At 40.2% G+C, this 144,179-nt stretch overlaps 3 protein-coding genes across 11 annotated transcripts in view; 1 reads left to right on the top strand and 2 right to left on the bottom strand.

Annotated features, from left to right (window-relative positions):
* LOC122555979 (chloride channel protein 2) overlaps positions 1 to 9,720 on the top strand; it is a 624,753-nt gene extending 615,033 nt beyond the window's left edge. For both annotated transcript variants that reach the window (XM_087993551.1, XM_043702310.2), the window contains 2 exons: positions 192 to 278; positions 2,826 to 9,720. In XM_087993551.1, coding sequence (XP_087849677.1) covers positions 192 to 278; positions 2,826 to 3,020 — 282 coding nt within the window. In that variant the 3' untranslated portion in view covers positions 3,021 to 9,720. The remainder of the gene's footprint in view (positions 1 to 191; positions 279 to 2,825) is intronic.
* A 12,567-nt stretch (positions 9,721 to 22,287) lies between these two features.
* Positions 22,288 to 55,309, bottom strand: LOC122556315 (heat shock protein beta-7-like). Of its 2 annotated transcripts, XM_043702943.2 has the most exons (3): positions 55,000 to 55,309; positions 29,579 to 29,724; positions 22,288 to 22,551 (listed from the first exon to the last, which is right to left on the bottom strand). In XM_043702943.2, the coding sequence occupies exons 1-3, from the start codon at positions 55,193 to 55,195 to the stop codon at positions 22,366 to 22,368; spliced, it is 528 nt and encodes a 175-aa protein (XP_043558878.1). In that variant the 5' UTR covers positions 55,196 to 55,309; the 3' UTR covers positions 22,288 to 22,365. The 2 variants fall into 2 exon arrangements, 1 of the variants encoding a protein (XP_043558878.1); XR_015759016.1 differs by lacking the exon at positions 29,579 to 29,724 and having other exon boundaries at positions 22,417 to 22,551; positions 55,000 to 55,135.
* An 18,081-nt stretch (positions 55,310 to 73,390) lies between these two features.
* fam131ab (family with sequence similarity 131 member Ab) lies at positions 73,391 to 123,491 on the bottom strand. Of its 7 annotated transcripts, none has more exons than XM_043702315.2 (6): positions 121,921 to 123,491; positions 117,174 to 117,313; positions 87,001 to 87,094; positions 81,868 to 82,050; positions 78,292 to 78,420; positions 73,392 to 76,406 (listed from the first exon to the last, which is right to left on the bottom strand). In XM_043702315.2, exons 3-6 carry the CDS (start codon positions 87,068 to 87,070, stop codon positions 75,907 to 75,909), a joined length of 882 nt encoding a protein of 293 aa, XP_043558250.2. In that variant the 5' UTR covers positions 87,071 to 87,094; positions 117,174 to 117,313; positions 121,921 to 123,491; the 3' UTR covers positions 73,392 to 75,906. The 7 variants fall into 7 exon arrangements, with proteins under 7 accessions (XP_043558256.2, XP_043558252.2, XP_043558250.2 ...); XM_043702312.2 differs by lacking the exon at positions 121,921 to 123,491 and adding an exon at positions 121,676 to 121,908; XM_043702314.2 differs by lacking the exon at positions 121,921 to 123,491 and adding an exon at positions 121,768 to 121,904.
* Between the last annotated feature and the right edge of the window lie 20,688 nt (positions 123,492 to 144,179).

The following is a 144,179-nucleotide window of genomic DNA, read 5'->3' as shown; positions in this document are numbered from 1 at the left end:
ATGTGAATAGGACATTGAATAATTAATACTGTACTGTAAAGAATATGTAACATTAATATTGTTTTAATATTGCAAAACTGAGAATGAAATTTATCAAAGAGTTTTAAAATACAGATAATTGAATCACTGTGTTTAAGTGCAATATTGAATTACAGTCAACTATCTGATCAAAGATGCTTGTTTCTTTTCAGACTCACACCATGTTCTCTCTCTTGGGACTTAACCATGCTTATGTAACCAGCATTGGAAAGCTAATAGGAGTGGTAGCTCTTAAAGAGGTAGGTTATTTTATAGGCAATATGAAGTTCAAGAATTGCAGTAAAAAGTGCAGAGAAGATTCCTGTTTAAACTTGATTCTCAGTCAGAAAATGTCAGGTACAGAATTACTGTCTTAACACCCAACATTTCCTGATCTCAGCTGTTTCATTATGAGCAGGTGTAGAATGGATAGCAGGAACAAAATACAGGAGGTAAAATCAAAAGGATAGCCTACCCAACAATCCTATCTTGTAGAACAGAGTGGAACAACCACACCCTTGTTTCCTCTGAGTGCTCCGGTTTCCTCCCACAGTCCAAAGATGTGCAGGTTAGCTGAATTGACCATGCTAAATTGCCAAGAGTCAAAAGTATGGTGCTGGAAAAGCACAGCAGGTCAGGCAGCATCCAAGGAGCAGGAGATTCGACATTTCAGGCAAAAGTCCTTCTTCAGGAATGAGGCTGCAAGCTTTTCCAGCACTACACTCTCAACTCTAGTCACTTTCTTCTATGTTGCCCATCGTGTTCAGGGATGTGTAAGTTAGGTGCATTCGTCAGGGGTAAAATGCAGTGTAAAAGGGTAGGGGATTGGTCTGGATGGGTTACTCTTTGGAGGGTTAGTATGGACTTGTTGGGCTAACTGGCCTGTTTCCACACTGTAGGGATACTATGATTCTTGTTGCTAAAGAACAGCACGTTTAAGTTGTTAAGTTAGATGCTTGGTGTGGACCTCTCCTTCCACTGGGTACATCCCAGTGGTGGTAAACACAGGCTATTAGTTGGGCACTTATGTGCCTTAATTAGTACACAGATATATGCCCCAACCACACTCTTCCCACTGCTTGATATTGTGGCAAGACAGGGCGCTAGGCTGCTGGCTTGATATATCGAGAAATTCATGGACCCTTCCTCTGCCTGCAAACTCACTGCCAGAAGGCTGTAAAGTGCAGTCTAATAGGTTCAATGTGCTCATAAATATTGAGCATACAGCATTAAGCACTTACTTAGTATCTTTAACAAAGCAACTTCAGAGTGGGGTAATAGGTCCTGCATGGTGCATTCGTTGTAGGACTAATAATCCAGGGATCTCAACTATTTATCCAGAGACATGAAACAGAGACTGATCTCCCAACATTGGCCTAAACAATGGAAATGACAAGGACATACCCAGATACTGTCCTAACTACCATCAGGGACTTGTACCAAAATTGGGAGAGCTGTCCCGGGACTAGCCAATTAACAAGTTGGGATAGCCATGGTCTCAGAATTATACTTTACATCAACATTCCAGTCTCCTGAGTTACCATCCCAAGGTTCACTCCTCTTCTCCTGATGTGTAAAACCTGATCCCTGAATGACAAAAAATGATTATGCAGCTCTTTTTGCATTCCTCCAACAGTAATTTTATCGGAATGTCCCCTTTTAAAAGGGATGGCACATGATTTCCTTCCAATGCTGCTTGGACTCCAGATATGGGCAGAGGATGTGTACACAAACATGACATCCTGGCTATGCAGGGGTCACTGTACAATCATGGGATTGAGGTGCATAGATTAATTTTGTGGGTTACCCACCTTGTTTCTAACTGGGTGTAGGCACACCCTGAATTGTAACCCCCATAACTAAAAATCAGGTGACATTTCTTGTCTTTACACTTCCCTGTGACTCCAATCCAGGATAATTGGGAAAGATTGATGCTTGGTGTTATTAGTTCACCATGAAGAGGTATGGGTGCTAAGCTGAATTTTTAATGTTCAGTGACCCAAGCTGAGCCACCTCAGATTTCTTTGCGAGTATTTCAATTAACAAAAATAGTTTTTTTATGGTGTTGACCTATTAGAAAAGAAAAATGTTCACGCTTCCATGCAAATGCCAAATTGACAATGAACTATCTATGGAAAAGAGTCAAATTTTATTACTGTTCATACATTTGAAGGGTGTGAAGGGAATCATAATATATGATACACGAGTTACTTTTTATGAAGTAAACTTAATTGTAGAATGTCCCTGAGGTATTAAGAATTATGATTTACAATGGCACCAAAACTTGTTTTTGCTATTTATTTTTGCATTTGTAGTCTAAAATACCTCCAAGTGGAGCACAGGTGTCACTAGTATCTCAGACATTGCATCACAAGGCAGTTATTAAGAGACTAATGAACTAAACACTGGAATATTTAATTCATGCAACAATGTTCAACATATTTCTTAAGCTAATAAAATGGGCGTAAGGTTTAATTTTCCAAATGCAGGCTTCTGGCATGCAGCCTGTATGTTTCATGACATGTATTAGCATACTGTGCACACTGAACTCAACCTTTCACTGCACAAAGGATGACATCAAAAGGTAACAATTAAAAATGTTACCCTGTATTAACAAGCAAGTGGTACTCAAATAGAAACAAATTCATAAGTCACAAATGGCTGCTACTCTTATTTTCATTTCTAATGTTCTTAATATTTAGTAAAAATGTGTCCATTTGCATTAACTCATCCTGCTTGTAGAGTAGGTGATTGTTTTTTTAAAAAAAAATCGCTTTCAATTCTCTCTTTGCTTCAATTTATTTCAGCTGAGAAAGGCCATCGAAGGATCAGTCACATCAAAAGGGGTGAAGATGCGTCCACCATTGGCTAGTTTCAGGGAAAGTGGCAATAGCAGCAGTGAGTCAGATACCACAGAGATTCACAAGCTGTGGGACAGAAGGGAGAGCCTTACACTTCCTCGTGAATCCAGTCCGTCAGACACAGATGACAAATCACACTGAACAAGCCTTGCAGGGAACAAATTGCCTCAAAATAACTGCACTATTCACATTTAATGCACTTGATTTTGGATGAGGAAATGAAATCTTTCTTTTAGCTGTTGTCAGAAGTGTTGGGAATTGTGATGCACTTCTAAACAATAGACTAATTTCAAGTTGATAGACCTTAAAAGCACTGATTGTACGTCTTGTTGGCAAGTTTCTGGAGTTTTCTTCCGGTCAGCATATGTTAATGAATATCTTTTATTCAAACTAGAATGAAACCTAATCTATTAATTGATAAGCTAAAGTCTGAAAGTAATTGTGTTGAGTCTTTGTGTTTGATAGTTAACAAAATGATTTCACGTCCAGTAGGAATTTATATGTGGACTTATTTCTCAGCAGTTTATGTCCTGAAAATATCAAAACATGGTTTGTCCAGTGTTTACGCAATAAGCTTGTATCGTCTGGGGTGATGCATTCAAATTTCTTTTGAAATGGATTTTCAGCATTTCAATTGGACATTTGAAGTGAACTGTGGGAATATGCTGTGTTGAAATGATGTATGGGGCCAATTCTTGTGTCTGACCCAAACATTCTAGTGTGCCAGTGAAATAAGTCCATAGGATGAGCTGTATTAATGTGCAATTTGTTTTGCATAGAAACTGTGCACCAGTCTGGTCCAGAATATTGTTTGACTGCACTCAGCTAATTTTCAAGAAATATTATTATTCTATTCATAGCTATGTAACATACAGAGCCCTCTGACTAATAATGTAAGGAAGTTTTTTTTTCGAAGGTTTTATACATATGGTCTTTTGTTGCCTACCAGTTGTAAATTCTACTAATGAAATTGAATCAGGTTGCTGTTTGAACAGCAGCTAGTAGTTTGGCAAAGCTGCTACCCATGCTAAAATATTCCCATTGTAACTTCTGCACTAGTTAGAATGCCTATTTCAATGAAAATTATTCCACTGCAGCAGGTATGTTTCAATGTTAATACCTCATAACTTGTGTATCCAGTGAAGGAGTTATAGGCTACTGTATCTTATTATAAGCAATACAGCTTCTGATCAAAAATTAACACAGGATAAATTACATATGAATTCCTACTGTAAATCAAAGCCTTTCAATTTGAATGTTAGTCCAATTTCATTTAAGTCTAAAGTGTTGGCTTTCTCCCACCACTTGAATTCTTGTCAGAGCAGGTGAGCTGTTATTTCCATAAGGGGACCAAGTCTTCAAGAAAAAGAAACCTATGTCCTTTATTATTTTTCCTCAAGTATGCACCACTGGTATATTCTGCATGATAAATGGATCCTGTACTGTCCTGGCTTGGGTTTTGCAGTCGTAATTAGGGAAACAGTCAGTTTTGCTGTCATTACTCACCTTAAATTGCAGCTTGGGAGCCTGCACGTGTGCAGTTAAATGTTGAGATCCAGAAGTTGCTGTTCATGATTCAAGGGTATGCTGTTGATGTCTCCACAGACTGTGAACCAATAGAAATCACTGAACTGATGAAAACCTCCTGTTTTAAGCTGTTAGTTGTGCTGTAGAAATCTCTAGAAAATTCACACCTTGTTGGATATAATGTAACTGGATCTTTAATAGTGTTTATAAATAGTGCTGAACAGCTACATTATCACTGAACAACTAATTTTATGTTAGTGTAACATCAAATGTCTCAATAATGATCAAGTGCAATTTTTAGCCTTTTTTAAAAAGAAATTTGTTAGTGATATTTCAGTTTTAACTTTAATTCTATTTGTTTGTCCCAGTCATCTAATTTGCCATTTTTAAATGTAAACATTGAAAATATAGTGCATTTTACTTCCTGCTTTCCACTGTTTGAATACTCCAATATGATTGACTGCTCAACTGTTGGATCACATCACTGCTGTTGGATGGCTGGAGAGCCCTTTACCTTGATTCCAGATTCAGAATGAGAAAATTCAAAGCACAAAGCTTGCTAGAATTTTGAGGGCAACTTTCTTCAAGTTAAACAGCAAGTGTTGTTACTTTATCTCTGACTGCAATATCTGGGCCATATTGTTGAAGGAAATTCTAAATGTTAAATATAGTTGCAAGTGAAATGATACAGAGAAAACAGTTGAATGTACAAACAAAAAAAATTAGTTCAATCTATGTACATTCAAGATAATTATAAAGCTAACAGCTGTTAGTTGACTGAAACAGGCCTTCGTAGACCATTGTATACATACAGTCATGGATGAGCCAGTACTTTGGTAAACATCAGAATTCAGATTCACAAATAAACTGAACTACAATTGACCAGCTAGTGTCTTCATTCCAAAACAAAATCCTTTCTTGTCACTGATATAAATGTTGAAGTCTGAGGATAAATTCAACAAGGCAAATCTCCCAGCAGAAAGATTCAAGAATAGGGAAGTATGAGTAACAATATTGTTAAATGACTTATCTCAGTCCACACATGATCTAATAATGATTTACACTGAAAGAGGAAACTTGCTGAACTTAACCTACTGCCTATTTCACTTCCAAGAGTTCTTCTCATGCTGATGGGGGTAATGAATTAACATGCCTCCCAAGCTTTGAGCATGTACACATATACATCTGTGAAAGACACACTGTCCAGTCACTCAAAATTTGATTTAAATAATTTTTTAATACAAAGCAAAACAATAGCAAAGTCCATAAGAAGATTTTGATGGAAGTAATGATGATTATTTTTGCCTAAAAGAAACCCTCTTGGGAACAGTCAAAGAGCTCTATACTATGCCAGAAGCCAACTTCCAATGTGCCTTTATCCTGTCTATACAGTAGAAAAAAATATAATGCAGAAATCCCACCATCCTAGATTAATGTCATAGATTAATGCCTGCCTTCTTTTCCAAATTACAAAAGTTAATGAACTCAAATGTTTGTTTGTTTAATAGGGATTTTAAGAGCAGAAAATTAACACTATAATTTTCAATTTAGAATTAGTATAATGTTACCTCTGTATTCTAATGATTAAGTGAGGATGTAAAAGGTGACTTCTTGCCATTGATGATTTTAACAAATTACTGTATGAGATGGGAGGGTAAGATAAATGTTCTCTGGGTGTCTTTAGCATGTGAACTAACAATCATAGGTGGCAACATCTAGGTTCTGCAAGAGCATTTCATTTATTGCAAGCATGATTTACCAGTGGAGACAAAGTGCTCCACTGCAATCTTTGAATAGTTGTGCAGTTTCTCAGACAATACTGCAAAAAAAATAAGATACAGCTTGAATAGCAATCTAACTGGATGGTACCTTTCAATAATAGACAACTACACTGTATTGCTGTTTCTCATATCCAAGCAATTTGTTAATTTTTTTGGAGGTTTTTTTCTCCAAATTTGTTTGAGGACATCCTCCCTTCTATGTTTCTAACTCGCGTTGCCCTTCTAATAATATGTTTACACGAATTATCATTTAGTCTGTACTTTCTTAGAAATGTACAATCTACAATTAAAACATAAAGCTTACAATTAATACATAAATTCACATTTTAATAAGAAAACCTATACACAATCCAGACATAAGAGGCATTTACTGCTCTTCATTGAAAAATGCACCTTTTTTTTACAGAATGTATAATGTAGATCAATATGATGGATCTTGTGCTATAATCCTTCATTTACCGATGTGTCCATTCGTCTGTATTTCTTTGAAATGGTCTTTACACCTTGTATTTCTTTCTACTCTTGGCTGACTACTGAGTATTCTCTATGCATTGAAAATCTTTTCATTCCATTTCTGTCCATTATAGCTGAAATACAGTTCTATCTAAAAACGATTTAACTATTTAGATTTGTATTCACTTTTTATTCCACAAAGAAGATCTTCTTTGCTTAAATGTCTACTATAGACTATTGTGACAAAAAATACATGTAATAGATAGTCTTGACATAATTTAGATTTGGAATGGTCATTTATAAAGTGATTAATGGAAATATTACTCACATAAAGTTACAGAAATAAATCTGATTTTAAAGACATTGAGAAAACCAAGGTACCTATTCAGGCCTTAATAATATATTTGTAATAAATTAGCATATTAAGTGAAACAAATACAAATTAGTTATCTAATTATCAAATGTATGGTGTGTTTTTTAATTATCTTACATACTGTGAAATGGTAATTTTACTTTAAATGTAAGAAAATAACTATATCATTCAAATCTATCCAATTAAGCACAGACACTAAGAATAGATGAAATACACACAGCTTGTGAATGAGGATGAAAATTTAATATATTGTGTGTTATTTACTGATCCAATTCTTCTTATTAGTTCACTTTCAGTAATTTGGTATTATGCTGTTTTTTTTCTTCTTCTTCTGTGTTCATTAAATAATATTTGTGCACACTGAATCAATTATGGACTACAGATTTTTGTATCTTTTGTTTCTTTCTCCCTATTATTAATTTTCTCTTTTTGCTACTCTTTGCCGATATACTTATCTTTTATATCAATGTCATTAGAAAGGCATTCCTAAGCAGAATCTTTATGTGCTTGGCTTATCCATGATACCTCGTGAATTATGAATCTTTCTTTGGCTATTTGCCCGATTCCTTTGACAACTGAATACATTTTGCATGATCACATTAAATTAGGAGGTAACTGTCATTCCATAGTAGAAACTGATCCAAACTTGAATGTGATTTGGTTTACTTTTTCTTCTTCGTATAAAAATTGCTAATATTACTGCTTTATTTTTGCATTTTTTCTCAGTTGTTACTTTCACTACATCTTTGTCAAACTGACAGCTAACTACTATACTTTGCTATTTCAACTTTTTAGCCAATAGGGGAAACAATTACTGTTGAATAATTAGGTAAGCTTAAAGTCACAAATAGATGTGCAAAGTAAGTTTCCAAACTGTTGCACTGCCACCATCTTATTAATTGCTAATTCCTGGGTACAAGTCAGCCCTTTTAATGCTTAGAGTTTGCACTTAGAAACACAACGTAAACTCAGTAGGCAGACTTTATTCCTGTGAATTTTGGCCTTGTTTCAGGTTTGGTTTTACTGATATTTGCACAGGTTCTTATTACATATTAAACTTTTTACTGCATGAGGTATTATTACCATACGTTTCAAAATCAAATTGCTTCAAACTAAGTTGTATGAACATGCATTCTGGAATTATATTGAATTGGTTTTACTACTGACCAGAGAGCCCATCTGTTAAGATATCTGCTGCTCCTATTGTTCACCTCAAATCATGTCGTCAACGAGAATTCATTTTTCAAGATTCAGTCTTTAGCTTTGAATTGCTTTGTGACAATACAGACAGTAGTGTAGCAATTATTTCATTTAAGTCTTTCTTAAAATTAATATTTATTTCAAAGGAAGCATTTGGTGAGTGGTGCTAAAAGTAAGGCTCAAATACAAAAGATTGCCTTGGATGACCTTACAGCCACCACGGAGTTTCAAATTATTCCATCTTAAATAGTGGTTACCTTATGGTTTTTAATGCTCTCACAATACAAATTTCTATTTCTGCAATGTCACTTATTTCTTACTGAGGTTAGTTTTTGAACTCTGTTGTTTATGATTACACAGGACCATCGCATACCTAATGTGAGTCAATGTAACATTATTACATAGTTGGATTTTCTGCAACTGTCCTTTAGAATTCCTCCGATAAATGACATTATATCTTCTAAGTATAATTTATATACAGGAGAGCTGAGTATTGTAATAAACCGAACAACTGATTTATGAAAGTGTGGCAATAATATTCTGAAAAATAAGATTATTGATAAGGAAGGTAAAAGATGCAAGTTATGTAAACTCTGCTAAGCTTGCTAAACATAAGTGAATAATGGGATATGAATCAAGTGTAGCAAATATTCTAGAGTCTTATGTAATTTCCCTTTGGACTGGTAGCTAAAATCAAAAAATCAACTGCAAGTCTGCAAATTGTAATAACCTTTATGAAACTTGTGATAAATACTGTGATGAGCTTTCCAGCTTGCAGGGTTCGTGCAAGGATTCTAAGTCAAGCATTATGAATTATTTGACCAGTTCCTCTTTGTGTGAAATACCTGTTGTACTAGCATGCCAAGAAAAAGTTCACGTCGTCCTTTGTAAGCATGAAACAAAAATGTGGTTCGAAAATGAAGGCAACTCTTTTTTTAAAAAAAGTTTAACTATATTTTTAACAATCTTCTAAATACCAAATAACAAATGACTTCAAAAATTGGAGTAATTTAGTTAAGATGTAATAATTGAATTGCATTTTAATATTACAGTAATTTAAATTGTGCATATCTTTTCTGTGTAATATGGATGAGTGCTCTAAAACAGAAGCCGTGTTTATTCAGGTCTTGTGCAGCTTTTCTTAATTATAAAGTTACATGGATACTCCATGTTGATAATATTAGCCTCAGAATCACCACTTGTGCAATAATTGTTTTGTACGGCAAATTTTGCCTAACAGTTCCATGTATGGAATTAATTCAATTAACTTTACTTTTGGTATCAAGGATAGTTGTGCATTTAAACTACAACTTGTAATTGATCAAAGTTTTGTCTTTAATTTTGTTTTGTGCTATGAATGTTCTGATTATATTTTCCGATCCAGAATTCAATAAAATAATATCTGTATATTAGAGTGAGTTCAGAGTTTAACAAAAATGTCAGTGTTTATTTAAAAATAATTTGTTTATCTTGAAACTATAAGAAATAATAAATTTTAACCAATATACATTGTTGTAGATTTTCTTGCTTGAAAAAACTGAATTTATTTGTTCATTGCCAATTAATTTTGTAATAACCCAATTTAAGATTGGTTATTATCACTGGTACAGTACTTAGTGCAATGCATCATTAGCTTTACATAAAAGCACTGTGGATTTTGAAGATTTGAAATAAAACTGAAAGTGCTGGAGAAATGCAACAGGTCTGAAAGGTCTCTGGGAGAGAGAAAAAGAGTCCATGTTTTGAGGCCAGTATGACTCATCTTCAGAGCTTTATTTAAGTTTTTAGTGATTCTTGCAGTCACTATTGAAAGCAAAGAAATATTACATAATACAGTGCATGAAAATATTTAGTACAAATCATGACAGTTTTTACTGCCATTGAAGTTCGAATGCTTATTGCTGTACTGTTATGGAAACTCAGACTATTAGATTAGATTCCCTACAGTGTAGAAACATGCCCTTCAGCCCAACCAGTCCACACCGACCCTCTGAAGAGTATTCCTGAAGAAGGGCTTATGCCCGAAACGTCGATTCTCCTGTTCCCTGGATGCTGCCTGACCTGCACTGTTCCAGCAACACATTTTCAGCTCTGAAGAGTAACCCACCCACCCATTTCCCTCTGACTAATGCACCTAACACTATGTACAATTTAGCATGGCCAATTCACCTGACCTGCACATCTTTGGACTGTGGGAGGAAACCAGAGCACCCCGAGGAAACCCACGCAGACACAGAGAGAACGTGTAAACTCCACACAGACAGTTGCCCAAGGCTGGAATTGAACCTGGGACTCTGATGCTGTGAGGCAACAGTGCTAACCACTGAGCCACTGTGCCGCCCACTATTGTTGCCTCCACTTTCAGACTGCTGTTGAAATGGGCTTCTGTTCATTCCTTAATTTCATTCTCCAAAGGGCTATTAAGGATGCTGATACTCTATATCAGCGTGCCTGTTCCATGCCAGTCAGTTCACCAGCACCAACGACGTTGCTTATAAGTGAGCCAGCCAGCATAGTCAGCTGCAGCTCAGACTGAAATGCTGCAGTTAGCAGCCAGACATCCAGTCTCAAAGCTGCTGAAGTGTCTCCTTTAAGAGCATATGAAGTCTCTTTGATAAAATTCCAACAGCTTTACAAACTGTAGCCATGAACCCTGTTGTAAAAGCCCCATTCAAGGCAGCAGGAAGATAAGCTTGCACGCATGATTAGTCGTTTTTGTTTCTGCTTGAGTCGTACCTCTCCTGTGAACTTTCAGAAGAAGAGAAAATCAAAGTATCACTTTAATGCTGGCACACTCTCACCTAACACCAAGTCAACAGAAAGCATACTCAATTTTGTTTGGCCCAATGTACTCGAAGCAGGATTATTCACCCAGGTTTTGGGGGCAGTGTATCAATCTAAGAGTCACACTGCTACAGTCCTTCAAATGTCTTGGCTGCTGTCCCTATAGAAAGATTTTCCACTTAATACTGTGCAAATTTTTCTGGATGAAATGCTCAGTAATTTTTTCTTGGCAAAACATGTGATGCATTAACACAATTTGAACATGATTTAGTCTGTTTTTTTTTTATTTGCATAGTTTATGCATTTCTGCTTTTAGTACTGCTTAATAACTGCCAAACCCACTCAAATCATTTGTAAAGGTTCATGCTTCTGATGCAGGACATTTGTACTTGATGCTGTGTAGATTATTTAATTCAATAGGACAAGATTAACTTTTCTGCAGGTTATATATTCCAAATGATAGTACAGGATAATATTTCAAATAGAGCTTTATTAATCAGATTTTTTAATGTAGGGTTTAGCCAACAGAATCAAAAATTCTGCTGATATTTTCACAATAGTTTGTAATGATTATGAAATAAATAATTCATTGTTATTCATCCATCAATTAGATCATTAAGGGATATAATGTTATGAATTTATACATTTTAAGATGATTCACAATTCAATCCATTTACAAATAAGTGCATGTATTTAGAAATATTTTTATTTTAAATTCAGACTAGGATTTTTAATGATCCATATTCTGTGGGACTGTGTTAAACTATCACATTATTCCTTGTTCATGTTTGATAATTACAACTGGAGCAATAATATGTGCATGTTTCATTGATAACAAAGAGAAACAATCACTGGTGGACATATTGTCTAAACGGTTAGCAACAAGAAAAGGGAGTGCGGAATTTTCTATAGAAGTTGGAACACACAACCAAGAACTCAAAGATTACCTGTGAAAGATTTATTTACTACTTGGATATTTCTGGTTTATTTTAAATACTTCTGCTGGTTATTATTGTACAAAGTGCTCAGACTTCTAAAGTTCTGTGAAATGTTTTTGCTCTATTTATAAAAACAAATCTCTTACTTTACCTCAAAATTCTTCACATATAAAGTGCTGATGGCATCATAGGACACCTCTCAAACTCACCATTGGTTTACTGGACAGGATCTCTGTATCAGTGACTGAAGAGGTGAGGCAGATTGAAGAAAGTACAGTTCAGCCAAGAGATATGAAGAAGTAAAAACCAAAGCAATTTGAAGTGTAATAAATCAATCTGAATAAATAATTTCTAGTTTTGACTTATTATAATAAAAGAAACCTAGTATTTGCATAATGAAAATCTCTGATGAAGGCAATGGCAGTATCACCACAAATTGTCTGCCTGTCCATCATACTGCAAATGTCAGTCAGATAAGGGAAGAAATACAGACTTGAATCAATACAACAGGATGGGTGGAAGTAATTGAGATGGTGTAAGGCAGTGACTGGCAGAAAGCCATGGTTATAATATGGGCTGAAGGGTGAGTGCATGTTCTCATGACTCCACATTCAAGAAAGTCATTTTAAAACCATTTCATTTTTGATGGCAGTCTGTAGCAGTCCTTTTAAGCACTGGTTCTGAACACAATAGGTTCAATAACTTTCTATGTTGCCCTGACCTGGACAGCAACAAATACAAGAGGCATGGAAGGCAACAGCAATGATCACCAAAGCAGTTTTCTGTGGAGCACCTGTACCCTGAGAATATCGATTGAGCATGTGTGAAAGGAACTGTGTCGTGGTGAACTCAGGTCACATGGAACTAGCACTTGGCTGTGTACGTTTTCTCTCCTACCATGCCTTGTAAATAGTTGTGGTTAATAGTGCTTGATAGTATTCACTCAGCTGAATGTAGACATCATCTCAATACATGCTAGCAGCAGTGACCGGATAAATGCAACCAGTGGCAAGGAATGTCTGAAGTGAAGACATTAAAGTGTTATGGGTGAAGGATGGAAACATAAAACAGGAGCAAGAGTAGGACATTTAGCCCTTTGAGCCTGCTCCACCATTCAATATGATCACAGAATTATTGCAGTGCAGAAGGAGGCTATTCTGTGTATTGTGCCTGCATAACCTCCTGCCTTTTCCCCATATCTCTGCAAACCATTGTTGTCCAAAAGAAAACCCAAGGCTTTCTTGAGAGCCTCAACTGAACCTGCCTCCACCACATTTCCAGGCAGTACAGTCAATATTGTAACAACTCACTGTGTGAAAAAGTTTCTTCTTATATTACCCTTTCTTTCTGTTGACATCACTTTAAATCTATGCCCTCTCATTCTTGTTTCTTTTACAAACCAAAACAGCTTCTCCCTGCCCAAGATTTTTAAAACCTCAATCTGATTTTGTCTTAGCATCCTCCTTTCCAGGGAGAACAGTCCCAACTTCTTCAATCTTTCCTGAGAGCTGAAGATTTTCATACCTGGAACCATTCTGGTAAACTGCCATTATATTGGCATCTTTCTTATAACGTGACACCCTCAACTGTGCACAATACTCCAGGTGAGGTTCAACAAGTGTACAAGTTCAACTTCAGCTCCTTGCTCTTCTAATTTACACCTATATAATATATTTACTGCTGTCTCCAGCTGTCCTGCCACTTTCAATGATCTGTGCTCATATGTATCCAAATCCCTCTGCTCCTGTACTGCTTTTAGAATTGAACTCCTTATTTTATATCTCATCCTCTAACTTAATGCCATTTTCCTATTTTCTCCCCATACCTCTTGATGCTTTAAGATCTAAACATTTGTCAATCTCTTTCTTGAATACATTCAGTAACTTGGGCTCCACGGCTTCTGGGGTGGAGAATTCGATAGATTCACTAATCTTTGGGTGAAGAAATGTTTCCTCATCACAGTCCTAAGTGACCTACCCCATATCCTGAGAATGTGACCTCAAGTTCTAGACTGCCCCAGCCAGCGAAAACATCCTCCCTATATATAGACAGACCAGCCCTGTTAGAATGTTATACATTTCAATCAGAACCCTTCCATCTTTCTAAAGGATACGGCTAGATCAGTAATTTGACTGCAGAGGTGAGAAAAATATCTGAGGAGAAGCTCAGAAGCAAAGGAAGCATCAAATAATGGACTTCAGAATTACCTAGGGATTACGGGCCGCACAGTGGTTAGCACTGCTGCCTCACAGCGCCAGAGACCTGGGTTCAATTCCCATCTCAGGCAACTGTCTGTGTGGAGTTTGCACATTATCCCTGTGTCTGCGTGGGTTTCTTCCGGGTGCTCCAGTTTCCTCCCTCAGTCCAAAAATGTGCAGGTTAGATGAATTGACCATGCTAAATGTGGGCGGCACGGTGGCACAGTGGTTAGCACTGCTGCCTCACAATGCTAGAGACCCGGGTTCAATTCCCGCCTCAGGCGACTGACTGTGTGGAGTTTGCACGTTCTCCCCGTGTCTGCGTGGGTTTCCTCCAGGTGCTCCGGTTTCCTCCCACAATCCAAAGATGTGCAGGTCAGGTGAATTGGCCATGCTAAATTGCCCGTAGTGTTAGGTTAGGGGTATGGGTGGGTTGCGTTTCGGTGGGGCAGTGTGGACTTGTTGGGCCGAAGGGCCTGTTTCCACACTGTAAGTAATCTAATCTAATCTAAATTGCCCGTAGTGTTAGGTGAAGGGGTAAATGTAGGGGAATGGATCTGGGTGGGTTGCTCTTCGGAGGGTCGGTGTGGACTTGTTGGGCCGAAAGGCCTGTTTCCACATTGTAAGTAATCTAATCTAATCAAACTGCAAAGTGAATTCCCACATAAAAGCTAAAAAGTTGGGAAGAAGGCCTCCAGTAGACAATGCTACAAGCAGCAATGGAAAATCAATTAGCCACAGTGAGGGAAACATCACGTAAATCACAGGTACATAGATGGATGGGGAGGAAGCAAACATTCAGAAAATTCACACATGGCAAGCTTGTAAACGAAACATTAAACGATCTCACCAGTAAGAATTAGCCCCAGAAACTAGAGACAAAAAAAGAAACTCAAAGATCTGACTGCCTACATATTGGGATTCTAAAAGAGATAGGGTTGGAGAGAGTGCACTGGTCATAATTTTCCAAAATTTCTAGATTCTAGAATGTTGCCAATGAATTGAATAATAGTAAATGTAGCAATTAATAGAAAGGAAGAAAAGAGAAAACAGAACTGCTGGTTCGTTAGCTTGATGTCTGTTGTCTGAAAAATCCATTAACAGTTTCGTTGCTATAAAATCCTAAAATCAAAGAGAATCAATAGTTTTTTTTAAAAAGGGAAATATGCTTAATAAATATATGTTTGAGTATGTAACTGCTCGAGCATCATTTGCTGTAGTATATGTGGATTTCCAAAAGAAATTTGAGAAGGTTTTGGGGTACTGTATTAATGTGGCTGGAAGGTTAGTTAATAGGGAAGAAGCAGAGTGCTGGGTAAATCAGACATTTTCAAGTTGATATTTACAATGTATATTAGTTACTTAGATGATGATAATGTATCCAAAGTTACTGATAATCCAAAGCTTATTGAGAGTGTAAGCTGTGATGAAGACGCTAAGAAGTATAGACATTATTCATGAGTTGATAACAAGATGCTAGATAGACTATGATGTAGGGAAATGAGAAATTATTTAATTTGATAATAAGCATAGAATTTTTTTTTTTAAAAAGCCATTAAAATTTTTGATGTTGATGTATAGAAAGACTTGGATAGACTAGTACAAAGGAATACAGAAATTAAGATTTAAGTACAGCAAGCTATTAGAAAGGCAAATACCATATGAACTTTTACTGCAAGGGACCTGACATACAAATGTAAACAAAGCCATGGTACAGTTATGTCGGGTTTTAGTAAGAAGACAACTGGAGAGGATGTGTGCTGTGTGGGCTCCATACCTAAAGGAAGCCACATTTATTATGGAGACAGTGAAGACTCTCAGTGTGAGCGAGTTGGCCTATGAGGAAGCATCAAATAAATCAGCCTGATACATGTCATAGTTTAGAAAAGTGGGAGGTGATCTGAAAAAGCATATAGGATTCTAAAGGCATTTGCCACTATGGGTATTGAAATGTTGTTGCCATGGTGGAAGAATCTAGAACGTGACCTCAGGATATGGGCTCAAACATTTGGGACTGAAATGCTGACAAATTTCTTCACTCTGAGGGTTGAGATTCTTTGGACTTCTCTACCCAGCAGGTTGTAGACTGTTGAGTATATTCACGGCTGAAATAGATAAATTTTGATCTTTCAAGGATATGGGGGCGGGGGAAAGTTGAGTTGAGGTGGGAGGTCAGTTGTGATAGTGTTAAATTCCAAAGGAGGTTCAGTGGTCCATTTGGCCAATTACTGTTGCTGTTTTCCATATTCTTAAACGGATAATTCCGTTCTGGCAGAGGATCAATGGACTCATGATGTTAACTCTGCTTTTTCCCCACAGATCCTACCAGACCTGCTGAATTTCTCCACAAATTTTTCTTCTTGGTTTAGATCTGCAGCATCCACACTTCTTTGTTTTATTTAATCAAGTTGTGTTCTCCACATAACCATCATTGCCTTTGTAACATCAACTGCAAATGTGTTCGAAGCAAATGTAAATATATTCAAAACTGAGGCTCTCTTATCTGCAGCTGTGAGATGTAATCAGTGCTAACTCTAATACACGCTGACAAAACAGTTTGGCAATATTGCTTAATGATACTTAAGTGAATTGGGAGGTTGCCTTAGGAGAGCTACCGGCATTATCTCCTAGTGCTTCAGCTTACAAGCTTACCGGGTTTACCTGTCAACTCGTTATTCCTTCCATTCAGTTTAAATTAGGTTGTTGGAGGAGAAAATGATCCCATCCAAGGTCTTCCAAACAATATTGTCAATTTTTTAATTACTACAGAAAACATTTCATGCATTCAAAACAAAACTCCAACTGGCTTTCATGAGAGAAAACATTAAATCATTTCTGGATGTGTTAAGTGCATTTTTGTGTGTAGACATTTCAGGCTGAATGAGCAATCAGTTTCTTTGACTCAAACCAGTGAAGAGTTATTGTGCTCATAATCCGACAGTGTATGTATGTCGCAGGGATCATTTCCTATCCTAGATGCTATTGTGATGTTATATAATAGGTTCTGGATTTTCCCACAGGGCAGCAGTGTCCTGGTGACCCCAGCATTTGGGTGCGGTGGCATTAGTGGCAGCAACAACATGTCTCCTTCCAGCGTTTGGAGATGATGGCAACAGCAAAATTCCTCCCAGTGATCAGAGGCAGCAGAGTCATCAACGGCATCAATGATTGATGTGAGATTCGCAGGCTGACCTAGACTCCAGGCTGGGGCTGAGCATTCCAAGCACTGTTATGGAGATAAGACCTCAGATTTTAATATGTGGGCATTTGGCTCTTCTTTAAAAAAAATTTCTGTATATTTTATTCTGGCAATCAACATGGCACCAGAGAATAGCAATTTTGTACACTTTTAACTGTAACTGTAGAATGGCAAAGAATTTGTTGGTGAAATTGAATTCTATACTCTGGTCACAGGCGACACTGGTCAGCAACTAAAATAAATTCAATCAAATACCGCAGGAACAAATGAAAGACAGAGAGAATGTGTCAAAGGTTGGCCAAACCAAAGGTCCAGCAGGTTCCCCATAAAGACCCATTTTGAGCATCAATAGCATTTCACAATTGTAGATGACTTGATAAAAGGCTCTCATGCACCTTCACTGCAACAAGATATTTAAGAATTCAGGAGATTACCAAGTGACTGAGCGAGGGCTGAGGCATCTGAGGAGTGGGCCCAGAGCTCAAAGGTGACTGAGAACATCAGTGCTGATTATGAAACTAGTACTGGCCAAGTAGTTAATGTCCCACTGGAACAAAAGGGAAAAAAATCAACTTATGTTTGGAAAATGGTTTATGTTATTGCTGTTGACTATTTTCTCCTCGGCTGATTGAGATGAAAAGGTTCCATATTATCACGTCTTTGGCAGTTATTAGGAAATGATCACTATACATGAAATCAGTAAGTGATTGTGTCAAGAAATGGACCACGGTTTGCATACAAACCTTTCAGCCAGTTTGCACTTAGTTCTGGATTTAAATATGAAACAATCTTGTTGAGATATCCGCAGTGGAATGATGAAATGGAGCATTAGATCCAGACAATCAGTCAACAGCATTTAAAGCAGAAGGCAAAAGGAGGACCAAAAGATAAACAGTCAGCAGCACTTAGTGGAATGGCTGAGTTAAGACAGAGAGACAGTCAGTCAGTCTTTTGTTAAATATTTTTCTACCCCATCCAAGAGTTTTGGTTCAAGACAAACTGGTTAAGGAGAACTGTCATAGGACTACAGCATCTTTATAACATTGTTTATTGAATGTTAAGATTAAGTGCTACAATTCATGATTATCAGAGATATGCCAGATATATATTATTGAAAGACTATTTGATAAACTCTATTGCCAAAGGCTAGTTGGTTTACTCTATATGCTTCTCTGCATGTATTTCTCTCTGCCAATCTAACTGACTCCACCCACACTGTGCTATTTATGCCTAGAGGAGCTGCTCCATGACATCATTGCAACGTTGCTTTAGTGTCCTAGAATCCTTATCCAGCACCACTTCCCAAGACTTTCTTCCTGTCATTAACATTTATGCTACATTATCAAATGAGTTACTTAGATTATTTTCTTCTATTACATTTACAGGATATTTTTTCCATATATCTCCAACCCCTCCCCAAGTCTTTGACTTGATTAATTTTAACTGTCAAGAAGGTATTTGGCAAAGTATAGAAACATTCAAGGTAAGGTTGGTGAGATTTCCTTTTCTCTGCTGGCTGCTAGATCAGAAATTTAATCAGCATAGTTGTCTTAACACAGACTCTGAACTATGGGATCAGGAGTAGATAGCAACACTTTATTGTACACCATGGTGATGCCTAATTTTGTTTCCATTCCGCAGCCAGTTCCTGCAGTAAGAATGATAGATGGATAGAATGAAGCAATAAAATGAGATGACAACAGTTGCAAGAGATTTGTCCCTTGCTGGATCTAAAAGGTACATTGGGGCTGTCCAGGCAGTTGCATTCTAACAGTATCCTTTCTATGAAAGGTCCTTTATCAAGACTGGTTGTTATGTTCCAATATAGGTGATGTTTTGTGTAGGAACATTTATTACACATCTTTGCCTGTCTATTCCAGAGTTGACATTCCTCTGGAAGTGATCTAGATTGCTCTATTATTGTCCCTTGGAACCCAAGTTTTCAGTAATACAGGAAGTTTCATCTGTGCTCCATCAGCAGTTCATATCATGTCATCTTGTTATCTGTGAATATAAAATTAACAATCTGAGGGAAAACATAAATTGTAAAACATATATTTCCTAAAGGTCTAAGAGCATCTGGCATTATACTAAACAAAAACCCATTTTCTTTGGAAGTCAGGTGGAAGAACATAGACAATTGTCAATGATCTTTCAGAGAATGCCATATCAAATCTTTTGTGTGTTTATTTCACAGCTGGCTGGGAACTGTGTAGTGTATTCAGTTTTATCAAGGCTATTGGATTGATCAGTTCTGCTGAATGAGACAAAAAATCTTGTTCTACTTCTTGGTATCAGTAAATGTTTTCCCAAGCATAATTGGAGTGATGTATTTGAATTCCCTGGTATTTTTAAAAAATATTAACACCACATAATCATTATTCACACCCACATCCTATCCACGAAAGCTGTTATGTTTATCAGGATTACACTTATTAAAAGTGGTAATTAACTCAGAAGCACTTTAACATGAGAGAATAGGAAAGGTGATATATGATATGAATGCAAGTTTCAGTGGTGACTTTACCCACTTGGCTATAATTTGACATCATTGTTGATGAGGGATTTCTTCTTCCCACTTTATAATTTATTCTACTTGTAATGTTAAATGATATGTGTTAATGCTCCAATGTGCTTAGCATTCTCAACTCTTACTATTTTGTTTAAAGGTGAAACACCTCCCAAATTAAATGGTGCAAATCCCAAGAATTCCTAAACAGAAGCTTATAAATAGGGTCAGAACCCCATGTGGGGTCACAAGCTAATATTCTGGAATTGTGAGCTCTGAAGCAGCAATGATCACCATGGAGACCTGACCAAATTATAACAACTATGCTGTTCTATAATGGAGCCCCATCTCACTGTGGATCATAACAACTTTTGAGCCTCAAAATGAGCCACAGTGGGAAAACCTTTGGAAGGCATGGTCACAAACTAACCTGAAAAGGTTTAATCACTATCAATTATATTCAACATACAACTTCTGTGATGAAAGGTTTGTGATTTTTAATACATTTAATAAATATATATATTTTCATAAATTGGATTTCAAACCATATGGTTGGTTATGTTTGTTAAGGGTCTTTAAAAAATTTAGAGAGTCCTTTCTTAAGCATCATGGATAATTCATTATGTGTCACAGAGCAGATAACTGCAAAACTCCTGGAGTGTTAATGGAAGATTGTTGATTTAGTGGTGTTAATGACAGGGGACAGTTTGGTGGGAGAGTGAACACTTAAAGGCAGTGCTTGGTTTTGGTTTAGAATAATCAATTATTGATTTTAACTTTGAAAAACCCAGAAGGCTTTTCAGGTAGATTTAAAGGGGATGTGACAATAGTTTCTCTCCTAAAAAGCAGTACAGGACAATTAAGAAGAAAGCACAGCTACTTTTAGGGAACCGTTTAGCTTATGACATACTTCCAGATCAGTATTTATTTGGAAATCTGCAGATCATTAAAAGATTGAGAAATTCCTTGTAAGAAAGCTGTCACAACTCACAGAAATGGAGAGAAGCAATTATATCAAATCTAAAGATTTCATACAAAAGTGTTATATCTGTGGCTCTGAATTACTGTAAAGTGGTGGAGTTGGAGAATAGCTAAGTTGGAAGTTTTGAGGAATAGCGAAAGGCTGGATAGGCAAGGGCTGTTTTCCCTGGAGTGTTGGAGGCTGAGGGGTGACCTTATTGAGGTTTATAAAATCATGAGGGCATGGATAGGATAAATAGACAAGGTCTTTTCATTAGGTTGGAGAGTCCAGAACTAGAGGGCAGAGGTTAAAGGTGAGAGGGGAAATATTTAAAAGGAACCTAAGGGGCAACTTTTTCACATAGAAGGTGGTTCATGCTTGGAATGAGTTGCTAGGGCAAGTACTGGAGGCTGGTACAATTACAACAGTCAAAAAGATATTTGGCTAAGTATATGAATAGGAAGCGTTCAGAGGGATATGGGTCAAGTGTGGCAAATGGGATTAGGTTAGTTCAGGATATCTGGTCGGCATGGATGAGTTGGACTGAAAGGTCTGTTTCTGTGCAGTACAACTCTGTGACTATGACTTTATGTCTGACATCCAGGGCTCCCTGATTGAACAAAATTAACAGCCTCAGTCAGAGAACTCATCTTCTATGCTGTCCATCTGGCTGACCTCATTACAGTCACACCCACTTTTCATCTTCACTTCATGCAAGATATAACACAGCCACCTTCAAAATGTGTCCTCATTTAGGAAATGGTGATTTCTTTCTATGCTGCATTGTGCTTTCTTTCATTGTTACTAAATTTCTAATGGCTGAATATATTGCCATCAATATATTTTTCCCTATTGAGTATGGCCAATGTTAATCTGTTCCTATAAAATTGGAAAAGTACATTTCTCCACATCTGCAATAAAATTAAACAGCCTGCGAACATGAAATTATCTGTTAGAGAAACAGAATCATAGCAGTTTCAGAAATCTACTTTCATTGCTGGGAAACTCCAGTATCCAATTACTGATGGATTGTGAACACATATCATAACTATAACTATTCTCTCCATGCTCCATAAATTCAAAATACAAGCAATACTGGTTCAAGGCAGGAACCTTATCCCATTACCATCAGGCTGCTGAATGATTTTCTGAGTATGGCTTTGATCATTTTTTGCCACATTGATTTTAGATATGTTTAAAATAAATCTACAGTAGAGAAGGGAATTGAAATGAAACTGTGGAGTTTAACTTATTTGATTGCAAATGTAATTATCAAAAGGCATAAATAGTACACAGCTCTCAGTGACAAAATAAATAACTTCCCAGCAACATTATCAAAATTACAACATTCAAAGTGCAATTAGCTTTTAGAATCCATTATTTTCTACCACAGAAAAAAAATATGCCTGTATCTGTTGAATTGAGTGCACATCCTCAGGAGCATTGTGAAATTTCTAAAATAAGATCTGTGCAAAGTTGTATATAAACATTCATCGTTGTTTTAATTAATGTTGATGAGGCAGCATGGGTAAATAGAGTGCTACAAAGCCAAGGCATCTACATCTACAGCTTAACTTCACTTCGATAAACTGGCTGAGGTGATTCTGCTTGATTTAGTTGATTGCTTCTAATATTGATGATCAGAATGCCAACATCAGTCAGTGAACAGCCGACAGACATTGGGTCCATATCTTCAGGGAGCTGACTCTTATGAGTGAAAGTGTTTAGAATTGTTCCATCTTCAGCCACCTGTAATCAAGAAAAACAAATGTAGTCAACTTGTGAGGTAACAAGCCACAAACATGTTTATTTTAACAAATGATAATTTTATGTAATAATCATTAACGTTCATTTCGATGTTTTAAGTTTGTTTAGGATAATGTTGTTTGTCTACATGAGAAGTAATGACACTTATTGGCTCAATAACAGTTTATCACTTTGTTAAAAATCACACAACACCAGGTTATAGTCCAAGAGGTGTATTTGGAAGCACTAGCTTTCAAGCGCTGCTCCTTCATCAGTGCTCTGAACGCTAGTGCTTCCAAATAAACCTGTTGGATTATAACCTGGTATTGTGTGATTTTTAACTTTGTACACCCCAGTCCATACTGGCGTCTCCAAATCAAGTTTATTATTTGGCTTAGTGTGAAATTAATGTTGAACTGAATTGATTTTGAACCATGGATCAATGAAAGTGTTGCCCCTCTAAGTTGTATCAAGCTTTGCTCTCAAGTCTAATTAAATGACATTTTTGTTGTCAAGGTTCATTTTACTTTGTACAGCTTTGTGATGCACAAATAATAATGTTTAGACTATCAAGTGCAATCAATGGCATATAGATAGATTAAGAGAGTGAGCTAAAATTTGACAGATGGATCAATATGGGAAAATATGAGGTCCATTTTGCTTTTATTTTAATCTTTCTTTTTTATGCCAAATGTGCTGGAGAAACTCAATAGTCTGGCAGCATTTGTGAAAGTAGAAATAAAATTAACATATTGAATCCAACACAAATGTTCTTTGAAACTGAAGGGACTGGAAAGGAATAGTTTTTAAGCCATTGAGAAATGGAGTGGGGCAGGCACAAGTGGAGCAATTTGAGAGGGTGCCAACAGAAAAAGGCAAATGAAGTCAGGAGGAGGAGGAGGGCAGCGCAGTGGCTCAGTGGTTAGCACTTCTGCCTCACAGTGCCAGGGATTCTGGTCCAATTCCAGCCTCAGGCAACTGTCTGTGTAGGAGTTTGCACGTTCTTCCCTTGTCTGCGTGGGTTTCTTCCGGGTGCTCCAGTTTCCTCCCACTGTCACAAGATGTGCAGGTTAAGTGAATTGGCCATGCTAAATTGCCCTCAGTATTATTGGATGTGTAGGTTAGGTACATTAGTCAGAGGACATGTAGAGTAATAGGGTAGGGGAATGGGTCGGGGTGGGATATCTTTGGAGGGTTAATGTGGACTTGTTGGGCCAAATGGCCTGTTTCCATACTGTAGGGATTCTATGATTCTACGAAGTCCTATTGGTAATAGCAACATGGATGAAGAGGAGGTGTTAATAGCAGCAAATAAGTGAGAGTAAAATCATGCAAACAAGACCTGGGAAAGATGTAATCAAAATGAAGAACAGAGAACTGAGTGGCACGGTGGCACAGTGGTTAGCACTGCTGCCTCACAGCGCCAGAGACCTGGGTTCATTTCCCGCCTCAGGCGACACTCTGTGTGGAGTTTGCACATTCTCTCCGTGTCTGCGTGGGTTTCCTTCGGGTGCTCCGGTTTCCTCCCACAGTCCAAAAATGTGCAAGTTAGGTGAATTGGCCATGCTAAATCGCCCGTAGTGTTAAGTGAAGGGGTAAATGTAGGGGAATGGGTCTGGGTGGGTTGCACTTCAGCGGGTCAGTGTGGACTTGTTGGGCCGAAGGGCCTGTTTGCACACTGTAAGTAATCTAATCTAACTTAGTATTGAGTCCTGAAGGCTGTAAAGTAGTTTCCATCTATATTCCCTCTATTTCCTTATAACAGATTAGCTGACTCTTCTGTCACTCCAAACAACTCTTCAGCCCCCATGGCACCTTCCTATGCAATGGGATAGATATAACATTTGCCCTATTATCAACGCAGGGTCTGAAGCCCCAAATACACCTTCCATGGACAGCAGCAATGTACTTGTATAACTTCCAATGTAGTCTGTTGTAGTTACTGATCACAATGCAATATCCTCTCCATTGGTGGGGCCAAAAGCAGACTGGCTGACTGCTTTGTGGAACATCTCACTCTGTCCATAAGAATGATTCTAACCTTCCAGTCACTTGCCATTTTAAGATACCAACTTGCATTCATGTTAACGTTTATGTTTTTACCTTACACTAAGCACCTTTCAGCTTTCAGAACTCCACTTAGATTTCAACAACTTCAATCCCTAACCTCTGTCCTCCATTTTGATTACACTTGCTTTTCCTGACCTAACATCAATCCTCATTAGATCCTTGCCACAATTGCCCCCAACCCCAGTGTTGTATTTGGATAGGTTTTCTTTCAGCAAAATTGACCTGTTTTCTGGTGTTGACAACCCCTGTTCATCTGTAGCCTTCCTATGCCACCAACAGCACAACAGGCGCACACAAGCTATTCCACTTGCTCATCCTTTGTGCCTCCCCACCTTTTGTAACAGCATAATAACTATCACTTTTCCAGCCTTCTTCAGTTCTTTAATCTCAATATATCTCCACGGGGAGATATATTGAGACTAAATTGGCCTTGAAACATTAATTTTGTTTTTCTCCTTATAGGTGATGCCAGAACTATTGAGTTTCTCCAGCACTTTGTTTTTACTTCATTTCTCCAGCATAAGTAGTACTTTGTTTTTGTAGGAAAAGAAAAGACTATTATTTAAATGAAGAGAGAGTGCAGAGAGATCCAGATATCCTTGTAGGTGAATTACAAAACTTAGCAGACAAATAGAATACTGATGTTTATTACAAAGGGAATGGAGTAGAAAAGTGTGGAAGCCCTGTCCAACAGCACAGGAAATTGATGAGACTGCATCCCAAGCACAGTGTACAGATCGGTTCTCCTTGACTGGATAGGGATCTAACCTGCATTGGAAGCTATTGAGGGAAGGTTCAATAGGCTGATTCCTGAGGTAAAGAGGTTGCCTTTTATGGAAAGCAGATTGGTCAATATTTATTGGAATTTAGAAAGACAAAAGATTCTGGAGAGACTCCATCTCACAAGGGAATTTAGAAATAGAAGGAATTCTTTTAAAATAAGGGCCTCCCATTTAAGGGAAAGATAAAGAGAATTTTTGTTTTATTTCAGAGGATCATTATTGCTTTATATTGTGCTTCAAACTAATGCTGCTACCTTAACCCTGAGATCCTGGCCTGGAGTATCTTGGTCTGTCCCGAAGATTGTTCGCCCTTTATCCCTAAAGTTCTTCAGCTTCTCATATGCTGTGACATTTTATTTACATCTGCACATAGTAGGGAATCATCAACTGCAGCTTTCGAGTCTAAGATCTCTCTAGATGTTCTTTCTAGACTGGTGTTTTCTCTCCATTGTGTCAGATGATCAGTATATCCTCATAGAGTCATAGAGATGTATAGCACAGAAATAGACCTTTTGGTCCAACTCGTCCATGCTGACCAGATATCCCAACCTATTCTAGTCCCATTTGCCAGCACTTGCCAGCACCTGGCCCATATCCCTCTAAATCCTTCATGTTCAAAGACCCATCCAGATTCTTTTAAACTTTGGAATTGTACCAGCCTCTACCACTTCTTCTGGCAACTCATTCCATACACATACCACCCTCTGCATGAAAAGGTTGCCCCTTGGGTCCCTTTTATATCTTTCCCCTCTCACCTTCAACCTATGCCCTCTAGTTCTGGACTCCTCCACCACAGGGAAGACACCTTGTCTATTTATCCTATCCATGCCCCTCATGATTTTATAAACCTCTATAAGGTCACCCCTCAGCCTCCGACGATCCAGGGAAAACAACTCCAGCCTATTCAGCCTCTCCCTATAGCTGACATCCTCCAACCCTGACAACATCCTTGTAAGTCTTTTCTGAACCCTTTCAAGTTTCACAACATCCTTCTGATAGGAAGGAGACCAGAATTGCACGCAATATTCCAAAAGTGGCCTAACCAATGTCCTGTACAGCTGCAACATGACCTCCCAACTCTTGTACTCAATACTCTGACCAATAAAAGAGCATACCAAATGCCTTCTTCACTATCCTATCTACCTGCGACTCTATTTTCAAGGAACTATGAACCTGCACTCCAAGGTCTCTTTGTTCAGTAACATTCCCTCGGACCTTACCATTAAGTGTATAAGTCCTACTAAGATTTGCTTTCCCAAAACGCAGCACCTTGCATTTATCTAAATTAAACTCCATCTGCCACTCCTCAGCCCATTGGCCCATCTGATCAAGATCCCATTTTAATCTGAGGTAACCTTCTTTGCTGTCCATTACACTTCCAATTTTGGTGTAATCTGCAAACTTACTAACAATACCTCCTATGTTACACCCAAATCATTTATATAAATGACAAAAAGTAGTGGACCCAGCACCAATCCTTGTGGCAATCCACTGGTCACAGACTTCCAGTCTGAAAAACAATCATCCACCACCACCCTCTGTCTTCTACCTTTGAGCCAGTTCTGTATTCGAATGGCTAGTTCTCCTTGTATTCCATGAGAACTAACCTTGCTAACCAGACTCCCATGGGGAACCTTGGCAAAAGCCTTACTGAAGTAAATATAGATCACGTCCACCACTTTACCCATCATCAATCTTCTTTGTTATTTCTTCAAAAAACTCAATCAAGTTTGTGAGACATGATTTCCCATGCACAAAACCATGTTGACTATCCCTAATTAGTCCTTGCCTTTCCAAATCCTGTCCCCCAGGATTCCCTCCAACAACTTGCCCACCACTGACATCAGGTTCACTGGTCTATAGTTCCCTAGCTTGTCTTTACCAGTATTTCTTAAATAATGGTACCATCGTTAGCCAACCTCCAGTCTTCTGGCACCTCACCTGTGACTATCATTGACATAAATATCCCAGCAATCACTTCCCTAGCTTCCCACGGAGTTCTAGGATACACCTGATCAGATCTTGGGGATTTATTCGCCTTTTATGCATTTCAAGACATCCAGCACTTTCTCCTCTGTAATACAGACATTTTTCAAGATGTCACCATCTATTTCCCCAGATTCGGTATCTTCCATGTACTTCTCTACAGTAAACATTGATGCAAAATACTCATTTAGTATCTCCCCCAGCTCCAAACAAAGGCTGCCTTGCTGATCTTTGAGGGGCTGTATTCGTTCCCTCATTACCCTTTTGTCCTTAAAATATTTGTAAAAACCCTTTGGATTCTCTTTAACCCTATTTGCCAAAGCTATCTCATGTCCCCTTTTTGCCTTCCTGATTATCCTCTGAAGTATACTCCTACGGCCTTTACACTCTTCTCAGGATTCATTCGATCTCTCCTGTTTATACCTGACATATGCTTCCTTCTTTTTCTTAACCAAGCCCTCAATTTCTCTAGTCATCCCACATTCCCTATACCTACCAGCCTTTCCTTTCAGTTTGACAAGAATATACTGTCTCTGGACTCTCGTTATTTCATTTCGGAAGGCTTCCCATTTTCCAGCCATCCCCTTACCTGCGAACATCTACCCCCAATCTGCTTTTGAAAGTTCTTGCCTAATACCATCAAAATTAGCCTTCCTCCACTTTAGAACTTCAACTTTAGATCTGTCTATCCTTTTCCATCACTATTTTAAAACGAATAGAATTATGGTCGCTGGCCCCAAAGTGCTCCCCCACTGACACCTCAGTCACCTGCCCTGCCTTATTCCCCAAGAGTAGGTCAAGTTTTGCATCTTCTCTAGTAGGTACATTCACATACTGACAGGAAATTTTCTTGTACACACTTAACAAATTCCTCTCCATCTCAACCCTTAACACTATGGCAGTCCCAGTCTATGTTTGGAAAGTTAAAATCCCCTACCATAACCACACTGATAGGTGAGATGTCCTTACAAATTTGTTTCTCAATTTCCCGTTGACTATTAGGGGGTCTGTAATACAATCCCAGTAAGGTGACCATCCCTTTCTTATTTCTCAGTTCCACCCAAATAACTTCCCTGGATGTATCTCCGGGAATATCCTCCCTTCAGTACAGTTGTAATGTTATCCCTTATCAAAAACAACACTCCCCTCCTCTCTTGCCTCCCTTTCTATACTTCCTATAACATTGGTATCCTTGAACATTAGGCTGCCAGTCCTTTCCATCCCTGAGCCATGTTTCTGTAATTGCTATGATATCCCAGTCTCATGCTCCTAACCATGCTCTGAGTTCATCTGCTTTCCCTGTTAGCCCTCCTGAGTTGAAATAAATGCAGTTTAATTTATCAGTCCTACCTTGTTCTCTACTTTGGTCCTGCCTGCCCTGACTGTTTGACTCACTTCTTTTCTCAACTGTACGAGTCTTAGATTGATCTCTTTCCTCAGTATCTCCCTGGGACGCTTTATATAAATCTCATTATGCTATCATTGGTCTTCGGAATTTCCTTCCACAGAGACCAATGGAAGCAGGTTATTAAATTATTTTGAAAGGCCAAGTTCGAGGTTGTAGTCACAAAGGAAATAGCGTTTTTTTTAGGGGGGAGGGGAGGGATGGATAGAAAGTGGAGGTGAGGTCTGAATAGCTTTGCAGTGCAAGTTTCAATGGACTGACTGGCTCACACGTGCTCCTACTGTGGTGAAGTTTCATCAGCTGTGAACATGAACTCATTACAAACACCAACTTCAGGACAGCAAAGTCCAAATCATAAGCAATGTACTTTTTACTGTTTCTATCTTTTTTTATGAAGTGTCCTTTGTTTCTTGCAATTTATAAGCCCTTCATTTCATGCTCCAGTCATAAATAGGCATCTCTCAATTCACCCATTCTAATCTGTAGCATTCAAAAAGTCTTTATGCTACAGATTGTATTGATGCTAATTTTGTTCTTTTATATACCATAACTACAATAAAGTTCTACATTTAGAAGGTATAATGTTTTCTCATATTATGTAAAATAGTCAGCTGATTGTGTATGTAAACAAAAAGGATTTTCATCCTTATGTAAGCTGCTATTTTTAAAAGTTTACTTGTAATTTATGCATATCCATATGTAACTACACAATCTATAAATACATATAAAAACATATGACTTGTACAAGTTTAATCAGCATAATATAAAAAAGTGTAATCATCTGGACCTTTTCTGCTTTGATGACAACATGGTAATTGTACATTGTAACAATAACTTCTTCTGGATCAAACTGACTGACATCAGCTGTAACTTGATAAATATCCCCAACAGTTCTGACATTGCCAAGACTTCCTGGACGACCAGATACTGGAGCTGTGGCATTTAAAAAAAGAAGTGAAATGCAAAGAGGGAAAGGAAAGGACGAAATACCAAAAATCCTAGAAATACTCAGCAGATCTGGCAGCATCTGTGGAGAGAGAAAGAACAGAGTTAACAGAGTGAATGTTCTTGACCTAGTTCACTAACAGATGGAACTTACGCCATTAATAATAATAAAAAGTTGCCTCACAGACCAGTCAAGCATCTGACATAGTCACAGTCATGGAATCATACATTTTATAGACAACGTTGCAACAACATCATCACTATCCCTGGTGTGTCCTGTCCCACCCAAAGACAGACTCACCAAAAAGGAATGGTGCTGTGGTATACAGTCATGCAGGAGATCTCAATGTCTCTCAGCATCAGGTCAATCACAAACAAGAAAACCTGCTGTTGTTTGCCACCAAGCATCCTCCCTCAGCAGCTGAATTGGTGCTCCATGTTGAAAACCAGTTAGACAAGGATAGCAAGGGCACAGAAACAGCTCTGGGCACAAGAATTCAATGTCAATCACCAAGAATGGCTCAGTAGCACTACTATGTTGGCCAATCCTACAGGACATGTATTCCCCACTGAGCCCATGACAAGTACTGCAGAAACCAATAAGAGGAAAGAACCTACTGAACCTTGCCTTCACCAATCTACCTGTTACTAAAAAAGATTTTGTAAGGTTGACAGGGCTGAGTGTGGCAGTTTAGATTAGATTCCCTACAGTGTGGAAACAGGCCCTTCGGCCCAACCAGTCCACGCCAACCCTCCGAAGAGAAACCCACCCAGACCCACTTCCCTCCAAATGATGCACCTAACACTATGGGACAATTTTCCCATGGCCAATTCACCCTAACCTGCACATCTTTGCACTGTGGGAGGAAACCAGAGCACCCGGAGGAAACCCACGCAGACACAGGGAGAATGTGCAAACTCCACACAGACAGTTGCCTGAATTTAATAACCCACTTCCATATTGGTGCCAGATGGTCTGTCCTTGTTACTCCTTTTTAACTTATCTGTTGTGGTTTTAACACAATGGATTAACTCACTAAGCCATTTTAGAAGACCAGCAAGAACCAACCATGTTGCAGTAGGTCTGGAATCACATGTAGGGCAAATTAGGGAAAGATGGTAGACTTCCCTTCTAAAGGGCATTCTAACAATCTATGATAGTTTTACGGCATTATTACAGAAGCTAGCTTTCAATGTCAGTTCCATGAGCCACAATGATGAGTTTGGTCAAGTGACCCCAGGAGATGTTCCCAGATCTCTGCATTTCTATTTCAGTGACAACACCACTAGATCACCATGCCCTGTTAGAAGAATGAAAATATCTTGGGAAGGCTGAACAACGGGAGGAGATTAGAGATTGATAAGGTAGGACCATGCAGGAATGTGAAAAGTCAACATGTTGCTTGACAGGGAGTCAATGCATGTGAGACAACATAGGAGTGCTGTGTGAAAAACTCTGGTGATCATATCTTATAGCATCCAGATGACTGAATGTACAGCAAAGGAAAGATGGCCCTGAGTTGTCAATGGAAAAATCAATCCTTCTGGTTACAAAGGCTACAATGAGAGACTTAACAGCTTACGTTATAATTAAGACTTGTTTTACATTCCTGGAAAATAATTTTGAGTAGTCACTGACATTTTTGGAATCTTATGTAGACTAAATAATTTTACGTACATAAAATCTTCCAACAAATCACAAATTTATACACTCAGAATAGAATTTTCCCCTCTGCTGAATAGTGTGAATGATAGTAAGAAAGGTGGGAAAATAATAAAAACAAAAAAAAAATTCATTTCTCGACATGGAGAAAAATTTTCCCCTCAATCTTAATAATGGCAATTTTAGAATCTTGCTACTGATCAATGATTATCATATTTCCAAGAATTCACATCTCATTAAAGTACAATTCACTTTATGTATACCCACTTCCAATTCTCATCTCCTTTACTGTAAGACTAGACAGCAGAAGTGCCGGAGACATGTAAAATCAGAGCTGGTAGCTGCAGCTCATTTGATATTTGGTGTCATCATTCTTCCCAACTAACTCCCTGCACGTTCCATTGTCACGATCCTCCTTAATCCTTTGTGAGTGTAAGTCAGCATTGGCAAAACACTGAACTCATCACCAAAGCTTGAAGCAGCTGCTACCAGTGGAGAAAGATTGCCATCTAAGGTCTTCCTGCTAAAGTATAATGAGGGTCCAGTCAGTTGTCAGTCTCTCTTGATGCCTCAGCAGGTCTAATTTCCTGCATAACAAGAAAATGCCTTTGTTTTTGCAACTGTAAAGAAACTCTGAAAATACCAAATTTCCAATGTTTTGTTTGTTTTTTTTTCTCTCTGCAAAGACTGATTTATAACTTTTGTTAAAAAAAAATCATCTATGGGCGTGGAGGGAAGGGGGGGGGGGTGGGGAATCCAAGAGGATCACGTTGCAGAGCTCCGCATCACAGCACAAGCAGGATGAAATTCTAACCTGCCAAACCCGGACCATTGAGATAGCCTGGGACTCTGGAAAGGTCGTGGAGTCCCAGGAAACTGTGAAAAATCAACTTACCTGAGCTTTCAACGTCCAGAGATACCGATGAAGGGAGGTGGAGCATCCAAGGCCGGGCCTGCAGCCCAGCCTGCAGGATCCTTGGATTCACTTACCTACCAGGCCCTGGTGAAGGAGCTCACAAAATCTCGCGAGATATTGGGTAAGCAGATAGAGAACATAGAACATTACAGCACAGTACAGGCCCTTCGGCCCTCGATGTTGCGCCAACCTGTCATACCAATCTGAAGCCCATCTAACCTACACTATTCCATGTACGTCCATATGCTTGTCCAATGACGACTTAAATGTACTTAAAGTTGGCGAATCTACTACCGTTGCAGGCAAAGCATTCCATACCCTTACTACTCTCTGAGTAAAGAGACTACCTCTGACATCTGTCCTATCTATCACCCCTCAATTTAAAGCTATGTCCCCTCATGCTCGCCATCACCATACTTGGAAAAAGGCTTTCCCTGTCCACCCTATCTAACCCTCTGATTATCTTATATGTCTCTATTAAGTCACCTCTCAACCTTCTTCTCTCTAACGAAAACAGTGTCAAGACCCTCAGCCTTTCCTCGTAAGATCTTCCCTCCATACCAGCCAACATCCTAGTAAGTCTCCTCTGCACCCTTTCCAAAGCTTCCACATCCTTCTTATAATGCGGTGACCAAAACTGTACACACTACCCCACATGCAGCCGCTCCAGAGTTTTGTACAGCTGTAGCATAATCTCATGGTTCCGGAACTCGATCCCTCTATTAATTAAAGCTAAAACACTGTCTGCCTTCTTAATAATCCTGTCAACCTGGGTGGCAACTTTCAAGGATCTGTGTACCTGGACACTGAGATCTCTCTGCTCATCTTCACTTCCAAAATTCTTACCATTAGCCCAGTACTTTGCATTCTGGTTACTCCAACCAAAGTGAATCACTTTACAATTATCCACATTAAACTCCATTTGCCATCTCTCGGCCTAGCTCTGCAGCTTATCTATGTCTCCTTGTAACCTACAACATCCTTCATCACTATCCACAACTCCACTGACCTTAGTGTCGTCTGCAAATTTACTAACCCACCCTTCTACGCCCTCATCCAGGTCGTTTATAAAAATGATGAACAGCAGTGGAGCCAACACCGACCCTTATGGTACACCACTGGTAACTGGACTCCAGGATGAACATTTCCCATCAATCACCACCTCTGTCTTCTTTCAGCAAGCCAATTACTGATCCAAATTGCTATATCTCCCACAATCCCATTCTTCCGCATTTTGTACAATAGCCTATTGTGGGGAACCTTATCGGACGCCTTGCTGAAATCCATATACATCACATCAACTGGTTTACTCTCATCTACCTGTTTGGTCACCTTCTCAAAGAACTCAATAAGGTTTGTAAGGCACAACCTACCCTTCACAAAACCGTGCTAACTATCCCTAATGAAATTATTCTTTTCTAGATTATTATAAATCCTATCTTTTATAACCTTTTCCAACACTTTATCAACAACTGAAGTAAGGCTCACTGGTCTATAATTACCTGGGGTGTCTCTATTCCCTTTCTTGAAAGGGGAACCACATTTGCTATCCTCCAGTCTTCTGTAGTCCTGTAGTCAATGACGATTTTAAGATCAATGCCAAAGGCTCGGCAATCTCCTCCCTGGCTTTCCACAGGATCCTAGGATAAATCCCATCTGGCCCAGGGGACTTACCTATTTTTACACACTGCAGGATTTCTAATACCTCTTCCTTGTGAACCTCAATCCCACCTAGTCTAGTAGCCTGTATCTCAGTATTCTCCTCGACAACATTGTTGTTTTCTAGAGTGAATACTGTCGAAAAATATTCATTAAGTGCTTCCCCTATCTCCTCTGACTCCACACACAACTTCCCACTACTATTCTTGATTGGCCCTCGTCTTACTCTCGACATTCTTTTTTTCCTTAAATACCTATAGAAAGCCTTAGGGTTTACCCTGATCCTATCTGCCAACAACTTCTCATGTCTCTTCCTGGCTCTTCTGAGCTCTATCTTTAGGTCTTTCCTGGCTACCTTGTATCCCTCAAGCACCCTAACTGAGCCTTCACATCTCATCCTAACATAAGCCTTCTTCTTCCTCTTGACCAGAGATTCCACTTCATTCGTAAACCACGCTCCCGCACTCTACAGCTTCCTCCCTGCCTGACAGGTACATACTTATCTAGGACACACAGGAGCTTTTCCTTGAATAAGTTCCACATTTCTAATGTGCCTATCCCATGCAGTTTCCTTCCCCATCCTATGCTTCCTAAATCTTGCCTAATCGCATCGTAATTGCCTTTCCCCCAGCTGTAACTCTTGCCCAGTGGTATACACCTATCCCTTTCTATCACTAAAGTAAACATAACAGAATTGTGATCGCTATCACCAAAGTGCACACCTACTTCCATGTCTAACACCTGGCCGGGCTCATTACTCAGTACCAAATCTAATGTGGCTTCGCCCCTTGTTGGCCTGTCTACATACTGTGTCAGGAAGCCATTCTGCACACACTGAACAAAAACTGGCCCATCTATAGTACTCGTACTATAGTGTTCCCAGTCAATATTTGGAAAGGTGAAGTCTCCCATGACAACTACCCTGTCTCTCTCACTCCTATTGAGAATCATCTTTGCTATCCTTTCCTCTAGATCTCTAGAACTATTCGGACGCCTATAGAAAATCCCCAATAGGGTGACCTCTCCTTTCCTGTTTCTAACCTCAGCCCATACTACCTCAGTTGACGAGTCCCCAAACATCCTTTCTGCAACTGTAATACTGTCCTTGACCAATAATGCCACACCACCACCTTCCCCCCCCCAACTTTTACCATCTTCTCTGTTCTTACTGAAACATCTAAATCCTGGAACCTGCAACAACCATTCCTGTCCCTGCTCTATCAAGGTCTCCAAAATGGCACAACATCGAAGTCCCAGGTACTAACCCATGCTGCAAGTTCACCCACCTTATTGGATGCTCCTGGCGTTGAAGTAGACACACTTCAAACCAACTTCTTGCTTGCCGGTGCCATCTTGCATCCCTGAAACTTGATTTTAGACCTCCCTACTCTCAACCTTTTCTCTACTCGAACTACAATTTTGGTTCTCATCCCTCTGCTAGATTCGTTCAAACCCACCCCAATAGCCTTAGCGAATTTCACCCCCAGGATACTGGTATCCCTCTGGCTCAGATGAGGACCATCCTGCTTGTAGAGGTCCCACCTACCCCAGAAAGAACGCCAATTATCCAAGAATCCAAACCCTCCCTCCTGCACCATCCCTGTAGCCATGTGTTCAACTCCTCTCTCTCCCTATTCCTTGCCTCACTAGCATGTGGCACGGGCAACAAACCAGAGACAACAACTCTGTTCGTCCTAGCTCCATGAATTTTGGCCTTAAATCCCCATCCCTCTTCCTACTTATGTCATTGGTGCCTATGTGGACCGTGACTTGGGGCTGCTTTCCCTCCCCCTTAAGGATCCCAAAAACACGATCAGAAATATCACGAACCCTGGCACCTGGGAGGCAACACACCAACCGTGAGTCTCCCTCGTCCCCACAGAACCTCCTATCTGTCCCCCTAACTGTGGAGTCCCCAATAACTACTGCTCTACTCCTCTTCCCCCTTCCCTTCTGAGCAGCAGGGACAGACTCTGTGCCAGACCCCTGTGCCCCACTGCTTTCCCCTGGTAAGTTCCCCCCCCCAACAGTATCCAAAATGGTATACTTATTGTTGAGGGGAATGGCCACAGGGGATCTCTGCACTGCCTGCCATTTCTCTTTCCGTCCCCTGACTGTAACCCATCTGCCCTTTTCTTGTACCTTAGGAGTGACTACCTCCCTGTAACTCCTCTTAATAACTCCCTCTGCCTCCCGAATGATCCAAAGTTCATCCAGCGGTTTCTGAGGAGCTGGAGTTGGGTGCACTTCCCGCAGATGTAGTCAGCAGGGACACTAGTGGTGACCCTTACCTCCCACATTCTGCAGGAGGAACATTCAACTGCCCTCACCTCCATTCCCACTATTCTGAATTCCCAAAGAGACTGTTGAAAAAATAATGAATAAAAAATAAACTCGTTACCTTACCAATCTGGCGCACAGAACCTTTTTTTTGGTTAGAGGAGGAGGAAGGGTGGGAGACACTACCCGAGTAGTGTTTCGGGTAACGCAACCACACAAATATATGACTTCTCAGAAGTCCTTCGCTCCTCCCTTGCACCTCTAAGCAAATGGAGGCCTTACTCCCGAAGTAAGTCCCTTTTAATGCGGGAAAACTCACCCTTCCTGGCAGCCCTCGCTTCACCACTCCTTATCTCCTCACTGCTTTGGTAAAATGGAGGCCTGACTCCCGAAGTAAGTTCCTTTTAATGCTGAAAAACTCACCCTTCCTGGTAGCCCTCGCTGCCCCAAGAAGCTGGCCCCAATCTCTATCATGCTGCAGAAGCATGAACAGTAGTTGGGAGACTTGGAAAAGAGGACGGATGAGGTAGAACACAGAGTCACAGTGGTGGAAGCTGATACTGGTTCCTCCAAGGATAGGATCTGAGCCCTGGTGATGCAGGTCCATAATTTGCATGACCAAGTGGATGATCTTGAGAACAGGGGCGAGAGAAAATCTATTCGGATCGTCGGTCTGCTGGAGGGTAAGGAAGGTGAGCGGCCGACGGAATTTATTGGGGACTGGTTGCAGAAATTCCTTAACTTGGAGGCTGGAGTGAGAGGCTTGAAGATCAAGAAGGCTCACTAGGTCGTGGTGCGGAGGTCAGTTCTGGGTCAATGTCCTCATCCTCTCCTGGTGCGGTTTCATCATTATAGAGACAAGGAGAGAACGTGGAAACTTCCAGAATCCAGGGAAGGATCCAAAGGCCCAAATTTACAAGGGCTCTAAGTTGCCCCCTTTGGGTAGGGGGTGAGTTCCCCCATTCAGTACTGTTGGTGCTTTATTTGTTGGATTATTTTTGGGTTTTGTTGTATATAATGGAGTTAAATGGAAAGATACGTGGCAGGACAACATATGTGCAGGCAGATTTAAACTTGAGACAGACTGGGAATGTAACAAAAAGGAAGGATAACTTAGGACATCTTATGACTTCCAATATCTCTAGATAAGAAAATTAGCATTAAGGCACTTTACCTGAATGCTCGTAGCATTCGGAACAAAGCAGATGAACTAATGGCACAGATCATCGTAAATGATTATGTTGTGGTAGGTATCACAGAGACGTGGTGACAGGGGGGGTCAGGACTGGCAGTTAAACATCCAAGGGTTTTCAACTTATCGAAAAGACAGGGAGGTGGGCAGAGGGGGAGGGGTTGCCTTGTTAGTTAAGAACAAAATTAAATCTATGGCACTGAATGACATAGTGTCAGATGATGTGGAGTCTGTGTGGGTGGAATTGAGGAACCACAAAGGCAAAAAAACCATAATGGGAGTTACGTACAGACCTCCTAACAGTGGTCAGGACCAGGGGCGCAACATGTACCGGGAAATAGAGAAGGCATGTCAGAAAGGCAAGGTCACGGTAATCATGGGAGACTTCAATATGCAGGTGGACTGGGTAAATAATGTTGCCAGTGGATCCAATGAAAGGGAATTCATGGAATGCTTACAGGATGGCTTTTTGGAACAGCTTGTCATGGAGTCCACAAGGGAGCAGGCTATTTTGGACCTAGTGCTATGTAATGAACCAGACTTTATTAAAAATCTTAAAGTAAGGGAACACTTAGGAAGCAGCGATCATAATATGGTCGAGATCAGTCTGCAGTTTGAAAGAGAGATGTAATGGTGTTACAGTTAAATAAAGGTAATTATGAGGGCATGAGAGAGGAACTGACGAAAATAGACTGGAAGCAGAGCCTAGCAGGGAAGACAGTAGAGCAAAAATGGCAGGAGTTTGTGGGTAAAATTGAGGACACTGTACAGAGGTTCATCCCCAAGAAGAGAAAAATTGTCCGGGGAGGGATTAGACAGCCATGGTTGACAAAGGAAGTCAGGAAATCTATGAAAGAAAAAGAGAGATCCTATAAAGTGGCAAGAGCACTGGGAAATCAGAAGATTGGGAAGGCTACAAAAAAAACAGAGGATAACAAAGAGAGAAATAAGGAAGGAGAGGATCAAATATGAAGGTAGGCTAGCCAGTAATATTAGAAATGATAGTAAAAGTTTCTTTCAATACATAAGAAACAAACGACAGGCAAAAGTAGACATTGGGCCACTTCAAACTGATGCTGGAAGGCTAGTGATGGGAGATAAGGAAATGGCTGGAGAACTTAATAAGTACTTTGCATCAGTCTTCACAGTGGAAGACATGAGTAATATTCCAACAATTAAACGGAGTCAGGGGGCTGAGTTGAGTATGGTTGCCATTACAAAAGAGAAAGTGCTAGAAAAGCTAAAAGGTCTTAAAATTGATAAATCTCCTGGCCTCGATGAGCTACATCCTAGAGTTCTGAGGGAGGTGGCTGAGGAAATAGCGGAGACGTTGGTTGAGATCTTTCAAAAGTCACTGGAGTCAGGGAAAGTTCCGAATGATTGGAAGATCGCTGTTCTAACCCCCTTGTTTAAGAAAGGATCAAGACAAAAGATGGAAAATTATAGGCCAATTAGCCTAACCTCGATTGTTGGTAAAATTCTAGAATCCATCATTAAGGATGAGGTTTCTAAATTCTTGGAAGAGCAGGGTCGGATTAGAACAAGTCAACATGGATTTAGTAAGGGGAGGTCGTGCCTGACAAAACTGTTGGAATTCTTTGAAGAGGTGACAAGTAAGTTAGACCAGGGAAACCCAGTGGATGTGGTCTACCTAGACTTCCAAAAGGCCTTTGATAAGGTGCCACACGGGAGGCTGCTGAGCAAGGTGAGGGCCCATGGTGTTCGAGGTGAGCTACTGGTATGGATTGAGGATTGGCTGTCTGACAGAAGGCAGAGAGTTGAGATAAAAGGTTCTTTTTCGGAATGGCAGCCTGTGACAAGCGGTGTCCCGCAGGGTTCAGTGTTGGGGCCACAGCTGTTCACATTATATATTAATGATCTGGATGAAGGGACTGGGGGCATTCTAGTGAGGTTTGCCGATCATACAAAGTTAGGTGGACAGGCAGGTAGCACTGAGGAAGTGGGGAGGCTGCAGAAGGATCTGGACAGTTTGGAAGAGTGGTCCAGGAAATGGCTGATGGAATTCAATGTGAGCAAATGTGCGGTCTTGCACTTTGGAAAAAAGAATACAAGCACGGACTACTTTCTAAACGGTGAGAAAATTCGTAAAGCCAAAGTACAGAGGGATCTGGGAGTGGTAGTTGAGGATTCTCTAAAGGTAAACATGCAGGTTGAGTCCGTGATTAAGAAAGCGAATGCAATGTTGTCAATTATCTCAAGAGGGTTGGAATATAAAAGCACCGTAGTGCTACTGAGACTTTATAAAGCTCTGGTTAGGCCCCATTTGGAGTACTGTGTCCAGTTTTGGTCCCCACACCTCAGGAAGGACATACTGGCACTGGAGCGTGTCCAGCGGAGATTCACACGGATGATCCCTGGAATGGTAGGTCTAACATATGAGGAACGGCTGAGGATCCTGGGATTGTATTCATTGGAGTTTAGAAGGTTAAGGGGAAATCTAATAGAAACTTACAAGATAATACATGGCTTGGAGAGGGTGGACGCTAGGAAATTGTTTCTGTTAGGCGAGGAGACCAGGACCCGTGGACACAGCCTTAGAATTAGAGGGGGTAAATTCAGAACAGAAATGCGGAGACATTTCTTCAGCCAGAGAGTGGTGGGCCTGTGGAATTCATTGCCGCAGAGTGCAGTGGAGGCTGGGACGCTAAATGTTTTCAAGGCAGAAATTGATAAATTCTTGATGTCACAAGGAATTAAGGCCTACAGGGAGAATGCGGGTAAGTGGAGTTGAAATGCCCATCAGCCATGATTGTACGGCGGAGTGGACTCGATGGGCCGAATGGCCTTAGTTCCACTCCTATGTCTTATGGTCTTATGGTCTTATAATCTTTGATAGCTTTGTAGGTTTGTTAAATATAATGGTTTCAGTTTGTTACAGGAGACACACTTGGATGATAGGGAGCATTTGAAACTACAGCAGAACGGCTTTGATTGGGTTTACTTTTCATCTTTGAATACCAGAAGTAGGGGAGTGACTTTATAGGTTAGGAGGAATCTCCCATTTAAGTTACTAGAGTGTGTTAAAGACACACACGGGAGGTTTGTAATTCTTAAAGCCCTGACAAACAGGGAAGAATATGGTGTTTTAAATGTTGATTGTCCTCCAGCCCATCCCTCAAATTTTTGGTAGATGTGCTCTCTAAGCTGATCAATCTCGAGTCCCTGCCTATTGTCATAGGGGGAATCTTTAACTCATGGATCCCACAGCAGACATGTTGCCCAAAGGCCCCCTAATACTCTCAGTACAAACTAAACAATTAATGGATCTGTGTGCGGACTTAGGGTTGGTGGACATCTGGAGGTGTCTCCACTCTACAGGCAGGGATTTTAAGTTTTTTTCCAATCCATACAGATGTCACACCAGGATTTATTTTTTTTCTGACTCCCGTGGCAACCCTGGACTTGGTAGCATCTTGTACGATTGGCAATATTACTATCTCCGATCATGCTCCAGTGTACCTGTTGGTTAAGATTAAGGATGTTACAGTGGGTTTGAGGTACAGGTAGAAGAGCCTTTATCCAAACATCCAAAAACCGAAAAGTTCTGAAATCCAAAGGTTGTTTTGTGAAGTTTTTTCTCATTAACAAGGTTGTTTGGTGTGCAAACAGTTAACCCAAGTTGACACCCACTCGATGCGTGTCATTCAGATGTGATGTGAGGGGGCGTGGCCAAGCACCAACTGTCCTGCTCTAACTTAGAAGTCTGCTCCTCCACAAAGATTTTTTAAAATTTCACCATTAAACTGTCACTTATTCTGAAAACCAAAAAATTACATATTCCAAAAATCAGCTGGTCCTGAGCATTTTGGATAAAGGATCATCTAACTGTACTGGCAAATGGATCCCTTTATCCTCAAGGTGAGTACATTTGTGGAGTACTTCTCTTGGGAATTTTGGGCGTTCCTAGACATTAACTCAGGCTCGGTTAGTAGCCCATCCATCCTCTGGGGAAACTGCCAAAGCCTATGCCAGGGAGTTAGTTATTTCCTACTCTGCCAGTAGGAAGCGACAGAAGGGTGAACAGCAACGTGTCCTCGAAGCACAATTGAAGGCTTACTTTGGCAGACCCTCCTTGGCCAAGCCACAGAGGATTATGGCGCTGTGGTCTGCACTGAATTCTGTGCTCACAGAAATAGCAAAAAAGGAGCTTACTTTTGCAAAGCAAATATTATTTGAGCATGGTGACAGGCAATGCATATCTCACCAGGTGATGCCCCTCAAGCCATTACGGCAAATAGGGAAAGGGCTGGGAACCTAACATGTGACTTCAAGAAGATTAATGTGGAATTCCAGAGATTTTACTCTAAGTTATACCAATCTGAGGGTTATGAGGAGGGGCGGGCCAAAATGGAGTTTTTATAAAGGATCTGGAGCTCCCTGGTGTGACCCCGGAACAAGAGTCTTTTCTCAATACCCTCTTATCAGAGCAAGAAGTGGAGGAGACTGTGCAGCAGCTTCAGAGTGGAAAGGCGCCCGGTCATAGAGTCACAGAGTCATAGAGATGTACAGCATGGAAACAGACCCTTTGGTCCAACCCATCCATGCCGACCAGATATCCCAACCCAATCTAGTCCCACCTGCCAGCACCCGGCCCATATCCCTCCAAACCCTTCCTATTCATATACCCATCCAAATGCCTTTTAAATATTGCAATTGTACCAGCCTCCACCACATCCTCTGGCAGTTCATTCCATACATGTACCACCCTCTGCGTGAAAAAGTTGCCCCTTAGGTTTCTTTTATATCTTTCCCCTCTCACCCTAAACCTGTGTCCTCTAGTTCTGGACTCCCCGATCCTGATGGACTTCCCAGCAAATTCTATACGGAATTTATAAACATATGATGCTTAACATGTTTAATGACTATACAGCCATGATTGTCTCCCAGTATCTCTGAGAGAGGCCAATATTTCACAGAGAAGGTCCTGGAGGATTGTGCTTTGTACAGTCCCATTTCACTCATAAATGTGGACTTTAAAATCCTCTTGAAGACTCTTGCATTAAGGCTGAAGGCTGTGTTACCTTCTATTGTTAAAGAGAACCAGAAAGGCTTCATAAAGGGCCGCAGATCCTCCAATAATATTAGAGGCTGCTTAATGTAATTCAAGCATTACAACAACAGTCAATACAGAGATTGGTGATTTCTCTAAATGCAGAGAAGGCATTTGACCAAGTTGAGTGGCCGTACCTTTTCTATACTCTGGAGCAGTTTGGCTTGGGTAAAGTCTTTATAAGACGGGTAAAGGTTCTCTACAGTGACCCTCTTGCTGCGGTCATCGCCAATGGAGTATGATCCAGCAATTTTAACAGTTTTAGGAGCAGTCGGCAGGGCTATCCCCTTTCACCATTGCATTTTACATTGGTGATTGAACCATTGGCAGAGGCCAATCGTAGGGATGCCAATATATCGGCTCCAGAAGTGGGGTCAAAATTATATAAGATTTCGTTGTACGTGGACGATGTCCTAATTTTTTTGTCAAATCCAGCAGTTTTGGTGCCTCGTCTGATACAATGCATCAGTGCAATTGGCGCCTTTTCAGGGTACAAGATTAATCCTGCAAAATCAGACGCTATGCCTGTGGGTGGTCTTACATCACCACAAGAAATGACATCACCAACCCAAAGAAACCCAAACATATAAATAGAAAGCAGGAATTATCAGCAGTGCTTTGCTCGGAGGCCCATTGAAGATGTTACCTTGTATGGTGAGGGCAAATCTCAATTCCCATTTAAGTGGTCACAGGTGAGTTTTGTGTATTTGGGCATACTCATTACTCCAGTCCCCAATCGGCTGTTCAAAGCTACTTTTGTTCAATTTTTTGACAAAAATCAAACAAGACCTTCAAAGATGGGAGGCACATCCAGTCTCATGGTTAGGTTGGGTAGCATTTATTCAGGAGAATATTCTCCCCCATATATGAATGCTTCCCCTGATTTTCGATAAGCAAACGTTCAGGAGACTGAACGGCTGGTTCAGCTCTTTTATTTGGCATCATAAGCAGCCCCTTATTAAATTTGCTGAACTGCAATTGCCTCACAGACTGTTGGGGTGGGGGGGGGAGTGGTTCTTCCGGATGTTAAAAGCAACAGAGTAAGCTTGCTTTTATCCTACGTGGGTGATTGGGCCTGTGGGGACCCTCTTTCAATATGGTCAGATATTGAAACCTCCCAGGCAAGGTGCCCCCTTACTAGCTTGCTGTTTTTGGACAATTTGGGAATATTGTCACAACCCAATGGTTATCAATACTGTTAAAGCATGGAGGTCAATTCAGCAGAGGGAAGGCAATATTGGCAAAACATCTTCTCTTACACCTACAGTGGGTATGCTGGGATTTCAACTATTGATGATACATTCAGGATTTAAACATTGAGCAGCAGGGGTGTGTCTTGCATGGGCAATTTATTTAAGGGAGACACATTGATGTTCTTTGGCCAGTTAGCATGGAAATACGAGCTATCTAATAGGGACCTCTTTTGTTTTTTTCAAGTTAAGGATTTTATTCAAAAAAAGATTACTCGTTGACTGATCCCTACAAATCCAACATAGAGAGGGAGGTGCTCAGTGCTAAGAGTACACTTTCTGGATGTAGGCTTGCTCGCTGAGCTGGAAGTTTCATTTCCAGACGTTTCATCGCCATACTAGGTAACATCTTCAATGGCCCTCCGAGCAAAGCACTGCTGATAATTCCTGCTTTCTATTTATATGTTTGGGTTTCTTTGGGTTGGTGATGTCATTTCCTGTTCTTTTTCTCAGGGGGGTGGTAGATGGGGTCTAACTCAATATGTGTGTTGATAGAGTTCCGGGTTGGAATGCCATGCTTCTAGGAATTCTCGTGCATGTCTCTGTTTGGCTTGTCCTAGGATGGATGTGTTGTCCCAGTTGAAATGATGTCCTTCCTTATCTGTATGTAAGGATACTAGTCAGAGAGAGTCATGTCATTTTGTGGCTATTTGATGTTCATGTATCCTGTGACTAGTTTTCTGCCTGTTTGTTCAATGTAGTATTTGATACAGTTCTTGCATGGTATTTTGTAAAAGATATTAGTTTTACTCATTGTCTGTATAGGGTCTTTCAAGTTCATTAGCTGCTGTTTTAGCGTGTTGGTGGGTTTGTGGGCTGCAATGATGCCAAGAGATATGAGTAGTTTAGCAGTCATTTCCGGGATGTTTTTGATGTAGGGGAGAGTGGCTAGGGTTTCTGGACGTGTTTTGTCTGCTTGTTTGGGTTTGTTGCTGAGAAATTTGCAGACTGTGTTCATTGGTATCCTTTCTTTTTGAATACACAGTATAAATGACTTTCCTCTGCTCTGCATAGTTCCTCTGTGCTGCAGTGTGTGTAGGTTCGTTGAAATAATGCTCTAATGCAGCTTCATTTGTGGGTGTTGGGATGATTGCTTCTGTAGTTCAATATTTGGTCTGTGTGTGTTGTTTTCCTTTAGATGCTGGTTTGAAGTTGGCTGTTCGCTCTACTGTGACATCTCTGAATGGCAGTTTGTTATTGTTTTCCTCCTCTTTAGTGAATTTTACGCCAGGAAGAGTATTATTGATGGTCTTGAAGGTTTCCTCTAATTTGTTTTGTTTAGTGATGACAAAGGTGTCATCCACGTAGCAGACCCAAAGTTTGAATGGTTGGCAGGGCTGTTTGTTTGAGTCTCTGCATTACTCCCTCTACTAAGAACCCTGATATCGGAGATCCCATGGGTGTTCCATTGGTTTGTTTGTAGGTTTTGTTATTGAAGGTGAAGTGTGAGGTAAGGCATAGGTCTACTGGCTTGACGATGCTGTCCTTGCTGATGAAGTTAGTAGTGTTTGCTGTATATGTCTTTGTAGTCTAATATTGTAGTCAGTGCTGCCTTGGCCAGGTTAATGTTGATTGATGTAAACAGGACTGTTACATCAAAGGAGACCATTATTTCATCCTCTTCTATCTTAGTGTCTTTGATGGTCTTCAGCAATTTTTGGGTGGAGTGGATGGAGTGGCGTGAGTCTTCTACTAAGTGTTTTAGTCTTTGGTGTAGCTCCTTGGTCAATTTGTAAGTTGGTGTTCCAAGTAGCGAGACTATAGGTCTGAGAGGGGCTCCTGGTTTGTGAATTTTGGGTAATCTGTGGAAGTGTGGTGTGTTGGATCCATTTGGTTTCATTTTTTGGAAGTCAACCTTATTTATTTCTCCAGATATCTGAAGTTTTTGAGTAGGGCTGTGATCCGGTTCTCTAGTTGTGGGGTCGGGTCTGTCGCCACTTGTTGGTAAGTGTTGGTATCTGTAATGGTGCGTTCACTTTTTCAACATATTCTCTTCGATTTAGAACGACTGTCAAACATCCTTTGTCTGCAGGTAGGATAACAATGTTTTTATCTTTTTTTAGTCTTTCCAGTGCTTTCCTTTCTTGTGTATTGAGTGTGTTTCCTTCCTTTTTTCTGTTTATTGTTGGTGCGACTACCTGTCTGATAGTTTGCTGGGTTTCTTCTGTGAGTTTGTTGTCTTTTAGTGTTGTTTGTAATGCTGCTAAGAAATCTTTCTTGTCCATATCCAGGCAATTGTAATTTAATCCTCTTACTAAGATGGCATTTTCAGTGTCTATTAAGGGTCAGTCAGATAAGATTTTTATCCATGCTTCTGTGTTGTCAGTGTTGTTACTTTGTTTAAATTTGTCTAGTTTTTTTTCTGTAGGTCTAGTTTTTTTCATTTTCTGTGTTTGTCACTGTCTAATATCTATGGCTTGTTATACTGTGTCTGACCATGCATGGTCTGTTGCATAGTGAGTAAAGATTTTTGGTGCAAACTTTTCCGGTTGTATTATTGTGAGCATCATCAATCATTTCTCTAAGCATTCTATGGCTGTTTTGCTCTGCTATTCTTTTGGCAGTGGGGTGTTAAGGGGAGGTTTGCATTTAAGACATTTAGGTTGTACCTGTTTTCTTCAGCGTTCATGCAGGAAGTACAGCTTTTCGCAAGTGGCACTCTGTCAGATGGCATTTGTTTCCCATTTTCAGCATATTGCGCCCATAGGTCTTAGCGGGTTTTGAGAAGATTTGTAGCTCAGGTTGAGGTTCTGGATGTAGGTTTGCTCGCTGAGCTGGAAGGTTCATTTCCAGACGTTTCCTCACCATACTAGGTAACTTCTTCAGTGGGCCTCCGGGTGAAGCACTGCTGATAATTCCTGCTTTCTATTTAGATGTTTTGGTCTTCTTTGGGTTGGTGATGTCATTTCTTGTGGTGATTTCATTTCCTGTGGTGATGTCATTTCCTGTTCTTTTTCTCAGAGGGTGGTAGATGGGGTCTAACTCGATGTGTTTGTTGATAGAGTTCCGGGTTGGAATGCCATGCTTCTAGGAATTCGCATGCATGTCCGTTTGACTTGTCCTGGGATGGATGTGTTGTCCTAGTCAAAGTGGTGGCCTTCCTTATCTGTATGTAAGGATACTAGTGAGAGAGGGTCATGTCATTTTGTGGTTAGTTGATGTTCATGTATCCTGATGGCTAGTTTTCTGCCTGTTTGTCCAGTGTAGTGTTTGTTACAGTTCTTGCATGGTATTTTGTAAATGACATTAGTTTTGCTTGTTGTCGGTATAGGGTCTTTCAACGAGCCAACACACACTGCAGCACAGAGGAACTACGCAGAGCAGAGGAAAATCACCTATACTGTGAATTCAAAAAGAATGGGTACCCAATGAACACATTCCAGATGAAGGGCTTTTGCCCAAAACGTGGATGTTCCTTCTCCTCGGATGCTGCCTGACCTGCTGTGCGTTTCCAGCACCACTCTGATCTAAACCCAATGAACACAGTCTGCCAACTTCTCAGCAACAAACCCAAACAAGCAGACAAAACACATCCAGAAACCCTAGCCACTCTCCCCTACATCAAAGACATCCCATAAATGACTGCTAAACTACTCAGACCCCTTGACATCATGGTAGCCGACAAACTCTCCAACACACTAAGGCAGCAGATAATGAACTTGAAAGACCCTATACAGACAACAGGCAAAACTAATGTCATTTACAAAAGGCTGTGCAAGAACTGTAACAAACACTACATTGAACAAACAGGCAGAAAACTAGCCACCTGGATACATGAACATCAACTAGTCACAAAATGACATGACCCCCTCTCACTAGTATCCTTACATGCAGATAAGGAAGTACATCACTTCAACTGGGACAACACATCCATCCTAGGACAAGCCAAACAGAGACCGTTTGAGAATTCCTAGAAGCATGGCATTCCAACCAGAACTCTATCAACAAACACATCGAGTTAGACACGATTTACCATCCCCTGAGAAAAGGAACAGGAAGTGACATCACCACAAGAAATGACATCACCAACCCAAAGAAACCCAAACACATAAATAGAAAGCAGGAATTATCAGCAGTGCTTCGCCCAGAGGCCCACTGAAGATGTTATCTAGTATGGTGACAGAACTTCTGGAAATGAACTTTCCAGCTCAGCGAGCAAACCTACATCCAGAACCTCAACCTGAGCTACAAATCTTTTCAAATCTCGCTAAGTACACTTTCTGTCTGCACTTTATATCATCAGGTGGGGGTGCCCCCTCATATGAGTTCAATCAACTCTGCAGGGGCTGGGAGAAAGAGATAGAAAATGAGGTCTCCTCAGAGGCATGGGAAGGTATTTGGGATAACACAAGAAAGATATCAATTTGCAATAGGGCCCATGCTTTACAGTTGAATATTCTCCACATGGTCCACTTGGCTCCAGACCCTTTGTCAAAATTTAAACCAGGGATATCTTCAACATGTCCCAAGTGCAAGGTCTGTACGGGCACTCTTACCCATTGTCTCTGGTCCTGTGAGAAGCTTCAAACATACTGGAGTGCTGTGGCAGGTGCAATGGAGAGAATTTTGGGTGTAAGGGCAGAGAAGGACCTGATCTCTCCTCTTCTTGGCCTACCCAGTATGTTCCCTGTAGATGCGCATAAGAAAAAAACTTTTCAAATCCTTACTTTCTGCACAAGAAAGAATGTCTTGCTAGATTGCTAGATTGGGAATCCAATACCGCACCCCACCATCCACACACCACCACCCCGAACCCCCCGAGTGTTATGGAGCATATTCCCTTGGATTTTCTCACAAGTATGGTACTCCACAAAACTGAGAATTTTTATAAAATGGCAACCCTCCTGGACACAGATTTATTTGCCACACTAACAAGGGCTTTTATATAACCATAAAGATCGTGTTTTACGAGCCCAATATCCAGGGAGGAGGAACTGCGAACATATGACTGTCTTGCTTGGCTGAGTTGTGTTATTACTATCTATTAGTTTGTTGTTAGTTATTATTTATTTAGTTAAACAGTTAGTTGGTTTTTTAAATATATATTTTCTATATATTATTATACATTTGTACAATGGGTTGGGTTTTTTACTTTTCTTGTGTTCTTTCTTTGTATTGTATTGTTTTGTATTTGTTGTAATATTTAAAAAATCTACTTTTCAATAAAATATATATTGTTAAAAAATCATCTATAAATACATAATATATATTTTTGAAATAAGAAAACCATCAGACTCATTATTGCATGTCTGCTTTGATCAAACATTCACACCTGTTCAGACCTTGAGGACCTTATTTTGGAACGCAGGGATACCTGTGATGTGTATGCTTCCATCAATTCGTATTGTGCAAGGAGTCACATGCATCTGCACAGGATCCTGGCTCTTAGCTTTGTTAGCACTCCTGCTGTTTACTGCTTATTTGGAAGGGGCTAGCCTCGATGCTTCGCACTGCTTTTTTAGCATACACTCACTGACGTTAACACTGAATTGCAGGCTGCCTGTGACTCTCATTATTTTTACCACACACAGGGGCTGTAGTGCTCAGTTACAGGCTACCAGTCACTTGGCTCTCCACCAAACACTCCTCTCTGTAAAACAGAGGGAGAGGTAGGTGGAGAGCACTGAACAGTAACGGTGATGGACATGTTGCTGTGCGGCACCATGCTACATTAGCACAACACCTGCAGTAATGTGTCAACAGTTTGCGTAGCAAATAGATCACTATTTGCTTGAAACATATGCAGTGCGAAAGTCAAAGAAGATGGGGAGGGAGCCGGTCTTAGTGGGATAAGGAAGACTAGTATCAGTCAAGCCATCACATCATACAAGAAACTCTTCTGATTCGTGTAGTTGTGGTCTGGGGATTGGGCCATCATCAGTTCTGGAATGTTGGTCAATAATTAGATTAGATTCCGTATCATATGCAAACAGGCCCTTCAGCTCAACAAGTCTACACTGACCCTCTGAAGAGTAACACACCTAGACCCATTCCCCAACCCTATATTTACCCCTGACTAAAGCATGTATCACTATGGGCGATTTAGCATGGTCAATTCACCTGACCTACACATCTTTGGATTGTGGGATAAAACCCAAACAGACATGGGGAGAATGTGCAAGCTCCACACAGATAGTCGCCCGAGGTGGGAATCAAACCTGTGTCCCTGGCACTGTGAAGCAGCAGTGCTAACCACTGAGCCACTGTGCTGCCCATTGAAATTGTCAGGGATCAGTCCGTGGAGTCTTACAGGAATTGGACAGCTGAAGTCTCGGAATGAGCTTCATTGCATAGTATCACTGAGGGAATGGAGACACTGATAGGAGGCAATTGGAGATAGTAAGGTGGAACCTTAGTGAATGGGAAGGGACTGAGTGTGCTCCATATTGTGCAGGAGGTGTCCAACAAACAGGACATGGGAAACTCCAAAGTCATGGACTCTAAGTGAAAATGGGTTGCATTAGTACTTATGTAAAGAGATGCAACAGAAAGTGGGGGAGGTTGATTGGTTATTCATTGGAGATGAATAGATGAAGAACAGCAACACAAGGAAACAAGAAGAGGTGGTGGATGCAGGGAGAGAGGTTGTGTGGAATTTGTATGCTACAGATGGAGCCTGTATATCATTCTCGTTGAAATGAAGTTGGAACTTTGCCACATCAGAACAAATCCTAACTGCACTAAATGGCTGTGCAAAGTGAGCAAGTTAAATTACTACGTTTTTATTCAGAACCAGATTAAAACTTTCTGTGTTAGAGCCTCTTCGAGGGACACTTGCATTAAACATACCTTCACTGATTCAGACACGCCACTCATCTGGCTTTAATATGCATTGTATCCACAGGTTATTCATTATCCAGGAATGTATATTGAAATTCACAGCTTCAAGCAATTATGATCATTGCATTGTGTGCACAAATTGACTTCTTGACTTGCTAGCAAAAGAACTGTAATAAGAACAACGCACTTAGAAGTGGGAACTGAAGAACTCATTTTACAACCATATTCCACAACAAGCACTGGAGAACAACACTTTGCAGCTGTCAGATTCATATACTGAACTATAAGTATTTAAGGACATGATCTATGATACAGAAAGGAGCTTGTTTATTTTGGGAGTGAAGAGGGTGGAGCGATGACAGCTTAGTGATAGAGCTCCGCTTGCAATGCTGCATGAAAACTTTGGGAAATGCAAGTTACAACTGGACAAGGTCATGTGCCTCATAGCCCTTTAGCAGGGGATGTCAATGACATCTTTGGGGAGCCTCTGTGCCACACTGAGGGCATAACTTGAGGTTTCATTGTGATGGTTGAGAGCACACAGGAGTTCCTTCATCAAAAACCACATTATCTTTCTGACATTGCACACAGATTATCTAGTCACAGGTTTCGCACGGACAGCACCATTGCTGCACTGGCCTTGGTGCAACTGTCAAGACAACGTAGAAGGAGACAGCGATTATTGCTTCATCTGCAAGAACACAATCTCCCTGTGTCTGTTAGCACAGTCTCCAGAGGGAGAAACAGCAGATGGAACTGCATGTTGTGATCCTGGATCTACAGGCCTCACTGACATTTGCTTCAACTATTTGAAAGACAATACAGGAACCACTTAAGGTTGTCCCTGTCATTTGTATCATCTGCTGGATGAGAACCTGGAGGTTCAAAAGGACTGGGTGACAATTCCATCCAAATAGCCATCAAGGTCACAACTCTCTTGAATTTTCATTGTGGTGGCTTGTTTCAAGGAGCAGTTGAGGATCTGTATGACATCTCACAAACCTCAATCCATAAATGCATTTCTTTTTCCAAAGCACAGCTATTCATATCCTTCCCCTGTGACATGGAGAATGCAGGAGCCCAGACAGTGGAATTCTCCACAATCGTTAGCTATCCCCTGACACAGGGTGTGACAGCCCACACCCACATTGTTTGGAGAGCACCCTATTACCAACCTGCAAAGTTTGTCAACAGAAAAGGCTTTTCCTCCATCAAGGTTCAAATTATGTGGGGCCATCAAAACCAAGTTCTGCCAGGTATTTTTGGAGCTGCCATAGTGCATACATACTAGAGAACGCAAAGAGTCCTGAGTCACTCCAAGGACTTTGATCTGTACAAGGATGGATACTGAGAGGCAAGTGTTACCCCCTCCAAAACATGCTTCATGACCCTTTTAAAACTCCTCCAGACTAACACACAAGGTTACAATGCTGCTCATGCTTCAACCAAGACTATAGTGGAATAGACCGTAGGCATCTTCAAGATGAGGTTTTGATGTCTGCACCATCCTGGCAGATCCTTGCTGTATAGCAAAGGTGTCCCACATCATTGTGGTATGCAGTGCCCTTCACAACTATTTTACTTGATTCATTCATGGGTTATGAACACCACAGGCTGGTTGCTAGTTTCCCCTGAGAAGATAATGGTGAGCTGCTGCCTTGAAATGCTGCAGTCCATATGCTGTAGGTTGGCCCTATGATTCTATGAACCACAATGCACTGAGGGAGGGATTTCCAGGATTTTGATCCAGCGGCAGTGAAGGAATGGTGATATATTTCCAATTCAGGATGGTGAGTGGCTTGGAGGGGAACTTGCAGGTGATGGTGTTCCCATATATCTGCTGCCCTTGTCCTTCTAGATGGAAGTGGAGTTGTGGATTTGGAAATGCTGCCTATGGATCGAAGGAACTGAAGCCAATAAAGTGTAGGTCAGATAACTAGATGAGGATGAAGATAAGGCCCGCTTAATCATATTGCTTAATCATGTCCAACAGCAAAGATTAAAGAGACTGTAGACTTTTTAACAGTGTAAGTGAAGATATGTTTCCAAGGTGAAAAGATATTTATAGTGATGTTGCACTTCTACCCCCTAGGTTTCTCCTTCTTCATCATCTAACTATGTCTAGGTGCTGTCCCACCTTTCACTGCTAGCCCAGACCTGTTAAAGAATGTCCTGCCCTGAATTAAGCATACTCTCCACATCTTCAGCCTTTGGCATGAGATGAGGGGAAAGGTGGAGTCTCTGGCGTCTCCTAAGCAGAAGCTCCTGAGTGGCCTGTGCATTACTCTTCTGGCCTTTGAGTACCTATTGGCATCATGCTTTCTCCCCAAAAGGAAGGGGAACCCAAAGTGGTGTTAAAATCCATCGCCCCTCTTGCCTTGCCATTGATTCTGAGCACCTATGACTGGAATGATAGAATGCAGGCCTGTATGTGTATCTGGCAGACAGAATAATGGACCTGAGTCTCCTGCCCACAGAGGCAGTCAAATGTATACATGCTGGAGCCAGCTCCAGACTTGTAACTTTGGTGGACTCCTTCTTCCTTTAATCTTCTTTACCGAGTGTCTCTGACAAACCTGCCCGATATTCCTGTCTCTGTATGTGCATTCTGATGGCGTCCTTAATGGAAAAGTCTGGGGGCTCACCTTGTGCCAAAGGCTAGGCAGGTACCTGGTCGCTGGCAATCTTCGGAGAGTGTCAGGGACCCAGGGTGTTTCCTCCTCAAACCAGCTGCAGAGACATATCAGTGATGTGCTCACCAGACTGTGCTCCCAAATCTAATCTGGAAACAGTACCTTCCAGGGTGAAAGTCTTCGAGCTGGTGGAGGGGGCAGGTGAAAGTCTTGTCAATGCCTGCTTTGAGGGTTTAGCAGGTTCCTCCTCAGAGGTAGAGGTAAAGTGGAAGGCATCTGGCCCTATCTCCTTTGCAGAGCTTCACTGGGTGTCGCTAGTGCCTGTATAGAAGAAGGACAGAAGCTTGTGCAGATGAATTATGAATGAGAGAGCAACACAGCACAATGAAGCTGTTTGGCCGTTGAGATCTCTCATCACCATAGATAGTTGTGCTGTTCTCCAGCTAAATCCAGAACATTCTCCTTGTATACAATAGGGAGCTTGATGTTAGTGACTCTACCCGCCCCCACTGTTCTTGACCTTGTCGTGGGACTTATGAAATGAGACAAAGGAAGGGATTAAGTACCAAAACAGAAATTGCTGGTAAAGCTCAGCAGGTCTGGCAACATCTGTGGAGAGAAATCAGAGTTAACATGTCAGGTCAAGTAACCCTTCCTCAGAAGGGATTACATTCACTTGAAGGAGATGGAAGAATAGTTAATGGTGATACGGAAACAGGAGAGGTGGTGAGGTGTCTCCACTGAGTGAGTAGGAAGCACAGAGAGCAGGGAGGGTTTGCAGTTTGGGAGGGTGAGGTGGGTGTGAATCTTTGAATGGACATTATGCCTGCAACAGTGAGAGTTGTAGTCCCTGAGCCTTGCTGAGGTGCATGTGCACAGGCAGCACTAGTGAGAACTCTGGCCCTGTTGAGTGCAAGGTAGCAGAGAGAAGATGATGCAGTTACCCTGCAGTTACAGAAGAATCTTGAACTTTGTCTTGTGCTGTTAGGCATCCTACTTCACTCAGGACATAGCACTGACAAGGGACTGCTATTTGTGTTTACGCTGGCTGGATCTCATGGTGCGACCTCCTGTGCTGGTCAGCTTAAAAAGGACTGCTCTCCCCTACACCATTTCATCCACCAACGCCTTCAGGTCCCTGTCTGTGAAGTGGGCAGCGAGCTTTCTTCCTCAGTGTGGAAGCTCTAGCACCATAGTGACAAGGGCAGGGGTGTGCAGTCCAGCTTGAAATATTGCAGCAAGGGTTTGTGGGGTTGGAAGCCCCAGCAATGCCCATCCCTCATCAACTATGCAATTCCTTGAGAAATGTGCCCAAAAACCCCCATTGCAAAATTAAGGATCAAGTGTGGAAGACCGCTCAAGGAGAGTCATTGAACAATGAAACTCACCTGACCACATATCAACTGGAAATAGGAAAATTCTACCTATGGTGCCTCTGATGCAATTTACTCCCCAGATACTTTGAATTTACGTAAGATCTGGAGCAGAAATAAATAATAAACTAATTACTTGCTGCAATATAACCCTTTTAGTCATGATTAAAACTGTTCATTTAAACATTACTTGGAAAGCTGTGAAATTTAAAGAATCCATTTTTGCCATATGGTAAAAATTGGTAGTTAGGTGCTTCCTCCTAGAGTAATGATATTTTAATAGATATGACAATTGGAGGTAGAATTTATTTTAAATTAATAATTCTTTAAAATTAAATAGTTTTAGTTCAGTTGTGTTACAAAGCAAGAGCTAGTGATCTGAAAAAAAATTACATTACCACTGAAATCAAAATCCAAAAGGAAAGTAGAGATATTAAAAGCCAAACCTGTGTATCCAAAAGACTCATTCCTTGGTCTTGAAAAGTGACCATTCCTGAAGGATGATGATTTTTCCACTTCATCTTCAAATAAAGTCCGTGCTGCATGTAGGTATTGGTCGAAGCAGGGATCGCCTGAGGATTGTTGCCTGTAGTTGCTGTAATGCTCAGATCTGAAAGTGGAGGAAGAACTAAGGGATGACATTGTTTCTAATGCAGTGCTACAAATGCAGAGTCCGAGTATGGACAATCAGCAGGATAGTAATGTCAAGTCACACATTTACAATCCTTCGCATTCTGAAGCTGAAGAAGAAACACACAATAGTAATTCTTTGGTCATTTCCATATATAGAAACTATTAATAGCCTCCAATACAAATAAGCATAATGATACAAGTCAGTTATGATAACAAAGAAAAATGAATGGTGCTCATGGAACATAAGATAAGGCAGCTTTTTATGTCATCAGCAAAATGCCGTTGAAAGAGCAGTCCACAAACATTTCTATAGAGGAACCATAATCAAAAACTATTAATTTCACTTTCAAAATAAAAGTTGAGGAAAATTAGAATTTATATATTTTTGTGAGATGAGACTTTTGTGAGGGGTGAGATTTTGTTGCAATAGAAGAACTTGGAATATTGCTCAGTGTTGAAAGGAGCTGGGTGTAAAAAGTTCCTCAAGTATATCATAAATGCTGAAATTAAAGTATATGATCACAATACAAACATAACTAGTGTGTACCATTGTATCAAATAGCAGGGCATTGAGAAATTGTATGATATACAAAATTTAAAAATTAACAGAACAGCTAAGTAATATAGAAAAATTTAATGCATTATTCGTGCTCATTAATCTTTGTTTTTGTTTTGTAATTGCTTTCTTTCTAAGTCTTTGCAGCAAAATAAGTTGCACGGGAGGAAATAAAGTACTTAGATTTCTAATCAAATTAAGGTAACATCAGATCATGTGCAAATAAATGTCCAAGTTTTCTAACATGTAGAATTCAATAGTTGGAAATAATGAGTCACTATTACTTTACTATTTTGACAGGAGACTTGCTTCAGATGTTTGTACATCTACTTTATCTCATTAACTCAACCAGACCAGAACCCTATACGAGAAATGTATTTTTGTCACTAAGTGACAAAAAGTAAATGTACAATCCATCCACATGGTTTATTGATGTTGATATATTGCACTTCCCAAAATAAATATTTCAAACATTACTATTATTTCACATGTGTGTACTGCTTTTACCTCTCTGTTGAATCTCCCTTTCTCAAGTTGAGTCGGAGGTTTCTTTTTAAAACAAAAGAGGAATATTGTGCCAAACAAAGTAACAGACAGTTGATCGTTGAATAACTCCCCACCCCCCACCTTTAAATAAACTTTAAATCTTTAAGTAAATGTGGTAAAGGAGAAAGGCTTTGGAAATCTGAAACACAAAGGGACTTGACAGTTCATGTTCAGGATTCTTTTACGGTAAACTTGAATGTTCAGTTGTCAGGAAGGCAAGTTCAATATTAGCATTCATTCCAAGAGGGCAAGAATATAAGAACAGAGGTATACAGCTGAGGTTATAAAAGGCTCTGGTCAGACTGCATTTGGAACATTGGGGGTAGTTTTAGGCTCTGTATCTAAGGAAGGATTGTCCTGGCATTGAAGGGGGTCCAAAGGAGATTTACAAGAATGATCCTAGGAGTGAGGGCTTGTCATATGAGGAACAGCTGAGGACTGTGTGTACTTGATGGAATTTAGAAGGTTGGGGGAGAATCTCATTGAAACTGACAGAATGCTGACAGGTCTGGATAGAGTGGATGTGGAGAAGATGTTTCCACTAGGAAAAGGGACTTGGACCCGAGGGCACAACCTCGGAGTAAAGGAACAACCCTTTGGAACTGAATCCATGAGCCAGAGGGTGGATAATCTATGGAATTTGTTGCTGCAGAAGACTGTGGAGGTCAAGCCATTGAGTCTATTTAAGACAAAGATAGATAGATTCTTGATTAGTAAAGGGATCACTGTTATGGGGAGAAGGCAGGAGAATGGGCTTGAAAAACATATCAGCCAACAAAAGGGAAGAACATATTTGAACTTATTCTCACCTATCTACCTTCTACAGATGCATCTGTGCATTACAGAATCATAGAAGTGACACAGTCCTTGTGGAGACAAAGTCTCCTCTTGACATAAAGGATACCCTCTATTGTGTTGTATGGCACTATCACGAAATGAGATCTAGCAACTCAAGAGAACGAATCTATGTGATGCTGTGTGCCATCAGCAGCAGTAGAATTGGACTCAATCGTAATTTACAACCTCATGATCTCACATATCTCAAATCAACTCTTACCACTGAGCCAGGAGATCAAACCTAGTTCAATGAAGACTGCAGGTGGACATGCCAGGAGCAGCATCAGGCAAACCTAAAAGTGAATCAAAGCAGAAATTGCTGGAAAAACTCAGCAGATCTGGCAGCGTCTGTCAAGTGAAAGCAGAGTTGTTGTTTCGGATCCAGTGATGCTTCTTTGGGACATCATACCAAAAGATGAGATGTGAACCTGGTGACAAAACAGCATATGCAGGCATTTGGCAGCCATGTTTTTACAGGGCATTTGCATGCCAAACAGCTTTAACAGCAAGTGATTCCACAACTAATAGATCTTACCTAAGCTGTGCAGTCCTACTGCAACTGCTCATGCATATTGGTGTACAATCAAATAACTCACTGAAGGAGGCAGCTTGATAAATATCCCCATCCTCAGTAATGGGAGAACTCAGCATGTCAGTACTAAACATAAGAATGAAACATTTGCCACTATCTCCAGTCAGACATGGTAAGAAAATGATCCAACTTTGCCTCATCTGGAAGTCCCCAGCTACACCTGCCAGTCTTCAGCCAATTTGATTCATTCCATACAATATCAAAACCTGACTGAAGGCACCAGATACTGCAAAGGCTATGGGCCTGAACAAATTCCAGCAATGTACTGAAGTCTTATGTTCCAGAACTTGCCACAACCCTAGCCAAGCTGTTTCACCACAGGTACAACGCTACATCCAGCAGAGTGGAAAAATGCCCAGGTTATTCCTGATTTGGAGACGCTGGTGTTGAACTGGGGTGTACAAAGTTAGAAATCACACAACACCAGGTTATGGTGCAACAGGTTTATTTGGAAGCACCAGCTTTCGGAGAGCTGCTCCTTCATCAGGTGATTGTATGATTTCTAACAGGTTATTCCTGTACATAATAAGTAGGAAAACTCCAGCCCAGCCAATTACTACCCATCAGTTGACCCTCAAACATCAATAATGTGATGGAAGGAGTCAGCAGTAGGGCCATCAATCAGCATTTAACAATAACTTGCTCACTGCAACTCAGTTTGGGTTCTGCTAGAGTCACTCAGCTTCTAACGTCATTACAGCCTTGGTTCAAACATGAACAAAAGAGCTGGATTACAGAAGTGACAGTGACCACCTTTGATATCAAGGCTTCATTTGACCAACCTCAAGGAGCCTCAGCAAAACTAAAGACAATAAAAATTAATAAGGAAATATCTCTAAATAAAAACTGCAAGGACTGTGGATACTGTAAATCAAACAAAAACAGGATGTGCTGGGAAAGCTCAGTAGGTCTGGCAACATTTGTGGAGAGAAATCAGAGTTAACGCTTTGGTTCTGGTGACCCTTTCTCAGATAGTAGGTGGAAAAAGTTGATTTACATGCAGACGATTGGGTGAGGAGAGAGGTGAAGGAGTAAACGATAGGTGAGGATAGATCCTAAAGAGAGAGAACATTTGGATAGACAATGGAGTGGATAACAATCTGGCAAGGAAAGGTCTCTGCTGGACAGTCATACTTAATACAAAGGGAATATGGTTGTTGCAAGTCAGTCGTCTCAGCTCCAGGACAATATCTGCAGGAGGTCCTCAGGGTTATATCCTAGGCCCAAGTAGCTTCAGCTGCTTCATCAATGTCAGAATTAGAGATGTTAGCTGATGATTCCACAAGCTTCATTATTATTTGTGACTCTTCAGACGTTGAAGCAGTCCATGCCTAACTGCAGCAAGATCTCTATAACATATAGGCTTGAACTGAAGTGGCAAGTAACATTCATGTTAGACAGGGACCATTTCAAACAAAAAAGAATCTAACCATCAAGTCTTAATATTCAATGGTGTTACTATCACTGAATATCCTACATTCAACGTCTTGTGGTTATCATTGACCAGAAACACTTCTGGTCTAGTCATAGATACTGTGACTACAAGAGCAAGTGAGAGGCTAGGAATCCTGCAGCAAGTAACTCACCTCCTGTCTCCCTGCTACTTACAGGCACTGGTCAGGGATCTTATGAAATACCACCTTCCCACCCCCCAATGTTTGGATACATCTCGCTCCAACAATATTCAGGAAGGTTGACACCCATCCAAGAGCAAGCAACCCACTCGATTGGCACCACATCCTCAAACATCCACTTCTTCTGCCACAGATAGACAGTAATAGAACGAATCTGGAAAGGGATACAGATAGGTTTAGTGCATGGGCTAAAACCTGTCAACAGAATTTTGTAGGAAGAATCAAAAGGCAGACTTTTATTTAAATGGAGAGAGACTCGAAAAAGGGTGCACACAGAGGGATCTGGGTTTTCCTGTTTATGAACCATAAATTAGCATAGAGCTGTAACTAAAAGTCAAAGTTCTAAATTTCTAATTGGAGAAAGGCCAATTTTGACGGTATTAGGCAAGAACTTTCAAAAGCTGATTGGAGGCAGATGTTTGCAGGTAAAGGGACAGCTGGAAAATGGGAAGCCTTCAGAAATGAGATAACAAGAATCCAGAGAAAGTATATTCCTGTCAGGGTGAAAGGGAAGGCTGGTAGGAATAGGGAATGCTGGATGACAAAAGAAATTGAGGGTTTGGTGAAGAAAAAGAAGGAAGCATATGTCAGGTACAGACAGGATAGATCGAGTGAATCCTTAGAAGAGTATAAAGAAAGTAGGAGTATACTTAAGAGGGAAATCAGGAGGGCAAAAAGGGGAAATGAGATAGTTTTGGCAAATAGAATTAAGGAGAACCCAAAGGGTTTTTACAAATATATTAAGGACAAAAGGGTAACTAGGGAGAGAATAGGGCACCTCAAAGATCAGCAAGGCAGTCTTTGTGTGGAGCCACAGAAAATGGGGAAAATACTAAAAGAATATTTTGCATCAGTATTTACTGTGGGAAAGGATATGGAAGATATAGACTGTAGGGAAATAGATGGTGACATCTTGCAAAATGTCCAGATTACAGAGGAGGAAGTGCTGGATGTCTTGAAATGGTTGAAGGTGGATAAATCCCCAGGACCTGATCAGGTGCACCCCAGAACTCTGTGGGAAGCTAGAGAAGTGATTGCTGGGCCACTTGCTGAGATATTTGTATCATCGATAGTCACAGGTAAGGTGCCGGAAGACTAGAAGTTGGCAAATGTGGTGCCACTGTTTAAGAAGGGCGGTAAAGATAAGCCAGGGAACTATAGACTGGTGAGCCTGACCTCAGTGGTGGGCAAGTTGTTGGAGGGAATCCTGAGGGACAGAATGTATTTGGAAAGGCAAGGACTGATTAGGGAGAGTCAACATGGCTTTGTGCCTGGGAAATCAAGTTTCATAAACTTGATTGAGTTTTTTGAATAAGTAACAAAGAGGATTGATGAGGGCAGAGCAATAGATGTGATATATATGGACTTCAGTAAGGCGTTCAACAAGGTTCCCCATGAAAGACTGATTAGCAAGGTTAGATTTCATGGAATACAGGGAGAACTAGCCATTTGGATTCAGAATTGGCTCAAAGGTAGAAGACAGAGGGTGGTAGTGGAGGGCTGTTTTTCAGACTGGAGGCCTGTGACCAGTGGAGTGCCACAAGGATCGGTGCTGGGTCCTCTACTTTTTGTCATTTACATAAATGATTTGGATGCGAGCATAAGAGGTACAGTTAGTAAGTTTGCAGATGGCACCAAAATTGGAGGTGTAGTGGACAGTGAAGAGGGTTACCTCAGATTACAACAGGATCTTGACCAGATGGGCCAATGGGCTGAGAAGTGGCAGATGGACTTTAATTCAGATAAATGCGAGGTGCTGCACTTTGGGAAAGCAAATCTGAGCAGGACTTAATGGTAAGGTCCTCGGGAGTGTTGCTGAACAAAGAGACCTTGGAGTGCAGGTTCATAGCTCCTTGAAAGTGAAGTCACAGGTAGATAGGATAGTGAAGAAGGTATTTGGTATGCTTTCCTTTATTGGTCTGAGTATTGAGTACAGGAGTTGGGAGATCATATTGCGGCTGTACAGGACATTGGCTAGGTCACTGTTGGAATATTGCATGCAATTCAGATCTCCTTCCTATCGGAAAGATGTTGTGAAACTTGAAAGGGTTCAGAAAAGATTTACAAGGATGTCACCAAGGTTGGAGGATCTGAGCTACAGGGAGAGGCTGACCAGGCTGGGGCTGTTTTCCCTGGGGCGTTGGAGGCTAAGGGGTGACCTTATAGAGGTTTACAAAATTATGAGGGGCATGGATAGGATAAATAGGCAAAGTCTTTTCCCTGGGGTCGGGGAGTCCAGAACTAGGGGGCATAGGTTTAGGGCGAGAGTGGAAAGATATAAAAGAGACCTAAGGGGCAACTTTTTTCACGCAAAGGGTGGTACGTGTATGGAATGAGCTGCCAGAGGGAGTGGTGCAACATTTAAAAGGCATTTGGATGGGTATATGAATAGGAAGGGTTTGGAGGGATATGGGCCGGGTGCTGGCAGGTGGGACTAGATTGGGTTGGGATATCTGGTCGGCATGGATGGGATGGACCGAAGGGTCTGTTTCCATGCTGTACATCTCTATGACTCTATGTAATTAAGAAGTCACATGGAATTTTAGCCTTTATTGCCGGGGACTTGAATGTTGAAAATAGAAAAGACTTGCTTCAATTGTAAAGAGTGTTGGTGAGGCCATACGTGGAGTACCATGTATAGTTTTCATTTCTGTATTTAACAAAAATGTACTGGTATTGGAGGCGGCTCAAAAGTGAGTCACTTGGCTGTTTCCTGGGATTAATCCTGGGATGAAGGTTGACTTATCAACAGCAGCTAAACAGGTAATGGTGGTTAATAACGTTAAACAAGTTAATATCAAAAGTATTTTTAAAAATAGCTAAAGTTTTGTAATATTGGAGAGTTGAAGGCACAGTGGCTCAGTGGTTAGCACTGCTGCTTCACAGCGCCAGGGACCCAAGTTCAATTCCCCCCTCGGGCAACTGTCTGTGTGAAGTTTGCACATTCTCCCTGTGTCTGCATGGGTTTCCTCTGGGTGCTCCGGTTTTCTCCCACAGTCCAAAGTTGTACAGGGTAGGTGAATTGGCCGTGCTAAATTGCCCGTAGTGTTAGGTGCATTTGTCAGGGTGGGTTGCTCTTTGATGGGTCGGTGTGGACTTGTTGGGCTGTTGGGAATCTAATCTAATCTAATCGATTTGGGGTTCATTTTACAGTCTGACCCTCATGAATTAATGAGTGATTGACATAACCTGGATCTGTGTGGTCCAAACTGCTAATCCTGATGTTACACCAGCCAGCTGGATAGCAGGCACATACAACTTTCCAATACACAGGGACTGTCCTGTATGCACCCTTTTCCTTGTGAAATTCCTTGCAGGTTGCACTGTAATATATGTATCTATTGTCATTGATAATCTGGAGCATTTTTGCAAACTTTATGATGAGTTCCTAGATTTCCGAAATAGTTTCACTGCATCCTTTCTAGGATGACTGAGAACTGTCAATACAAAAGCTGCAAAATCTTGGGGAACAGCATCGACAGTGTCTCTGGGTCTACAACCTGACAGAATATCGAGCAAAGGTGGCATTGTGTATAAACTCTGAACAGTGACTTCTGCCTAACTGCAGGCAGACTCTTCCATGTGCTTTCATGTTAATAGCAGCTATCTTCCAGGCCAGCCAATGTATCCAGCCAGTTCCTTGGTATGTGTACACAATGCTCTCCCGTATGCTGCCTCATAGTGACCTCATCAGAGTCATCTACCACAGAACTCCTCTGTGATCCTGTCTCTCAGAACTGGAAAACAAATCATCCATTCCACCAACCACCAACACCCCCTCCCCCATAACCCGCACCCCCCCCCCCCAACCTCGCCATGCCACACCCCCTCCCCTCCCCGGCCCCCACCAGCCATGCTTGGATGTCCCAGCACATGATGATCCCAAGTCTATACTAGCCTCTAGATGGGGGGGCTTGCTATGCCATTACCTAAATTAGTGGCTCCAACTGGCAGATCAAGTGATGAGACTTCATTAGTGCTGTGCCGTTTCTCTCTCTTTCTTGCTCCTCAGATTGCTGTGGCTAGACAGGCAGCAGTTATTGGCTGTTCAAAAGCAGGAACTCAGAAGGATACAGGTAGTAGAAGGAATGGGACAGGGTGGAATAAGGAAAGACTGACCATGGTCACACTATTTGCAGCGTATCCATCTTATCAGAGTGTGAACTTGAGGGTATTTGGGTGTTGAAAAGGACTGAAAGGCTGTCATCCTCAATGTTCTCAGTGCTGCTAGATATTTTGGGCTCATTTGTGGTAGCCCCATGATGCTAAGAATCATCTCATTTTAGGACTCAGAGGATTCAGGTATCCTCAGCTCACACCAATTCTGCTCTGCTATTATGTCTCACCTTGTTCCATAAGAGAGATGGGAGACTGGCAGTTCCTGATATGGGTGATGGGTGAGCTATAATTGAGTGTCTGAAGGTATGTGAATACAACAAGAGGTGGGTGCGATGCTGGCGGTATTGGAAGGTATGGGATGGTGAAGTTGGCTGTTTGGATATTAGGTGCAAGCCCTCAGAACCATTCAAGATGGGCATATGATGGGGCTGTGGTGCATGAAGCAGACAGCAGAAGTTGGTGGTTTGGAGTAGGAGATATCATGTGAGCATGCATTCACTGGCCTTAACCATCACATCCTCATAACAATGCTATTTAGTCCTGACTGTGTGCAGAGGAAGCCGGCAACAAAAAGCACGTGTTTGCAACCCACAATCTATTTGGGCCCACGATACCAACAGGTAATGAAGATGAAAGAACCAAGTCAGCAAGTCAGAAATCACTATCCTGGAGTGCAAAGTAGAGCAAACAAAAGATCACCAAAATTATAGTTACTGAACAGAAAAGGCACACCAGAACATTTACAAATAAAACATTAAGTCGTTGACTTTGTTCACTTTGTGAAGAAGAATAAAATGACAACTTATTTTCTAAATGAAGAGAAACTGCAAAATGCTTTGGTGCAGAGATCTGGATCTCCTCATATATGTGTTGCAGAAAGGTAGGATGCAGGTACAGCAGGTAATAAGAACAGAAAATGGAATTTTGGCAAATATTGCAAAAGGAATGGAGTATAAAAGTGTTGTTGCAACTGTACAAGGCCGGAGTACTGCACACCGTTTTGGGTCCCTTACCCAAGGAAAGACATAATTAAATTGGAGGCAGTTCAGTAATGGTTCATTTGATTAATTCCAGAGATAAATGCTTGCCTTCTAGAGAGATTAAGTAGTTTAAACCTATACCTGCCCGAGTTTAGAAAGGTGAGAGGTGATCAAATTGAGGTAAGTAAGATGCTAAAGGGAATTGACAAGTAGATGTTTAACAGATATTTCTTCTTGTGGGGCAATTTCTAGGCACTTCCCAGAGTGCAGTGGATCTGGGACACTGAATAAATTTGAGGAGGAGCTAGACAGATTTTTAATTAGCAAAGGGCTAAAGCTTCACATGGAGAGAGCAGGAAAGTGGAGTCGGGACTGCGATGAGATCAACCATGATCATATTAAATGGTGGAGCAGCTGAATTGCCTACTCCTGCTTCTTGTTCTTATGTTCAAGAACAACCATGATTTACACGGTTGTTTATGTAAGTGTTTACATAAGAAATATTCCAAGTTTTCAGTTAATCTTCTCATTACAAATACTTACACCATAATTTTCAATCCTATATATTGGCAGAAATATTAGAGTCAAAATCAGGTATATTGATAGTGTTTACCACATATATGGTTTATAACATGTGAAATACATGAGGAAATTGAGATTGAAATAAAGAAGATGATTGTAGAGATTACATATCAGTAGATCAAAAGTTAAGATATAAACAATTTTCCAGTGACAAGTACTATATAATAATACTATTATATATAATACAATATTATATAGTAATGTAATAATTACTATATTATAATATAGTAATACTGTAATATTACTGAATTATTACAGTGACAGCACAGTAATAATACAGTAACACAGTAATATTGCAACTCAATAAACCCTCTAAAGAGTTCAGCATTACTACAACAAAAAAACAATATTCTCACTGTCCTCTCCAAACAAACTATGAAATCACTTTCATGGAAGCCAAAATCTAACAAGATGTAAGAACATGGATTGATAAATATGCTCAGAAGCAAATAAGCTAGATTAAGAAAGCAATAGTTTATTTTGTAAGTGCACCAATTATCTGACATTTTATGCATTTTGCACTATTTCTTAGGGTTTGACATCATTGGTATGTGTATGTCTGCACAAATGAAATGTTCCTCTCTGCTCATTTATTTTATTTAATTGCATTGAAGATTTTTATTAAAATTAAATGCCATAACTGAAAGTTTACAGTTATGAGTATTTGCTCATACAAATGTTTAATTTCCCACAAAAGGAACCAAAATTCTGATGACATATGACAGATTGTTAACAAAATATTTAGACACTAGTTCCACTCACTTTGCTGAAATAGGTTTAGTTATGTTTTATTTGTCTCATTAAATAATTGCTATCACCTTCCAAAATCTGTCAGTCCACTGGAAATTACATCTACTTATCATCAAAAGAACTACTACTCACTACTCAGTGGCTTGCTTGATTTGCTGAGTAGATGTATACTTGCTGCTTAATAAAACTTTGTAAAATAAATGAATGTTTTGTGTCCATCGCACATACTCACTTTCTGTTCAATATAGCTGAATTGATTTTTCAGAGGTCCTTATATGATCACTTTTTTCCTCACAAAAAAGAAAACTCCATATTTATCAGTGTAATAACAATCAAGTCGGAGTCATCGAGTTTTTACAACATAGTAAAATAGTGTGATCTCATCCTGCCTACACCAGCCATCAGGGACCTATCTATTCTTGCTCCATTTTCGAGCACTTGTATGCTATAGTGTTTCAAGGACTCATCTAAATATTTATTAAACGTCTTGAGCTTCCTGCCTTTATCACCCTTTTAGATAGCAAGTTTCAGGTACCCATCACCATCTGGATGACTTTTTTTCTGAAATCCCCTCTAAAACTCTTTCTCCTTACTTTCAAACTGTGCCATTATAACAAAACAACGAACTGCTATGCTGGAGATTTGAAAACTGTGCTCCCTGGTGATTGACCCCTCTACTAAAATAGGAAAAGTTTTTTTTTCCACTGTCTACCCCTCAGAAATGTTTACATCTCAATCAGATCTCCCCTCAGCTTTCTCTGCTCTCAAGAAATAAAAAAAATGAAATCAACAACCCCAGCCTATCCAGAACAAAAACAGAAGTTGCTGAAGAAGCTCAGTGGGTCTGGCATCATCTGTGAAGAAAAGTCAGTTAATGTTTTGAGTCCGGTAACACTTCCTCAGAACTTCCCAGCCTGTCCAGTCTCCTTTCATAGCTGAATAGCTCCAGCCCAAGTGACATCCTGGTGAATCTCCTCCGTACCCTCTCGAGTACACATTTTCTCAATGTATTCTTCTTTATAAAATAAACCACAGCTCATTTGAAAATAAGCATTTTAATCATTTAACTGAGAGCAGTATCCTAACGCCAGCACTCTTTGATCTAAGAAACCTGTGTTGAAACATTCTATTTTTCACCAGAAGAGGGCTCTATTGCCAATGCAGTGCAACTAAGATATGGATGGGAGAGTTTATCCATAAAATAAAAACAATGTTATTGAGAGAAATTCCTAATTGAAATTAATCAAAGCAAATTCGCCATATGCTTGGTCTACATTTGTTTTATTTGTGATGTCAATTATTAATATTTGACCATATTTATTGTCTGAAGTTAAATCAGTGTTTGTAATAGCATCATGCTGCTATGCAATTTTTGAAACATTTGCCCAGTTCTTGTCTTATTGATGTGACAGGATCTTTGCCAGACCTAAGGAGGTACATTTGAAGCTGTGCACAGCAGATGAAAATATCCTTCAAGCTGTATTTAAAATTGCCTGTAATGTTTTGATTGGACATCAGGGATATAATTCACATGTTTATTGTTGTGTGAAATAATTTAAAAATGAGTATTATAATTTGACTGGAATTAACCTATCATCTTAAAAACTTAAGGTTTAACACAGATTTTAAAAAGCGATAAAACAAGGGCTAAAAGAAATTATGGTTGGTCTCAAGTTAACGTATTCATTTAACGTATTTTGTCAATATAGTTATTTACAGCAAGGGGATAATTTTGTTTAAAAACATTGGCCAATGTGGTCACTAAATTTGATAAAAATTGAATTTGGTATATCAAATTAAAGACAAAAACTGCAAAAGATATTCAAATGGAAATGCTATAAATCTGTGTAAGGATAATGTATCAAATGGAAATGCTTCATCTGGCCTGATGACTCCTGATAAAGGGTCTACGTATCATTAACCAAAGATTATTCTTCTCTCTTCCACAAACTGACAGATCTCCATTTCGTTTTGAACATTTTTTTAAATTGCATACCACTCAGTCTTATCGTTCAGCCTAAAATTATAGCAGTACCATTATAATAAATTGGTATCACCATAAGGCCATGGTAGTACCACACTTCTACCAGTACATTGTGATCAATCATGGAACTGTATCTCTGGTATGCTATCAAAATAAAACAGGCAATTTTAAATACAGTTTCTTCTGAGCAAAGCTGCAAATGTGTCTCGTAGGTCTTTGGCAAAAGTACTGTCACATTCATAACACAACAACTGTGCAAATCTTTCAAACACTGTGTACCAACATGATGCTATTACAAGCACTGATTTAGCTTCAGAAAATGAGTTAGAGAGCCATATAGGCAACAGGGACAAATCTTTTGTACCCTTTTAATTTAATCTAAGACTGGATGATAACACTCTGTCTAATTGGGTAGTTTAAAACACCATGTTTTTAAATTCTTAAAGCTCAGATCTTACAGGCAAATTTGCACTCTGGCCAATTTACTGTGAAACATGTGGGAACGAGGAGAGTCAATTCTGTTGGTCAGACAGAGCTGTCTCTCAATAAATCTATGCTGTCATTGTAAGTGAACATTTATCCCTGCTCTTCAGAAAACTTTCCAATAATTTTCCCACTATCAATGTCAGTCTGACCGACCTGTCATTACACATTCTAATGTTTATCCTCCAATATTCTGGCATCATGCATGTAACTAGAGTGATTGGACAGGTCTTCTCTTGCTTCTCTTAACAGACTCTTATGTATTTCATGTGAGCCTTGGTAATTATCCCTTTTCAAAGATATTGACATGTCCTACCCCTTCTGTTCTATATCTATTCTATTTCATTTTACCGTGATTGCAATGTGTGTATTTTCACATGTTTTTGTGACAACAGATGTAGGTATTCATTAAGAATCAAGTTCTTCCAACATCGCATGCAGGCTACCCTTGAGATCCGGAATTGGTCCCACACTTTCTTTAGTTATCCTCTTGCTTTTTATATATGACAAAAAAAAGATTTTTTTTTCTTGATCCTGCCAATAGGACTTCATGTCTTTGTTTTCATAATTTCTTTTTTCAATTTCACCTTACACTCTTCATACGCAAGGTTTTCTGCAATATTGAGCCCTTCGCATTTATCATAAACACTTCCCATTTTTATTCTCTGCTTTAAAATACTTGATATCCAAGTGGTTCTGGACTTAATCCCATGCTTTTTCAGGAAATGTACCTGTGTTGAACTCTCACTATCCCCTCTTTGAATGTCTCACACTAATTTACCAGTTCCAGTTTGCTTTAATTAAACCACATCTCAAGTTTGTGAAATTTCTCAATTTCAGAAAATCTAATTTATTTCTAATCTAACTTGCTTTTCCATAGCTGCCTTAAAACTAATGATATTATAATCATTTCTATCAAATTGTTTTCTAATGGATTGTTCAAAAATTAAGTCCTCCTCCTCTCTTGGGCTTTTTACCTACAAGCTAAAAATGTTCACATGAATGCATTTTAAAAATTCTGTTTCCTGCTTTCTGCATTTTCATTACTTACGACTCTTTAGTTTGCTGGTTTTATTTTCTTCTATCTTCTCCTGTCTCTAATTCTCTATATGTTTGGATTCCTGACTTTGAGTGACAGCATGCATATCATTTCTATGCACAGATATTTTTAAAACTACCATTAGACAATAGCTAAGGGGTGTAAAGAGGGTTTTACTTTGTCAAAATCCTCATGCAGTTATTCATCTCAGTAAATTTACCAAAAGATTTTTGACCACAAGAAACCCAACCTTTGGAAAGTACAATAATATTTGCAATGTTAAATGGTCAGAAAGACACAACCTGACTGAATGTTTAGGAACGCCTCCAACTCAGAGTTGGCAACACAAATACAACCTCAAAATAGCAAGAGATAATCAGAGAATTTACACATTGAGTGGACTGGACTCAATCTCTCAGCGTGAAGGAGATGGAGCAGAAACAAAGGGGTCCATTTGCTCCTGTACTGACAGTCTCTATTCATTCAATCAGGTATTGGTGATGGCCAATTACTGGCTGCCCAGCAAGGAGAAGGTAAATTATAGGAGCAAAGGAAATTGCTTCCCAACACAAACCTCACCCTGTATCCCTTCCATCTTTGAGTTATCAACAAGGCCACTTTCTCCCGCTTGCTTTCAGATGTGACAAAATAATCAGTTTATAATTTAGAGTAAATATGAAGCAAAAGTGGTGAGTTGCCAAGATAACTACATTCTGAGGATTATGAATAAAAAAAACTAATCTTGGTAATATTCAATGAATTAGACATTTCTTCTTATCTCCATTCTAAATAAGGAGAAACTGCTTCAGCCAGAGAGTGCTGAATCTATGGATTCTGCCATAAAAGGCTGAGGAGGCCAGATCATTGAATTTAAGACAGGCAGATATAGGTACTTGATTGTCAAGGGGATCAAGGGTTATAGGGAGAAAGTGGGAGAATGGGATTGAGAAAGTTATCAGCCAGGATTGAATGTTGGTGCAAATTCTATGGGCTGAATGGCCTAATTTCTGCTCCCAAGTCTTATGGTCTTATTTGAAAGAAAGAGAGGGATGGGACCAAGGATAGATTTGCAAACAAGGCTGAGAATCTTAAAACTAATTTGTTGCTTCACTGAGTTCAATGTGGATTGGCAAGCAGTGACTGGCTGTAAGAATGAAGGAACAGGATAGTTCAACTTGCGACACAGCTGTAACATCTGCCCAGTCCAGCAAACTTCAGGTCTATCAGCAGTTGTCTAATTCTGGCTTTTTTAAAAAAATTTAGCTTATTTTTCTAATCAACCTGTTCAGAAATGTTATTGCACACCTCTGGAGCAGGTGGGATTCGAAACCAGGTCTCCTAGTCCCAGTTCATCTGAACCATGAGAGGGCACCTAATTCTGGCTTCTTGATTTCAGATTTTAATCACTTCACCAGGGTGGTCATACTTAGCCTCCAACCTCTCGAATTCCCTCCTACACCTCTCCATATTCTCTGGTTGTATTCATTAGTCTATTGCGGAGGGGAGGAATAGTCAAAAACATTTTAAAAGTACTGGGAAATTACACCTACTGTATTGCAATTGACTATACTTAAAAATATTTGAAGGTGAGTATATATTATGTCTACTTATTATCAATATTTTCCCGATTTGGAGGTGCCGGTGTTGGACTGGAATGTACAAAGTTGAAAATCACACAACACCAGGTTATAGTCCAACAGGTTTGATTGGAAGCACTAGCTTTCGGAGCGCCACTCCTTCGTCAGGTGGTTCATCACCTGATGAAGGAGCAGTGCTCCAAAAGCTAGTGGGCTTCTAATATTTTCCCAGTAGCTAAATATCTTATTTCTATGATTTATCTTACAGCAATGTAGAATGATTCCAGTTCTAAATCCAAACAGTTTATTTACAGAACTTTAACATATCTTTGAATTGATAGGTTTCAGCATACAGAAAACCTTCAGTGTAAGCCCCAGGACTTCCCCAGAATCATTTTTTATGTGTGGAATCAATCACAGGCTTAAACAATCAAGCACAATTACATAGATTGGGGAACAGGCTAGAATAATCAAATACAGATCAATTACCATTAAATACTACATTGAATCAAAGACAAGGGAGATTGATTTGTAATATACAGTAGGGAAACAGTACATTCAGAGGTAGTTGAAAGCAGTCTTATGCTTATTTAACTAGAAGAGATAATGGTTCACACTTGGTATGATGGCAATCAGCAAGTGGATGGCATAGCAATGGTCTTGGAAAGTGAAGGTTTAGAAATTGGTATGTAACAGAGTACACATGAAAGCTAAATCTGTGCTACTGCAAGATGTCAACCAAAGGACTGCATGAGAAAAATGGTACCAAAATCAATGTATGTGTGGGGAAACCATTGGCAGAAAAGTAAAAGACGTTCACTTCAAAATAATCTCTCCTTAATACATTTACGTGATACATCGTATTTAATTATCCACAATGTCTGCACCTTCAGCTCTATAATGACAATTAGTATGCAAAGATTTTGCTTTTGAGATATGGTGATACTGCACTGCAAGTGGTCATATATCCCATCAGGTATAATAGAATGCACAGTTCCTAAATGGATTCTATTCACTGACTACAAGCAGTTTGACAAAAAGAGTATTGTTTTAAATATAGATTTAAGATTTATTTTGTAGATTTTGGCTTTTCTCTGAACTTCCAAGATGCTTTTGAGTTAACCTTATCAAGTGATTTATCCTAAGGATGTTTGTAAGAAAATCTGTGACTAGTATATTGAGTACATTTACTTTTTCAAAGTCTAAAAAGATGCAAACATAAAATCATCAGAAAGCCTAAATTGCTTCTTCAATTACACAAACACCCTCTTGGATTGCCCAATTAGTCTAATTTGTCAATGGTTGTTCTCAAAACCCAGCATGCTAGGAAACATCTATCTCCATATCAAGTTAATTACTTCTTATAACAGCATAAATGTTTGGGTTGAGCCAGCATTCATGCTACAAAAGAACTCCATTCCAATTTGTTACTAATGCAGGGCAGTTAACATTCACAATGTATAAAAGCAGCAAACAGTTTAGAACAAACATCAGTTTATTCTCTTTTCATTGGCTTTAGCTCTTTAAGCCAGGAGTTGGTGGAAAAAACCTCAATGTAAATAACATTGAGTGTGAACTAAGCCTGGGTGTTGATGCTTATGTGAAAATAAATAGGTTCACGTTTTTTTTTGCTATTGCAAATTAGTAAGTCAAATGTTTTGGATGTTCAAACACTTACCTTTCATTCATCACAAATCCTAATATTCCTTCCAAAGCAAAGCTCTGCTTCTGAAAGGCCACTTCCTTTCAGAAGCCAAGTAATGCTTTTAAAATTAATTTGATGGCTTTTGATTAATTAGGTAATATGATTAATAGAACACATTACTGAAGTGTTTTCAGATTTTCTGTATTTAAAACATTTGAAGTCGATTTAGTAATTCAGTGAATGGATAGATGTAAGAAGTAAACCAATAAGACAGTTAAAAAGATCATCTTAAATCGCATCACAAATAAGAAGGGATTAAATATTATTTGATAATAGAAATTTATCTTTTTGTGATTTGAGGCCCCTTATTATTTAATATAGCTAGAGCCAATAAAGAAATACGAAGTGAGATATTAAATAACACATTTTATAAGGACATCTGTTTAAGTTTGAAATATTGTTAGAAATATACTGACTGAAAGAAGTTTTCTTTGCATGCAGAAGGAAATTAGATAGCTTTTGTTCCTGAAATTAAATTTGTTTCTGATACTGTATTCATGGTCAGTGCCTATTTTAAATAATAATCATTGTGTCTGCCTTCTAACAGTAGAATTGAACATTCACATTGCATAATTATTCTATTAAAATAAAAGCGAGGATAGGGTAACAGTAATACTTATTGTGAAATCCCTAATTGGAAATGTTTTGTGTGTGATTAATTAACATGGCTTTCACCCTTCCATTTGTTTCCTCTCCATGCAGTTCTAGACCAGCAGTTGTCTGAGTAGTTTCAGATGGACCAACCTTCCACATGAATTCTCTCCCTGAATCCAATGAATAGGAGAGATCAAACATAGGTTCACCAACACTGTGCGTGTACACTCCATAAGTGGTATGCATAGATTTTCTTTATTGATCTTTCCAGTTTGTATTTCTGCTCTTGTTTCAAAAATTATACTGTTACAATGATTTTTTTAAGAGACCACCGTTAATATCATATTTCATGTTTGAGTAGAATTATTCCCAAAACCTTATTTTTTCAGACTTTCTCAAGACAAGAGGAAATACTTCTTACTAAATCTTACTTTTTCCAATGCAGTGACAGCAGAAATTAGACAGTTACGATTATCTGCGCAAAGAAACATATAGTAATTTAAATTCCATGTTTAAGAACAATTGCATTTAATTAGACTTAAGTGATAGGTTCATGAAGTTCAAAATCTACCAAACACTGAAAGAACCATGAAGAAAAGTCAACAAGCTATTTGAAGCAAACAAAGAAACATTACTGATAGTTTATTTGGAATTCTTAATTGTTGCTATAACAAAGGAAATGATAGACAAAAGAAGACACAAGTTATATTCTAAGGAACAGTATCACATACTACATTTACAATATTACAAAATAGATGAGTGCAAGTAGATTTCATAGGAACATTCACAGTGGCATCTTCCATTTAACTGGGAAATTCTAAAATTTTTAGTGCTACAAAACCTTTGCACAATTAGTAACGGAGAGAACTGCAACCTCTGTTAACGCCTATGTGGAAAATAATTTGGAGCGCTTTATTCAGCAAGGTTTATTAGAACCCCAGTTGTAGCAAAATAGCCCTGCGCTTAATCAAAAAGATGATCCACTTTCACCCTCTCTATAATTCAGTTCGAAAATAGAAGTATAACAAAGACTAGCAATTACTTAGTTGCAGACTCAAGTACATCCAAAACAATCAGGCAATATGATCAAACGCTTACAGCCAAAGTATGATGGATCTTGCAGCTTTTCCAATTATAGAGCTTCACTTCCCAATTTTGGTCTGTAACAATTGTTACTCGGGTTGTCTTTGTTTTACTGGGGGGAAAAAAACACTCTCTTAACTCTCCTGAGATGCTGTTAAAGCATAAGCAATCAGGCCACGTCAGTATTCTGGGGAGGTTTCCGGAGGAGGGGTGTGAGCACTGAATATTAATGCTGTACAGTCAGGGCTACATCAAGCCCAAAAACATTTCAGTAGGCATTCAAGGTAGGTGATGTTTCTTGGGAAAATAAAGAACATTTATAAATCATATCCAGCATCTAACTACAAATGAAAAGCCAGACCCAGTCAAACATAACTGTTGCTTATGAGATGGAGCAAAGTCATAGTTATGGGCAATCTGAAGCAAATGAATTGCTCATAATTTTTCAGAAAAACAGCTACAGCCAATAAAACATTGCATGGAAACTGTTTTTTGCACTGCCAGACCATTATCATGCCAGGAAAACAGCAACACAAAAAAGAAAGCCATTGGCGATGAACCTTTATCAATTAATAACTTCCTCACATGTGAGTGCATGATCTGAAGCACCTAGCCAGAAAGTAATGGCAGCCCTGGGTACCTTAACAGTCTACCTTTCTGAATAGAATTGAAAAGAAAAAAAAGATTGCATCCATGTATCATTATTAAATTGGCCAATATAATCATCAAATTCACGCACTTCCATACAGGATTCACTTTTTTTTTAAAAGAGATTTATGTTTTGAACGTGCCACATCAAACAGTATTTCAGGCACTCACATGTGATTTTTATTTGAGTGGGATATTGGCTGTATTATTCTTGATTATATGTTAAAACACTTGCAATTTAAACAATATGACAATGAAAGTCAGAAATACCACAGTATTCTTTGTTTATAGACTATATCACACAGTGATAACAAAGAAATATCCTACAGCAACAGCACTGAAGCCCCGTGCAATCCAATTTACAGCAATACCTCACAAGATGCAGACACAAATACAAAAATATAAAATTTGAACCATAATGCACTTTTCCTTTACTGCATCAGTGGAAACTATTTTATCCAAAATTAGAGGATTCAACTGTGGGAATTTAAAAGATTTAGACATTGCATGTTTTTCATTAGACCATTGAAAATTAATTTATCATCTGACTATAATATGTTGAATGGTATAAAACTAGAAGGTTAAAAGCAAATACCTCTTATGTGAAATATTTTTAAAAAGACATGTCGTCTGTTTTTAAGAACATTCCAGCAGCTGCTTAATCTTGTACGAAGATTATAATTTGGCCATTTTAGCACAAGACATAGCCATGCCATTGTGACTGGAGAATGCTTTCCAGCATGAAAAATAACAGAGCAAGTAATTTAAAGATCAGTATGAAAGATTCTCAAAGCTTGAGCTACATACCGTGCTAAGAACATTTCAGCAAACAGTTCCTTTCGGCACTTCATAGCATGCAAACCTGTGAAGTGCTTGAACCTTTGCATCAAACCTCAGGCAATTATTTGTGCAAAGGTTATTTTTACAGTCTTTTACAAAATACAGACCGATTGTTTGGACGCCTCAAGACCAGTATCAAAGGGAGAAACACATGCCAGGGTCACAAAGAATTCATTGATCTTCTGCATCATCCTCATCCAGAGATACTACACCTGAGGAAGCAACGTCTGATACTTTTCTACGTCCCTCATACTCGCCGTCCTCCTTCTTACAGATGGTTTTGTAATCTTGACATGACAAGTCATCTTCCTCCGGAGTAAAACAAGATTCAGCATAAGACACAGAATAAGAGGAGTCCTCACAGATAAGGTTCCTAAAGGCACATTCAGTGTTGCTGTTTGGTTGCAGCTGAGAGATCATGTCCCTATGACCAGTCATTGCACTGATCTGACCAAACAGTTTTGTGGCTAATTCGGTGGGGGACCCCAGCTCCATTTTAAGCAAAGGGTGATCTTCCAGACTGCACAGACTTGAACAAAGGGTCTCTGGGGAGACAGTTTGGGAGGAATCACTTTCCTGCTCACATGATGCCTGTCTCACTGTGAGTTTGCACAAATGGCCATGCAGCATATCTCTCGAGTAATTCACTTGTGGGTACTGTCCAGCTGCATCTGAAACAATAAGATAATTGCAGTTCAAAAATACAGTGATATGATTGGATATTATAGTCCTACAGTGTCTTGATTTGTTGGGCAAAAGTCATTCACAGTAGGTAGAGATTTATTGCATTCACATACAGTATTTCATCGCATGTTCTAAAGATAAAATCTGAATGGGACAGACAATACATTCTAAAAAAGGTAATAAATTATTTAAAATATATTTTTTCCTTTTCCTATCAAAACAGTTCCCTAAGAAGTTCTCCAAAGTTTTTGCCTTCTTAGAACTGAATATTTGGTACCATGATTTCTTGTTTTACTGTTTGAGGCCACACTTTTCTAAGGTGTACCAGCCAAATTATAAATTTCTTTTCAGTTTCACAGGGTATCAATAGAGACATTCCAGGTGGATTTCACAGACTGAGGGCTAAAGACTGGTGAAGATTATGTCACAAACAACTTGTAAGCCTTTTCAGCAATCACAGAATAAAAACACCAGAATTGGATTAGACCATCTTGCCATCAAGACTGCTCCATTACTCAATCTAATCATGGATGATCCTAGACTTCTAGAAGAAAGTGAGGACTGCAGATGCTGGAGATCAGAGCTGAAGGGCTCATGCCCAAATCATCGATTCTCCTGCTCCTTGGATGCTGCCTGACCTGCTGCGTTTTTCCAGCAACACATTTTCAGCTCTGATCCTAGACTTCAACTCCATACCTCAACCTGTTTCCCATACTCCTTGATTCCCTAAGAGACCAGAATAGAGTTTAAAAACCTATGACAGAGATGATGCATCTGACTTCAAATGCCCATATTAAAGTCAAGAAAACTGGTCAGGCTCTTTCTCCTTATATTATAAAATGACCTTCTACTGGAAGTGCTTGTATCTAGATGCTAAGCAAGGAGACGAATGATCCAGAATGATCCACCATGATAGCCTACCTACAGTCGTTGTCAAGGGTCACACATGAAATGTGGGGCAGCACAGTGGTGTAGTGGTTAACACTACTGCCTTATAGCACCAGAGTCCCAGGTTTGATTCCAGCCTTGGGCAACTGTGTGAGATCTGCACATTCTCCCTGTGTCTGTGTGGGTTTCCTCCGGGTGCTCCAGCTTCCTCCCACAGTCTAAAGATGTGCAGGTTAGGTGAATTGGCCATGCTTAATTGCCCATAGTGTTAGGTGCATTAGTCAGAGGAGAAATGTATCTGGGTGGGTTACACTTCGGAGGGTCGGTGTGGACTTGTCAGGCTGAAGCACCTGTTTCCACTCTGTAGGGAACCTAATTATGCTTCTACATCTTGCTGTGACAAGCAGCCATGTAACAGTACATGTTCTGAAGAGGTCATATCGAACTCAAAACCTTGACACTGCCAGACCTGTTGAGCTTTTCCAGCACTTCATGTTTTTATATCCGATTTCTTGCATCTATAGTATTTTGGTTTTACATAAAATGAGCCCTTTGAGATAGGACGAGGAAGGAGATGTTGGAGGAAGATATAAACTGTGAGATGACATGTGAAGTTACAAAAATTGCAGGAACAGTAATTGATCCTTGAAAAGTTTCAGAACTGCAATCAAATGGTGGAAATATAGACCAAGAAAAACAGAGACAGAACACAAAATATTATTCATGCAAGTACAGATGCTGTTATTCACAAACATATTTTGAATTATGATAATAGTTTAATTGGCTCCATACTGCTAATGCTTCATTTATACTTGAATGGACACAAGGTAATATATGTAAGGAGAATCATGAAAACTTAGGACAATAACAAAGAACAGTGCACTTCTATCGCAGAACCACTATCATATAATTCAGTATAGATGCATAATAGTGACAAAGAATATAATGATAACAGAACAAAAGTGGTTTGAAAGGGACCATTACCAGCTGGCAGGGTGCTGTCACTAGTTGGTACAAAATCTTCATCATATGAGTCATCATTTGAATCATCGCCGTCGACAGATGACCACGCTTTGAGCTTAGCCTCTGCAATCTCAAATTGTTCTGCCACACCTGAAATGCAAATACTCTATTTAAAAACATGGAGTGAACAGAAATTAGTAAATACCTGTGTGTGCTACCAAATTAAAGCTTTCCCGAGATCTGTAAAACTGTACGATATTCATCCTTGAACTCCAACCCATTCCCTAATATTACAAAACATTTTTGAGAGGACGTTATCTGTTTTTAAGAACATATGTAAAGAAGACTAATTGAAATGGTGATGTTTCTGTTAGTAGCTCAGTGACAATGTGATATTACCAATTGTAATTGCTCAAATGCATTATTAATAAATGGATTGTCAATTTAAAATGTGCACCAAGTGCCATGGATGGAAATAAATTAGCAGCAATGTGAAAAGTCAACTATCTTCATTCACAATAGTAATCTATTTTCTTTATGTATTCAAACAAATTTCTATATTCTTGTATATAAATATATACAGTGTGAATCTCATGTTTCACAACACAAACTCTGCATTGGTCCTAGATTATTTGAATGTATTTATAGTGTTATAAAATGGAAAGCATGTTAAAATTATCTTTTAAAATCTTCTTAAAAATTAAGCAGATATTTAAAAATCTGGCATACCAAATTAATATTTACAAAAAAAAAGGAAAAACCATTCTTATGATGAGATTATATCTACTGGGGCCAAAAAGGCTAAAAGGAAATCTAACAGAGGTTTACCCTCACCTCACAATTGATGCCCTTGTCCCAAGAAAAACCCTCACTCCCTCCCATTCTGGTTATCTCCCCTGGTGTGTCCCCCATTTTTGCTCCCTCAATTCTGAAGGGTGCATATTTGGTTTAGCCATCCATCACCCGATCAGGCTAGAACATATCTAAAGAAGGAAGAAGTGAGTTCCATGGGGCTTCACATCATAAGGGATTTGATCAAATCCAAAATGTGTTCAAATAGAAAATTTAAATTATAGGCATTAATTACAGTACGTTCAAAAACCTACAGGCATTTTGTATATGATACTCAATCACTGTCAAACGAAAAATAATTGGTATTTAGGTATTCCTCTGAAACGTTACAAGACACTAACCCTCAGCTTTAATGATTAATAATTGTTTAACACAAATCTTCCCAATAAACTGGTTTTCTGAATTGACACCACTATATAGAGTTTGTAAGAGAACCTAACTGATGTTCAGACTGTCTTTAATATACAAGAGAACAACCAGTTAATCAGGTGAGTAAATTTATATCAATTCTATTCATTTGTAATGAGGCAATAAAACAAATCACAGCCCAATATACAGCAGAAAAATACTTGTTGCAAAATAGAATATGCCAATCCTATATTCTTCCTTATGATGGTAATGGTTTTGTATCCAAGCACTCTCAAAATCTATTTTATGTGTTTACCTTAACAATGTAAGGTTCAGTTCAAAGTCTAGTGACCACTTGTTATGTGTTTAAAAGCTGAACACAAATTTGAAAATTTTTTCTTTCATCCTCCTGATGTTGCTCATGTCAACAGAGGTCTGATTCCAAAGAAACCCCAAAATCTCTCACTGAACCAAGTGTTTTATGCATTAGGGAGACAACAAGAGTCAACAAGCTCCACAATAATTGAAAACAGCATATTTAGGCTTGGTCTGGTCCTCGTCTGATGTTCATATGCTTACACTTTCTACCAAGAGTTACTTGATGAAGAGAAAAGTATTGCTTGACTAATCTATCGCTATTTAAAACTGAGGTCAATCACATAATCTCCAGTAAAATAAAAAAAAAGAGCTGTGGATGCTGGAGATCTGAAACATCTCTCTGCAGATGCTGCCTGACCAGCTGAGTTTGTCCAGTAATTTCAGTTTTTGTTTCTGTAATCTGCAATTGCTGTCTGAGATGAAATTAGATTATTTAGTATGGATTACCTATTCTGTCTTTATAACTGATTACTACACTGAGCAATGCTCTCATCCAAAAGCTAAGCTATCAGGGGAAGTCCACTCTCATGAAAAGTGTTATGATGATACTCAGGTTACTGGGCAAAATTTTGTGGAAGTAACCAGATCCTTGGCTGCTGTCTAAAGAACTGGCAAGAACCATGTGTCACTTCTTTTGCAGATGACTCATCACATCATATAATAATCAGGCACTTGACAAACCAGCAGTAGCCTTAGCCAGTATCAAGGACCAAAGATGGAAATCATACCCACGAGCAGCAGCTAGTCAATCAGGGCAGGGAGGAGATGGCTGCTATCTGTATGATACCCACCAGTACCTAAGATCATTGCTGGATTCCAGGCCAGCGGTAAACGATGGTGGCTGAGGTGCTGGAGGGGAGATGGTTGGGTCCCTTGACCAGACACTGAGTGCCTTTAAATGAGGGACCTCTCCAGAAACCTGCATGTAATCCACATGGGTTTGCTTATCATACTTCCTGCATTGCAAGCTCCCCTCTGGGTTAATACCAATAGTGGTAGGATGAAGGGTTTAAGGTGGCATTAATTAGCCACGTAATGTCTCAATTGACTACAAGGTGGGAAGGCCACAGCATCATGGTGGAAGTGGAGAACGTGTCATTTTCCCTCCAGCCACCAAACTTGCCTCCAGAGATTGCACAAGCTTCCCCAGCTTAAATGATTTCTACTTGAGCAAAATGGAAAACAGGAGTTCTATAAAGGTTGACTGATTCCTCCATAATTGATACCCATAAACTCTTCGAGTGCTTCACCCGGGTTATTCTCTTTGGTACAGCTCCATCAGTCCATTCAATTTGAAGGGAGCATAATTAGTTTAACCAAATGTTCCTAGAGCTAGAACACATCAAGGAATCTTAAACTTCTACCTCCTACCATAGAACTACCCATTACTCTAAGACTATTGTGGGGAACAGAGGTATTTTAGGGGATTATTTTGCGTTGTATTCATAACTTTCCAAATAATAATTCAATTGTGCAGTGCAAATGAAAAACAAAATGCTATTGATAAAGAGCACCAGAGTTTAGACTGACACTTCATGTAGTACTGAGCAACTGCTGCATTGTTAAAAATGCATTCCTTTGAATTAAATTGAGATCCCACCTAAATGTTTAAGTCAATTCAAAAAGGTCAGCTGATGTCTTCAGGAAAATAGAAAATTTAGAAGGATGACAAATTAAAGATTGTTACTGCATGTAAAAAGAACATTTCTAAACTAGTATTAAAATGACTGAACCAATTCAGCTAAATTATTCTAGGCCTTACCACTTATAAAGTTCTCACATTGTGCATGTCACTTTGTCTCCTTATTTGTCTTTCTAACAGTATGTAGGATCTGTGCTCGATGCATGCTGACAACAGAATTGTCATTCATAGTACTTATCAAATCCATGACATTCACAACTGTACATCACGTTTTACTACAAAGGATCAAACAGATTTTTTTCAACATGTATTTTACAGATCAGGTAGCTGAATAAATAACATGTACATTTAATGGCTGAATTTAAAAGTTGATCTACCTGCTGCAAATCTTGCTTCCTGTTCACCTTCACTTAAGTCTGAGTAGGAATTGAAATCAATCTCCAGAGTCATTGGAGATTCCATGGGCTTACACCAGCCCTTCCATTCTATGAGGTGAGCAACTCGACCCTGAGCCATGGCAGTAGGTTTAGTTACATGGTCTTTTACGACTTGGGAGAAACCTGAATACAAAAAAGGAAATTGGTTCAGAAGAAGGGACATGTAGAAAATAAAATCATTTTGAACAAATCAACAATTTCACTGTAAAAATTGTTTCAGTAATACAGTCCACAACAGAACTTCCAAGGCTCCCAAGACAGCACCTTCCAAACCCATGACCACTTCCATTTGGACAGACAAAGGCAGCAGGTACGTGGGAATGTCATCTGCTGGAAGTTCTCCTCCAGGTTAGTGACCATCCAAACCTGTAAATATTTCATCAATCTTTCAGTGTTGCTGGGTCAAAATTCTGGAACTGCCTTCCTAATGGCATTGTGGGTCTACCTATACCAAATGCATAACAATGGTTCAAGAAGGCAGCTCACCACTGCCTTCTCAAGGGCAACTAGGGATGGGTAATAAATGCTGATCCAGCCAGTGACACCCACATCCCATAAATCAATTAAAAAGTCAAACCTAAATTATTAGGGTAAAGTAAAATCAAATGAATTTTAAAAGTATACACAACTTGAGTTATGTCTGAAGCTGATGTGTATAAGAATGGTGCAGTGATCAGCACAGATTCCAAAATAACTATTCAACTTTAGTAATCAATCATCTTTATTCTCTCACTCTAGTGAATGCATTCTTACAATGATTACACTGGGCGGCACAGTGGTTAGCACTGATGCCTCACAGCACCAGGGTCCCAGGTTCAATTCCAGCCTTAGGCAACTGGCTGTGTGGAGTTTGCACATTCTCCCTGTGTCTGCTCTGGTTTCCTCCCACAATCCAAAGATATGCAGGTCAGGTGAATTGGCCATGGTAAATTGCCCATGGTGTTAGGTACATTAGTCAGAGGGAAAATGGGTCTGGGTAGGTTACTCTTTGGAGGGTCGGTGTGGACAGGTCAGGCCAATGGGCCTGCTTCCACACTGTAGGGAATCTAAACTTCAAAGGCATGTCAACAGTTGCACAGTAAAATCCTTTGGGATATTGTGTGATTGTGAAGGGCATTGTATGTCTTTCTGCTTTGAGTTGGCTTTTGCTTCCTGTTTGGAAAATTTGTTGAAAGCATACATTTCATTGGTAATTTAAATGCTCAGCTACTATCTATCATTAGATGAACTGTACACAGAGGAGTTAGGAAGCATCATAATAAGGAAGTGAAGCCAGTTTCCAAATCAGGACTACAGTGCAACAGATGCTGTTGTAAACCATAGGGAAAGCCAATGACTCAGCTGAGCTCCCTTAATCTTGGCTTCACCATAAACGGAAGGCTATAGAACACTGTTCAATGTACCTTTTATGTCTAAAACCCATATACAAACATGGTAATACCTTATAAAGATTATAACAGAATGCTGCCTATGCATCTCGCCCTCAACTAAATGTTTAACATTCAGAATTTTGGGGTTTTAGGAGTTATTTACATACCAGGTTAGAGTTATAATAGAACATATAAAGCAATTTCACAGCATCACAGAACTGTTATGTTGCAGAAGGAAGCTATTCAACCCCTCATGTACACCAGCTCTCTGAGCACTTTAACATAGTGTAGAGCTCCTGCTGTTCTCTGTAATGCTGCACATTGTTTTTACTGAAATAATCATCTAATACCTTCAACTACTTCCACCACACCTCATAGTCAGTGCATTCATGACTACTCACTGTGTGAAAAGAGGTTTCTCTCACCTTTCTTTGCAAAACATTTAAAACTCTGTCGTTTGTCAATCCATTTACAAGCAAGAGGTTTCTTCCAATCTATTCTGTCCACAACCCTCATGATTTTATAAATTTCCATCACATCTCTTCTCAGCTTTCTCTCCTAGGAAACTGTACATCTCCAGTCTTTCTTCATCCCTAGAATTATTCTCATAAACCCCTCCACACTGTCTCCAATAGATTCACAATCTTCCTATAGAGTGGAGTCCAGAACTGCACACAATACCCCTGCTGAGGTCTAACCAGCACTTTTTAAAAGTTCATCATAACCTCCCTATTCTTGTACTCTGTCCCTATTAATGAAGCCTGGAATACTGTATGCTTTATTAATAGCTTTCTATGATTCTACTTCCGCATTTAATGAGTTATGTACATATACATCCAGGTGTCTTGCTTCTGCACACCTTTATAATATAATTCTTTATTTTACACTGTTTCTCCATTTCCTTTGTAGCAAAGTCAATCACCCCTCACTTCTCTGCATTGAATTTGGTTTACTACCAAACTGCCCGCTCCATCAAAATGTCCTCCCCAAAGTTTACAATTCTCCCAAGTTTTGTGTTATCCACAAACTTTGAAATTGTTGCCTGACCATCAAGGTCAAGATCGTTTATATACATCAGAAAAGGCAAGGGTTTCAATATTGACCCTGGGGAACTCCACTGCAAGTCTTTCTCCAGCCTGAAAAATACCCATTAACCATCACTCTGTTTGCTATTCCGCAACTAACTGTGTATCCACATCGTGACTGTCCTTTTTAATCCCGTGACCTGTAAATTTCCTCACAAGTTTGTTGTGTGGCATTATATCGAATGCCTTTTGGAAATTCACATACACCACATTAAATTGCCTTTCCTTCTCACTGTTACTGTAAACTCTGCCAGTTTAGTTAAACATGGTTTTCCCTTAACTAATCCATGCTGACTCATCTAATCAACACATTTTTAATGTGACTATTAATTCTCTCCCAAATAATTGTTTCTAGAAATTTCCCCACCACTGAATTTAAAAGTGACTGGCTGGACTTGCTGAGAGTATCTTACAAGCTTTTTAGAACAAGGGGATATTCTTGGATGCATCTCATTCTGTCCCTGTGTCTTTACAACTTCAAGTACCAAATGCCTATCCACTACCTCCTTCTTATCATTTTAAACCTTTCTTGGGACTGGGTTTCTTTCTCAGTCACCATGGTCTGAGCAGCATCTGCCTTTTAGGTAAAGAAAGCTGCAAAATATTCATTTAACATCTCAGCCATGTCTCTTGTTTCTGTGTGTGGTTTCCATTTTTGGGGCCTAGACCATCTTATTCCTCCTTTAACCATTCCTTTACTATCAATGTTCCTACAGAAGTCTTTGGGATTTTCTTCTATGTTAACTGGCAGTCTTTTTACTTTTTCACCTCTGTTCTGAACCTCAGTACTCACCTTGGTTCTTAACTGCATTTACTACTGGAACCTGTCATGATCACACTTTTACCTATTTTACTTAATTTTTATCTCCATTTGTCATTCAGTGAGGTCTGGATTTGTTTGCCCCACCTTTCCCTTTTCAAGGAAGATACCTTGACTGTGCCCAACCCATCTCCTCTTTGTAAGTGACCAATGTTCAGTTATTTTTCCTGCCAACCTTCGCTTTCAGGTTCTCTGGCCTAACTGTCCTTGACCAATTGAAGTCCCCTTTCCACCAGCTGATTACTTTTACTCTGGGTTGAACAATGTCATTTTCCACTACTATCCTAAACCTTAGGATACAATCGTCACTGCCCCCTTAAATGTTACGCCATTGTCAGTTCAGTTACTTGACCCACCTCATTCCCAAGGATCCGGTGCCTCCTTTCTTTTAAGACTGGATTCTAACTGCTGTCAAAAATTCTCAAGAACACATTACAGGAATGCTTGTCCTTCAATGATCCTTACATACCGCTGTCTCAGTTTATAAGTGGGTAATTAACGTCCCCCATTATAACTACACAGAGATGTTTACACCTCTCTGCAACTTCTTTGCAGATTAATTCCTCTATACCCTTCCCTGTAGCTGCTGGTCGAAATGTTACGGAATTATTCGTAATTATTCCTTACTTTGAACAAAATGAATTTTGTCCCTGAACCTTCTGAAACATCCTCTTTGTCCAATGCCTCAATACCAAAGACATCATCTCTCCTTCTCTCTATATCTTTCTGAACACCTTTTAACTAGGAATATTTAATACCCAGATCTGCCCTTCCTTAAATCAGATTTCCAGTATACCCACAATCACAATCCCGCAAGGCAATCTGTGTCTGTAATTTCCAACTTTACTTACTTTAGTTCATATTTATTAATGAACATTACATGGTTTACTGCTACTGTCTGTATATGCTGTGCCTCTTTAAGGCCACGTAATCCGGTTTTATCTGTCTATTGCTGAGGTCATTTTGAGGAGAATTGTTTTTCAGCTGATCTTTTTAGAGATCAAAACAAAATTGCCACAGTAAGTAATTTCTTTCTCTGGCTAAATACATTTTTTAAAGTTTGACTAATGGATGGATAAATGACATTGATAGCTACTTTGCATCTAAATGGAATGTGATTCAGAGGCCAAATGGTTCTTACCCACCCAAAAGCTCCAATTCTATTTTTTGTTGTTCACATTATCCCTGAAGGCAATTAGAAGCTAGTTTCTGGAACTAGGGAAAATTAACCTGTCACTTGATAGATTTACATTCTTTTAATGGCGTGTCAAAGTAGTTTACATTGCATCACAAAATGTACCTTTTTTAAAATTTCAATTCTATGTGGTTTTCATGATTAGTAAATGACCTGAATATTATAATAGTTTATTAATGTAATAAGAGCTAGTTTGACATTCGAGGGCAATATCAGATATCTTTACTTGGCCAGAGTTTAGAAACGTCTAGATAGCCTGAAGATGTAGCATTGGATTTGTATTCAATTCCAAGAGTCTAATTATTGCAGTTGATGGAAGCAGCAAGCTGAAAGAGATGCATTCCTGTTTCATGCATTCACTAGAGCTCATATCTCTACTTGTTGCCTTGCTGTAGTCCCACACCATGATTTTGAGTATTTCTACAATCACTGAGAGTATATTTTACATAGGAGTAGGAGTACCGCATATACAAATTATTTAGGAAACCCACTCATATTTGTCCAAGCGTTCACACTTTCGTGAATTTAAATTTTAGATCATCCAACTCCTAAGAGTGAGTTGACACAAATGATCATCCTTACTTATTAGGAATGCACACAAACCATGCAAAGATGATCTTGCAAGTGCAGCAATCTCCTGGATTGTAAGTGCGCGTCTTGATTTCGGTAACATTTCAATAGTGTCTTCAACATTTACCTGCAAAAATAAAGGATAATCTATGACCCCTCAATACTGAATCTGCCATCTGAATAATGCTGTCAATACTTGATCAGTAAAAACTTAAGTTTATGTACCTAATATACAGGAGTTTAATTTGCTTTACCTCTAAAGCAAATCACTTCATTAGACTGAGTAATTTATTTAATTTGCTTTTAATTCTTTTTGTATAACTGACGATATCAAGTTTTACTACTAATAAAAGATGTTGGCTCAACTGAAGTCATTCATATGTGATGGTCTGAGGATGCAGAGATTTCCTTTTTAAGGTGAAATATCCAAAAGTAATAGCACAAATCGGACATTTCATGAACATTCTTTCTTCAATGCTCGCTACTGAATCAATTTAAGTTGAAAATGAAAGTTTGATTTTTTACCTCTATCTAAGTTATTCACTTGACTTGTGAAGTGCGCAAGGGAGTTTTACTTTATCATTTTAGATTTTTAGCTATCCATTTATTAAGTATGTCTCAGTACTGTGTAACCTTTAACAACTTCCAGCCTTGGGCAACTGTCTGTGTGGAGTTTGCACATTCTCCCCGTGTCTGCATGGGTTTCCTCCGGGTGCTCCGGTTTCCTCCCACAGTCCAAAGATGTGCAGGTCAGGTGAATTGCCAATGCTAAATTTCCCATAGTGTAAGGTGCATTAGTCAGAGGTAAATGGGTCTGGGTGGGTTACTCTTCGTAGGGTTGGTGTGGACTGGTTGGGCAGAAGGGCCTTTTTCCACACTGTAGGGAATCTAGTCTAACCTGCAAGAGTAACTAACACTGTCAATTTCAGATTATTTTGTAAGAAACATAAATGTTTCCTCAGAACAAGAAATATATGTAGGAAATACAGATAACATACAGATCTGTGTACATGCATAGTCATTAATGTGTAACAGTGCTAGTAAGATTAGTTCGGTATAATATCATAATCAATACAGATTTATCAAAGAAACTATTATGTTTTATGACATTTTGAGTAATTATACTCAAAGCACTATTCATTAATAGAAAGAATTGAATAAAAAGTATATAGTATACAACCTTGCACATTTCTTGACACCCATCATGGGTGGCACAGTGGCACAGTGGTTGCACTGCTGCCTCACAGGGGTTCAATTCCTGCCTCAGGTGACTAACTGTGTGGAGTTTGTACATTCTCCCTGTGTTCTGCATGGGTTTCCTCCCACAGTCCAAAAATGTGCAGGTTAGGTGAATTGGCCGTGCAAAATTGCCCATAGTGTTGGGGAAATGGGTCAGTGTGGACTTGTTGGGCTGAAGGGCCTGTTTCCACACTGTAAGTAATCTAATTATATACAATTGTTTTCATCTTCATTGAAGCTACCATCTTCCCAGACCTAACCAATCATACCATTATCCTGACTAAAGCCATCATCACTGGACCATTAGACTATTGCCGCACAGAGGTAATCATATCTATCATAAAATGTTATCTACCATGTACTATAAATGAGTACTTGACTCTAACAGCAAATAATCCATTCTACTCCATTCACTTACCTCCCATTCCTGACTCTAACTATATTTAACTGTTGAACATGGTGCACAGAGCATGATAATAAGTGGCTATAGTTTACAATATAAGAACATAATAAATGAATAGGAACAAGAGTAGGCCATTTGACCCCTCAAGCTTGCTCCACCATGGCTGATCTGATTGTGGCTTTAATACATTTTCCTAATGGTCCCCCATATCTCTCAATTCATTCGGCAATCAAAAATAGGTCTAACTCAGCCTTGAACAAATTAAATGATCTAGCTTCCACTATCCTGCCCCGTTGTGGACTCTATTTCCTACCCATCTCAATTACATCAGCAAATTTGACAACACAATTGCTCCCTTCATTCAAGTCATTACTTTAGATTATAAACAGTAGCGGCCTCAGCAGTGATCCCTCTGACAACTACCATTTTCTACCACTCTACCATCCTGAACATGTGTTTATTCGTTTATTCCAACTCTGTTTCCTGTTACTTGGCCTATCCTTTTTCCGTGCTAAAGTATCATCCACAACATCAGAATGGGGCTCTTAATTTATATGTGACATTTTATTTAATATATTGGAAATCCAAATACACTGCATCTACTGGTTCTTCTTTATCCACCTTCCTTGTTATATCCTCAAATAGATCTCCTAAATTTGTCAAGTACAATTTCCCTTTCTCAAAGCCATGTTGACTTTGCCTGACTGTATTCTGATTTTCTAAAAAATATACACAACAAGCACTGCTGAGAAATTGATGAGCTTTAATTAAATCTCAAGGTTCTGTGCATGTTCAGATAACATGTTTATGCTTTTAGTTTTAATAGTTCACCTTAGCTGAAGTGCAATCATATGAATTTCTTGTATATATTAAATTATATTTGGAGTGTAAACCACCATTTTATATCTGGTCAAAACTTGATAAACCCAAGTCTTCCTCCAAGCCTACCTCCCTGCTAAAAATGAATGTGTCAAATTCATGTGAAGGTAGGAGAAGGCTTGGCACAGATATTCACATTGCAGGAGACAATGCGCACTGCCACTCTCACACATGAATTTTAGTCACTTGAACACAGTGAGCCACCCATTCCCATGGATTGAATCCATTAAGGTTACAACACCTTCTGCTGAAGTAAGGGAATGACAAATAAAGGAAAAGATATTTAAAGGAATATAGGAGTGTTATGTCTCTGGCAGAAGGAGTGCACTGTAAATCACACCACTCATAAATGGTTTCATTTAATCACCAAAATGCCGACTGTCTCCCTGTTGTAATATTACTCAGTAAAAGAGACTGCTTCCAGGCCACTTTGTCACAAATTGATTTTTTTTTGAGTTCATTAGAACAAAACTCACTTTTAAAAACAAGTAGGAAAACTGATTAACAGCCATAAAAATTAGGAATTAGAACTATATACCTTTTTGATTCTAACACACACAAAACACAAAGGCAACAAAAGATGCTGCAGAAATTATATTTTTAAAAGGGTAAAAGAAAAGCACCGTTATTGGCCAATGGTCTGAAAAAAAAAGATAGACTTTAATGACTTGTCACAATTTTCTTATTGATGAAATTGAAATGCTAACAAAAATAGACTGATGAAAATTCTTTCAATCAAGCTTCTGTTCAGATGGAAATTAAATTGATCCCATGCTTTTTGAAAGTAGCCACAGTTCAGCTTTTCAGGGTTTGCAAGGTCATTAAAATCCTGAGATTCCCAGTCTTTATCAGTTTCCTGTGTATTTCAGTCAAGAGCGGAGGAGAGAGAGGCTTGCAGCCTTACTACAGAGTTGGAGGTCTTGTTCCTTTTGACTTCCTAGGTTTGTGAAACATAAATCAAGTCCAAAAAGGATTGCTAGGCAGCCAGCAGGACAAAACCCCATGTGTCTTGCATAAGCCATGAATATGAATGTATTCTCAGCAGTACATTCTGATGCCATTTGTTCAATTTTTCATTTTATCCATTTTGATGCAAAAGGGAGACAAACTGAATGAATATTTTGCTTTTGATTATAACACCATACTTTTGAATTGAAATCATCTTAATGGTTGATTGAGTTAATTGGGATGGGGTACAACTTTACATGAGGACCAAATGGGCTTGTTGGGACTCTTTTTCAATCTAGAAATTTCGCAAATGGTTTACAACTCTAATCATGTGCTTACACTGATGTAAAAATTGAACAGTTTGCAACTAAGAAGTCCTTACTTCCTGACTATGTTATAATATTGAGGATGTGGGGAGAGACGTGAGGATGGAGTGTGGACAATGCAACATCCATATTCAAGAAAGTGCCTGAGGACTGTCATAACAACAACAGCATAGTTAGTTAACATCAATGGTGTAAGACTTTAGAAACAATGTTCAGGAAGAAACCCAGCAAGCACTTGGAGACAGAATTCAGAATAACCAACACGAATTGTAAAAGGCAGATCATGCTTAACTAATTTCATTTGATACTTGATGAAGTAACAGAGAAGAGAAGAAATTATGGTAGATCTTATTTATGTGGATTTTAAGAAAGCATTTGACAATTTACCCCTACATAAAAGGCTGACTAGTAAAATAGAGGGTCATGGAATTGGATAGTTAATGTCCAAATGGATTTTTAAAAACTTGTCTTAATGACAAAAAAAACATAGCAAATGGCTATTTTTGAGACTGAATCTTGATAAACCTTGGTGTTCCCCAACTGTCAATGATAGGACTATTGATCCTTTACCCTATCTAAATAAGTTACATTTTGGGAGACAGAGTCAAAAGTTTAAAATTTGCCAATGCCACTAAATAGTGAGAATGATACGAATCACCTGCAACAGGCTCACAGAATGAGAAAGAAAAGAACAGACTGAATTTAATATGGAGAAGTGTGAGTATTTTAGTAGAAGGAACATGGACAATCAATGTGAACAAAATGGCACAGTTCTAAAGAGTGTGAATGAACAGAGAGTTCTGGAGTTACATGTGCATCAATCAATGAAGACGACAGAACATATTGAGAGATTGTGTAGAAATGCATGTGGATCTTCAGGTTTAGAAATAGTAGCATTAAGTATAAAAGCAGAGAGATCTTCTGCTGAACAAGTTCAGATCAGATCACAATTAGCATATTGCTTTCGGTTCTGCTCACCACACATATCATTACATCATTAACTCCAGTATTAGGGAAGGTTTCTATCCAATCAATGTCCAACTCATCTGTGATCATCACATTCATATCTTGGAAGACTGTACGAGGCACCTTTTAAGCTTTCATGATGCCTACATTGTTGGTATCTCTCAACTTCCTGCATCAGTCCAAGGGCCACATTCCTGCAGATGAATGAGCTATAATCTTACCATAACGTAAAAGATTCTTAAGGGGCTCTTGTGGTGCAGTGGTAGTGTCCTCTGAGCTCAACTCAAGTTCATCTCTACCTATTCCAGAGATGTGACATTACACTTTGGAACAGGTTGATTTAAAATACCTATAAGATTCTTAGGTGTTTGATAAAGTAGATGCTGAGAAGAAGATAGATGAAGGTAGAGTGGGAGACATTAGCTACATGGACTTTAGCTACAAGGCCTTCAAGTTCTATATGGTAGACTGGTTAGATCACATGGGGTGCAGGCAAATTGGATTCAAAATTGGCTCAATGATAGAAGACAGAGATTGTGGTACAGTGTTATTATAGAGTCATAGAGATGTACAGCACGGAAACAGACCCTTCGGTCCAACTCAACCACACCAAGCAGATATTTGAAATGAATCTAGTCCCATTTGCCAGCACTTGGCCCATGTCCCTTAAAATCCTCCCTATTCATATGCCCATCCAGATGCCTTTTAAATGTTGTAATTGTACCAGCCTCCACCACTTCCTCTAGCAGCTCATTCCATACATGTACCACCCTCTGCGTGAAAAAGTTGCTTCTTAGGTCCCTTTGAAATCTTTCCCATCTCACCCTAAACCTCTAGTTCTGGACTCCCCAACCCAGGGAAAAGACCTTGTCTATTTACCCTATCCATGCCCCTCATGATGTTATAAACCTCTATAAGGTTACCCCTCAGCCTCCAATGCTCCAGGAAAAACAGCCCCAGTCTATTCAGCCTCTCCCTATAGCTCAAACACTCTAATCCTGTCAACATCCTTGTAAATCCTTTCTGGGCAGGACAGTGGCTCAGTGGTTAGTACTGCTGCCTCATAGCACCAGGGTCCCGGGTTCAATTCCAGCCTCGGGCGACTGCCTGTGTGGAGTTTACACATTTTCCCTGTGTCTGCGTGGGATTCCTCCGGGTGCTCTGGTTTCCTCCCACATCACAAAGATGTGCAGGTCAGGTGAATTGGCCATGCTAAATTGCCCATAGTGTTAGGTACATTAGTTAGAGGGAAATGGGTCTGGTTGGTTGCTCTTTGGAGGGTCGGCGTGGACTTCTTGGGCCGAAGGGCCTGTTTCCACACTGTAGGAAATCTAAATCTGAACCCTTTCAAGTTTCACAACATCCTTATTCGAAATGGAGGCCTGTGACCAGCAGTGTGCCACAAGGATCAGTTTTGGGCCCACTGTTGTTTATCATTCATATCAACAACTTGGATGAGAATATAAAAGTTTTTTTTCAGTAAGTTTGTGGATGGTACCAAAATTGGTGGCATAGTGGACAGTGAAGAAGATTATCTAAGAGTAGAAGCAGGTCTTGATCAAATGGGTCAATAAGCCGAGAAGTGGCAGATTGAGTTTAATGTGAGGTGTTGCATTTTGGGAAGGCAAACCAGGGCAGGACTTACAGTTAATGGTGGGGCCCTGGGCAGTGTTCTTGAACAGAGGCACCAAGGGGTGCAAGTACATAATTTCTTGAAAGTGACACTGCATGAAGATTGGATGGTGAAGGTGGCGTTTGGCACGTTTGCCTTCATTGGTCAAAGCACTGGAGATAGGACATTATGTTGCACCTGAGGCCACTTTTGGAATACTGCATATAACTCTGGTCTCCCTGATGTTGTTAAATGAGTAAAGGTTCTGTGAACATTTACAAGGATGTTGCTGGGACTGAAATATTTGAGTTGGAGGAGACTGGATATGCTGGTACTTCTTTCCTGGAGCAACGAGGCCAAGGAGTGACCTTACACAGATTTATAAAACAATGACGGGCATGGATAAAGAGTATACCTAAGGTATGTTTTTCCCAAGGGTAGGAGAGTCCAAAACTAGAGGGCATAGATTTAAGGTAAGAGGGGAAAGATTTCAAAGGGACCCGAGGAGCAACTTTTTCACACAGACAGTAATGTGTATATGGAATGAGCTACTAAAGGAAATGGTAGAGACGGATACAATTCCAACATTTAAAAGATATTTGGACAGTTAAATGAATAGGAAAGTTTTGGAGGGATATGGACCAAACGCAGGCAAATGAGACTAGTTGCGTTTAGTATACCTAGGTAGCATGGATGACTTGGACTGAAGGATCTGTGCTTATAATTCTACAAGCAGTTTCCCCTTGTGGGAAACTCTAAGACTGGGACTGTAATCTCAGGGCAAGGGGTTTCCCAATTAGGACAGAGATGAGCAGTAATTTCTTCCTTCAGAAGATAGTGAATCTGTGGAACTCTTTACCACAGAGGATTGCAAAGGCTGTGTCATTGAGAATATTCAAGGCAAAGGTAGATAGATTTTTAATCAATAAGGGAATCAAGGGTATTGAGAAAAGGGAGAAATGTAGAGTTAAGGCCTATCAGATCAGCCATAATCTCATTGAGCAGAGCAGACTCGATGGGCCAAATGCTATACTTGTTCTCCTCCGTCTCATGATCTGATCCATTTCTATCACCAACTGTTTACCAGTGACCGACCTCTGGATCATGTTTTTCTGCTGCATCCTGCAGAAGTTAAATATCAGTGGAGGGTATTAAATGAGGCACAGAAGTTAAAATAACTTTTATTTCTGAAGCAGGAGATACACTTCTATCTCATACCTTACCTCATCAAACCCCACATTATCCAAAGCTAAAACTAGGTGTTTTTGTGTTTTGATGCAGTTTACAATTAAAAAAACTATTGATATATGTTGTATGAATTATTCCCATTCATGCCACTTCTTATTGCCACTCATTGCAGATCAGGTGTTAAACCCATCATTGGTTTTCCACTGAAGGAGAGTGCTCAAACTCAAAGTTCCGTACAGAAAATGGAAAGTGAACCGTGTTTCCTACTATTTAGCTGATTTTTTTTTATAAACCTGTCCTGTACTTCACAGCCTACAATATTATCTGATGGAATTCTTACTCTATCTTCCAAAGCGCAAGTATAATACAAGGATTCTGTTCAATCCTGAGGCAATACTACATGACTAGGAATGGTGTATATAAAATCATACACCAGTCTGCAGGGAGAAAGAGCTTGTTTATGAGCATGGTTTGTGGTGCACAGCACAAAGAAAATATCAGAATGTAACCTAATGATAATGTTACACAAGTCTCCACCACCCTTTTTGTTGCTTTGAGGTCTGCTCACTCAGATCATGAGCGTGCATGGGATACGCTCAGAAGCAATGACATGGTGCAAGTATTACTTTTTTGAGGGGGATTAATTTTAGCCTTCCTGCCTCTGTGACCCCAAACTCAAATTACAGTAGATGTGCAAGACAACAGGCAGTTGTGACCAGCAGCTAGTGCAGCAGTGGAGGTGGTGGAAACAGATATGGGACAGTCCAAAAAAAATCCTGCATAAAAATACAGAGGGTCACCACTGAAACAGGGCCACCATCTGCCTCAGCTACTCCTGTCAAGAGGCTACTTAAAAATAGCATTATGCTAATTTCTCTTTCTTATGTAAATGCAATCAGTTTAGTCCTAAAATAAAAATGGGATAATTTATGCAAGAGCATCTTTGCTTAGCCTAAACGACTGACTGTTCAGAAGCTTATTCCATATATTGATCATCGTTTCTATGAAGAACCAGTTCTTAACATCAGCCTTAAAATTGCTTACTGGTATGAACTCCTAACCAACTTGTTTTTTTTTAATATAGTCACAAATGCAGTTCTGTTCTGTACAGCAGCATATAAAGAAACAAATAAACATTGGGGTTTGATTCTATCCAACAAACAAACCCAAGGCATTCCTTACTTGTACAAGACTATATTTACATATAATTGAGGCACTTGGGTGATCCGATAACTGAATGGACCCGCAATTAACTCCAGCAGAAAGACCTTAGACAACAGTCTTTCCCCACTGTGCCTTGGCGGCAGCTGCCCCAAGCTTTAATGCATCCCTTAGCATATCATCTGGGATCTTGGTGGGCCAGTCTGCAAAACTCGGTCAAGGTCAACTCCTTGCTCTGGAAAACCAACAAGTTTCAGGCAGACCAAAGAGTATATTTCACCATATGGATGGTCCTCCAGGTGCAGTCAATGTTTATCTCTGTGTGCCTCCCAGAGAATAGACTGTACGACACAGAGTCCTGCATCACAGAGCTGCTTGAGATGAACCTCGACAACAATCACTGAATTTCTCTCCAGACTTCCTTTGCAAAGGCACATTCCTTTTTGATTTGATTCGATTTATTGTTGTCACATATACCTAAGTACTGTGAAAAGTTTTGTTTGCAAGCAGTACAGGGAGATCGTAACAAACAAGGACAATACAGATCATAGGGTGATTTGACAGAGTGAGGCATACAAGGTTACAGTGCACAGGAGGTGCACAAGAGCAAGGTCAACATTAGATTTGAAATTCAACAGATCCATTCAGCAGTCTAAGAACAGCAGGAAAGAAGCTGTTCTTGAACTTGTTGGTGCTGTGTTCAAGCGTCTGTATCTTCTGCCTGACAGAAGAGGTTGGAAGAGACATATACAGCCTTTCCATGGCAGTGAGAAGTGTAAATGGAGTTCATGGTAGGAAGGTTGACTTCCATGGTGTCTGGGCTGTGTGCACTACTTTCTGTTGTTTCTTACTGTCCTGGGCAGAGCAGTTGTTGTGCCAAGCCATTATGCACCCAGATAGTGTGCTTTCTATGGTGCATCTGTAAAAGTTGGTGAGAGTCCTTGTGGACATGTTGAAATTCCTGAGCTGCTTGAGGAAGAAGAGATGCTGTTGTGCTTTCTTGACCATCCCATCTACATGGGAGGTGCCGGACAGGTTGTTGGTTATCATCACTCCAAGAAACTTGATGCTTTCAACCCTTTCAACCAGAGGTCTGTTGATGTAGATGGGGTGTGTCCTCCTCTATTCTTCCTGAAGTCAACGATCGGTTCTTTTGTTTTGCCGACACCGAGAGAGATTTTTAACATTTCGCTTCAACACCAAGTACTCTATTTCCTTGCTGTATTCTCATTGTTGTTTGATATTCCAGCAGGAGATGTGTGACAATTTCTACCCCCACCCCCATAGTTGCTTCGAGGGCAACATGCGGTGGTGCAGAGAGTCTGGACATAGATGAAGGATCTCACCTCCAGCCAAGTCTTTGTGCTTGTTGGAAAATTCTGAGATGAGGCATTCTGCCAAATAACTTTGACAGTCTGCTCCGGGAACAACCTGACAGGATCCACCCTCACCGTTTCCCGCAGGGTGTCAAGGATGCCATTTGCTGATCACCTTAGCAGGACTTATACACTTAATGGTAAGGTCCTGGGGAGTGTTGCTGAACAAAGAGACCTTGGAGTGCAGGTTCATACCTCCTTGAAAGTGGAGTCGCAGGTAGATAGGATAGTGAAGAAGGCGTTTGGTATGCTATCCTTTATTGATCAGAGTATTGAGTACAGGAGTTAGGAGGTCAAGTTGCAGCTGTACAGGGCATTGGTTAGGCCACTATTGGAATATTGCATGCAATTCTGGTCTCCTTCCTATCAGAAAGATGTTGTGAAACTTGAAAGGGCTCAGAAAAGATTTACAAGGATGTTCCCAGGCTTGGAGGATCTGAGCTACAAGGGGGAGGCTGAATAGGCTGGGACTGTTTTCCCTGGAGCGTCGGAGGCTGAGGGGTGATCTTATAGAGGTTTACAAAATTATGAGGGGCATAATTATGAGGGACAAAGTCTTTTCCCTGGGGTCGGGGAGTCCAGAACTAGAGGCCATAGGTTTAGGGTGAGAGGGGAAAGATATAAAAGAGACCTAAGGGGCAACTTTTTCATGCGTATGGTATGTGTATGGAATGAGCTGCCAGAGGATGTGGTGGAGGCTGGTACAATTGCAACATTTAAGAGGCATCTGGATGGGTATATGAATAGGAAGGGTTTGGAAGAATATGGACCGGATGCTGGCAGGTGGGACTAGATTGGGTTGGGATATCTGGTCGGCATGGACGGGATGGACCGAAGGGTCTGTTTCCATCCTGTACATCTCTATGACTCTATGACTCTAAGAAGCTGCCAAACAGGTAGGTTAGCAAGTGCAATGTGCCAGTGATAGAAAGGAGATGAGGTAGCACAGCCATCTCATGAGAAAGACACCGAATAGCTAGCCACACAAGCATGTCAAGCAGCAACATCTCATTAAAATTAGGGTAACAGTGCCAGCTCATGACACAAACAAATCTTTGTGTTTTTCTATGCAACCTCTGGATCCAACTTCTAAACTATGATCCAATGAAGAAGAGTCCCAGTTCTCTCCAAGCATATCTCTGAGGAGGTACAGTCACAGAGTCATAGAGATGTACAGCATGGAAACAGACCTTGGATCCAACTTTCCATGCTGATCAGATATCCCAATCCAATCTAGTCCCACCTACCAGCACATGGCCCATACCCGTCAAACCCTTCCTATTCATATACCCATCCAGATGCCTTTTAAATGTACTAGCCTCACCAATTCCTCTGGCAGCTCATTCCATATGCGTACCACCCTCTGCATGAAGACGTTGCCCTTAGGTCTCTTTTATGGCTTTCACCTTGCATCCTAAACCTATGCCCTCTAGCTCTGGACTCCCAAACCCCAAGGAAAAGAATTTGTCGATTTATCCTATCCATGCCCCTCATGATTTTATAAGGTCACCCTGCAGCTTCTGATGCTCCAGGGAAAACAACCCCAGCCTATTCAACTTCTCCCTACAACTCAAATCCTCCAACCCTGGCAACATCCTTGTAAATCTTTTCTGAACCCTTTCAAGTTTCACAACATCTTTCCGATAGGAAGGAGACCAGAATTGCATGCAATATTCCAATAGTGGCCTAACCAATGTCCTGTACAGCTGCAACTTGACCTCCCAACTCCCGTACTCAATGCTCTGATCAATAAAGGATAGCATACCAAATGCCTTCTTCACTATCCTATCTACCTGCAAATCCACTTTCAAGGAGGTATGAACCTGCACTCCAAGGTTCAGCAACACTCACCAGGACCTTACCATTAAGTGTATAAGTCCAGCTGAGATTTGCTTTCCCAAAATGCAGCACCTCACATTTATCTAAATTAAACTCCATTTGTCACTTCTTAGCCCATTGGCCCATCAGATCAAGATCCCATGGTAATCTGAGGTAACCTTCTTCACTGTCCACTACACCTCCAATTTTGATGTCATCTGCAAACTTACTAACTATATCTCTTATGCTCAATGGGGGATGCATATCAAGGCCTTTGTCCACCAACACAGAGACAATCATCTCAATGTGTAACATTTCTCAAATAAGCTCAGGAATCAGATTCTGGTGAGTACCGTTAGTATCAAAATCTGTTGGTAGGTTGCTGAATACCTAAGCTTTAAAGGTGATAAGGCAAATAGATGTCATGCCTAATTAGTTAGTTATAAGCAAAGGTGTAGCTTATGGTTTAGTAGTGGTATCCCTACCTCTGGGTTAGGGGATGTAGGTTCCAGCCCCACTTCCTTCGGAGGTGTGTAATAACATCCCAAACAAATAAGAAAATATCCAATGAAAGATATAGAGGATCTTGTTGCAGAGTGGTAGTATCCCTACCTTTGGACACAGACCACCAGAATCACTCTGGGTGCATGGACATTAACCTTCTGTACAATATTACACTTGTAATGTGTACTTTATACAACAATCCTGTGATTTATTTCAATCAGATAGAACTTTTGACTCTTCATATGTTCATTGCAGACTAATTACCTGAGAAGCTCACATTCTCATCATGTCTAGCAATGTGAACTGCACTAACCCTCTTATTCACTGCTGACCTCTGGGAGGAACAGAATCTCTGACAAGTGACAACTTAAGCTGGATGGTTAGGTTTGAGATGGTGCAATCAGTGTTGTTTAGCTCCTCCATGCTTTAGTGATAGATGACTGCTTCTTGCAAATGAAGTTTTGAGCACAGGCCCCGTGTAATCCTGCATAACTCCACACTGATGTTCCGTCCAGAAAACTGAACTGGAGGTTACTAGTGCCAAGGGAACAAATTAATTTACAACTTATTCCAAACAAAGCAGCTTATTGTTTTAAAGTTACAAATCAAACATTTCCTTGAGGGCAGGAATGCCTCTACACTATAACTGATTTATAGCATGTCCACATATGTTAATGTAAAGCCCTCAACTGTAGTTGCTGTAAGGTTCTCTCAGGTCTGTCTCCTTTGTTGCATTACAGTCCTAGTTTCTTCAGGATCCTCAGCATTAGCTCCCTTAGCCTCTGTCAGACACCCCTCTTCCTCATCTGAGGAGACAGAGTGCTGTTCCAAATCCCCCTCTTCCCACCACATCGTAGAGCCAGGCTATGCAGGGCATAGCAAACATCCTTGGAGATCCTGTCCACCAAGAACTGCAGAGCTCCCCCTGAGTGGTCCAGATATTGGATGTATTAAGTTAGGAGATCAATTGTCCGTTCAACAATGACCCCGAAATGTCAAGTTCTGCACCTGTTGATGCTGCCTGCCTTGCTGTGTTCTTCCAGCCTCCTGCCTATCTATAATGGATGCATGGCAGCATTGAGGCCTTATTTGCAATCAGTCAGAGTGTTTCACACTGAGGTCATTCACCAAGTTTCCCTTATCACAGAGGAGCCTGGAGATGATGTGGGATGAGGGCTGTAAATACATGAGGAATCTGGGAATTGCAAGCAATGTGATTGCTCCCTAGTTAGTAGGGGACATATACTGTAAGAATTGTCTGTGATTCACAAATGAGTTGGATACTGAGGGAGGGAAAACCCTTTCTGTTCAGAAATCTGACTGGTTGATGCAGTTTGTGTCTCAAATCCCTCAGATGGGTGTTTACACTGTGCAGGAACATGAGCAAACAATTCTGGGACTCCTCCCATTTGCACTACACATTGTCTGAGCCACATTACTTTGAAAACAGACTTAGAATGAGAATGCAACTGTAAACATTTCCTTTGAGCCATTCAGCCTCTCCCACACCCTGTGGATTATACTTATCCTGCTACCATTCTAAATGGTCTTCTCCTTTCATTTAGTGTTCTCTCTCTCTCCTTCTTCAATCGTCCCATGATTATCAGCTTTTCTGTTATCTCCCTGGGCATTCCTGCTTTTCATTTGTCTGCTATCCACCATCATTCAGATCCCCATGCACAGCCTTACACTTATACCCCTTTTATTTAGCTCATCAGTGTTTTCCCCTCCCTAGTGTAACTGCATACCTCCTCTTCAAAATTTGGTTCCCACCCTTCCTGGATCCCTACACCCTACACTTACTTTCCCCTCTGCATCTCAAAATGTTCCCTCTATTACCCGGGATCCTTCAAGTGCTCCCAATAATCATGCATTCCACCCAGCTCACCTTCTACTCAGCTTCCTTGTGCCTGCCCCCTCAGGTTTGCTAGTGTCAGTCACTATGGCACTTTTGCTTGGACAGATTAATGGGTCCATCCAGCTTTCAGTCCTTACACTTGCAATCATTTATTGACAAGAAAAGCTGCAAAGAACCAGAGACTACTCATGAGCTGGTTGGCATGGAGAGGCTTCACCCCATATACTGTAGGCATTCAGGAACCACAAGCAAGATCGCATTCTGACGGGAACAGAAATTGCTAGAAAAGCTGGTCTGGCAGCATCTGAGGAGAGAAATCATGGTTAACGTTTCAGCTCCTTCCTCAGAATGCATGGAGGCTGTGAGCTGTTTGAGCTGGTGACATTAAACCTCTTACACAGTGAGTGTGTGAACAAAGAAATGGATTGATAAAGTAGGAGTCAAGTAATGGAAGAAATATATATTCATTGGAGCTTGGATAAAACAGTCCACCCCTCCAGATACATGCCTCTTATACATAGTCAGGTTTGTGAACAGACTGATTTCCAACTTTTGTTTAACAAGATGTGAATGTAATTCCCATGAGCTGGGCTGGTAATCAGTATTCATGGCATGCCAACAAATGCAAAACAGATTCTTGAGTCATTTAGAAAGGCTGAGAACTTAATAACCAAACAGTAACCCACTGTTGGAAAACAGAGCATTTGTCTTCTTACCAATTAGGTTCTCCTGCTAAAACTTCTGGGCTGGCCCTGAAAATGCCACCCAATATTCTATATTTGGCTGTTTTAACATGTAGTTTATTATCTTACATACTTTTATAAAATAACCTCTCATTTGTCCATCAGCAATGAACATCTAAGTGTCTCCAAACTTTCTCTGTACAGCAGAGATCAGCTTTAAGGCTCTTTTTGGAACTGCCTTCCAGAATTGAGTGCCTCTGAATACCACACAGTGATTTGAGGAGTATTCTCACCAATGTATGACTTTTAATATAGTGTAGTTTTAAGTTTTGTAAAGGAGCTCAACATGTCATTTGCTCCACTAATTGCTACTTTGCATTGGTTGAGTACATTAGAAGTTACGTTGATCAAGATTTCTTAGTCTCTTCAATTGCAGCCATCGCTACGGCCATTACCATTCTTGAGCATGTAGGTTTTCCATTCTTTTTCTTCTGACAGGCAACATATTAGCCAGCAGCTCCACAGGGTGTAATTTCTTCCCACTAAGTGGGGAAATCTCACTTTCCATCCACTGTGAATCTCACCTGTTCTGAATCCCAACTCATGCATCAATGGCAAGAGAGATAAGCATGCGCAACCTCACCACAAACCACCATTTGCCCCTTATCAAACATCTACACCTTATCTTTACAACAGCTTTCAACAGGGAAAATGCCAAAATTAATGAAATAATGTTAAAATTGCAGCTAAATCTCTAACTGGAGAAATATATTACATTGGTCAGAATTGCTTCTGTCTGTCATCAGGAAATGCATTACATCTAATTACAAGAATGACCAAGGTTTTCTATATTGATTATAGAATTATGTCGGCCATTGCATTCAAATTTTTCTTATTAAGATGACTGGCTTAGATTGAATTAATTCTGACAGGTAAAATATAAGCTGTCACAACTGAAATGATTACAGCTAGTCTGCTTCATTTTCAAATCTAACCTCTTACCAATCAAAAGTTAGCGTGGATCATAAGAATCTTTTCCCCATAACAGACAGGAGGGGAGGACTAAGTAGTTTAGAGGGGATCGGAGGAAAGATGGTTCATCCAGAGGGTGGAAGAAATATGGAACACACTGTCTGAGACCGTTGTCCAGGCAGGTACTCTCACAATATTTTGGAAGCGCCAGGACGTGCTCTTAAAATGCCTGAGAGTAGTGGGCTATTGTCCATTTCAGGTAAATGAGATTAGTGTAGTTTGGTAGTCAGAAGTGGGTACTGCAGATGCTGGAGATTAGAGTCAAGATTAGAGTAGTGCTGGAAAAGCACAGCAGGCAGGCAGCATTCCTGATGAAGGGCTTTTGCCCAAAACATCGATTTTCCTGCTCCTCGGATCCTGCCTGACCTGCTGTGCTTTTCCAGCACCACTCTAATCTTGATACTAGTGTAGTTGGTGTTTGATGGCTGGCATTGACATGGTTGGCTGAAGGGCCTGTTTCTATGTTGTATGCCTCCATGACTCAACAAGAGGCTTAAATTGCATGACATTATTTGGAGTAAACTTTACCCTCTGGCCATATCAAACACTTTGATAAATATGTTCCTGCTGAAATTTGCATTTAACATTGGCACTGATATGTTTTCCTTAAGACAACGAATTACTGATTCAAATTTCATTAGTTTATTTGGTTGTATTTGTGGGACCTATTACAATGAGTTACATCTATTATGGTAGAGAGTTCCTGCATTGGGCTTAGTCAGGAAACCATACCTAAAGTATGTTTGAAATTTGGCGGCTGGGTCACACTTTAAGTTTTCACTGAAAATAACTTACATAATCACAAGCATAAAAGTATGTCTGAACAAGCACAACTAAAACAGCAAGAGAATAGAATTGTTTCTTTTTCAAGTTATTGCTCAACATATTTAAGAATAATAATGACGCAGTTTTATTAGCACAACTGAAGTGTTGTTGATCACCAAAAAGAAGTTTTCACAGAACTGGTGATTTGAATCCCTCCAATTGGTTTCCACTGCTGCCACAACACCAAAACAGCTTGTATTAAAGTCACAAATGACAGTGATAGATAATTTACTTCTCCTTATCCTTGGTTGAAAAATGTGATGCTGGAAAAACACAGCAGGCCAGGCAGCATCCGAGGAGCAGGAGAATCAACGTTTCGGGCATAAGCCCTTCTTCACGAATCCTGACAATATCCTAGTTCTCCTTATCTTTCTCTAACTCTCTTCAGCTTTTAACATATGGATGATCACACCATCCATCGTTGCCTATCACCTTTCCAGCATCATCAAACTGGCTGGGACTACTTCCATTCCTATTTATCTAATTGCATGCAGAGGAAGGGATAGCTTCTTCTTCCATATCTTCACCATTAGTTTTATTGTCCCTTGAGATCTATCCTTAGCACAGACTATTTCTCATCCTACCTGCTGTTTCTCTGCAATATTTTATCTGAAATCCAGCATCAGTTTTCACATTTGCAGTGATGGTCCCTATCTCACCACCTCTCTCAATTCATCCACTATCTCCAAATTATCAGGCTCCTTGTCCAACATCAGTGCTGGATGAATAGGAATTTCCTCCAATTAAATATTAGGAAGATGGAAACCATTGTCTTCACCCCTCACTAAATTCTCTGATCCCAACACTTTGCCCAGGAACTTTTGGAGCTGAATCAGACGTTTCACGATTTTGACGTCATAATTGACACCGAAATGTGTGTCCAACCAATATCCACAACATCACAAAGACATTGGCTGTAAAACTTGCAAATTAATCCAGCTAGCTAAAGTCAAAGCCAAGAAAGGTGATATGCAACAGAAACTAAACAGCAATCACAGATAGCAAATCTGCCCATATAAACATAGGCAACTGTCAATTAATATGATAGTTATGTTCAACACAAAGTCCTACGATGCTCAGGACTGATAAAGAGTTGCTGAACTCAAAACATTAACTTTATTTTTCTCTCAACAGATGCTGCCAAAACTGCTCTGTTTTTCTAGCAGAGATTGCTGGAGAAACAGAGCAGATTTGGCAGCATCTGTTGAGCATGATGGTTATGTTCCTTAAAATCACTGCATTGAGTGAAACAGTGTTATTTGAAACCACGTATTCCCATAGAAACCCATGTAAATGTTTGGGTTACATTCTTGGAATGTCAAAGAAGTATAGAATGGAAGCACAAGGTCAATATAAACCACCAAAATAGACATGACAATATGCAAAATGAAAATTTTTAAAATGTTTCTTGTCTCATGTACAAGATTGCTTATCTGGAGGTAGAGAGCTGTGGATCATCATACAAATCATCCACAGTTCTGGAAATTAAACATTACAGGGCACCAGATTGCTCTTATGCTGCTCTGAATGTGGAGGATTGAGTGTCCTTGCTCATGAAGAATACCCAATGTTGAGTCAACTAACCTGAATACAAGCAGTACATTACTTTGATTTTCCTGTTCAAAACAGTGTCCCAAAAGTTTTTCCAAATTTTCCACTGCTTAGGATGTACACGATTTTTTGAATCACACTTAACCAAGTTACATTTCTGCTGCTCGCTCTAATTTCTCAGCATTACATCAAACTGTGTGTGTCCAAAGTCAGATCAGTGAGATCCAAAGCTCTTTGGATATCCATGTTCACACATCATGTTCAAGTCTAGACAGCACATCTAACCAACTGCTCTATGGTTTTATTTCCTGTTTTTCTTAGCCACATTTCTTTTCTCTTACAGCTAGAATGCTTAGGATCCCTGATACATGGAGATGTCACAGGCAGGCAACAGTCAAAATAAGCTGAACAAACAAGAACTTGTGTAGGAATGCTGAATTTACACACTAATTTATCCTTCCAAGTTGCTGGGGTGGAGAAAGAACTGCATTATTGGGAATCAGGCACGCACTATTGGAATGATGGATAGTAAAGTAAAAAAACATGATAAGGTGAAACTACATTGATCCAAATTGTGTTAATCGAAGACTGCATTTATACAGAAAAAGGAAGGATACCCAATCATAATATAAAGGGTGTTTGGAAGAAAACCTTGTTCTGCTGTTTATTGTGATTATTTTTTGCTGAAGTATAAATAGTTGCACAACAATACACGTTTTCAAACTCTTCTTTCATGAATAGTGCTAAGGTAAAGTACTTGGTTCTTGTTATATTTCCTAAAGGTGCCCGAAACTGTCCATTACAGAGATAATCTTCAGTATCAATGGTCATGCATGCAGTTGAATTTTCTACATGCCTTCACTGACAGTTGATACACCTCAATAGAGGCTTCCTTGTAAACTTGGGCTTCTGTCTGGATGAGATAACTGATTCTGTTTCTGCAAGACTTCTACCCAGGACAGGAACTAGTGCAGGTTATTTCTATCCAATACTCTTTGCATTCCTAGGCTGTCTGTCCTCCTCTTCTATCTCATCACTCTTTTGCAATCTAACTATCAAACCTATCACTTGTTATTTTTTCAATGCTTCAAGATCTTTCAAAACCATTATCCAAAACATACTCCCAAGCTATTTGAGAAATGAAGGACAAAATCTTTGCACTTTTTTCTTGTGGCAACAGCACAGCAAATAGCTCGAGCTAGAAAAAACAATGGGGTGGGGGGACGTTGGCTGGGACTATGCATGGAAGAGAACTAAAAATCAATTTGTAACATTTTGACTTACAATTTTATGATTGAAAATTAGAAGTTTTATGATTAAAACCAGCACAATTTGATCAGCAAAGGGTTAATGTTCAGGGAGTCATTGCGTCCATATGCACAAAATAATTTAAGATACTTGGATTTATAAACGAGGAATATAATATAAGTATAAACATAAGGCTAGAACTTTATAAGTCACTGGTCAGGCCACTGCCAGATACTGTGGACAATGATAGAAAGGACATCACATTGCAGAAAAGTTATCATTCTAAGAGTACAGATAGCATGTTACAAGGGATGAAAAGTTTCACTCTGTGATTACAAAAGTTATGGTTATTTTGGTTGAATTAGAGGTGATATTGTTATGCTATAAACTAATATTATTATTTAAATCTGGCTTGACAGATCATATTTTGTCTTTTTTTGGCTTTTTTAACAAGGCGGCCTTTTACTGAAATATAACATGCAATGCTGCAGATTCAGGTTTAAAAATAAAATAAAAGTGTTTTATGCAAAAGCAATAAAGATAAAATAGAATTAACTATTTACATATAGTGAACTGGCTCAAAGGTAAAAGACAGAGGGTGGTGGTGGGGGGTTGCTTTTCAGACTGGAGGCCTGTGACCAGTGGAGTGCCACAAGGATTGGTGCTGGGCCCTCTACTTTCTGTCATTTACATAAATGATTTGGATGCGAGCATAAAAGGTACAGTTAGTAATTTTGCAGATGACACCAAAATTGGAGGCATAGTGGACAGCGAAGAGGGTTACCTCAGGTTACAACAGGATCTGGACCAGATGGGCCAATGGGCTGAGAAGTGGCAGATGGACTTTAATTCAGGTAAATGTGAGGTGCTGCATTTTGGGAAAGCAAATCTTAGCAGGATTTATACACTTAATGGTGAGGTCCTAGGGAGTGTTGCTGAACAAAGAGACCTTAGAGTGCAAGTTCATAGCTCCTTGAAAGTGCAGTCGCAGATAGATAGGATAGTGAAGAAGGCATTTGGTATGCTTTCTGTTATTGGTCAGAGTACTGAGTACAGGAGTTGGGAGATCATGTTGCGGCTGTACAGGACATTGGTTAGGGCACTGTTGGAATATTGCGCGCAATTCTGGTCTCCTTCCTATCGGAAAGATGTTGTGAAACTTGAAAGGGTTCAGAAAAGATTTACAAGGATGTCACCAGGGTTGGAGGATCTGAGCTACAGGAAGAGGCTGAATAGGCTGGGGCTGTTTTCCCTGGAGCGTCGGAGGCTAAGGGGTGACCTTATAGAGGTTTACAAAATTATGAGGGGCATGGATAGGATAAATAGGCAAAGTCTTTTCCCTGGGATGGGGGAATCCAGAACTAGAGGGCATAGGTTTAGAGTGAGAGGGGAAAGATATAAAAGAGACCTAAGGGTGGTACGTGTATGGAATGAGCTGCCAGAGGATGTGGTGGAGGCTGATACAATTGCAACATTTAAGAGGCATTTGGATGGGTATATGAATAGGAAGGGTTTGGAGGGATATGGGCCGGGTGCTGGCATGTGGGACTAGATTGGGTTGGGATATCTGATCGGCATGGATGGGTTGGATCGAAGGGTTGGCAGATAGGATCAGGGTTAACCCTAAGGCTTTCCATAGGTATGTCAGGAATAAAAGAATGACGAGAGTTAAATTAGGGCCAATCAAGGATAATAGTGGGAAGTTGTGTGTGGAGTCAGAGGAGATAGAGGAAGCACTAAATAAATATTTTTCGACAGTGTTCACTATAGAAAATGAAAATGTTGGCGAGGAAGATACAGAGATACTTGCATCTAGACTAGAAGAGATTGAGGTTCACAAGGAAGAGGTATTAGAAATACTGCAGAGTGTGAAAATAGACAAGTCCCCTGGGCCGGATGGGATCTATCCTAGGATCCTCTGGGAAGCAAGGGAAGAGATTGCCGAGCCTTTGGCATTGATCTTCAAATCATCATTGTCTACAAGAATAGTGCCTGAGGACTGGAGGATAGCAAATGTGGTTCCCTTGTTCAAAAAGGGTAGTAGAGACAACCCTGGTAATTACAGACCAGTGGGTTTCACTTCAGTTGTTGGTAAAGTGTTGGAAAAGGTTATAAGAGATAGGATTTATAACCATCTAGAAAAGAATAATCTGATCATGGACAGGTCAGCACGGTTTTGTGAAGAGTAGGTCATGCCTAACGAATCTTATTGAGTTTTTTGACAAAGTGACCAAACAGGTAGATGAGAGTAAACCGGTTGATGTGGTGTATATGGATTTCAGCAAGGCATTCGATAAGGTTCCCCACAGTAGGCTATTATATAAAATGCGGAGGAATGGGACTATGGGAGACATAGAGATAAAAACAATGACTGCAGATGCTGGAAACCAGATTCTGGATCAGTGGTGCTGGAAGAGCACAGCAATTCAGGCAGCATCCCACGAGCAGCAAAATCGACATTTCGGGGGACATAGCAGTTTGGGTCAGTAATTGGCTTGCTGAAAGAAAACAGAGGGTTGTAGTTGATGGAACATGTTCATCTTGGTGTCCAGTTACTAGCGGCGTACCGCAAGGGTCGGTGATGGGTCCACTGCTGTTCGTCATTTTTATAAATGACCTGGATGAGGGCGTAGAAGGGTGGCTTAGAGAGTAGTAAGGGTATGGAATGCTTTATTTGCAACGGCAGTAGATTCGCCAAGTTTACGTGCATTTAAGTCATCATTCGATAGGCATATGGACATACATGGAATAGTGTAGGTGGGATGGACTTCAGATTAGTATGACAGGGGGCGCACATCGAGGGCCGAAGAGCCTGTACTGCGCTGTAATGTTCTATATTTTAGTTCTATGTCTGTTTCCATGCTGTACATCTCTATGACTCTATGACTCTAAATTAATCCTTAGAACAGTATAAAAGCAGTAGGAGTATACTTAAGAGGGAAATTAGCAGGGCAAAAAGGGGACATGAGATAGCTTTGGCAAATAGAGTTAAAGAGAATCCAAAGTGTTTTTACAAATCCATTAAGGACACAAGGGTCACTAGGGAGAGAATAGGGCCCTTCAAAGATCAGCAAGGTGGCCTTTGTGTAGAGCCACAGGAGATGGGGGAGATACTAAACGAGTATTTTGCATCAGTGTTTACTGTGGAAAAGGACATGGAAGATATAGAATTTGAGGAAATAGATGGTGACATTTTGAAAAATGTCCATATTACAGAGGAGTAAGTGCTTGAAATGCATAAAAGTGGATAAATCCCCAGGACCTGATCAAGTGTACCCTAGAATTCTGTGGGAAGCTAGGGAAGTGATTGCTGGGCCCCTTGTTGAGATATTTGTATCATTGATAGTCACAGATGAGGTGCCGGAACACTGGAGGTTGGCTAACATGGTGCCACTGTTTAAGAAAGACAAGCCAGGGAACTATAGACCAGTGAGCCTGATGACAGTAGTGGGCAAGTTGTTGGAGGGAATCCTGAGGGACAGGATGCACATGTATTTGGAAAGGCAAGGACCAATAAGGGAGAGTGAACATGGCTTTGTGCATGGGAAATCATGTTTCACAAACTTGATTTAGTTTTTTGAAAAAGTAACAAAGAGGATTGATGATGGCAGAACTGTAGGACGTGATCTATATGGACGTTAGTAAGGCGTTTGACAAGGTTCCCTATGGGAGACTGGTAAGCAAGGTTAGATCTCATGGAATACAGTGAGAACTAGCCACTTGGATACAAAACTGGCTCAAAGGTAGAACACAGAGGGTTTCAGACTGGAGGCCTGTGACCAGTGGGGTGCCACAAGGATCCGTGCTGAGTCCACTATTTTTCATCATTTATATAAATGCTTTGGAAGTCAGTAAGTTTCCAGGTGACACCAAAATTGGAGGTGTAGTGGACAGTAATACCTCAGATTACAATGAGATCTTGATCAGATGGACCAATGGGCTGAGAAGTAGCAGATGGAGTTTAATTTAGATAAAAGTGAGGTGCTGCATTTTGGGAAAGCAAATCTTAGCAAGACTTATACACCAAGGTCCTAGGGAGTGTCGCTGAACAAAGAGACCTTGGGGTACAGGTTCATAGCTCCTTGAAAGTGGAATTGCAGATACATAGGATAGTGAAGAAGGCATTTGGTATGCTTTCCTTTATGGTCAGAGTATTGAGTACAGGAGTCGGGAGGTCATGTTGTGGCTGTACAAGACATTGGTTAGGCCACTTTTGGAATATTGTGTGCAATTCTGGTCTCCTTCCTATTGGAAGGATGTTGTGAAAGTTGAAAGGGTTCAGAAAAGATTTACAAGGAGGTTGCCAGGGTTGGAGGATTTGAGCTATAGGGAGAGGTTGAATACGGTGTGGCTGTTTTCCCTGGAGCATCGGAGGCTGAGGGGTTACCTTACAGAGGTTGATAAAAACATGAGGGGCATAGATAGGATAAATAGACAAAGTCACTTCCTGAGGGGTGGGGGAGTCCAGAACGAGAGGGTGTAGGTTTAGGGTGAGTGAGGAAAGATATAAAAGAGACCTGAGGGGAAACTGTTTCACACAGAGGATGGTACATGTATGGAATGAGCTGCCAGAGGAAGTAGTGGAGGCTGGTACAATTGCAACATTTAAAAGGCATCTGATTGGGTATATGAATAGGAAGGGTTTGGAGGGATATGGGCTGGGTGCTGGCAGGTGGGACTAGATTGGGTTGGGATATCTGGTCGGCATGGACGGGTTGGACCGAAGGGTCTGTTTCCATGCTGTACATCTCTATGTCTCTATTTGGATTTCTAGATGGCTTTTGGCAAGGTGCCACACAGGAGGCTGCTAAATAAGATAAGGGCCCATGGTGTTAGGAGCAAGGTACTGGCATGGATAGAGGATTGGCTGCCTGGCAAAAGGCAAATAGTGGGGATAAAGGGTCTTTAGTCGAAAGTGATGACTGCAGATGCTGGAAACCAGAGTTTAGATCGGAGTGGTGCTGGAAAAGCACAGCAGGTCAGGCAGCATCTGAGGAGCAGGAAAATCGACGTTTCGGGCAAAAGCCCTTCATCAGGAATAGAGGCATCCTTGCAAGAGGATTCGCAGTAAGGTTGAAATCAACGAGGCAAAGGTGAGGGCTGCAGATACTGAAAACCAGAGTTTCGATCAGTGTGGTGCTGGAAAAGCACAGTAGGTCAGGCAGCATCCGAGAAGCAGGAAAATCGACATATCGGGCAAAAGCCCTTCATCAGGAATAGAGTATTCCTAATGGAATCAGTCTATTCCTGATGAAGGGCTTTTGCCCAAAACATCCATTTTCCTGCTCCTCGGATGCTGCCTGACTTGCTGTGCTTTTCCAGCACCACTCTGATCTAAAATAAAGGGGTCTTTGTCAGGTTGGCTGTTGGTGGCTCGTGGAGTTCACAGTGATCAGTGTTAGGACCGTTCATGATAAAGACTAATGATCTGATCAAAGAAACTGAGAGCCTCACTGATGAGTTTGCAGATGACACAAAGATAGGGGAGGGACAGGTTGTGTTTTGGAAGTGGGGAGGCTGCAGGAGGACTTGGACAGACTTGGAGATGGCAAAGAAATGGAAGATATGGGAAAGTGTCGGGTTATGCAATTTGGTAGGAAGAATAGAGGCATAGTCTATTTTCTAACCAAGGAGAGGCTTCAGAAATCTGAAGCATTAGAAGTCCTAGTTCAAGATTGCCTTAAGATTTAGAATACGAGTTCAGGTGGCAGTTAGGAAGGCAAATGAATGTTAACATTCATTTTGTGAGGACTAGAATGTAAGGGCAGAAATGCACTGCTGAGGCTGTGTAAGGCTCTAGTCAGATGACATTTAGAATACTGTGAGCAGTTTTGGGTCCTGTATCTAAGGAAGGATGAGCTGGCCTTGGAGGGAGTTCAGGAGAAGTTTACAAGAATGATCCCAGGGATGAAGAGCTTGTCATATGAGGAGCAGTTCAGGACTCTAGGACAGTACTCAATGGAGTTTAGAAGAATGAGGAAGAATCTCAGTGAAACTTATGGAACACTGAGGTCCCTGGTTAGAATGAATGTGAAGAAGGTGTTTCCAATAGTAGGAGAGACTATCACTCGAGGGCATAGCCTCAGAGTGAAGGGAGACTCTTTAGAACTGAGATGAGGAGAAACCTCTTCAGCCAGAGGGTAGCTAATCTGTGAAACTCATTGCCATAGAAAGCTGTGGAGCCCGACTCATGGAGTGTATTTAAGTCAGAGGTAGATAGGCTCTTGAATAGTAAGGGGTTTTAAGGTAGTGGGAAGGGGGAAAAGATGGGAGAATGGGATTGAGAAACATATCAGCCATGATCAAATGATGGAGCAGACTCTATGGGTCAAATGGCCTAAATCTGCTCCTATATTTTCTTGTCTTCTGGTCTTACCAGTCAGACATCTAATTGTGAATTGCATCTACTTATTAGCCCTGGCTTCTTGTTTGAAATGTAAAACTGAAAGGGAGGAGACGAACACTATTTGAAAAGCACCTTGTCTAAATCCTAATGTTATAAGACATAATCCAGCATTATTGTAAAATGTATTGCAGTTGCTATGCTCCACAAATTGTTGTTTAAGGAGCCACCCACTGGCTAAGCAATGAATAGCAGAACAGTTCTTCTACTGCATAGAAAAAATGCTACAATCTTGTCAGCTCAGTACAAAACCAATGGGTAAATGTACTATCCAGTATGAAACTGAATAATACAGATCTTAGTCTGCTAAATTAGTTGATCTTAGCTAGAGACAACTGGTGCAACCCTAAATCAGAACTTCTTGTTCCTGATTCGGACCAGAGATAAGAACGATGTGTTAAAATAAAGGTATTCGGTGACTATTTATGGAAATGGTACACTAGTATATTAGGTGGGGGGGGGATGGAACTTATCTGATTTCAACCCTAATAATCATGATCAAGCAGCCTACAAATGTCCAGTGTTTCAGTTCAACATCTGTGCAAGGGACCAGACCCGTCGAATCATAAGCAAACAGTGATCAGACTTCAGAGGAGGAAATATCTTAATAGTAAATTACTGAGCTAGCTGGATGATGCATTCAACACTTTTTCCATTGCTGTTTAATTTTTATTTCTTCATTATTGTTCCCCAAGTTATCTAACAAGTAATTTCTTGACTACATATAAAAATAGATCCAATTTATAGATTTTCTAAATCAAAGCTGCACTTAGAATATTAAAAGCGATGCATTCAAAATGTATTCCTTTCTGTAGACACTCGTGATAATCGGTTCTAATATAGCTGAATTTTACAGAGATAACAAATTTATTTTTAAAAATCTAAAAGGTGCTGCAATCTAACATCTGCATGCAATCCACCAACATTTAAACACATTCTGTGCTTGTTTATTCTGCAGCTCATTTGCAAGAATCATCTTTTCAGTCCCAAAGGATCTGTTTTCCACATGAGTCCCAACTCCCCTAGGCTTTCAAGATATTTCTAAATCTCAGATAGATTTTTATAGGAACCACGTAATGCAGATATGTTAATATCACGGTCCAATACAATGAGAAAGGTTCCGTGATTTTCTTTGTTAGATTGTGTCTTTTTAATATGGCCAGCTGAAATATGAAATATTCACCCTTTCTTACAGTTCTGTCATTTCCAAGGAATTTGTATGCCTTGAGCAATTTTAAACTCATCATCTCACACTCTGCAAAGTTACACCAATGATGTTATGTATTATTGCATGAATAAAATTTTAAAATGTAAAACAATAAGTACTAAAACATTACTGCTATGTAGGTTTCCAGCTCATTGCCTTTATCATCTTTTATTTGCTGTGCCTTATTAGAAATTGTTAATTAAAAAAAGTTAAGTATTTCCACTTTCCCACCATTCCTTATTGTCTCTAATGTTAAAGTTTGCTAACTGGTCATGAAATACAATAAAAAAATTAAATATATTACTATTGTAAGAAGAAACATTTCTTCATTCAGCTCAATTGATTCTAACTAAACAAAAAAAGCTCATTAGATAGAGGAAACGACTCTAAGGGGGGGTTCATTTCTCACCATCACTTCTTGGGGAGATAAACCAATGGAACGTATTTTCAACTCATTTTATAATCACAATGGAATGACACTTAGTCTAATTCTATAATGGGAAGTCAATTCAGTCCACAAATTTATTGGCAAAGAGTGAAAAAGAACATTAACTCAAGTTATCTTTGCATAAAAATCAATTTTGTTGAATGCAGCCACTGAAGTTGGTGTAGGAAGTTGATAATTGTCACATTTTGACCCAGAGTTCAAGTAGCTTTATGAAGAGGGGCTAAAATACAATGAGTCAAGAATAGCAACTTTAACTGCAAAGTTATTGTGCTCTCCGTATTTGAGGTTCAAATGGCACAGCTATCCTGGCTGTGCCTTTTGTTTCACAAGAAAAATCATCACCCTGCCAAGTCTCCAATCAAATGCATTGAATATTATGGAATTCCTTTAATTTTTATGCCAAGTTTATTTCAAGTACAAGTTTAATAATGCGATGCATGTTAATTCCTGCAGATCAACTCTTTGAGTACTGAAAATGAACTATTACATATGCAGAGTCTTTTGCTTTCTGGTTTAATTGTTGCTAAAATTTTTATTATTAATTCTTTAAAAAAAAGATTTCTGCCTCTTCTGTTCTCTTTTAATTCAACCACTTGTTTTTCTCCATGTACCTTTGAATTTACCATTCTCACACTTTCTTGTTCAGACCTTATGCTGTTAATTTCATAATCCTTCAATCTTGTTGATTATGGAAATAAATTTCCTTTCCTGGATCCCAGACACTATACTATTGCCATCCTGCACTTGCAGCAACCAGCCCTGCAAAATATCATTAAGTAGGGGTTGCAAATTTAAGATGGAAGTGAGGAGAAATTTATTCTCTCAGAGGACAGTGAATCTGTAGAATCCTTTGCCACAAAGAGCTGTCAAAGCTGGATCATAAAGAATATTCAAGACTGAGGAAAACAGATATTTCATCAGTCAAATAAAATCGGGAATATGGCGATATTACAAGAAAGTGGGTTGAAGATTATCTGATCAACCAAAATATCAATTGAAAGGCAGAACAAACTCAATGGATTGAATGGCCTGCTTTTGCTCCTATGCCTTAAGGCCTCAAGCACATTAAAACAGGTGCCATTTGTCCACTTGCCACTACAATTTCTGAGCCATTGTTATGATTGGTTCGGTGGTGCCTCGAATTGCCTTGTCTGCCAACGATGAAACCCGAAAATGAGAACGTGCTCCCTTTTCAAGGTATTCTTCAATCAACACAGACACAAAATTCTTGATTTTGTTGGGAATTTCAAGAATTGTGGAGAATGTACTCATAAAAAAAAATTCATTTTAGGCATTCTCTCTTAACTGCATTAAGAGAGAATGAAGAGTAACTTCAAATCAGTATGTTACCAAAGGAATCAAGAATCCCTGCTGAAAATTGTCTCTTCTTTATAGATATCTATTGGACTTATAAAATGGAAAGATAAATAGAAACTATATTAAGAACAGCTACCTAGAACTGAAATAATTACCGAAGTTAGCTGAGGTGCTCTCTGAAGTTCTAAGGACACAGGAAGGTTTTTCTATTCACAAAAGAAGTGTCACAGTAAATAATGGGTTACACAGAAAAACAAAAAAAAATCAAAATGTTCTGGGCTTGCTCTCTTAGAATAAGATCAATTATACATTGATTCAACAAAAAACAATGCTGAGGTACAGGATGGCAACAAGAATTAGCCTTAATGGAACATATGAGTGAGATGTTGGGAGTTTGCATAATCGGTTATTATGTTGATTATTATCAGCGCATCTGTTAGATGTTAGTCACATGAATTTGCATTTCTAGATCTAAATATTGAGATCATAGAACAATTATGAAACTCAAAATTAGACACCTCTAGAACAGCAACATTCAGAATTTTTTAAAATGGATAAAACTCACAAACTATGTGTATATTAGTGTTAGAAAATTAGGTTTATTAGTAAAATTGTGATAAGTATGTTCATTTATCTCCAGTTATTCAATTAGCCATAATCTGAACCAACTAGTAAAACTGTATGAGAAACCCTGCTGCCAAGCTTTTTACATATTATTGTGTTTGACACAGTGTGTAGATTTTTCACTATACAAGGTGAAAGTTTAGTCAGACTGGCTCAGTATTTCAAAATATGCTCATAATGATTGGCTGCTGATATCCAAAGAGATGCCTTTAAATTAATAAATAGAAAATTCTGAAAAGATTGTCTTCCATTCCAAAACTAGAATCCACGACCATCCATTTTGTCGTTCAACTGCCAGTCCATGCATCCTAACAGAAAAGTCAAACTAGAAAATACTTCAAAAGGAAATCTCTTTTAGTTAAAGATTGATGTCAATTATTTAGATTTTTAACATTTAAATCAAGCTTTCCAAAAACTTTTCAAATAATTTAAGCATCTGATTCCTCAGGTTCCTCCACAATAGAGACTATAGAGAAATTATGATTTGTCAGGCAAAAATGTAAAATCTGTACCGCTGTATTGCAATCATGGCTTTATTGTTACTTCTTTTGCTCTAGAACTGTACACCCCAAAAGAAAAAAAAGCAGCACCTCAGCAGTTTCCGGGCTCTCTATTGATGTCTGGTGTGCTAGCCTTCGTACTAGAGAGGTCGTAGTGTTTCCCAATGGCAAGAGAGCTGCCGCTGACTTCACTTCCTTCCACTCCACACGTAAGGTAGTATCAACTGCCACTGTGGAAGACAGAATGCAACACTACATTCATCCAGGATACTGAGAAAATCGGTGTTTAGCAAAGGTGAAATGTACAACTAGTTGTTTCGGGGTGGTGGGGGGGTCCCCGAATCTTCCGAATTTGACATAACATTAAAGCCACATGCCATAATACCAAGCAAGTTCCAAATTCGAAGTTTTAACAGATTAAATACATACGTGTTTTCAAAACAAACTTAAGAAAGGAGCACTGCCTTGTTGTTCCAGTCCCTGTATCTTGCAAATTAATTCGATGTATTTGAATCAATGTGTTTGTAAAACAGTGGTAGCTATCGCAGCATCTTCTTTTGCCTTATGTGCGCCGGTCTAAACAGCCCTGGTGACTTGCTCTCTCCAAAACACAATAGCGTGCTGAGATTCAGGGCAGATTAGCACAATACTGGAACACGGCAATGCAGGTTGCCAAGGAAACCAATCGATTTGCAATTTTATTTGCAACTGCCACACAGGCAGTGTATAAAGGAAGCAAGGTGCACAGCAAGCAATCTCAACACGCAGGCTCTGGATACTCAGAGTAACGTCTCATTGAAATTTCCATCGGGTCCACACAATGGGCTGGAAACAACACTTTGAGCACATTGACATGGCTGGAGTTACGCAGGTAATGTTTAATAATTAATCACGGGCCGTCAGCTCTCCCCCAACACACCTCTGGCCTGAGGTTTGTTTTTCCTGTTTCTAAAATAGCAAGAATAACTGCATTGCTCCTGCTCATCTAATCATGTGAGACAATTAACATGGTCGAATAAACACTGTCTTTGTTATTAGATGTATGTTTATAACTTTGCAAACCTAAACAAATCAGGCTGTCGCTAAAACGGAGCACCTCCGAAGTGTTTTTTTTTCTAACCTGTGTAAAAGTAGAAATCAGATATCGATTGTTTGTCAGCTCCCATCACCATACCCCGCCATTTCTAATTAGAAATGTGTCAGTGAAAGATGTGGAGGGAGCATTGTCCGTAATGAAGATAATTTCTGCACAGCTGCACTTTACCACCTTGCGCTTGTAAAAGACCACGCCGATCCAGATTACAGTCCGTATAGAAATAACATACTCTATAAGTCAAACACAAACAGGCCCATGTTTGTCATTGAATAGACTGACCTGAGCGATTACAATAAAAGATTATGCCAACACCATAATTACACTGGGAAAGACAAATCGATTGAAATGAATTTTCTCCGTTTTGTTACTTGTCAGTGGAAGTAACCGCCCGTTCTTTATCTGCGCGATTTACAGGCAGCACATTTTCTCAAAGTAGATCTGGAAAGTAGGGCCAACCCACACTGAAGGGATTTAGTGAAAAACAACTTTGAAACAGATGTTCTGAAGAAGCTTCTTCTGTCAGAATGGCTGATGTGTCAACAGAGACATATAATGCAACTGCTCCGATACAACTAAATGCCAAAATGGGAGAATTTCAGAATGATCCACTGCTTTATCCCATGCTTGAACTTTTCTTATTTCTGAAAGACTCCTAACTGGTTAATAGCGCAAACAGGACATCGTCCTTCTATCTGGCTACTAGTCCGAGATACGCTTTGTATCTAGTTAAAGCGTATCCCCAGAAAGTTAAACAGAAAAAGCACATTTGGGTGAAGTTCGGCATTGGATAATACCATGTTCTACCGTTCTTCCTTTTACTGATTAACAACGTGCAAATATTTCCGCGTTATTACCATCCTTTCCTTTACAATCACGTCATTTCAGCAAATCTTTCCTGTAATCTGTCACTACAACAACGCAATTATACAAGCAGACCAACAAGTATTCTTCCACTTTCCGAAGTCAGTGGCATAGTCCCTCAAAGGCCTGTATGATACAGCCTGCCTCCCCAGACCTCAAGACTACACACACTGGCTGCACGCAGATGGAAGTTCAGGTGAGAGTGGTAAGCGAGCAGGCGACTCCACAAGGCGAGCATTTCCATTTCAGCCCATGCAGCTGTAAGACCAACTGAGGTTTATTCATACACAAAAAGGAGGCGGGAAAACACAGAGAAGCTATGAATATAACCGCTATACGTGGGCATTTACCGATGCAAGAAAAATTAACCTGCACACACCCACTTCCACACACACAGCTTTGTTCCGATCACTGAATATGAGTTGATCTGGAAAAGTCAAGCATTTGCTGTCCTTTCGGCACCGCTGGGCTGTCTGAAGGCTCTTCAATCTTATCAATGAAATGATTGCAGTTCCATAGGTGACATCTTTTCATTAAAAGTAGGAACTTTAATAACAACGTCTCCTGGCTGCAATCTTAATAAACCTGCAATTCTCAGAATTAGACAAAAGAGAAACCCCCCCACACACACACAAACACGAAGCGACGCATCCAAAGTATTCCCTCAGGATCTTATCCATCTAACAAAGGGCGATCGAGTGCCTCCGGTGTAACTATGTGTGAGCAGTTTTCATGGCAACCGTACTCTTTATGGATGTCAATTCTTAACGCTCCCTGGAGAGAAAATGGCCGCTTCTTACTGCCCGCAGTATTCTGAGATTAAACCGGAATTATCCGTACAGAACGTGAGGAAAATCTACAACACTTGAAGCTCAGCGATTTACTGCCTAATCTGTGCTAGTAACCCACAGCAAACATCTCACAGGCTGGGCGATGAAAAATCTAGATTGTTTTCACATAGCTGCATCAAAATTGTGCTAACTTGGTCTAAATGCGTGAGAAACATCATTTTAAGAAAACAAAATAGAAACGCCATTTATTCTAGTAATAGCAATGGAACAAGCCAGGAAGAGGAGTCTGGACAACTCGGAGCTAGTGTGAAGACATCTCCCGATGGCAGAATATATTATCATGTGTTGATCAAGGCTTCATTGATTTGGATTTGTTTGGCTCCACATCTGGGTAGCTCATGGTTAGCTAAACTGCCTCTCAGTGCTAGGCACCCAGGTTCAATCCCAGCCTTGGGTGACTGTGCGGAGTTTGCTCGGGGGAGGGGGTTTCTGGATGAGATGTTCTTCAGAGGGTCGTTCTGGACTCAATGGGCCGAAGGGCCTGCTTCCACGCCGTAGGGATTCTCCGCCTAGCCTTTGTAGGAACGTCAGCTTGGGCCAAGCTGAGAGATGCGGGCCTGTGTTGGATCATTCTCCAATCAGCGGCTCTGTGTACGGCTGTGTGTGTGTGGGAGAGGGGTTGGGCACTGTGAGATGTGCCGGCCATGGAAGATGGGAAGCCGCTTCAAGATGTGCCACGCCCAAAGGAAACATGTCGCTGGCTGTAGCCGTCGCCAATTCTCTCCACGGTTGGCTGGCCTGCTATTCCTAGTTCAGTCCCGGGAACCAATGGTTCGATAAACTTCATTTGTCCGCCGCACCTAATTTCCTCAAGGCCTCTCAAATTAGCCGCAGGCGCCAGGATTGACTTCAGATCACAATATTGCACAGCGTCGTGCACGCAGACAGACAATCTTACTACTAGCTCGCACCTTTCTTGAGAAAGCAAGTGTAAACACTGCTGGGATGTGAAGTACACTTGATCGGGTAAGATGATCTTACCCTGTAATGTGACATGCTTCTTTGAAACTGCAAGGGATATTTAAACATTTAAATGAGACGGGCTTCACTCCGTTCCGTTGGCAGAGCCTGCTCCCTTTCTCTCGTTCATTTTCACCAGCGTGTTTCCAGACTCTCAATCTCGGATTTGTGCCGAAGTATTTCAGACGATATACATCCCGCCGCTTCTTCAGCCCCAGCTTCGGTAAACAAAGTCAAAGACAGCCTTGCCCTCGCTGTCCATGTGGTCAGTCTGATGCTGAAATATGGGCGCTCACGGATTTGAACATTGCTACCGCCGACTCAGGTCAAGCAGTTGCTGAGAAATGGAAGATTGCAAACGGTTGATTTGAGACAAATTGTTTCAGAGGTGCTTATTAAAATTAAAGCAACTCTGACCCCATCGCCAGTGTTGCAGGAGAGCAAGGAATAACTCGCAGGCGCTGAGAGAATGGGGAAGGTTCCCTGCTAATGGAAATTTGGCTTGCGTGCCAATTGATTCCGTGCAAAGCCAGACTTAGAGTGTCCACTTAAAATGCGCGGGTTCATGCAGTTCACGGTGTGCGGTTGTTTAACAAGATGTACACCAAACAAACAACATACTGCTTCTAGAAGCCAGCCTCATGTCCAATCGTGTTAGTGAACATTAACCGTGCAGAGCGATCCGCTTAACCCTAGACTGCAGCCAGGACCCAGCTCGGCTGCTCTTCCCCAACCGAGGAGCAGCTGCCTACAGCCCTTTGCTCATGATTTACTGCATCAGGGGTACACCCTGCTCTTGGCCACAATAAGAAAGCAAAGCTTACCAATAGTTGTTTTGGAGCCTATACACCCCATAATCGGCGCTTTTAGGTGAAAAATTAACCCTTGTTCCAGACTGGAAACATTTCCACAGTACCTCATGGAAATTGAAACTCGCTGGATCAGAACACAACGCTTTCCCGGCAATGAATGCGCAGCGTCGGGGTCTGAAAGCGTGGCAATGAACGGAGGGTTCAATCGCCTCCTGTTGGGTCTGTTCTGGCTCTTGTACAATCGGCCCGACACGTACCAAACGCCACTTTACGTAGCGGTGCGGCGAACTCTTGAATCAGCCGAGGCTGTCAGTGTGATCTTTCATGGGCGGTGGTGCTGGGGAGCTCTCTCCTTCTGCACAGTGCTGGGATTGGACAAAGCAGCGACTGACAGACAGTCAGCCCCTATCGGCAGCCTGCTGAAACTACACAGCGAGCCCATCGGCAAGGACTCATCCAACTCTGACATTTCAGCCTGCACGGTTTTGTTTAAGATTCAATATGCTGAGGGGCTCAGAAACCTCCCCCCCTCCAGCTATTATATAGACCTTTTCCCCGTCCGAGTGTATGTGGGAAGGGGCGCTGCACTTTAATGCAGTGTGGAGTTGAATTACTGCCATCGATTGAAAAAGCCAGATGAAGGGCTTTTGCCCGAAACGTCGATTCTCCTGCTCCTCGGAAGCTGCTTCACCTGCTGTGCTTTTCCAGCACCATTCTAATCTATACTCTGATCTGCAGTCCTCACTTTTGCCCTGGAAAAGCCAGTTGCCTTGTCTGTTGGAGACATACAGCCCCAGTGGTCACCCTGGGTCGTGTTATTTACAATGTATTTTGTAGAATTCCTATATGTGTAAGCAGGCCAGTCGGCCCAACAAGTCTACACCGACCCTCCGAAGAGCATCTCACCCAGACCCATCCCTGTCACCCTACATTTCCTATGGCTAATCTAGCTAGCCTGCACATCCCTGGACACTATGGACAATTTAACATGGCCGATCCACCTAACCTGCACATCTTTGGACTGTGGATGGAAACCTGTACAAACTCCCATACAGACAGGCAGCAGAGGTTGGAATCGAACCTGGGTCACTGTGAGGCTGCAGTGTTGCCCACTGAGCCACCGTGCTGCTATTTATCACTGCTCTCTTAGGCTTGCACCAAATCCAGCCACTGTCAGGCACAGATTCAATCAACAGAAATCTGAATGACCATGACTATCTTACACAGCACAGCTGACAAAAAAAACTATTCAACTTCATTACATTGCAGTTTCAAAATAAGCAGCGTTTTTGTGCTCGAACGCCTCCTGGTGGGATTTGTGGAATATAGAACACTTCCTTAAGGTGCGGTGGAACCTTAACCTCGATTTGAGGCTCACCGCGTGTAATAACAGCAGAAACCTTTCACCCCAGGATACTGAATCCAAGGGGTTCACTTTAGTTAGAGGAGTCTCTGATGTGAGCGCTTTAAGCCCAGCGAAAAAGTGGCATCCGAGAAGTGGCCAGGACTTCCTAGATTGTTGCAACATTACTATTCACTCTTTTGTCGTGTTAAGATGTTTCTTCTTAATATTCTAGTTTAGCAGAACCTCAAGCATGCATTCAAGCTGTGCTCTTTTATCACCGACCCTAGTTCCAGCAGTAAAATTGCCTGAAGCAGAATGTCACAAATACAGTCTGACACTACAAAAATAAACACTCTGAAGAAGTCATATTCGAAATATTAACTACTTCGCTCTCTCTTTAAAGATGCTGCCTGACCTTTTGAGTTTATCCAATACTTTTGTGGTGTTGAAAGTGAAAGCTCTTTCATCATTAATCCAGCCGTATTTAAACATAATTGTCAGCATTGAGCCGTATGATTGCATTAACAAGCTCTTACGAAGTTTCTTTGGCCACTGCGTTAATCGTGTTAATTCATAGCTTAATGCTTCTACCGTCTCAAAAAAAAAGCTTTAAAATGAATTTTAAAATAATACATTAATAGTTTGACCAATATTCACCTCCAAAAAGTCAGAGTCCCATGTTTTCATTGTCAAGAATGGAATTAGCTCTGACCTCTTGTGAAGGGATTTGCATGTGCAATGAAATACAGAATGCAATTAACATCATATTCCCCAAGATGATGGATTACAAACAAGAACTATTTTAACCTCTTGTAGAAATCGCCAATATGTCAATTTCTGTACTGCTCTATTGTGACCAGTCTAAACATCTAGAAGTCTGCTCTCACATCAAGCAGAGATGACTAATCAATGCTGGACCTGCACTGTACCTTGCAAATAGAATATAATAATTCACATTGTTTTTGATATCACAATAGCTTAGAGCTTTGCCTTTTTGCAGCCTCATATCTACTGTCATGTGGATTCCAAAAAATAAACAAGGTTAGCTTTACTCCATTGGGTTTCTGCTAGTTCCTGCACCAGCTGATGAATGTCAGGCATCCAATTTATTCTCTGCCACAACTCCTCAGTGAGAACTGACTTCTGTACACATCATATTTGAGCCTAGATTCTAGGGAAGGAGGATTTATTTATTTTGGACAGGAGCTACTGCACTGGCCTCAGGTGTGGAAACTGCACAGCACACCTCATGGCAAGGTAAGCAGGTTGACTATGTCACCAGTTTCAAAAATAAGGAAAAAAACACCTGATTTTAAACCAGAGTGATGTTTACAACAGGAAAAAGGACTTTAAATCGTAAGTGTCCCTTTCCCACAGCCATCCCTTGCACCCACCTTTACCAAGAAGCATATGGTGAGGAAATACCATATTTATTTCCTTCATTTCTAACAAATAAATACTGAGTCTCGAACACAAAGAAAATTCGGATGAACAAAAACAGGCAAGAAGCCAGAGCTGCCTCAATTACCACCCAGATTGTTTTGTTTCTGTAAGCATGTGAGAGAGGAAATCTAGGGCACTTAATTGTACTTGATGAAGAATCATCTAGACTCAAAACATTAGCTTGCGCTCTTTCCATGGATGCAGTCTGACCCGCTGTGATCTCCAGCATTTGTTGTTTTCACTTGATTGTAATATTCTTTTTAATGTGAATACCGTAACCCACACACGCACCACATATCAACAAATACAATTGATTTTCCACCACATTTCACTGCTAGATTTTTCCCTCCTCTCCTTAAGACAATAATTTCAAATACAGTTCTGCATTTATCAGTTATCATCTGGCACTTTTCCAAAATGGAAAGTTTTTGGTATTTCTCCTTCTTTACCTGGGGCACAGTCCTGGTAAGGTGAGATAATTCAGCACAGGCAAAAAAAATCTCTTGATCTTCCTAATGGATGAACATCGGAATTTAGGAAGGAGATGGTTATGCCAAAGCCCTCCCACTTAAATATCCATTGCATTTTCAGTGAATACATAATCCACCATGCAGATGGAGAAAATACATTATTTGTGTTGTACTGACACATGGCAAAAGGATGCAGAATAATCTGTAGCAAAATGGAAAACTGAATAAATTGAAGATATAGTGCTTTTTATTGATTTAAATTCCTTGAGCAGGCAGCCGCTTCATTTGCAACACTGAATAAATAATCTCTTCATCATCTGACCAGGCATATCAGTTCCTTTAGTGGCTTAAATGCCCATCTGAGAAATACCACTGCACCTTACTTTAATACTAAATAAAATGCTGTCAGAAACTGACCCGGCATGGAACGCCCACTGCTGATTGGTTGCTCATTAATGTAACCAACAGAGATAGTCGGATGTGTATTCCCTAACAATTCTTTCAAAAATTTAGAACAATTGTCCAAGTAAAAGTATAGTGGTAAACCCACTTCATACTTACAAATGATTACTCAATATCAACGCCGTTTGATTCTAATTTAAAAATCATACAACACCAGGTTATAATCAACGAGGTTTAATTGGAAGCACTAGCTTTCGGAGCACTGCTCCTTCACCAGGTGGTTGTGGAGCAGCACTCTGAAAGCTAGTACTTTCAATTAAACCTGTTGGACTATGACCTGGTGTTGTGTGATTTTTAACTTTGTGCACCCCAGTCCAACACCGGCACCTCCAAATCTTGATTCTAATTGTTGGATTTGTGTTGTGAAAATGCCTATATTTTAATGGACTGCAAAAATAAGAGAGGTGATGGCCTTGTGGTATTATCATTAGACTATTAATCCAGAAACACACATAGTATACGTGGGACCTGCATTCAAATCCCAATCTCAGATGGTGGAATTTCAATTCACAAAAATCTGGAAGCATAGAATTTAATTATGATCATGGAACCATTGTTGGGGGAAAAAGCCTATCTGAATCACAAATGCTGTTTAGGTAAGGAAACTGCCATCCTTACCCAGTCTGGCACACGTGTGACTCCAGACCTACAGAAATGTGGCTGACTCTTAACTGCCCTCTGGGTGATTAGGGATGAGTACAACCCAGCTGGTGATACCCTCATGCCATATACAGGGGGTATAAATGTTTTTCAAAAACAGCCCATGACTAAAGTTTCCAACTGTAAACCAATAAGAAACAATTCACTAATTGAAAATTTGTTTGTTAAATTAGGGCCCATTTACAATAATTTTTGCAAACTTTCTATTAATTCTTATTTAAACAGGATTGTCAAGAGCTTTTAAACAATGCTTTCAATTAATATAGAACATAGAACAGTACAGCACAGAACAGGCCCTTCAGCCCACGATGTTGTGCCGACCATTGATCCTCATGTGAGGTAAACCTAATGTATGAACTCTCAAATTTCTGTGACCACATGCATGTCCAGCTGGCTCTTAAATATCCCCAATGATCTCACTTCCACAACTGCTGCTGGCAACACATTCCATGCTCTCACAACTCTCTGCATAAAGAACCCACCTCTGACATCCCCTCTATACTTTCCACCAAACAGCTTTAAACTGTTAACAATTTCTGCCCCGGGAAAAAGTTTCTGGCTATCAACTCTATCCATGCCTCTCATTATCTTGTACACCTCAATTAGGTCCCCTCTCTTCCTTCTTTTTTCCAATGAAAAAAGTCCAAGCTCAGTCAACCTCTCTTCGTAAGATAAGCCCTCCATTCCATGCAGCATCCTGGTAAACCTCCTCTGAACTATCTCCAAAACATCCACATCTTTCCTATAATAGGGCAACCAGAACTGGACACAGTATTCCAAGTGCGGTCTAACCAAAGTTTTATAGAGCTGCAACAAGATCTCATGGCTCTTAAACTCAATCCCCCTGTTAATGAAACTCAATCCCCCTGTTAATAAACAAAACACCATATGCTTTCTTAACAACCCTGTCCACCTGGGTGGCAATTTTAAGGGATCTATGTACCTTCACACCAAGATCCTGCTGTTCCTCCACACTGCCAAGAATCCTTTCTTTAATCCTGTACTCAAGTTTGACCTTCCAAAATGCATCACTTCGCATTTATCCAGGTTGAACTTCATCTGCCACCTCTCAGCCCATCTCTGCATCCTGTCAATGTCACGCTGCAGCCTACAACAGTCCTCAATACTGTCAACGACACCTCCAACCTTTGTGTCGTCTGCAAACTTGCTAACCCCATCCTTAAATCTCCTCATCCAAGTCATTAATAAAAATTAAAAAGAATAGAGGCCCAAGAACAGAGCCCTGTAGAACACCACTCACCACTGACTTCCAGGCAGAATATTTTCCTTCCACTATCACTCACTGTCTTCTGTCGACCAGCCAATTCTGTATCCAGACAGCTAAATTTCCCTGTATCCCATTCCTCCTGACCTCCTGAATGAGCCTACCATGGGGAACCTTATCAAATGCCTTACTGAAGTCCATATACACAACATCCACCGCTCGACCCTCATCAACCTGTCTAGTAACATCCTCAAAGAACTCAATAAGATTTGTGAGGCATGACCTGCCCCTCACAAAGCTGTGCTGACTGCTTTTAATCAAGCCATGCTCTTCCAGATGGTCATAAATCCTATCCCTCAGAATTCTTTCTAACACCTTGCAGACGACAGACGTGAGACTGACTGGTCTGTAATTGCCGGGGATTTCCCTTTTTCCTTTCTTGAAGAGAGGTATTACATTTGCCTCCCTTCAGTCCTCAGGTATGACTCTGGTGGAGGGCGAGGATGCAAAGATCTTCGCAAGTGGTGAAGCAATCACATTTCTCACTTCCCAAAGCAGCTGAGGACAAATCTGGTCTGGCCCTGGCGACTTGTCAATCTTAATGTTTGTCAAAATTTTCAACACATCAGCTTCCTCAATCTTTATCTACCTGCTCCTCAATGGTTTCATTCACTACAAGGTCCTTTTCTTCAGTAAAGACAGAAGTAAAAACTCATTTAGGGCTTCCCCTACTTCCTCAAATTCTATACACAAGTTCCCTATGCTATCCCTGATCGGCCCTACTCTTTCTTTGATCATTCTTTTATTCCTCACATACGCGTAAAATGCCTTTGGATTCTCCCTAATCCTTCCTGCCAAGCCTTTTTTGTGCCCCCTCCTGGCACTCCTCAGACCATTTTTGAGCTCCTTCCTCAGCTGCCTGTAATCCTCTAGAGCTGAGCAAGACCCTTGCTTCCTCCACCTTACGTAAGCTGCCTTCTTTCTTTTGACGAGAAGCTCCTCCGCTCTCGTCATCCAAGGTTCCTTTATCTTACCACTTCTTGCCTGTCTCAGAGGAACACATTTGTGCATCACTCGCAACAATATTGTAAACAGTAAACACATTCACCAAGTAAGTGCAGTTCACTGGTTTTGGTTTCAACTTAAGTTTAATTTCTAAAGTCTGTTCAGTTTTTGATGTTTCCTATGGCAGCATTACTTATATGAATTTAGTTTATATCATATTTAGAATTTTTAAAAACAAAATATAACATGACACAACAATAAGGAGGTTTAAAAATACATTAAATTTGTGGCGTTTGGTGCTACAATGTCAGATACTACAGCAGTGCAGACAGTGATACAATCGTAACTATGGGATGATGCAATTCCTGCTGAGTTGATCCTTTTCTATTATTGGCTCCAGTGGTTTTATTTATGCTGTCAAACAGGTTTTAAAATCATTCAATCAGATGTTGATATTGTGCAAATTTAATATGTTCACGCATTGAAATACACTTGTACCCATGCTCACCACGTATACAAATCAAATGTTTTATTGGACGAATGGCAGTAAATGGCACGCAAGAAACAATTAAATAACACATGCTTTAATGAGATAGAAATTTATACTAGGTATCAAAAGCTGACAAAAATAAACTTTTCAGTGTAACAAATTAACTGCATCGATATACATCCAGTACAGTACACCCATTTCATGCTGTTGATCATTGCTCAAAGAGTTGATTGTAACTCTGAAATTCACAGGAATGACTGCCAAGAGAGAATCAATGATCTTGAAAGAATTGTGAGGGATAGGTGGGAACAGAGATCAAACTACATCACCCGTCTACCAAAGAAATCATGGACAAGTCAAGGAAAAATCTTCCAAAACTATCATTGGTAAGGTTACTGAATCTGATAAATGATGAAATATTACATGGAAATTAATCTATATACAAATTTACTTATAAATGTTAAATAAGTATTTTTACAAACTGGAGGAAATTAATTTGAGTTGTAAGAGCTAACGTTTTAAATAAATTCACAGGGTGCGGGGCAAAGCAATCTAGAGGGCAGTTAAGAATCAACAACAATGATGATCTGTCATGAGGGGATTCAAACCCCTGAGACATTAACCTGGGGTTCTGAATTACTAACTCAAGGACATTACCACAATGCCACTGCCTCTCCTCTTCGGTAATAGAGAGATTGTGGAAACTCCATTTGACATTAAAGACTGTAACGAGGCTGAGGTATAGTGTGGCTTTTATAGAACTGGCAGGTATTGGTCATATTATGACCACATCTGCCAACTAAAGGACACCAGAAGATATCATCTCTCATCCTGATTTATTTCACATTGCGGCTGCCCCCATTAGCCCCCTTACTGTCTGTTCAAATTTATTTGTAAATTAATTCGGAGACAAATCCAGATCATTGCGACCATTTTACATACAGGTGGTACCTGAGATTTGAAGATTCAAGAAACTGTCTATGCTCTGTAAACAGAAGAATTTCTTCCTTGCTTGAAGGTGCAGTATTAGGCTTTCTGAGGATACTCAGTGCATCTACGAATTCTGTGTACGGTATACTCGAAAAACATGGAATTGCAATGACGTAAGTCTGACTTTGGTATGCTGACATAATCCAAGTGTGATTTATAACACAAATAGTGGGTTTTTTTTGGAAAGTGGAGTGTTATTTGCCTTGATATATCACTAACTAATTGCATGTTGCTTGCGTAAAACATTTAAATAGATTTTAAATCTATATCAAAAGATGTCACTCGACCTTTAAATTACCTGAAAGAACATCTGAAGCTTATTGCCACTAGGTCGACATTAAACTTCTGAAACCCAGAAAAAAGCTTTCCAAGGTAATTTATAACCTTTTAAAATTAATTGATTATGGCTATTGATACTACTATTCTTACTTTAATAATTCAACAAATAATGTAATCAAATCCATCCAAGAGTTAGCTTACAATTGAGCATCATTTCAAACGTGTGTTTAAAACATTAAATACTGCACATTATGACGTAGAATTGATTTATTTTTCTTCCGTCTGTTATGCCATCTATATATTAATTGATTTACAGTGAAACTCGCAAAACTATCACCATCAATCAATCTTTGCTGCCTAGAATTTGCAGCACCCTTTGAAGCCGATTACGTTAAATACACTGGGACTGAAGCTCTCTCGATGTTAAATTCATCACTAAGTTCACAGGGAAAAGCTGTGCAGTTTACAAGTACATTATGTAGCAGTAGTGCCCTCTATGGAATTGAGGCCTTATTGCTGAAGACGTTTGTGAAAGGATGTACCCCTGTGCTTGGGGTTCATATTTGTTTTAAATAAAATCTTCAATGTACTCTTCTCCTAATAAGTGTGAACGTTTACATTATTTGATTTTGAAGTAAAAGCTATGGCCGGATTGTAAATTCAAATGTAAAATACAAACATTGTTGAAAGATAAAGCGGAAAACTTCATCTGCTCCTCTTAATGACTCTCCGACCACAAATTTAAAAAAAACACAAGATCTCGGTTGTTTTAAAATTAAGGCAATCAATCACTGCAGGATTTAGAAACATAGAAACATCAAAGATAGGAGTAGGAGGAGGCTATTCTGCCCTTTGAGCCTATTCCACCATTCATCACGATCATGGCCCATCCTCCAACTCGATAACCTAATCCAGTTTTTTCCCCATAACCTTTGATCCCATTCGCCCCAAGTGCTATATCTAGCCACCTCTTGATTACATTCAATGTTTTGGCATCAAATACTTCCTGTGGTGATGAATTCCACAGGCTCACCCTCTTTAGGTAAAGAAATGTCTCCTCATCTCTGCCCTAAATGGTCTACCCTGAATCCTCAGATAGTGACCCCTGGTTCTAGACACACCCACCATCTGGAACATCCTCCCTGCATCTACTCTGCCTAGTCCTGTTAGAATCCATGAGATCCCCTCTCATTTGTCTGAACTCGAGCAAAAGAAAATCCTAACCTGTCAATTTCTCCTCATACATCTGACCCGCCATCCCCGGAATCAGTCTGGTAAACCTCCACTGCACTCTCCTGAGAGCAAGACCATCCTTCATCAGAAAAGGAAAACAAAACAACAATCAATATTCTTGGTGTGGCCTCACCAATGTCACGTATAACTGCAACAACACATCCCTGCTCCTGTACTTAAAACCTCTCGCAATGAAGGCCAACATACTATTAGCCTTCTTTACCACCTGCTGTACCTGCATTTTTACCTTCAGTGACTGGTGCACAACGACACCCAGGTCCTGCTGTACACTCCCTTCTCCCAATGTACAGCCATTCAGGTAGTAATCTGCCTTTTTGATTTTGCTTCCAAAGTGAATAACCTCGCATTGCTTTATTACATCAGTCTGGACAGAGCTGTTTTAAAAATATCATCTTTCCCGGACACGGAGGTTGCTGGTATTTATTGCCCATCCCTAGTTGTCCTGGAGAAGGCGGTGGTGAGCTGTCTTTTTTGTATAAAACACACTTTATTCATAAAATTTATAAAAGTCTATCACGTGACAATTCTTGACTTTGCATAAAGTGCAAAGGAAAACAAGTTTCTAAGTGGGACCCTGAGCTGCATCAGTACACTTACAATTACAGTTTAAATTTACAATATTAATTTCATGTCAACCATGCAGCCTGAGAGACTTTACATGGTTTCCAATTTCTCAGTGTGTAAGTTTTAGGCAGACCAAAGAGCATTTATCACTATATTGAAGGTTCTGTGGATTCCATTGATGTTTATCTTGGTGTGATCCCTGGGATAAATCAGTAGAGCACAGAACACCACAGTATTGGAGACATTCAGAATGAACCTCAATGAAAGCCACTTTCCAGATCTGTTTTGCAAAGGTATGTTCCAGAAAGAGTTGGGTGCCAGTCTGTTGACCACTGCAGCTGTCTTGCAATCAATGTTCAGAAAGAGAGAGAGAGAGCATAAGACACCGGGCAAGCAGGAAGGACCTGACAGGAATGTTCCTTCTCACCACCAATGAAGTTACATCTCCTGTTTGTTTAAAAGTTCTGATAATGAGGCATTCTGTCAAATGACTTTGACAGTCTGCTCAGGGAATCAACTTACAAGATCTGCTATCTACTTTTCCCACAGGATATCAGTGACATTACACTGCTGCCTGATGGACTTATGGTCAAAGAAGATTTTCTGCATAAAGTTATCCATGAGGGTCAGGTGGTATTGCACAGTTCAAGTGAAGGGAGTGGTTAGTAACAACTTGCAACAGCAGAACACATGGAATCTCAGCATGCATTGACGTTTGTTACTTGATTACTGAGGGTCAAGGCAGAGTATGGTGTAGCCACATATGAAGAGAGCCAAAGAAGTGAACCACTGCTTGTTCCACTTGGTAGAACTGAACAACTTCCTAGATTATTTCAGTGAGAAATTCAGAATATTTTTATGTGCCTGGAATCAGACATAAGTCAGACCAAATAAGGTTGGAAGACTTCCTTCCATCAAAGTCATAAATTATCTAGATGAGTTTTTTTTAACAACAATTATAATATGTGTTTCTTGACCACCATTACATATCATAGTCTTTTATTCCAGATTTATTTAATTGACTAAATTCTATTTCCCCAGTTGCTCTGACCTCGGGTCTTTATAACAGCCTTAGCACAACAGGCCTTGGAGACAAAAGATACATTAAGACTTTAGAAGGATATAATGGGTTGAATGTTTTGGGTCACTCAGGCACTCCACAGACTTTGAGAGTTGCAAGTCTCGAATTGAGCCTCACACTTCAATAGGGTAACTCACACAATGCTGTTTATGAATTCAAATGGTCAGTTTGGCAAGGGGGCCAAGCTCAGCAACACCAAGTCCCTCCAATGAATGGAAGATGCCTGTCTGCCCCAAGCAGTAACTATATTGGGAGTTGTTGTTTTTACATTGCTGAAGAGAACAGATGAATGTCAGCATCATCCACTGGGCTGAACTGGAACAGAGAAGTTCTAGCACAAGCACAGGTATATCCCAGCACTTTAAAAAAGCACAGGAAAAATCAAAGACAGATAAACTATCTCTATTGACCCTGTAGTGAACCTGATATGTGTACTCTAATGTACACCAAACTGTTCATATTCACTGAAATTAAACAGAAAGTTCTATTCTGAACTGCGTTGGCCTATTAACAAGCTCCTCAAAGAGCTTAAGGAAGTATTAGTTGGCCTTTGCCTGCAAAACCCCATTGCTTGCCAGCCCTTTGAAAATCCAAACTGCCTTGGTGGGATCAGGATCTCAAGTTCACTCTTAGACTGTGATTTTCAAATCTGGCCCACAACAGGTCCTAATCATCTTGTCCTTTGAAAGTTCAGTCCGGGATGGGATGGACTCACTTATTCAATATGCGTATCCAAATTTGAGATGGCACTTAAGTTACAGCGACAGTAACAATGTAAATTTAGAAATGTGAAAGAAAGTCTCCACAAATTCATCTGATTGCCAAATTTAAATTGGAATTTTAGGTCAAGATAATGTTTTAATGCATTCACCACATGTGAGCATCACTGATTTGGCCAGCATTTATTGTCCCTCCCTAATTGCCCGGGAGAAGGCGATACTGACCTGCCTTCTTGAACTGCTGCAGTCTTTGGGGTGTAGGGACTCCAGCAGTGCTGCTAAGAAGGGAGTTCCAGAAAATTGTAACACAATAACATTTTGGGCAGGAGAAGAGCATAGTTCATCTAGTTTACTCTTTCAAAACTTCTATCTGGTTCCCTAAAGATTAACGTGATAATTACGTACTGATTGATTTCATTGGGAGAAAATGAGATCTGCAGAAGCTGGAGGTCAGAGTCAAGAGTGTGGTGCTGGAAAAACACAGCAGGTTGTTGTGGAGAAAATATAGAGAACCACCAGGAGACACAGAGAGTTCTGCGAGAAAAAGGTCTTTTATTTGCAAACAAAAAACCGTGACAGTGAGAAAGCTGATTCTCGAATGCCCACAAACCTCAGGGTCCGTGGATTTTTATATTTTTTTAATCATGTTTCTGTTAGCTTATCAGCATGTCCAACTATATTAATCAAAGTACCTCACTCTAGCTACACAATAAACCAGTGATGTTAGTTCCCATTATCTCTTTAGTTGTACATTCTACTCTTTGTTATTCTAATGTCACGTTTAGATATTTATTGCTACTCTGCTAACAGTGATCATTCAAGTCTAACCTGTCATGATAGATATTTAGCTATTCCATCTATTACAATAGTCTCCTGTCTCAAGCTGACTCTACTAACTATTAATTAGATATTATAATGTCATGTCCCAAATATTTACGGTCCCAATCCAGTCATAATAACACTTAACAGAGAAACTTGTTTTATTACTTGTGTTATCTCATCTTGCCATGGTGACCTTTCAGCCTTAACCTTATGCTGCTAATTGGTGTAAGAACATTCCACTATGGTTATCCCATCCTGCCCCTGCCTTCCACAGAACACAGGTTGCTAGTGGTCTTCATGCTTTAACCCTTCCCATGCTTTCATGCTCTTTATTTTCCATATTCCCCTCCCCTTTGAGACCTACTGGTCTCACCCAGAAAAAGAAGACAATAAACTCAGCCTCTCTTGTGCCCAATACAAACAATATAGGTCCCAACACGGACTAAATAATTTTCAGAGTCTGAGACTTAAAGGGTTCTTCCTCCATTCCTGGGGTCCCTTGGGCCAAAAACCTGCCCTCCAATAACCAGAATGGAAAAAAGACCCAAGATTTCTCACAATCTAGGAACTGCACGTTCTTCAGAAGTATCATCGACGTCCCCACGTGGACATGTTCCTTGCACTGTGGTGGTTGTTAGATCATAATAATAGAGCAGTGTGGTTCCATCAGAGGAGTAAGCAATTCCTGAGGTAGCTGAAATGACCACAAGTTGCCGTGTAGTGACACAAACTAAAAAGGACTTAATAAAAAATAAAGCACAACAAAAGATGAAGGCAACAACAAGCAAACCGCACCTACAATAAGACCAATCTTGACAAACCATGCTCCCCAAGACCCTAATATATTCAGCTAATCAAATGCCTGATGACCAAACCCTGCTTTTAGCTCCCATTTTAGATTCTTTAGTTTTTCCATTGCTTCAGTAAAAGATCCCCCAGAGCTAATGTTGTTACGTATAAAGGTACAGCAATGTTCCCCAAACATCACACAAACCCAGCCTTTTTCTGCCAGTATCCACTCTAAGGCCTGTCTGTTTTGCCATGTCATTTTGGTAGTCGCATCCAATTGTTCTCCCAAGGCCACAAGGGCATCGTCAGTAAAATTGATAAATCTCTGCTGGTTGTAATAAGTGTAATTAATCCATTCAGCATTCTTGCTAACCCCTATTACTGGGATGAGAGCTTCGCAGCCCGTGGCAATCTCATTGCGGGCCTTAAACTCATTAGGAATACCTCTTGGCTGTCCTATGCTATCAATCCGAATTGTCGGATCAGGGACATACCATTGCTTAGCTCGGCGCAAAGCTGATTGTGATGTATTATCAAACTGCGTGTGTGGTGATATAACTACCTCGTGTAGGAGCATTACATGGGCATAGCTGCCACTCCAGTCAGCGGGCAGCGTCGGGCGTAACCCTCCTTTCCTACCACACAGCTACCAAGTATCTGTCAGTGGGACGCGTTGAGAATTTAAAACAGCCCCAAACGTGCTTTCCACCTCGAGTTCAATCATATTCCCGCAAAGGCCCTTAAAATAGCTTACTGGTGTGGAGCCATTTCGCTTAAAGCATTCAAAACTCAACCCTTCACGTATCCTGAAAGCAGCCAAGGGGAATGTATAGTTAGTCTTACTGGTGGAACACACCACTGTTGGAGTTGCTGCCTACCCATCCTGTCATCCTGCTGATAGAACATAGAGGCCTGAAGTAGGAGGCACCAAAAGGGGCAATGGGATTGCCTGGAAGTTGATGAATCACCTGGGTTAAGAGATCGTCTAGAGTGCTGCAAACACCATTGAGTACAGGTGGTCAAGTTATAAGGCTTAGGGACAACATAGTATGAGGGCGTTGCCTTAGTACACAAGAAACAGTCCTGTCTAGCCATCATTACAGCCGTATAGTTTGCCCATTGATAGCAGTGATTGTCACAGGTGCGTACCCATGTTAGGGCAGCAAGGGCTGCACTTCTAATACGCCTTTGCCTCCCAGCCTGAATGATCCAATGGTCTCCAAGTCTGAATATACAGGCATAGCATCAGAGAGGAGGTATCATGGGCATCCCCCATGTCTTCCCCATCCCCACTGCCACGAGAACTCTGCTCCACATCTCCATCACAATCATATCTAGAATGATCAGTATCCCCAAGAACTTCATCTGTATCTTGTTTGGAACCATGCCAAGGGGTACTTGCCTCCTGTGTGGCCTGCCCTTGTCTGTTCCTTGTCCTCAGCTCCACTTACCAGTGTTAGAGTTAGTTTGTGCTGGTGGGAGAGCTTTAGTACAATGATTAAGGTGGTAACATATGTATCGTCCTTCCACTTGGATGGCGGTAGGTGATGCCTTAGTCACTACGAAAGGTCTCTCTCTCTCTCCTCAGCTCATTCCAGCGTCTTCGAAAAACCCACACGTAAACCCAATCCCCGGGTGTAATCGGTCCTTCCTCATTAACAGGTGGCGGTATCCTTTGTGTTTCCTGCAGGTGGATAGTCTCATGTATCACAGTTAGCTGCTGCATATATTGCTAAAGTTCTAAGTTTAACCGCTCCAAGCTAGGCCCTTCAAATGGGCCTCTCCACCTGGGTACTGGCATAGGTCTACCTGTGAGCATCTCATGCGGTGTTAGGTTGGTCATGTGATTAGTCTGCATGCGATAACTCATTAGCGCCTGCGGCAACGCATCAACCCAATTAAGGTTGGTGTTGCGCAGATCTTGTTTAATTTGGCTTTCAATATCCCATTAATCCTTTCCACCAAACCCTGTGACTGGGGGTGATACACGCACCCAAACCTCTGTTTGATTCTCAAAGACTGCAGCACCAACTTAACTACCTTCTGAATGAAGGCAGACCCATTGTCTGAACTAATTTCTGACGGTATACCAAACCTTGGGTTAACTTCATTTGTCAGAAATTTCACTACTGTCCCAGCTCCTGGTTTCATTCTTATTTCCACTGGGCTAACTGATTTCACTCTCCCCAGATCTGTATCATGCTATGACCATAAAGTAGCTGGTAAGGTATCCAATTGATCATTACCATATTGATCACCTTCCTCCACTGTCACTGGCATGCTCCACTGGGGTGTTACCTTGACTTCCTTCGGATACCCTGTCAAGTTGCAGATTGGTAGGATTTTAATGTCGCTACCATCCCTGGATTCACAAACCCCTGTCATGAGGATATGCCATTCCCTGATTGTTTCTACATGCCTGGCCATAGGTCTTAAATCTTTAGATTGATATCCCTTATTTACCAGTAAGGTTACATGTGATGCGGCGCCTGGTACTCTATACCACTCTTCCAGGAACTCATTTCTCTCTATTTACAGGATCACTCCCTGCTCCCCTAATACTATTGCTTCACTTCTCAAATGTTGTGAGTTCCTGCTGCCACTGCCTCTCTAACACCTCATCCTGAGACTCATCAAATATCGCTGTACAGTGCAGCTCAGACTTAGGTGGTCTTGCTTTAGTCAACAGCGTCAACACTTCTGCTTCCCACATCCCCTAAATGTCTTGATTATCACTTGCTATATCCCCTATCCAATAAACATTAACATCTTTAACTTCTTGCATCACTAATTGTGTATTGGCCTTTTCTATGACCAAACCCTGCTGTGTGCACTCCAATCTTACCTCTGACTGTAGTAAAGCATCCCTACCTAACAAGTTAATTGGCGTCTCTTTAGATACTAATATTGGCAGAACTATCTCCTACCTTCCATTTCTAATCTTACTGGAGCTGTAAATCGGATTAACTATGATTTCCCTGAGAACCCTACAGTTTTAACAAATTTGCTTGACATGGGAAACTGAGAGGCATTCTGCGGCTGTACACAAGTGTATGTAGCTCCGGTATCTATCATCACCTGTATCTGAGGCCCTTCTATATTAATTTGTATTACTGGTTCTTGATCAGCCTCCCATGCTACTACAGGGTAGTGCCCCTTCCCACCCAGGTTCTCAGGGCATCCCGAACATATCATTTCTGGCCCCCCTTGATTATTTATCATGTATCTTAGTCCCTCATTCCTACGTCCCTGTCCTTGGGGACCCAGTTCTGTTTAGGCTGTTGTTTAAATCTGCCCTGCCCCAGATACATCACCTGCGGGAAAGCTTCTCTAAAGACCTCCATTGCTGGCATGGGACTTTCTGGACCCTGTCTGGCTACCTGATAGGACCCCCCTTGTGCCAGCACTTGGTTCACGCCAGTGTTGATTACTGTGTCGGTTCTTACTGGCAACACCTTTTTAGCCTTCTCTTTTTTCTTTCTTTTTAAGCTCTTCGAGCTGCATTTGCGCCAGCTTCTTTTGCACCTCCTCCTACTGTTCAGAAAGTTTCTCTTTGTCTTTTCGAAAACTTTCAACTGCATGAGCTACATGGTCTCTAAATTCCTGGTGGCTCATCGATGATATCAGACCCACCACTTCCTCCAACCTTGACCTGACTTGGGAGGGCATTGCCTCAATGATGGAATTTCGGAACATTGTGGTCAGCAACTGATTAGTCTGTATGTTTTGCTCTGTTTCCAGTCTCCTCTTCTTTAATTGTTTCTCCAAGTAGGCAGCTGGGTTTTCATTTTCTCCCAGTGGATCCTCTCTCAGAGCCTGGGGGTCCATTTTGGGTGGATAACAGTCTCTTATGGCCTGCCATACATTCTGTCTCACTCAATCAAACCCGACCCCATCAATCATTGGAATGTCTGCCACATTTTTCAAACGGGCTCGGACCATTATTTCTTTTAACTTCAGGAGCCCTACCAACCTCACCAGCAGTGCCTTCATGTCTCCTATAGCCAGCAATTGCCCTGTGGTTTTGTCTTCAAAAGCCCTGATCCACTTTCCCACTCCCTCATGTAAACTGAGAGCGCATTCTTCAGCCCTTCCTGATCCAGAGTTCCCCAAGGAATGTATTGTGGGTTTCTCCCCTCTTTTATAAGGAGTGGTAGCATCCTTCCCTGTTGGCCCTTTTCCCCTTTACTGACACTACTTCTCAATAAATGCCCCTCGGGCTCTTAGTCCGATGCTATTTCTAATTCCTCCCATTCTTTAGGTACTAGGGCCTTTTTCTTTCCTTGTCCCTCATCATCCCTTTCTGCTTGCTCTCCGTCACTTTCACTGCTTTTCTCTTCAGCCCTTCTTTCATGTCGCAATGAGTATTCCTCAATTGCTTTTTGATCCCTTAGCCCACGCAGCACACTAATCTCATATTTCTTGTTCTCATTGTATGGCTTCTATTTGCTCCTGCCTGTCCCTTTTTTCTCTTTCTCTTCTTTCCCTTCTTTCCCTCAGTTCATTTTGTCTTCCGCACTTCTATCCCATCCTAACTGTCCATCTATTTCTACTGTTACCTTTATTACTGGACACTGCTTCAATGCCTCTTCATTTGAGTAGGGAGGAGGTCTATTCAACTCCTCCGCATCTGGGTATGGTGAGGGGGGGGTGGGAGGCGATTCCTGCTTTTCTGTTTCCCGTAACTGCTCAGCTTGTTCTTTTGCAGCTTTCCTAGTCACCACAGGTGTCTGATAAGCTACCTTCAGTTCCTCACCCTCTTTCCTGAAAAGTTTCAGTATTTCCATCTCCTGATCCCTTTTTTGGTTTCTATTTTTAGATTTATCTTCCGGCTTATAGTTCTTAATTAGTCCTTCCATCTCATTGCACTTATGTATATCAAAGGTACCTTCTTTTGGCCATTTAGTCAATAAATCCTTAGTTCTTTTTTCACATTTCTCAGAAATTTTTACAATATCATTTCTTGCCACTGGAAATTTCTTACTCAGTATCTCAATTGCATTCCCTTTATCCATCCTACGATATATTTCAGTCCAACTAATGTATTATCTTTGCTCTCATAAATCACTTCCTCATACCATTCAAGTCCGGTAGTGCTTTGTTCAATAGTATAAGCAATTCCTAACTTGATAACTTGCAATTGTCCCTTACCAATCTATCAATTTCTAAATATCCTCAATTGCAGCTAGTTAATACAAACAACCTATTCTCATTCATTCAACCTAAACTAATCTAACACTGCACCTTCAAAATGCATCAATCACTAACGGTTTCTTGAGAAAGTTCTCTCTCAAAGAAAAACTGTCTTAAATTCTTATAGTGCAAGATAAAATCAAAATACTCCTGGATCCCGAGCTCCAGGGAAACAAAACACAAACATTTAACCACCAACAAACAATTATGCATACAAATCAGATCACAATGATGAAACTATAAACTCTCTCCCTCTCTCTCTCACACACACAGACACACACACACAGACAGAGGTTTGCAGCTAACAGCCAAAAACTCTGCTGTAAATCAATTGCTGTCAGCCAGAGCCTTACTTAAACAGACCCTTTGTTGATTTCCAAAAGTCTAATTATCCTACAGGCCTTATCTAAAACATTTAACAGTCTAGTAACACTATAACACTATGACTATTCTCTGCTATTTTCCACTACCAATTTGCCAGCTTTCTAAGCAGGTCTATCAGCGCTTCCAGTAAAACAATTTCCCCTTACTTATTTTGCCTATCTATCTATAGGGTCTTATTAAACAATTTCCCTTTCTTTATTCTGCCCTATCTATCTATAGAGTCTTATAAAACAACTTCCCCTTCTTTATTCTGCCCTATTTATCTATAGGGTCTTATATTTCTGCCCTATCTATTTATAAGGTCTTACATTTCTGCCCTATCTGTCTATAGGGTCTTACATACACCATGTGGAATTTTTGCTACTTTTTATTCTTACTCACCCCTTACCCACTGCGCAGTTTTCTTGACCAATTCTCCACGTCTCCTTCAGCAGCAGTTTACCCCTCGCCTTTGGATCTTGGATTGGAGAGACCCTCCGGCAGGGTCCCGCACCTCTGAGTCCCCAAGGACCACTCGAAGCCAACAGAATATAGTCCTAATTCACAGCAAAAATGCTAACTTTTTTTTTGTTGGGTACCCTTATTCTGTCAGTCTTCAGAGTGTCCCCGGTGGACCAAGAAGCACCCTGTTACTGCCGTCCTCTGTCCAGGTGGGTCTCTGCATGACCCTGCTCGCAGCGCCAAATTTTTTGTGGAGAAAATATAGAGAACCACCAGGAGACGCAGAGAGTTCTTCAAGAAAAAGGTATTTTATTTGCAAACAAAAAACCATGACACTGAGAAAGCTGATTCTCGAATGCCCACGAACCTCAGGGTCTGTGGATTTTTATATTTTTTTTATCATGTTTCTGTTAGCTTATCAGCATGTCCAACTATATTAATCAAAGTACCTCACTCTAGCTACACAATAAACCAGTGATGTTAGTTCCCATTATCTCTTTAGTTGTACATTCTACTTAATGTTATTCTAATGTCACGGTTGGATATTTATTATCACTTCTGCTACAGTGAGCTTTCCATTCCAGACTAACCTATCATGATAGATATTTAGCTATTCCATCTATTACAATAGTCTCCTGTCTCAATCTGACTCTACTAACTATTAATTAGATATTTTAATGTCATGTCCCAAATATTTACGGTCCTAATCCAGTCATAATAACACTTAACAGCGAAACTTGCTTTATTACTTGTGTTATCTCATCTCGCCATAGTGACCTTTCAGCCTTAACCTTACTCTGCTAATTGGTGTAAGAACATTCCACTATGGTTATCCCATCCTGCCCCTGCCTTCCATAGAACACAGGTTGCTAGTGGTCTTCATGCTTTAACCCTTCCCATGCTTTCATGCTCTTTATTTTCCATAAGGTCAGGCAGCATCTGAGGAGCAGGAGAATCGACGTTTTGGGCATATTGATGAAGGGTGTATGCCCGAAACATTGATTCTCCTGCTCCTCGGATGTTGCCATGATTTATTTCATTGGTTGCTACATCCAATTTAATGCTAGTAGCAATCTTGGGCACTTTAGACAACATTCCATCCTCCAGTTAATTTGCAAAGACTACATGTAACAAAGGTCTTCTGCTGACCTCCATTTAGTCCTCCAATATACGGCTCTTTGGATTCATTATGACTAAAGCAGTCTAATTCTTTGTTCTTTATCACATAGGCATCATGTAAATGTATCTAAATGGCATTCTGAAATACATTAAATTACACAGTGCCTCTCCTTTTCACCCAAATTAGTAATTTTCACAAAAAAAGTAAAATGATCAAATCCAATCTGCCTTTACTGAAATAATGATGGTTCTCTGTAGTTAGTGTCTGTTCATCCAAATTACTCATTAACAAAGTTCCAAATATTTTCCCACACTGATATAAGACACACAGTTCTATGTTTTGAGGGCTGATCCTTTGTCCGTTTTTAAAGATGGGTATGACAATTTCTGCTTTCTTAATCATTGAGATGTTATCTCATTCAATTGTGCGTGAAACATATTGACTAGCTGCTCCTCGCTTTACAATATGGATTCTAGATATAAAATATAATATGATCCACCTTTAAAATTAGTCTGATTGTTAATTTATCAACATGATATTGTTTCCACATCATACCAATTATCTGTTCAAGTTATTAAGGCAATTGTTAAAACGTATGTTTTGTGTTATAGAAATTTCACCCAGGATTACCACCTACAAGTGTAGAAATAAGTTTGCGACCATTGTTGCTGCTATAGTGAATCAGTTGTACTGCAAAATTATTTTTGGATTTTATTGCACTTAGTACTGTAACACCAGGCATACCCACAGCCTAGCTAGTCTTACTCTTTTGTATGTAAACACGACCTTATCTATAGCAATAAAGCTCCTTTGAAGGAATGTTCTGTAGCAGTATAAAAATTTGTTTCATTTGCTGTTAATTCACTCTTGTAGCAGATGGGAAAACAGCTGATGAATGTTCAGTTGATTCCTTTTATGTTCAATTTACTTCTTTTAGTAGCATTTAAAGAATTTTATAAGTTACAGAATATCACTCAAAAATATTGATGCCATATTACCAAATAAATGCTAATAGTACTGAAACCCTGTGCTACAAAACTTGCTCTATCCCAAGCTAAAGCCAATCTATTCCAGTATAGATACAACACTGGCATCTACATGACAATGGAGAAAATTGCCTAGGTATGTCCTGTGCACTAAAAGCAGGACAAAACCAACCTGACCAAATACCTATCCATCAGTCTCCTCTCGATCATCAGTAAAGTGGTGGAAGGTGTCACCAACAATGCTGTCAAGCAACATCAGCAATAACCTGCTCACTGATGCCCAATTTGGGCTCCACCAGGGCCACTCAGCTCTTGACCTCATTACTGCTTTGGTTCAAACGTTGTTGAAAAAGAGCTGAATTGCAGAAGTGAAGGAGGAGGTACTGTCCTTGACATCAAGGCCACAGTTGACCAAGTATGGTATCAAGGAATACTAGCAAATCTGGAGTTAATGGATATCAGGGGAAATCCTTTCCACTGGTTGCAGTCATACCTGGCACCTGGGAAGATAATTGTAGTTATTTTTTATCCCTCACGGGATAAGGGAATCACTGGTTAGGCCAGCATTTATCATCCATCTCTATTTGCCTATAGGGCAGTTAAAAGTCAACGACGTTGCTGTAGGTCTGGAGTCACATGTAGGCCAGACCAGTTAGGGATTGGCAGTTTCCTTCCCTAAAGAACTTTAGTGAACCAGATGTGCTTTTCCTGACAATTGACAATGATTCATGGTCATCATTAGACTTTTGATTCCAGATTTTTAAAAATTAAATTCAAATTCCTCCATCTATCAT

This window comes from Chiloscyllium plagiosum, unplaced genomic scaffold (assembly GCF_037043375.1).
Source record: "Chiloscyllium plagiosum isolate Xiang-an unplaced genomic scaffold, Cpla_swu_hap1 HiC_scaffold_13, whole genome shotgun sequence".
Taxonomy (NCBI): Eukaryota; Metazoa; Chordata; class Chondrichthyes; order Orectolobiformes; family Hemiscylliidae; genus Chiloscyllium; species Chiloscyllium plagiosum.
Note: the sequence above shows the minus strand (reverse complement) of the source record. Positions and strands in the feature narration are given on the sequence as shown.

Bases quoted from the DNA above. Each gene is read 5' to 3' on its own strand.
- fam131ab (XM_043702312.2), bottom strand. From the start codon at position 121,772: ATGAGGTACTGTGGAAATGTTTCCAGTCTGGAACAAGGGTTAATTTTT. The intron at 87,095-117,173 runs GTGCTGCTTTTT...TTATTTTTGCAG, and splicing joins AGAGCCCGGAAACTGCTGAG to GTAAATGTTGAAGACACTAT. The intron at 76,407-78,291 runs GTAATGGTCCCT...TTATTGTTTCAG, and splicing joins TGACAGCACCCTGCCAGCTG to ATGCAGCTGGACAGTACCCA.
- LOC122556315 (XM_043702943.2), bottom strand. From the start codon at position 55,195: ATGTCATCCCTTAGTTCTTCCTCCACTTTCAGATCTGAGCATTACAGC. The intron at 29,725-54,999 runs GTTTGGCTTTTA...TAAATGCCACAG, and splicing joins TGAGTCTTTTGGATACACAG to CTCCAGTATCTGGTCGTCCA. The intron at 22,552-29,578 runs GTCCAGATGATT...TCTTGATTACAG, and splicing joins TTGTCATCAAAGCAGAAAAG to GTGGCTGAAGATGGAACAAT.